Raw genomic sequence first — 137,031 nt, forward strand, 5'->3', positions numbered from 1 at the left:
ACTCCCAGCTGCCTTGTCTGAGCAGAAAGCACATCTGGAGGAAAGAGGAGGTAAACATTTCAAAAAGAAGCAAAGGAAAGGAGCAGTAAATATTCACTTATCATAAGTTTAATGTAATATCCTGTTTATTCTTCAGTATAGTGCTGAGATTCAAGAGCTGCACTGGAAAACATCTGAAGGGACTGTATCACTTATATATTTATATGCAGGCAGTCATATCTGTGAGCAGGCAGCACATAGCATGACTTTGCATCTGTTGCTTGACAGTGGATTCATGCAAATGCATGCGTATATGCGCTTTGCTTCTATGATTGTTCTATTTTCGTTGTCTTTGACTGGACTTTTTTAATGTATTTGCCGTGGCGCAGTGAAAGAAAAAGTTGCAGCGATGTTGTGAGAGTCGGGCTCTTTATGTTCCTGGAACTGATTATGCAGAAATCCCCCCAGACTGAAACAGTCCATGTGAAAGAAATGAGGGAAAAATAATGAAAGAGTAAGGGAGAGTGTGTGTGTGTGTGTGTGTGTGTGTGTGTGTGTGTGTGTGTGTGAAAAAGAGGGGGAACAGAGAGAAAGAGACTGGCTTACTCTTATTTGGGAGGGAGGTCATTCCTATTCTATGAGTCACACTGTTAAACAAGACCAGAACCCCCCGCCCCCATCTCCATCACAGCCGCACACACACTTCTTCTTCTTCTTCTTCTTCTTCTAAGGAAAATCTCTTCCCAGGCCAAGACAGAGAGAACAGCTTCAGAGGGTAATAACTCTGGCCAACAGCTGGCCTCCTCCTCCTCCCACTCTCCCTTTCCTGCTGACTGCAGTCTCACCTCTAAACTCAACACTAGAGCTGAGTAACGTTACAAATATTACGATACCAATACCTATACTAGAACCCTTAATGTGATACTAAATCCCATATAGTACTTAATTTTATACTTTTTCCGTTACTTAATACGATGCCTTTTGCGCAAGCCTTCACCACAGACTGCATGGCTTTCAGCTGCTGTGGTAGTGGGGCAATCACACTTTGGCTGGGTAATACATCTATATTGTAGCAATACTTTGATGTTAGACTAGATATCGTTTGAGATTTTATATAGTGTCATATTGTGGCATAAGTGTTTTTTTAGGGGGGGTTTAAAGACTGCATGTTAGTAAAACATTTTTTATATTTTCATTTGCACTGCTTTACCAATTAAGCCATTTAATTACATGGCGTAGTTGAATACTCAATTCTGATTGGTCAATATAGACATCCCAGAGGTTAATAATTATTGCTAACAGACTGCTGCTAGGGATGACAGACCGTTGCTAAAGAAGATAAGGGACTTTGTGCATTCATATCAGTCCTCTGAAAAATATCGCCCTGACCTAAATCATGGCAAATCGTGGTATTAAATCGAATCATTGCCGAGTCTGGCTGCCAGTAAAACCATAAACATTTACTTTTTATTTTTTCTCGATCTTGGTATGAAAGGCTGTACAAAACTGACGGGAAACGTTTTTTGATTCTATTTGGTTCTGGGTTACTTCCGTCAACACCTTAAAAGTATGAAATACCGATCACGACACCTTAGGATAAGAGAAAATAAAAAAGCATGAATGTCTAGCTCTTGTGTAAACCTACATCTCTGCAAGTGCAACTGATAATTCCTGGCCATATCAGATCAAACTTTCATGAGATGACCCTTTGATGTGGTAGCCTATTGTTGAAATAATTGATTCCAGTTTCTTGTCATTAACATTAGCACCTGTCAAACTCTGTTCTTCATCTCCCTCTCCCCACTGATAACTACTTGTGTAACGGATGTAGTCCTGAATGTAACTGCATGGCCCCTTGTGTCCTGTCCTGGATAACACATTAGTGGCACTGTTGCTCATTAATGCATTGGCAGCTCTTTGGGGCCACATCGTAGAATACAAGCAAATTGAACAATGATTTGTTTCTGCACATGTAAATATGCTTTACATAGTGTGTTGATGTAAATGCCTGTGCAGATGTGTACATACACAGTAAATCCTGCAACAGGGATACCTCCCACCATGTCCACCAGCAGTCATACAAATCGGCAATCAGCTGGAGCACCTAAAAGCTCTAAACATGGTGAGCAGACTCATGGACAGTCTGTTAGTGTTTACATCCAGTATAAACTCCTCTTACTTGGCCTACTAATTGTAACCAGACCACCAGACACACGCAGGGTCCATTTTGTGTGTGTGTGTGTGTGTGTGTGTGTGTGTGTGTGTGTGTGTGTGTGTGTGTGTGTGTGTGTGTGTGTGTGTGTGTGTGTGTGTGTGTTAATGAGTATGGGAGGGTTAAGTCTACTCTTTATCCTGTTCTATTTCAAATGGAATGAGCACCACATGTGTGAGATTAACTGTGAAAACCTCAAATGCTCTATCTCGGGGACATTAAAGCTTGGTGTCCCCATGTGTTCTGCTGAGGGCCAGATCCATAAAACAGTCATATCTTTTGATACTAACTACAACTGCATAACAATCACTTTGAACAGTTCAAGGTTTCTTCGAGGGGGGAACTTCTCAAAACCCCAGCTGCGCTTTGCCATCCTGTCTTTATTACAGTTAATAGAAGGGGCAGGGGGTTTGTTCATGCGCGCGATCACACGGGTTCCTGCGGATCCATAGCGCCTCCACGCGGATAGAAATGGACACTGGGTTGCATCGCGCGCGTACAGGAGGAGGGATCAGAGCTGGTGGCTGGGGCTGGACCGGGACAGGAGAGCGAACGGACGGCTCTTCTGCGGGAAGTAAACGCGCATCACGGCTTTATTTTCCCATTTTCTAACTACTGTATCTCCCTTTTCTTTTTCGGCTTCCCCTCCTGCTGAGATGAGGAGTTGATCAACAGAGGATCAGTCGCTCGCAAAGTTTTTAAGTTGTTGGAAAGAGTTCGGGTAAGAAGCACTTTTACGCACAACAGTGTGCCAATCTCTCACTTTCTCTGCCTCCTTTTTTCCTCTTGTGTGTCTTTTCTCTGCTGTCTTTTTGCATGTCGTAAAAGTTCTCTCGTCAACAGAAATTAAGGATTTTTCTCAGTTAATCAAGCTTAATGATACGTATCTCCTTAAACACATAAAAACAAATCGACAAAGATAGAAAAAAACCTAAGCATGGCCTAGAACCTGGGCTCTGTTAGTCGTGCTCTTATATTTGCGTGTTTTTTCTTGCATGACATTAACCTGTTCATTGGTGTTGAACAGCTATAAGGACTCCCACTCGCTCCCCTGGCCTGGGGAGAGGAGTGGGAACATCTGCAGGAGCGACTCCTCCGCAGTAGTCGGTCCGCAAGAGGGAGCCACATAAAGCGCGTGGCTGATTTAATAAGGTTTAAAATTAAGGCCTTAAATAATGTGTCTAAAAAATGTGCTTTCCTACGTTCAAATTGCAGGACTGAGCTTATTTTAATTTAAATAACATGTATTTATTGATTACTCATTTTAGATTAAATGCATATTGCTCTTCTTGTAGGATGGCTTTTGTTTGCATTGAAAACCATATTGTCTTTATTTCTAAAGATGGAGAAGAGGATATTTAGTTTTCACTTGTGAGGGTGCATGTTTCATGTTTAACAGTGCAGTATGTTGCTGTGAACATCAGTTGGCAGATGGCCCAGTGGTAGACACTCACTAGTTATGCTATTAGGGGTTACACTGTCCTTATTGACATGTTGCTACTAATGTGTTTGGCTAAGACTTGAGGTGAGAGGTAGCCTATTACTTTCCCGTACAGCTAGCTAAGGCTGGATCATTAATCATGAAACGTTTGAACTCCCAGGGGCCTTCAACGCCTCATACTATGAGTGTGTCAACTCATTTGTGTTAATGTTGTTGGTTTGTGTTAATTATCTAATGTTTTGATCAGAATTATGCACAGCTGAGATATTTAGGGTCTTAATGAAGGTTCATGGTAGCCTGCTATAGAGCCATTTCATGGGCTGTGAACAGGTATGCTGTCCTCGTGCTGCGTTCTCTAGCTTGCAGAACTAGACAGCTAGCTAACAATTTGTCGTCTAATAAATATAGTTGATGAACTCAAGCGAGGCAAGAAGTGTTGGTTTTCTTCCTTTAACTTTGTTCACCAAGCAAGTATTTATAAAGGACATGGATATTCTTTTTTGTAAAACTGAAACAAACAGAAACAAAGGGATACATAAATCTCACGAAGATAATATTACAGTACATAGCAGGTAGCATGATACCACGAGAGCTAGCATGGCTAAGTGACAAATTATCCTAGAGATGTAGAGACATAAATTCAACATAAACTCTTAATTATCTACATGGCATTGAATGTGGTAACAAAGAATATGCACTTACAGACTAATAATGTCCAAAGCTGGCGCGTTAAAGGTAAGTCTTTGAAGAGGAATCCGGCAGAAACTGTATCCGTATGTTCTCCTAACTCAAGTCAACTCGACAATGAAAAAGAAACTAAACCTGCGCGACTTTGTAAATAGTATTGTCCGCTAGGTGGCAGTATTTCCCCACATAATACGCAAGCTACCAAATGCTTAAGGAGGGCAGAACACTCCCCGCTTGGCATAATAATATTATGTCACTACAAATTTACTTAAACAGAAATCACACAAAGTTCTGTCGGCAAGCAACATACATTTCTCTAACTATTGACGCCTTGACGTTTGGCCTTTCATCGGTCCACTTTCTGCGGCCCTGCAACGTGGACAAGTAGTCCCTTCTCCATCTCTTCCAAAAGGTGTTTGCAAGGCACTGGACGTGTTTCCATTGTTTACCATGCAGGTCAGCCATCTGGAAGCTCCCAGAGGGAGCGGAGACAGTGCTCATCTTCTGGGTTAGTAGCATCGCTGGGGTGAGGACTGTCGGCATGTCAGGGTCGGAGGACACAGGCACCAGGGGTCTGGCATTCATGATGGCCATTACCTCGGCCATGAGAGTGCTCAGTACCTCGTGTGTGAGGCGGGTGTGTCCGGTCTGAAGCAGCATGGCATCCAGAATGCGCCTGGCAACGCCAATAAGCCTCTCCCATGCACCCCCCATATGTGATGAGTGTGGTGGGTTGAATACCCATGAGCACCCCTTACTTTGGAGGTATGTTGTTATGGTTGTGTCTTTGAACCTGCTCCAGCCTCTGCGATCTGCGCTGGCTGGATTTCCCTTGAAAGATACAGCGACGTGGATGAGTCTGGCTGTAGCAGTGCAGAGGTTTCTCCAGCTTGAGAATCTTTCAAACCGCTGTGAGCCCAGCTGAGTGTCGGAGGCGCTGGTAGCTAGAGCAGTGACCTCAGGTCGGATCTCAGTGTCTGCGTCAGGCTCCAGCAGCGTGAAGACGTGGGGCTCCAGGGTTTCCTCTGTGTTGATGCGTGTCAGGAAGCTGGGACCGGAATGCCAGCTGCTTTGCTGTAGCTGTGCTGCAGGCATATATCTGGTGGCGTGGTCCGCAGGATTCTGGTCCGTGGGGACATATGACCACTGGTCTGGATGAGTGGATCGTCTGATGCGGGTCACCCTGTTGGACACATACACATAAAATCTTCTGGATGAGTTATGGATGTAGCTTAATACGATTTTGCTGTCAGTGAAGAACCTGACAGTGTCCACATGAATATCTATCTCGTCTCTAATCAGCTCGTACATCGAACAGCGAGCACGGCTGCGCAGAGCTCGAGGCGGGGGATGGTGTGAGCAGGTCGGGGGGCCAGCTTGGACTTCCCCATGATGAATCCTGTGTGTGCTTTGCCATCAGCGTCAATTCCTCTCAGGTAGGCCACAGCCCCTATCGCCACTGTTGAGGCGTCAGAGAAAATGCATAATTCTTTCCTCTGTGTAGAGGACAACAGGACAGGTATGTAGCACCTCTTTATGTGTAGGTCTTCGTGGGCTGTGAGTGAGTCTCTCCACGTGTTCCACTCTGTCTCTTTGCCGGGGTCGAGTGGAAACTGTCTTGCATCAGAGCCGTATACTGCTTCACCTTTCTCAGCAGCGCGTCTCATGCAGTAGATGGCGATGGCGGGTGACGGGGTGTTTCCGAATACATGGACTTTCATCCTGTACTCCACCACTTTCTTGTCTAAATCATTGTCCTCATACCAGAGGTAGCGGAGGTAGTCTCTATGATCACATCTGACCACAAAGCAGTAAAACATTTGCTGCACATCTGCTGTAACAGCGACAGGCTCTTTACGGAACCGTAGAAGCACGGCCAGCAGCGTGTTGTTTAAGTCTGGGCCGCTGAGGAGTACATCATTCAAGGAGACGCCTTCACATTCAGCGCTTGAATCAAACACTACTCTTATTTGACCCGGCTTCTTTGGGTGGTAAACACCAAATGAGGGGAGGTACCAGTGTTCTTTACCTGCCTCCAGTGGTGGTGCATGTTCAGCTTGGTCGTTGTCCAGCATTTTCTGCATAAACTCTGTGTAGTGGCTTTTCATCACTGGCTTTTTCTCTAGTGTTCTTCTCAGTGACCCAAGACGCTTAACTGCTTGTTCCTGGTTGCTTGGGAGAGGTTGCCGTGGCGACCGGAATGGCAGCGGTGCTACCCAGCTGTGGCCGTCGTCCTGGTAGACCTCTCTGTCCATGATGGTCAGGAATGCTTTGTCATCCATTGACGGAGCCGCTTTGTTGTCGTCTCTGGAGCTCTCGAACACTGAGAGGCGGAGGCTGTCTGTGCTCGCTGCCCAGCATACCTCTTCATCACGGGGGAGTGAGGGAGGGTTGTGTCGATGCGGTATGTTGCTGTAGCCTTCCTTCACCTGGATGTTATTTGGACAGGGATGGAGAAAAGACGTTCGGCCATTTTGTAGCACATTGGCTTTGTACACGTTGACTTCAGCTGGTTTGTGGGCTGTCCCCAGGCAGACGTCACCCACGATGACCCAGCCCAGGTCGAGCCGTTGTACATAAGGAGCGTTGTGTGGCCCGTTGACTTGCTCGCGCACCTTATGCACTCTGAGGATGTCTCTTCCCAGGAGCAGGAGGATGGGTGCGTTTGGGTCCACATCTAGAATCCTGTGCGCCACTCGCTGCAGGTGGGGGTGGTGCTTTGCAATATCTGGAGATGGAATTTCAGATCTGTCATCCGGCACCATGTCACATTCGATGAGCGTGGGGAGGGGGAGTTGTAGTTTCCCATCCATCGACTCAAGCGTGAAGTTGTTGACTCGTCTGCCGGAGGTCTCTGTTGTCCCCGCACAGGTCTTCAGTGTGTATGGGGCTGGACTGGCTTTGAGACCGAAGAGATTGAAGAACTCTGTCTTTGCGAGTGACTTGTTACTCTGTTCGTCCAGCACTGCATACATCTTCACAGCTTTCTCTTTTCTCCCAGCAGGATAGGCTTTAACCAGGCAGATCTTGGCACATGAGCGTGGGCTGTCTGCGTTGCCGCAAATCTCTGTGCACTTGGAAGTGACTGTGGGCGTGTCCTCATCCGGCTCCCCGCTTTCCTCCTTCTCTGTGACGGCACTGTCGTTGAAGACATGAGGGCCTGGGTGTAGAGCCGCGATGTGTCGCTCACTGTTGCACTCTGCACATTTGATTGGCACTCTGCAGTCTTTTGCCATGTGCTGAGTTGACCCACAGCACTTGAAGCAGATGTGGTTTTCTTTGAGGTAAGCCTTACGTTCTTCAATAGCTTTAGATCTGAATGTCCTACATCTTTTGAGTGGGTGTGGTTTCCTGTGTATAGGGCACTCGAGGTCTGGGTCGCCTGTCCTCTTCTACACAGAGCTGGTGTCGCCGTTGCTGGGTTTGGGTGTGACCTCTGGCTTATTTTAATTTAAATAACATGTATTTATTGATTACTCATTTTAGATTAAATGCATATTGCTCTTCTTGTAGGATGGCTTTTGTTTGCATTGAAAACCATATTGTCTTTATTTCTAAAGATGGAGAAGAGGATATTTAGTTTTCACTTGTGAGGGTGCATGTTTCATGTTTAACAGTGCAGTATGTTGCTGTGAACATCAGTTGGCAGATGGCCCAGTGGTAGACACTCACTAGTTATGCTATTAGGGGTTACACTGTCCTTATTGACATGTTGCTACTAATGTGTTTGGCTAAGACTTGAGGTGAGAGGTAGCCTATTACTTTCCCGTACAGCTAGCTAAGGCTGGATCATTAATCATGAAACGTTTGAACTCCCAGGGGCCTTCAACGCCTCATACTATGAGTGTGTCAACTCATTTGTGTTAATGTTGTTGGTTTGTGTTAATTATCTAATGTTTTGATCAGAATTATGCACAGCTGAGATATTTAGGGTCTTAATGAAGGTTCATGGTAGCCTGCTATAGAGCCATTTCATGGGCTGTGAACAGGTATGCTGTCCTCGTGCTGCGTTCTCTAGCTTGCAGAACTAGACAGCTAGCTAACAATTTGTCGTCTAATAAACAGGTCTTCAGTGTGTATGGGGCTGGACTGGCTTTGAGACCGAAGAGATTGAAGAACTCTGTCTTTGCGAGTGACTTGTTACTCTGTTCGTCCAGCACTGCATACATCTTCACAGCTTTCTCTTTTCTCCCAGCAGGATAGGCTTTAACCAGGCAGATCTTGGCACATGAGCGTGGGCTGTCTGCGTTGCCGCAAATCTCTGTGCACTTGGAAATGACTGTGGGCGTGTCCTCATCCGGCTCCCCGCTTTCCTCCTTCTCTGTGACGGCACTGTCGTTGAAGACATGAGGGCCTGGGTGTAGAGCCGCGATGTGTCGCTCACTGTTGCACTCTGCACATTTGATTGGCTGAGGAAGGAGGCTTTCCATGACCAGAAATGTTCAGGGCGGTCGTCGAACTGTAGCAGGCCTGAGCTCACCATTTCTCGTCGCATGAGGTACTTAACAAGGTCTTGTGCTGGCTGCGGCTCGGAGGAGGGCCCCCTGTGCAGGCTGGGGTATGGCTGAGGTATGGGGAGGAATCCCTTGTGTGGAGGTGGTTGTGGCGGCACCATTGGAGACTTATATGGAGAAGGTTCTTCTTGCTTTACCTTGCTGATGAGTGGCGTGGGGCTATGATGAGCAGCTGGCGCGGCTATATGTGCGGCTGGTCTGTAGGAGTGCAGTGGAGCATGTGTTGGCGGTGGTGGTTGTCTGCCAAACATAGCTGAGTGCTGCTGAACGTAGTTACCTGCACGTTCTAAGGCGTTTAAAGGCTTTCCCGGGACGTATGGCTCATGATGTTTCTCCCCGCTTTCAACCTCCTCTTCCTCGTAGGCTGCAGCTTCTGCCTCAGCGGCGGCGGCCATCTTTTGAGTGGTGAGAACGTGGAGACTGGCTTCAAGCTCAGCTTTCTGCCTCATCATTGTTGCTTCTCTCTCCGCAAAGATCAGCTGGACCTGTGCAGCTTTTGACTTGGCGCGTGCTCTGATAGCTGCTGACGTTGCAGAGGATCCGTTGGACTTCTTGGACACCTGTGACCGGGAGTCGGGTGTTCGGAATGGTTCTTGGTTTTGGGTTGCCTCATTGCCGTTTTCTAGTAGCTCCAGAGCGGCAGCACCTTGTGCTTGTCTGGTGGCGTCACCCTCTGCTCCGCCCTCATGAAGCATCGTGGTCTTCTAAGGCTACCTTCTTTGCTTGAACTCGCCGCGCTGTAGTCTTTTTATTATGCTGTCCTCGTGCTGCGTTCTCTAGCTTGCAGAACTAGACAGCTAGCTAACAATTTGTCTTCTAATAAATATAGTTGATGAACTCAAGCGAGGCAAGAAGTGTTGGTTTTCTTCCTTTAACTTTGTTCACCAAGCAAGTATTTATAAAGGACATGGATATTCTTTTTTGTAAAACTGAAACAAACAGAAACAAAGGGATACATAAATCTCAAGAAGATAATATTACAGTACATAGCAGGTAGCATGATACCACGAGAGCTAGCATGGCTAAGTGACAAATTATCCTAGAGATGTAGAGACATAAATTCAACATAAACTCTTAATTATCTACATGGCATTGAATGTGGTAACAAAGAATAGGCACTTACAGACTAATAATGTCCAAAGCTCGCGCGTTAAAGGTAAGTCTTTGAAGAGGAATCCGGCAGAAACCGTATCCGTATGTTCTCCTAACTCAAGTCAACTCGACAATGAAAAAGAAACTAAACCTGCGCGACTTTGTAAATAGTATTGTCCGCTAGGTGGCAGTATTTCCCCACATATAATACGCAAGCTACCAAATGCTTAAGGAGGGCAGAACAACAGGGATCAGCTATGAGAGCTTCTGGTGCTCTGGCAGCAGTATGAGGCATTATACAATATAATGGTTAAATACTTAATAATCGACATTTTTGCAGAATACATTTTGAGTCTCTGTTATTTAAAATTGGGTTGAACTGCAATTTTAACCACTCGTTTAATATGTTAGGCTACAACTATCCACTAGATGTCGCTGTCTCTTTGAATAAAATGCCTCCTACAGGAAGTTAGCGACAAAAAAAGTCACTACAGCCATTAGGACTCTGTTAGCTCTAATTTATAAAGGTAAGCATATTTTGTGACATATTTTAGTTTTAGAGGTCTAACACAACCGAATTATTTTAATTCATTCAAAAATAATTATATTAATTCATCAAACGTACATAAGTCATTTAAAAACAAGTTAATTTAGCAAGAAATGCTTAATGTATTGAAGCTAAGCTAACACAATTAACATTTTTGGACTGGAGAGGATGAGGTGCTATATTGACAGTTCATAAGGTTATTTTTTCCATGTGTTAGCTTTGGTCTGTTTTCTTTTGGCGAAAGAGTGAATCCTTAAAATATATGATCCTGCATATATTAAGTGGGTCTATGGCTGAAAGTTGGCGGAATGTTAAGGCCCATGGTAAGGTTATTTCTGCATGAATAATTTGTAAAAAGGCAAATGTACTTCGTCCAGCCTGCGTCGTTTCCATTTCCTCAAACAAACACAAGAAAAGGAGAAATGTTCAACTCATACAAGGCTTTAAACCCATTACATAACTCTCTGGCCGCCATTTTGTTCCCTAGGCAAAGGTCACTAGTCTGTTTCTCAAAGAAGTACCAGACGCAGGGCTCATGAAGAAATTACATTTGTATAGTGTCATATATGTTTTTCCATTTCTTTTATTCCCTATTTCTTCTATATTTTTCTGTCCACAAGATCTCTTCTCACTTATTGGTTTTGAGAGATAAAGTGGTAATTAAATGTATTTGTGCCTTCACAGGTTAGACAGGAGACGAGGAAGATGCTGGGGTTAGAGGTCATCGCGCTATGTCTTCTTTTTGGAGCCATGACTCACGGCCAGCCATCAGATTGTAGCAGTGAGTGCCATCAAAGTGAATCTTTGTTTCATAAAGCCATAGTAAAAACCACTTAGGAACATTTAATATTGTATTATAAATGCATTGCATTTTCCCATAGAGGATTTACACATGTTTTTTCTTTCATGTTCCCTCCAGAGAAGAACGAATGTCCCATCGACTTGTACTTCACCATCGACACATCTGAGACCATCGCCCTGCAGGAGCCACCCCCTGGCGCACTGGTGGAGAAAATCAAGGTTCCTCCTTTTGCTGCAAATTCACCACTTAAACCTCAATACAAAATATTCCCATTTCATAGTGTCATCTTCACTGCCATGTTGTATAATGTGGTTTGTCTTGCTGTTGTAGCAATTCGCAGAGCAGTTTGCACAGCGTCTGCAAGATGCTGAACTCAAAGGTGCTGTGCAAGTCAACTGGAACATGGGTGGACTGCATTACTCCCAGAGACAGGAAGTGTTCAGTCGCATGGCGTCCAAGAACGATTTCATCACTGTGAGTGACACATACACAAACACACCAACACACCAACACATATACCAGATTCCGTCAAGTTAAAGATTAAACTTAACCAAGTTCTGAATCAGAGGAAATTGATAACGTTCACATTTAGCCTTCAAATCATGTTACTACTGGTTAAAACTGAACTATGCGACATCAATTACTGTATAGTACGTAATCACATACTTTTTTTTCTTGAAATTATATTTTTATTTGGTCGGATATTTTGGCATACATGCAGATTTTTCTGTCAAAACACTGTAAATGGGTAAACAACTAGCCTGGATATCATCAAAATCTTCCTACCTACTTTTAAAGCTTACCAAATGACAAGCTAAATCTTGTTTGTTTAATACAAACGAAAAACAAACTGATAAGATAACAATTAGCAGTTGTATTTGCTGATTATGTGCTAAACACTTTTTATAACTTCTTTGAGTCGACACTGGTCACCTGGCGCTGGACCCAAGACATAGTCCCACTCAATAACCCCCGAAAAGCAAGGGGTTGTTATTTTTATATCACGGCCAATAAAGACTAGGTTAAAATGTTAGGAGCCACCTTTGGCCCCCCTACGATTTCAGTTTATATCAATCAATAACAAACTACCCTTACTTTTTGTGTCCAGGGCGTCAGGGGAATCCGTTATCTGGGTAAGGGCACCTACACAGACTGCGCCATCACCAACATGACGCAGGAAATGCTGCGCCATGCCTCTTCCCCCAACGCCCTCAGATTCGCAGTGATCATCACCGACGGCCACGTGACCGGAAACCCGTGCGGGGGCATCAAAGTGGCGTCAGAGAGGGCGCGCGACGAGGGCATCCGTATGTTCGTCGTGGCCGCATCGAAGAACATTGATGAGACTGGGCTGAAGGAGATCGCCAACTCTCCCGCCAATGTCTACAGGGGCGAGTTCAGGGCTGTGGATCTGGTCCAGGGCAGAGCCCTCATCCATACAGAGACCATTGAACGCATCATCCAAACCATGGTAACACACAAACAACCACAGACACACATGAAACATCATCAACGATTATTCTGCTAACACTTTGCTGCTTTTGTTTTCACAGGAACATCTGGCGTTTGTCGAGGTAAGGATGCAACAACCAATGATCATAAAGATTTGTTGTTTTGGTGTCCACATTTTTTACAGGTGTACCTTTTTTGTGTTATAGTGAAGAGACTGCGTTAAAAAGCAAGTCTTTGCAATACTGTGCTTACATTGCGTTACATATATGCATTTAATATGTACATTTAGATCAACACATTGACATGGGAACTGTCCTAGAGACCTAGCCAAAATGTTCACATATATTTAAATTGTTTATTATAAATATTTTGTAATCCTTTATTTAATCCTCCTTTTTGACCTGATTATAATATAACCCACTCTTACCCACAACAAGCAACCTGAGTTATTTTAAACTATAAAATATTAATGTAATGACATCATAAAGAATGTTTGCATGTTTTGTTTTTCCCACAGTGTTACAAAGTGACCTGTCTGGAGACACCAGGGCCTGACGGTCCAAAAGGCCACAGAGGACAGAAAGTGAGCTCTGCACACACACCAAAACACTCAAAGAAATTGCACAACAGTCACTTTGAACCTCACACACATATCTTCTCCTTTTGACATCAGGGAGCTAAAGGAGACAACGGAGACCCTGGTCTTAAAGGATTAAGCGGTCGCCCAGGAGACCCCGGTATCGAAGGTCCCATTGGTCAGCCCGGAACCAAGGTAGGTCACTGAACATCCACATGCCTCTCGTCACAATTCACTCAAGTATTTCAGAGTTTGTTTGTGTTTATATTATAACAAACAAATGTTCTTCATTTTTTTCCTGTCTGTAGGGAGATCCCGGTTTTAAAGGCGAGAAGGTGAGGCATCAAGTTCATCACTGCATGACTTGTGTGTTTGAGTAACTAACCGGGTTCATGGTCCTTTGGTAGTTTTTTTGTAACATTTCTTTTTGTCGTTTAGCATCTCTTTACGTCTGTTTTTTGATATTTTGTTATGTTGTTCTTGTAAGTCAATTTGCATGTCTTTATAGATATTATTCTTCTGTTTTATGTCATTTTGCAACGTTTGTAGATGTTTTGCATGTCTTTGTGGTTGTTTTCTGTCTCATTTTTGTCTCTTTGCTGTTGTTTTGTGTCTTCGGTAATTGTGTGTCTCTTTACGACTTCCCCGAGAAATACCACGAGTCACTTTTAAATAGAGACTCATGACCACCTGTTAGGCCCCCGGTCCTGTGCCCAATTGGGTTTGGGTTGTGTCTAAATTATAATAAATGATAAACTGGATGAATGATATCACAATCTGTAAATGAATAAGCAGTAGCACATTATTGAAACCTTGAAACCTTGAAACCTTGATTGTATGTAAAAATGACTGCTGATCTTCTGTCTGCCCACAGGGAGAGATCGGAACTCAGGGGAAAAAGGTAGGAACTTGTTCTCCATTTATATTTTATTGCCAAAATAAATCCCATCTATCATTCGTTTTGTAAAAATATTGATCTTTCCTATCTGATTGCCTTCTCTATTTGCGGTTAGGGCGTTGGTGGCATCTCGGGGCGCAATGGGACAGATGGACAGAAGGTAAGGATTAAATTGGCCAGGTTTAGTATATTTCAGGGAACAAAATGCTTCCTAGAAACATTTACAACTTATTGATTCTATTCTGAAATGTACAGTGGATGTCTGATTTTTTTGTCTTCTTCCCCAGGGTAAAATTGGACGAATTGGCGCTCCCGGCTGCAAAGGAGACCCAGGCGACAGAGTATGACTTTATTAAACTTGAATTGAGCAGTACATCTAGATTTTGTTGCGTGATTAAGTATTCATTGTGTGTTTGATGCTTTACAGGGACCCGATGGTCACCCTGGAGACGTTGGTGAACGCGGTTTAGGTGGAAATAATGGAGAAAAGGTGCGTGGTGTTCACTTAAAACACAATCCATCCAACCTGTGTTTAAACTCTGCCTGACCGTCTTTGTGTGTGTTTTGTCTTCAGGGGGATGCCGGTCGCCCTGGAAGACCTGGTCCTTCTGGCCCCTCCGGAGATGATGGACCTAAGGTAAACCAAAGCAAGGGGGCGGGGAAGTCTGTTATCTAATCTTTCCTACAATTAGCTAAAAGACGCTAAAGGCTCAAAACACCTGAAAAGTCTGCTGATCATTTTCTGTGGTTTCATCACAAAGGGTCACATTGTTGTTTTATTTATGTGTTAGTATTAGTCAAATAAAAGGCTAAACTCTGATGCTTCTCTCACAGGGAGAGAGAGGAAGTCCTGGATCACCTGGCGTCCCCGGACTGAAAGGAAATCCGGTGAGTGTCTACAGCTTTTAACGCCAAGATGAAAAGTCAAAAGACAAAGCCTAGCATCTGTCAACACAATATCAATTTATTTTTCTCATTATGTGCATCCTGTGTGTTATTTTTCTCATTATGTGCATCCTGTGTGTTTTCTCAGGGAACCCCTGGACTTGCAGGACCGAGAGGAGAGGGGGTAAGAAATCACACATAACCTGATGTTCCTGTTCATCGGGTGCCTGTATTAGCTTCCTGTTTATTTTCTAATAATCCTCATGTTCTAGGGGAGAAGAGGAGACTATGGGCCAAAGGGTACTCAAGGGCCAGATGGAGGAAAGGGAGAAAAGGTACGATTTTATGCACACAATCAAAGTGGGAATCTGTCATTTATTATTAATTATTATGATTATTTGTTTCATCGCAATTCATTGTTCCATCAGTAGGGGGCTTAACGATGATGTTTATGTTTCAGGGTGAAATGGGGCCTGAGGGTTTGAGGGGGCTCGCAGGTGAATCAGGAAGCAAAGGGACAAAGGTGAGATGATCCTTATCATATTTTTAATATGCATACGTTAATATGAAGACCACAACTCTTGTATACCCACTCTTCCTGCATTGAAATCTCTCTCTCGTTTCAACAGGGAGACAACGGACTTCCAGGCCCCAGGGGACCACCGGGGTCATCAGGAGAGGCCGGGAGAAATGTAGGTTTATATGTCGGTTTTGACTTTGATGGAATTCCTTTCTATTGTTAAATGCAAAGGACCATAATAATGGTTTGATTGGAAAGAAGCCACAAGCACCTCTCTAGATTATGTTTCCTTTTTTTTAACAGTAAACAACATTTTCTTTCGTCTTAATAAAATACAGATAAAACAAAAAAACCTTCCCTTATATCTACATATACATGTCCTTACATACTGTATCACTGCACATTGCATATTACTTTTATACATATTACAGGGAACCTTCGCACACTTAATTTAAAGATTCAAAGGCCTTATTTTTACATGCACAATAGGTACAGCGCAGCTTTTGACTGTAAAACAAATCCTAAGTCCCAGGCTCTGCCAACAATGCAACGAACAATACTGCAAAATAAATAAATAGGGAAATAAATGAGTGCAAAGAAATAGTAAAACAGACATAATGTTTCAAGTAAATGCAGGAATAGAACAAATATATACATATTAAGATAAGATAAGATGGACCTTTATTAATCCAAATGGGAATATTCAGGAGTATAAGCAGCAACACAGTGAGAGCGATAAACCGGACAGTACAGATTCACACAACGATAATGGAGTTAAAGATAAATAACTGTTAAAACAAGAAATTAATTAAATAAACATATCAACATTTTTGAGTCTGGATATTAAACAGAAGAGAGGATTATACAGTAGAATACATACTGTATATTGTGATAACACATGAATATATGGAATAAACATTGTACAAATCAAAGCAGTGATTATGGTTCTTGTTACATTACACTGACACTGTTTGTATGTTAGGGTACCAGAGGTGACCCTGGTGATGTTGGACCAAGGGGAGAACCTGGACTGATTGGACCAAAGGTAAGTGTGTTTGTGTGTGTGTGTGTGTGTGTGTGTGTGTGTGTGTGTGTGTGTGTGTGTGTGTGTGTGTGTGTGTGTGTGTGTGTGTGTGTGTGTGTGTGTGTGTGTGTGTGTGTGTGTGTGTGTGTGTGTGTGTGTGTGTGTGTGTGTGTGTGTGTGTGTGTGTGTGTGTGTGTGTGTGTGTGTGTGTGTGTGTGTGTGTGTGTGTGTGTGTGTGTGTGTGTGTGTGTTAGCATCTTCCTTGAACTGTTTCAGGTGTTGTTGCAGTTGGTAATTAGATCATTGTCTCTATTCAGGGAGATTTCGGAAGACCCGGCTTCAGCTATCCCGGGCCGAGAGGAGCATCGGTAACGTACACATGCACTCCGTGTCTTCACATTTTCTAAACCAGGTGACACACGTGGCTGACAAATCTCTCCTGCGCTGTGTTTCAGGGTGAGAGAGGAGAGAAGGGCAACAATGGACCTCGTGGCAGCAGAGGAGACTGTGGTCAAAAGGGTGAACCAGGAAATAAAGGAACTTTTGGAGAACCAGTGAGTTCATTATTTGTTATTGGATGCATTCTGTTACTGGGACGTGTTACTGTGCAGCTACAAAATGCTAATGTGTCTGCCTATAACAGGGTGATCCAGGATCCCAGGGTGAACCCGGCCTAAGAGGGACAAGAGGAGAGTTTGGGCGTGATGTAAGTATATACAAAAGTAAAGTATTACAGGTACAGGTGCATACACAATCACTGATATAGAGAGTAGCATCCAGCTAATGCCAAATGAAGCTAATGTCTTCATTAGATATAGACTATATGAAGAAGATATGACAAAAAATCACTATGAATAAATATCACTTTGAATAAATCACTCTGCCTTTCTGTTTTCATTATGCTGCTAAAATAAGACAAATTGGATTTGGATTAAAAAAAGAACATTGTTTGATTGAAGTAAAAAAGAGGATAGTCATATTTTTTAAGGGGAGTTTTCCACTAAATCTTGATAATGACTAGAATCAGAAGCAGAATAATTAGATTGGTTAGCACGGGAAAACAACTTAATAAGAGTATAGGAACATATAAAAGTAGTCAGGTAGCAGCCGGTAATAACATTACTAAATTGTATAAAGAAAAAGTATATATAGCAGTATTATTTCACAGTCTTGTTGTAGTCTTCAGCAAGTATTTACCCAAATAAAAGGTACAAAAAAAGTTTATATTGTGCATTCCTTTTATTCATTTGTTTACTTGTTACTGATTATCTTGTGGCAATCCCAAACGGTACACAGTCTCAAAGGCAGGAGGTCATGTTATGTGTTCTCTTCGTCTGCAGGGAAATCCTGGCCCTGAGGGAGATCCCGGCCTCACTGTAAGAACATTTCATCAAAGCGCTTTTTTTTTATCAAAGGCACATTAACATTAAAATTATGGATTTATTGATTTAATGCTTCTTCCTGCAGGAATGCGATGTTATGAACTACATCAGGGAAACGTGTGGCTGCTGTGGTGAGTTTTATTGTTCCCCTTGTGATTCCATTGGGGATGTTAACATGCTCTGGCAGATTCTCACAGTTTGTGTTGTGTTTTTTTTTTTGTCGTCTGCAGACTGTGAGAAAATCTGCGGACCCCTGGACATCGTTTTTGTGATTGACAGCTCAGAGTCAGTGGGTCTGACCAATTTCACCCTGGAGAAGAACTTTGTCATCAACACCATCAACAGACTGGGATCCATGGCCAAAGACCCCAAATCAGACACAGGTTTGAACATGCATTTGTTCAAGTTACAAAAAAAAAAAGTTTGACAGAATTACATTTGCACACATCACGGTAAAATTATATTTTCCCTTTTCCAACATTCTCATACACTAAATTTTACCAAATAAACCTCAAACAGATCATATTGTAATGTAATGGAACTTCCGCTAGCCGTTAGCTCTAGGAGCTATAAAAATACAACTTTATTTGAAAAGATTCAATAACAAACTTTAAGGCTCAATGTAAAATGGATTTGATACACACAAAAACAATAAATGATTGCTTTAGCAAAGAGTGAGGGTCTAGTCAAGCAACATAACTAGGTCAAGTTATGAAAAAAGTCTGTGCAATGTCAGAAAAATGTACAAGCTGGATGCTAACATTGCTTACTTGTTCCGCCAGGCACACGCGTGGGCGTTGTTCAGTACAGTCATAGTGGAACCTTCCAGGCCATCCGGCTCGACGACCCCAAGATCGATTCACTGTCTGCTTTCAAGGTCTCAAAACACAAACACATGTGCAAACTGCTTTGAAGTGTATTTTTAGGGTTTACAGACTGTTGTTTTGTCTCCTTTTGTCCATATGTTTCTTATTTAATGAGGGCTGATGTGCTGACTGACACATCGGGCAGATTGGAGACATCAGAGTTACATATGTGTACATATCCTCTCACTTCAGTTCTGACATTAACCAAGTATCTGGTGGGAAATGAATGGTAGAGCCCTGTTAAAGATCAAAGCTGGCCATATTCTTTGTTTTCTCTCATTGAAAGACTACTGTAAATTACTCCACGTCCTTTACCCTGTATTTTGGGTAAAAAATGCAGAGTAGGGCAGGCATAGTAATTTCCCTTAAGTGCAGTTTACACCTATGACTGTGATTCAAAATGTCTGGTGTGTGAATAAGGCTACTTAAACTAGGAGCGCTTATGTAAAAAGGAAAGCTTTTATGAATCATGATCTTCCTCTGTGTGAACCCTCTCTCAAAACATGAACCTACAGAACACTCACACTCTGACTTGTCCACTATTCAGGACGCAGTGAAGCGTTTGGAGTGGATCGCTGGTGGAACATGGACTCCATCCGCCCTGAAGTACGCCTACGACAACCTGATCAGGGACAGCCGCAGATCCAAAGCAAACGTCACCGTGGTTGTCATCACAGACGGACGCTTCGACCCCAGAGATGATGACTCGCTGCTCACCTACCTCTGCAGGTGCCTGGCCCTTAGGCAGCATATTTAGATTTATTGCGGAGAAGAACAAAGCTTTATCTCATTGCTTGTGTTTGTACGTGCAGCGATCCCAGCGTTGATGTGAGTGCCATCGGTATCGGAGACATGTTCGACCAGATTGAGGAGAATGAGAGTCTGAATAGCATTGCCTGCCAGAAAGACGGCAGGGTGCTGGGCATGAGGCGCTTTGCAGACCTGGTGGCCGAGGAGTTCATCGACAAGATTGAAAATGTTCTCTGCCCAGGTACGATCAATACTGAAGCACACATTATTTATATATATATGTATATGTATATACCATTTAATAATTATTACTATTATTACTGGCTGCTGTCCCTTAGTGAGACTGTAAATAACTGTTCAATATATACTTCCACTAATAATATCACCTGGCTGCTATCACACTGTTTTATACTTGCTACATTTTTTATTTTTTTTAATACCGTCACTGGTACTGAATGTGTAATTTGTATATTGTAATTTGTATAAATTCAATGTTAATCTTTAATATTTTATGCTTCCTATCAATATTAAGCTATTTATGACTATTTACTTTTGATGTAACAATGTAATTTTCCCGCTTACGGGACGAATAAAGGTATTCTGGTTCTGATTACATAGACTACGCTCATCTGGTGGATTACAAAGCTGTTTATTGTGTCCTTTTTGTGTCTGTCTATATCTTTGCTTTAGATCCCATCACCAAATGCCCAGACCTCCCTTGTAAATCAGGTAAGACATTAAAATATTCTGAATCACTTGGTGTCTCCGCTTCTAAGATTTTCCAGCATTTAGGCCTGGGTAACCATCTTCAGTATAGCTCCGCCCCTCTTCTCTGTTGGCTGTGTTGATGCGTCGTGTGTGTGGGACCCCGCCCACAATGAGATATCGCCCGCTTGTTTCAGGAGGGGGCGTCACTGGGGTACAAGCCCCTCCCTCATGGAAACCTCTGGCCGAGGACGGCAGCCCCTCATTGGTCCCCACCTCTTTGGAGGGTGTGACCAGCCTGCTGAACGGCCTGAGCGAGCAGCAGTATGGGGTTGGCGTGGCAACCATGGCGTACACAGCCCAGAGAGCCAAACTCACCCATGGCGAGGACAGGCAGCAGTGGACCCAGCTGTTCATCGACTCCTTCAAATATGTCTACGGAGACATTATGGGAGACCCAGAGAGAGCCTTAGGACTCTGCTAATGCTAATATGCTCTTCATGATACCTCGCCAATGTGGACGCCAATAACTCATAAGCTTACTGCTGGACATAGAATAGATTTTAATTGAACTGTGGGCATTTTTTATTAACTCAATGAGTGCAATATACACCTGGGTTGATGCAAAATGATTGCACGATATGAAGCTGAAGCTGAACCTGTACTAACATATCAGAGCAGCATTTTGTTACTGTATACAGTATGATGATGGGTCGAAATTCAAAATGTGATGCTCCATCTTCTCATAGAACATTTCTAACTACATACACTGAGCTGTGTCTCAGAAAAGTATGTCTGTTAAAAATATGATACATATCATTTCTTACACCTTAGTGGAGGAACGTTTTCCATTCACATTGAAAGCCGATTGTTTGTTGGAGGCAGATTGATCTGCAGAGCCATTCCTGTTGCTCCTGTTGTGTACAGTGGCTCTTTGATGAAGCCTCATTTCCACTGTGAATCACGAGCCCGCTGAATCACTACAATTACTTTTTTTTTGCTGTTTTGCACATATCCATGGTTACGGCCGTAACGTTTTTTGTGCTCTGGGAATGAGTCATGTTGGTGAAATGGCCATGACATTTGGAAAATATCTGGTTTTATATATATAACAGCATATGAGTCAGGCGTAGGTGTATGCTGATGTTAGGTTAATGGACTTGGCACTGATAATGAAGGAACTATTGTATGTTATGCCCTTGATTGGTGCATGTTTCTTTTTGCATGTGGCTTGGCTCGTAAAGTAGGATGACTAGAGGAAAATGACCACAGAGTGGCGTTAACGCTAGCTCTGTTACTCAAACTTGCTGATATGAACTATGTTGTTTTGTACAAGATGTATTCATGTTTTTATAATGCATCTAAAGAGAATAAAATCATAAAGCAAACTAAAAAAGTACTTTCTTAATAAGGCCAGTACTGATATAAGAGGGTTTAAATGGATTTAGGCAGCTAGACTGGAAAAACACCATGTTACCATAAGTTTTGATTACTTTGGCCCCTGACCATCTGTGTACTAGCTCTAGCTCTATGAACACCATGTTTTGATTCGATCTTCATGTGTGTGTTTGTTCCAGAGCCCGCAGTGGCTAGCTGCGTTCAGAGACCAGTTGATGTGGTGTTCATGCTGGATGGCTCTGAGAGGATGGGATTGGAGGACCACCGCAGGGCCAAAGAGTTCATTGAGAACGTGGCTCGCAAACTCACCTTGGCTGGCAGCGAGGCGGACCAAAGGAATGCCCGCTTCGCTCTGCTGCAGTACGGCAGCCCTGCAGAACAGCGGGTGGAGTTCGCGCTCACTCACAATCTCACAGTGATCTCTGATGCGCTGTCCAGGGTGAACTACATGGACTCCTCTTCTGCTCTGGGGAGTGCTATCATCCATGCTGTAAACAACCTGGTGACTCCGGAGGTATGAACATACACAGCTTTCTTCTTTTCTTATTAGATTTCTTGTGTAAGAAAAGGATACTCATTCTGCACCAATTGGCAAACACCTGGTCTAGTAGTTAAGCCAATGCACAAGTGTTGTAAACCTGCATTCTTTCTAATGACCAGCAGGGGGCAAAGGGGTAGTTGCAAAAAATAAGTGAAATTGTATAGAAGTCTTTGAGAAAATGACCATACTTTTTGTAAAACGTGGTCCTATTTAGAACGAAATAAACACCATTTCTTCTTTGTAAGTGTAAAGTTGCTACCTCTGCTTGCCCCTATTTAAAACTTAAAAGTTTAACCCTTTTACACAGTTTTTTTGTTGCATGGGAAGTTAATAGCAGCATTATGGTTACATGAATATCTATTATTCAGATTCCTGGAAGTAACTGCCTACAGCTAAGAATCCGTCAGGCATATAACTCCCAGAAAAAAACTCAACTTGTCATTTTTATACTTTTTTTTTTGTAAATTAATATATGTTTAACCATGGAACAGAGCCAGGGTAGCTTTTTCCCCATGTGTGTTGTCTTCATGCTAAGATTAGCTAATCACCTCCTAGCTCTAGCGTAGTTTTACTGTACTGTCATGAGACTATTACCCATCCTCTCATCTCATCTCTCTAAAGAAAGCCAATGAGCATATGTCCTTGAATATGAAACTATCCTTTAGGTAGCTGGGGCCAGGAAGTGAGCTTGGATTAGCACAGAGATTCAAACCAAGGGAAAACAGCAAGCTTTGATCTAAAACAAATCACAATCCATTTTTGTTTCATCTGGACACGAACAAAAACAGCAGATGATTACCAGCTGATTGGCCTGCTTTTTTACTTTATGCCAAGCTAAACGCCTTCAGTTTGAGCTGCATAACAACACACAGAGATGAGTATGGTATTAATTATTGCAGATAACTCGTGAGATGACAGCATGAAAGTGTGTTTCCATTGTGACATTGCATTTTCTTTTTGTAGGAGGGAAAACGCTTGGTCCGTCGCAATGCTGAGCTGGCGTTTGTGTTCATCACTGATGGCATCACAGCCAGCGAGCAGCTGGACGAGGGCGTGTCTGCCATGAGGCGAGCTGAAGGCGTTCCCATTGTAATCGCCATGGGAACAGACACAGACGAAGAGGTGCTGCGGAAGGTGGCGCTAGAGGACATGTCAGCTGTCTTCAGGGGAACCGACTACAGCGTGCTGAATAAACCCTCGTTCTTTGAGCGCTTTATCCGCTGGATATGCTAGTGAGGAACTGTAACACTCTGCATCATAGAGTTAGAACCCAGAGAGGGAAGGAAGCTCCTTCAGCGTACAATTAAACACACACAGAGTTCAACAGACCTCATTATCAATACTGGTTCTAAGGCCCTGTTGTGGGACAAGATTAATTTTACAAAAGCCAAAACAATCCTTGTAGGATGAGCTGATCACACACTCACACAAAACACATAGGCTTGTGATATCATTTGTAACTCGATTGTCATTCTAAACCTATTGTCAACACTCTAAAGACACTCAGAAGTTTCCAAAGGAGAGGTGTATGATTATTAAATGTGTACGAAACAAATTGTACCCTTTATTTTGTTATTATTTTGTGTTGACTTTTAGTTTGAACTCTCTCTCTCTCTCTCTCTCTCTCTCTCTCTCTCTCTCTCTCTCTCTCTCTCTCTCTTTCTCTCAGTCTTAACAAAGTCAGTTTTTACATTAATGGTGCTAAAATAGAAATAAAGGACAAAGCCATCTGAGTGGTTCTGAAAACTTTTTTTACATCAGTATAATGATGTAATTACTGTAGTGTGTTCAAGAAATGAAAACATTGAGACATATCTTCTCCATGGGGAAAAAAATATCACATAAATACCCTACGCTCAGCCACATGACAATCACACACACAAGTACACGCTGTAGTTAATTCCACGTCCATTGATGGACAGACGAAAAAGAACCAAATCTGTAAAGAAGTCCAAATAAAGCCTAATGTGGTGACCTCAACTATGTGTCCTGTGTTTGCTTAACACATACATGTGTGATGTGTTCATGTGCACTTTGTCATTAAATCACTTCAAACACTGCATGAAGGAAGAGACAATGATTTTAATAAAGAGTGTCACACACTTACATACTTTAATCTTTTGGAATGTAATAATTATCCACGATCCTTAATTACAGACAAATGTTGTCTGTAAATGGGTGTCTGTGCATTTCCTCCCTCTGCTGTACAGAGATTCAAAGCATCTGTGTATTCAGAATAATCAGTTATTAGTATTCTTTATTTCTTATAGTTTCACTACATTTCGGAGGCATACATTGTAATGTTAACTGTTTTTTGTGTATTTTTTACCTTTAGTTAATAGTTACTGTTGCAGCTTTAGGCCATCAATCCAAAATATAAATCGTTATGTCAAATTAACTTATATATTATAATTAACTATCAAAGGTTAAATTACCCAGTAGTATAATTGCCCCACCTTTACCAGCTGCAAGCACATTCAAGCTATTTGCATCTGATTGCATTTAATGCATTAACAATTATATTCCACTATTATATTATATTATTCCGAAATGGAACATTGTGCATAATAAAAACTTCAACTTATTGTACTTTTAAGTCAGTTTTGATACTTAAAACATTTCTAAAGAGAACTGAACTGAAAAGCGTACGTCAATGAATGGCCACTGCCGACGTTTGTCCACTCAGGGACACCATACGAGTTACGTGCCCACAGCTCTCGCTCGCTTGCTGGCAAGTATAGCGTCTATTCCACCGCTACCAAACGGTAAGCCATTTATATTGATCATTGCTCGGTCGATGCTAAGCCTCCTATCAATATTTTAGATGAATGTGAGAATGTATAAAGGTTGATACGTTTTGACAAAAAAAACAAACATTTGATATATTTCTGTAAAAGTTCAAAGGTTACACGTCGTTCATTACAAGTTACGTAATGCATTTGCACTGTTTACAGTACTTTCGAGTCTGATGTGCTGGTATAATTTCTCTATATGTATCATACCAGTGCATGTTCTATGAATGGTTTCACTGTCACTGGTTTCTGATTAGAAACCAAACCAGTCATGTATAACAATTTAATTGCGCAAAGTGTGTGTGTGTGTGTGTGTGTGTGTGTGTGTGTGTGTGTGTGTGTGTGTGTGTCTGTCTGTCTGTCTGTCTGTCTGTCTGTCTGTCTGTCTGTCTGTCTGTCTGTCTGTCTGTCTGTCTGTCTGTCTGTCTGTCTGTCTGTCTGTCTGTCTTTGTGTTCAAGTGCTGCCAGTATGAAGGGAGAGAACCTCTCCTCTCTGTGCACCCCCGCTCTGGTGCTGGATGTGGACAAAGTGAAGAGAAATGCCCAGAGGATGATCGAGAACTGTCAGAACTTGGGGGTCCAGCTTCGGCCTCACATGAAGACCCACAAAACCCTGTATGATTACAGACACAGTGACACACACTTAAACAGTACATTTACACAAGCCAGTCACAGACCTGTAACGGATGCTGTGTGTGTGTTTCTGTGTTCATGTAGTGAGTGTGCTGACATCATGACAGGTGGATCCCGGAGGTGCATTGTGGTCTCAACACTTGCAGAGGCCTGCTTCTACGCCGACAATGGATTTGATGACATCCTCTATGCATACCCTCTTCCCTTCGATAAGGTCATCGCAACTCACAAAAAAACAAACAAATGTACAGTAACTGTTAACAATTTGTAGGGTTTTTTTTTTTTAATACTTATACAGTGACAGAAATCAAGAAAAGAAAATCAGTTTGCATCTTCAAATTCCCTTGATTGAGGATGCACTGTGCATGTTAACTATTACTACATTAAATAACACAACATTTTGAATGCTCCAAAATAGGAAAAGCACATGATAAAAGTAATGATGGCTTAAATCCGTTTAGTCGATTGTTTCAGTTGCAGAGTCCTGGTATTCAATGTAAACTGAGCCATTGTCAAGTTATTAATTAAAACGATTCCTACTGTGTGTGGAAATGTCTATACATAAGGGTAATGGAGCAGCGACTGACAGCTATATCATTAAAATAACCAAACAGTGGTGAAACAGCTGACACCAATTCAATGACAAACATCGAAAATAATATATATTTTATGGACAAAAGTCACAGTTTGCACGATTACAAATGGTGAAATTAATATCTTGAAAAGTAACTGGATAAAGTACTGTACATAATGCATACTTAGCGCTATATGTTTTTACAAAAAGTATGTAGTATTAGATTGGGAATAGGTTTCCTTTTTTTATACAAGACTCAGAGCATCGAAAGCACAGATTGATGTAATTCATTTAACTATATTGTGAATGACTGGATTTTGTGCCTACTTACTCATCAATTTTTATTAAGAATATCAACATGCAGGACATTACAATCATGAATTGGATTGAATGTATGTTTCTTTTCCTACTGTATTACACTGTAGCCTATATCAGAGTTGTGGACTCGAGTCACATGACTTGGACTTGACTTGACAAAATCTAAAAGGACTTGCACTTTGACTTGGACTTTAACATCAGTGACTTGCATTTGGACTTGGACTTGCCCCTTTTGACTCGAAAAGACCTGCTACTTTCCCCAAACCCAAAGATTAAAAAGTACGTTGACATGGACCGCGCTATCTCTCTTTGCACCTGTGTGCATCTGTGTGCATAACGTGTGTGGCATGACATCCAATCAAATTAGATCCACGTTATTTTGATCTGACAGCATCCAACCAATCAAAGTACTGGACAACCAATGAGGCGGAACAAACTATAAGGCGCCAAGTAGCCAACAATGATAGCACGGGTAGTTTCGTTTGGATTTAAACACTTTGAGGTGGTCAACAAAAGAAGAACTGCAGTCTGTAAAACATGCGGGACGAAGATAACAGGCGGAGACGCGACAACTTCCAACTTTGTTCTACATTTGAAGTTGCACAAAGAACGGTAAGTTTTGAATGAAAGCCAACACTAGCTTATCGGCTATTTGCTAGCTAGCTACAAATCAATGACACTGTAAACGTCACCTTGGCTTACGAACACGCTAAACGGTATCTCATGTGGGTTCCTTTCTGGGTCGTCTTGGATGAAATCGAAATGTTGACGATTGGTCCAGTCTCCAGCTTTTGGCTAATTTGGAATCACCCCCTGCTTCAGAATGGTTGGCTGCAGGCATTCATAACATTGTCCTTAAAACAACCCTAAACATTCATTTTCAAGGATGAGCAACTCACCGAGTGCTAATTGGTGTTCGTAGTTGTTTTTAAAAAATATATCGGCGAAATATTTGGTTTCCATCCGTGTTATTTGCTATTGTGGAACTAGCTATGTTTTCAGATACCCCACTGAGTATAGGCTATTAACTTCCGCTTGATATTTGGAATACAAAATGACAAATTAAACACGACATAAACTGTATTTCGCTGAGACACTCGTTTTGGAGCATCATCACTAACCAGCGACCACTCTGTGAGTTGCTCATCTTTGAAAACGATCGTTTAAGGTTGATTTAAGGACCGCTTTATGAATGCCCGTACTTGAAGCATGGGGGACCAATCGTTAAAATGTCGGTGTCAAACACACTATTTCATCCTAGACAAACCAGAAATGGGGCACAAAGTGCAAAATAGTGAACTTATCCATACTGATTGTAAAAGGATAGTTTAGGATTTTTTGAAGCGAGATTGTATGTACTTTGCAGCTAGTCAGTGGATCATTCACAGTAGACTGCTGCCAGCAGCAAAACTAAAGCAAGCCTAATCAAATCAAGGTCAGTTTAATGTACTTTATATTATAAAATGTGTACCATTTGAGGCTTGCTGCCAGACGATTTTTTCTGATAGGAAAACTAAGTATATCTCACTCTCTCCAGCACACCAGATTCCATTGACAAAAATGGCTATTTTGCTTTGCAGCACAAAGGAGTTGCTAGTCTACTGCTGCCTCATTCAGGTCGTTTATGTAATTTAGGTAAATCACAACAAAGCTGAACTATCAACGAAGACATAGAATAGAACAATTAAACTTAATCATTGAGCCAGCAGTAGACCAGCAATTTCTGTGTGATGCAGGTAACATTGCTGTTTTTGCCAATGGAATCAGGTGTGCTGGAGAGAGTGAATTAACAAGCATACTTCAGTTTCCTGTCGGAAAGGGCTGCTTGATGGCAAGGTAAAGCAGAAAAAATATAAATTAATATAGTAAGTGTACACTGAAAATGGAAATGTATTTTATCAATGTAATGTTAAAACAAACACAATGTTACGGTATACAATACAATTCATAATAATACAGAAATAAATATTAACACAGTGTTAGCATTGATATATGAGGAGATAGTTTCAAATGCAATTTATGTGTGGCTATAAGGGACTTTCTGACATCTGTTTTATATGTTTACCTGTTACAGATTTGAAGAATACCAGATGAGTAGAAGCATCATAGATGAACCACAACAGCCTTCAATCTCACAATTCTTGGACAGTCGTGTAGCGCATTACAGCATGAGTCATCCAAAGCAGAAGGCTATCAGTAACGCAATACTGTCCGACTTGATTATTGATTGCAACCTTCCCCTGTCTATTGTGGAACACAAGAGTTATCGGCACTTTCTGAAAGTAATTGACAGTAAGTACAGCCCAGTGTGTCGTAGAACGTTGACATCAAAAACAGAGAGCCTCGCTGGGGAGAGACGTTCAAGATTAAAAACTCAATTGAGCAACACTGAGCATGTTTCAGTCACTGTGGACATTTGGTCTGACCGAAAGATGAGGGGATTCCTTGGTGTCACTGTCCACTGGATAAAGAAAGAGACAGCTAAAGAGAGGATACAGCTAAATACAAATCTCTTAGCCTGCAATCGCTTCAAAGGCTCACACACAGCTGAAGGAATCTGTGACCAATTTGAGTCAATATGCGAAGAATACAACATCAAAGATAAATTGGACTACATTATTAGTGACAATGCTGCTAACATGCGAAAGGCATTCACTGTGTGCATCCCCAGTGAACAAGAGGATGATGATGGAGATCATCTTGATGACCCTGATCTCTGGTCCTTCTCTTTCCAAGTTATCAAAACTTAGGTCATTACTGCACACAAGCACAACATTCAAAGATGTGTTTGATAGTGAATTTGGGAAACAGAAAGGCATCCCTGCTGCAGTCGACCACAAGATGGAACTCAACACCAAGTAAAGGCAGTTCTCCAGTGTGATCATCTAAAGCTCTGTGCCATTCTAGAAAAGGCTGGGCATAAGGAGTTATCATTCACACCACGAGAGTGGAATCTGTTGAAGGAGTTGGTGGACATCTTGAAGCCGTTTGGAGAAGCAACTGATTTGACACAGGGAGAGAAGGTCGTCACAATCAGTGCAGTTGTTCCATCCGTCTTGTCCCTCAATCATCACCTTGAGAAGCTGAAGCCTCAAGTTCGTTTCCTGAGCGGCCTGGTCGGAAGTCTCCAGGCATCCCTGAACAAAAGATTTCTTGGGATCTTCATTAATGTGAAAATGGCCGGGACTCAAGATGGGATCACTCCCCCCTTTTCAGACCCAGTCTACCTCAAAGCAGCCGCCTTGGATCCAGCCTTTTCTCTGCTGTGAGTGGAGCACCATGTACTGGTCAATCGTGACATCAAGGCAGAACAAGTTAAAGGTAAATATTATTGACTTCAATGCAACTTTTTTTCTCGTAGTCTGATCGTATTGACAGCATCAATACTGGCATTGTTCAGTCTAACACTGCATCACCAACACCAATGGTAATAAGGGCTCTTTTGTTTCTGCTGTTGTTAAATGTTTTTCCAGAATTGATCCTGCAAGATGCTGCAGAGACTGATCAACCTGTGCCTCTGGTTGATGAAGAAGAGCAAGAGGACCTTGGACAAGGAGAAGGGCTAATTGCTGCAGACCATTGGAGGCAGAAGAAGGATGTTGGGACCAATACAGCTAAGTCCCTACCTAGACACAGCCGAAGGACAGAACACCCTTTTGTTCTGGGCACTGAACATGAAGTCTCTTCCTTCACTCTTCCGAGTGGCCACCAGAGTCTTGGCAGTGCCTCCCACTAGTGCTCCAGTGGAGCGAGTTTTCAGCCATCGTGGCATCATACTACGTCCCCATCGTGCACAAATGACTGACAGACTTTTGGCCAATTTGATTTTTTGCAAATGCAATGCAGCATAGGGCCCTGACATAGAAAAGCACAACTCGGTTCATTGTCATGTTCATGACACTTCACATCTAGTCCCCTTCCACACACACACACACACACTCTTTTTTGGGAGTGAGGATATCTTGTATAAAGTGGTGACATGTTTGAAAAGGTTAAGGTTACACTTAGGTTTTGAAATGAGTTAAAAAGACTGAAATATTTTGTATAAAGTGGTGACACATTTGGAAAAGTTACATTCAACTGTTTTTGTGATCCTCCAAATACCTGTTTGAGGGTGAAGACGTGTTTATTAGTTCAAGGCTAGATTTAAGTTTTAAGGGGAAGAGTGTTTTGCAAAAAGAGGATCTTTTGAGACAGTTATAGTTCAATAAGCAATGGAAATAGAATGTCAGCACTTTCTGTGGAAATTACATTTGCCTTTGTTTATTTCAAATGTGTTTGAACAATGTTCTTGGTTTGATAATACAGTATATACAGATCTTAAAAGCATACATGATTTGTGTAAATAATATTTCTCCGTTGTTAAAAGGACTGAAACTCAAACGGTAGGACTTGAGACTTGTCGGTCTTGACTTGGGACTTGACTCGGGACTTGCTTGTCTTGACTCGGGACTTGACTCGGGACTTGAAAGCAAAGACTTGAGACTAACTTGTGACTTGCAAAACAATGATTTCATCCCACCTCTGCTGTATATTTTAAGCAATGTTCTTGTTTTCTAAAGAATTCAATTTATTAATATTTTTACAGCACTGTATGTATTTTAAAATACCTAATTCAATTATTTACTGTTGTTTTACATCTTAGTACAATGTGCAGTTTGTTTCAACTTTCATATCTTAAGGTGTGTGTAAGTAATTATTATTTTATTGTATTCTAACATGGAGCAACTTTTAGGAGATCCAATTGCTCTGTGGGGATAAATAGAATATTTCTGATTCTGATTCCAATTATATTTTACGTCTCACACTAGTATGTCTGTGTATGCGTGCTGACAGGTGGAGCGCTGTGCAGTCCTCTCAGAAAGGCTGGATCTCTTCCAGATTGTATTGGATCATCCTCATGCTCTGGATGCTCTCAAAAAGAGACCCCTGAGAGAAGGTCGTCTGTGGCATGTCTGGCTCAAACTCGACTGTGGCAATGGTAGAGGTAAACCCGCATGCACGTCAAGGACACAGTTCATCCTTAACTGCTGAAATGTGATAGGTCAGTGTCAGCTGATCTTCTGTTGGTCCTCTGCTGCAGCTGGTGTCCTGCACTCTGAGCCTGAGGCGCTCAGGTTGGCTCAGGCCATCGTTGAGACGAAGGGTGTGGAGTTAACAGGGGTGTATGCTCACTGTGGGAACAGCTATAACAGCAGAGGAGTGGAGCAGATACAGGCCGTCGCCCAGGAAACCACTGATTTGACTCTGCAATTCATGGAAAAGTATGGCATAAAAAAGATAGTCAAATTGTAAAACATTTCCCAATTTGGGATCGATAAAATTCATCTTATCTTATCTTGTCTTTTCTTTAAATGCAAGTAAGAGCCAAACATGTCCATATATAACCTGTCCCCTGGCTTTTATTTTTTAAGAAGTACAAGTTCTCTGCTAGTGTTGTTTTTTTATGATTGTACAATAAAGGAGAATACAAATTAGATAATAAGAAAGGTTCTTTATGACTCGCAAAAAGAGTTTATACCACTAATATCTTGTTTTAAAAAAATGTCAACCGATTTCAAATTTCAGCTTTGATACATTAAAGCTGCTCTTATCAATATTTGTAAAAAAGATTGATTCATTTAGTGAACTTCTCTTCTTTTGAGCAGACTGAAGGCTGCTGGTATCACCTGTAAGTCCAGCATTGGCTCCACCCCTTCATGTAGTCACCCAGTGAAAGACATGGGAAAGCTCAGCGAAGTGCATCCTGGGAACTATGTATTCTATGGTGAGTATAGACGTAGTTGTGACAGTGTAACATATACCGTTTTTTTAAATTGAAATCAGTGTATCTAGAAAAAAGTTTTTAAAATATCTGTGTTTTAGATGTACAGCAGTCTGTGATTGGCTCGTGCAGTCTGAAGGAAGTCGCTGTGAAGGTTTTGACGAGAGTCATTGGACACTGTCCTCACAGGAACCAGCTCTTGATCGACTGTGGATGGTGTGGACTCAGGTACATTATCAATAACGTTTACAATGTTAAGATGACACAATCTGCACACTTGAGTTGCCATGAAAAGTTTAAATAAATAAATATTAAATATATTTCCTCTCGATTACATGGAAAAGTATTAGGGCCAGGTATAAGTATAATGATAAATAACAAATACATTACTCTTTTGCAATCTTGAGAACTAAGGTAAAATATTGAGAATAATTCTTAAACTTTTGGGATTACTGTATATCAAACTAGTAGTGTTGGCATGCTTGTACATTTTATTTACAGATCAATGTACCATATTTGTATCCCACTATTACATTGCCGTTGTTTTTTTTGTCATTGTTGTTGGAATCTACTGTTTTACATATTTCTTTGAACACATTTTTGCTCATTGCTCTCAGTCTAGACGGAGCTGGAAAACTTCCCACTGGATATGCTGTGATTGAAGGACACCCAGACCTCAAGTAAAGCTACCTACTCTTTTCTGTAGTCTTAATTTCAAAGGATGCCACAAAATGTCCATTTATGTCAATAGCACTCATCGTGTTACATTGTGAAGTGGACATGCACATGCAAGAAACAGGAGAAAGTCTAGATAAAAATGGGTTTGTGTTTAACAAAAGCAAAACCATATTAAAACATGTTTTTGTTTGAAATGGATGGGTTTGAGTGCTGCATACACTAAACTTTGATTTTGCTGCACAAGTTGTGGGAAATTTGGATAATGGATGTGTTGATAGAGCTTGTCTGTTGTAAAGTGCTGCCCCCATTTACTTCGGTCCATTACAACTTTTCTAAGTTTTCAGATTGTTTGTCATTTTTCAATATAGGATGAGAGGATTTATTCATTTAAAATGTTATAACTCCACCAGGTTGTTGTCTATGACCCAGGAGCACGGTAGAGTGGAGCCCATCTCAGGACCGCTGGACTACAGTAAATTCCCCCTGGGCTCTCTGCTCACTCTGATCCCCTACCATGTCAGTATACTACAATTTAGTGTGAAGAGCTTAATGCATGTCCGTTTCTTGTGTCACTCGGTTTGACCGTGTCTCTGTTTTTTTTTACAGTCCTGTGCAACTGCAGTGATGCATCCTGTATACCATGTGCACTCTGAGGGCCGTCTGCTGGGCAAGTGGACACCTACACGTGGGTGGTGAACAGCTAGCCAACTTGTCAATCATGTCACCTGTAATTCATTCAAAAATATAAGTGTGGAGGTCCTCCAAAACCACTGATTTAATAACAGTTTGTGTACTTTTGTAGAACTTATTCCGAAATGTTTTGTATGTGAGGCAATTTGATTAAAAACTGTAGAAAAAATACAAACATGTATGCTTTTAAATGTTTAAATAAATAAAAGCTGTAGCACTATGTTGTGTCTTAATCATTTTATCAATGCAGTGTTTATAAATGATGTGATTTTAACATTCATAAGCAGGCTGTTTAACTGGGGATACTAATAAATACCTTTTTATGTAATGTTTTTATCCAAAAGTTTGCACTGACTACTATTAGCCTGGATTTCTGATTTCTGATGTTTTTTTCCAGACTATGTAAAATAACTTTTAGTTTCTGCTTCTAACTATTTTGTCTCTTTATATGTTTCTTGAATAATATCTAAGATCTAAAAATCATAATAGGAAATCAAAATATACAACCATTTTATTGTAGTAGTAAAGTTTACTGCCGCCTTATCATTTTTATTATTATGCAGTAGTTTTGTTTGCGGTTTGTATTGATAATAATCATTAAACGCTGTAGTTTCAGCAGAATGGACGTTGCGCAGCGCTGTACGAAGTGCATCTTGGGAAATGTGGTTTTTAGTGAAGCCTACATTCTGATAGGCCAGCATATGACCTTTCACTTGTCACGTGGTTTAAAAACTTCAGGAGGATGGCGCGGGAAGTTGTCACACCGCACTGTGTAGCTCTCAGTTCATATTAGTTTTGTTTACATTTTCTTGGGGCGTCCCTGCTTCTCTTTCTGGTAAGTTACCGTGGTTTGAACATGTTTATTTTGTACGTGTTCCATTTTCCTTCTCGACATTCATTGTAAATCCACAGCAAGACTAATTTAACGTTACACCACACTGAACTGTCTGTATGGAGTTAGTGTTGTCTGTGTGAACTGTAACTTAGTTAACTTTTAGCTAGATCCTGTCAAACTGTATATTGTATTTGTCTTTAGCCATGAGTGTGTTGGAGGTGAAGTTCATCGGTGATGGAGATGCTCTGGAGCACATCGTGGACAAACAAGAGGGTATGGACAACACTTAACCTTTATCCTGCTCAGATATTGTGGGTTATGAGCATTATACAGTCTCTGGTTATGAGCAGATGGCTAACTCCTCTGTGTTACTGTCTGTTTGTGTGTGTGTGTGTGTGTGTGTGTGTGTGTGTGTGTGTGTGTGTGTGTGTGTGTGTGTGTGTGTGTGTGTGTGTGTGTGTGTGTGTGCAACTACAGGTGTGCAGAGCAGCAGTGGGGCTGTGCAGAAGATGGTCACGTTAAAGGGCCCTGCTGGACGTCGTCCCAGAGAGGATTCACAACATAATGGGGATGAAAATGCATTCCTTGATGAGCAGAATTATATACAAGCTCTAGGAGCAGAAAATGCAGAAGGTACTGTGTAATTATTGAATACATATCAGGGGAAGTAAACTTTGCTATTAGTCTCCCTATGAGGTTTTTCCCCCAGCTCTCTCTGTGTTTGATATGTATTTCTATACAACTTGCTGTTAAATAATTCAAATCAATACCCATCTAACACTTAGTATACAATTAGATCAATAAATACAAACAATTAATATACCCTTCATAAAAATAGGATGATTAAATAAAGAGCTGCAACTTATTGTGAGTTGATAATTCTAGTATTTTTAATTTATTTTAATAAATGCTCCACCATTATAGCAAGCAAGACAGTTAATTTAAGTCAGTCAATGTAAGAATAATCACGATTATCGTGCTAATGGAAATTTGCTGTGATCAACCTATTATGAGCGTGTTTTATTGCCATCCAAGATAATATTCTATAAAGTCCGATCACTTTTCACAACTGACTAATGCTGGAATTGACACACCAGCACCAGTTCTGAGTTGCATCGCTTTCCTTGCTTTTCACAGAAGATGATGAGGGAATGCACAGAGTGGCTGGATCGTCCATTTTCACCTTTCAGAAATCCAAACGTGGACATAGTATGGCCCTGACTGGTAAGAGCCTCCATCTTCTTCTGTCATAACACACAAACTCCCTTTAATTGCATTACATCAGCCGCCTGCATCACATGATTATTCCTTTAGATTCCAGGATTTAACAGACTTTGTGTTTTTGTAAATAGCAAGTTCGTTGGCTCGGACTCCCGGGAAAAGCGTGACTTTCGACTCCGCACCCAAAATTGAACCATCGACTCCTACCAGGAGAGGCCGCAGTGAGTTCAGCACACTTTACTATTTTAACGTGTCTGTTCTTAGCTCTGACTATTTATATTCAGCTAAGTCCACTTTTTCCTCTCTTCAACTAGACAACAAAGGGGAAAGCAGGACGCCACAGAAGGTGAGATGAAGGGATTTTATGCTTAAAGATTACCTTTGGTATTTTTTAAATGTGGTCCCGTATTAAGCCAGAAGCCTCAGTGTTATCTCTGAGGGTAATCACGCAGCACCAATGGATGTCCACTTATACCCTTTCCCACCAAACCCGTTCCTGTATAAGAACCGTTCTTGTGCTTTTCTAGTTCTGGACCGGTTCTTCTTTCCCTATTGTTGTTGAACAGATGCTCCAAACTGGCCCTGATGAAGCTCATGTTGTGTATGAAAACATTTTTGGAAGGAACCCTAAGAGAGATCAAATGTTTATTTTTCTATTTCCCTCGATCAGGTCTGTTTGATATTGTGTCAAAACCAAGTCTCACCCTGAGAAGCCTGTCGTTATTGGCTAAATATTCAGCAAGGACTTTAAAAAAAAAAAGGCCTTATAGATAACACTAAGCTATGCTTTCTGTACTCCATAACAACAAACTCTGAAACAACGGCACTCCTCTGTCCACTGACGTTTCCAATGTTGTTTTCTGCACATGACACAATAACAAACAGTTGGGATCACGCAAAGTAAACAATGTTTTCAGACAATTATTATAACAATTTTAACCTTTTAGTGGCAAAAACAACACATTTTAGTGGACGTGGATTGTTTGCCTAAGTAATGACATTGCAAATATAAAATACGGGTTGAATAATATCAAAGTTACCTGTCATCTTATTATACACACATCACATCCATCAGCATTTCTTTCATGAGCAGCTGTGTTTAGGTAGATTGCTGCAGTGTCAGATGTGGTTTGCTCAGTGTTTCCTCTGTTGTTTCTATCACAGGGCAAGAAGGTTCAGTTTGTGTCCACAACCCCCCACAGGCTCAGGAAGAGAATCACCAGTGAGTGTAACTTTTATAATTTCTCTTTCTAATCGGATATTTAAAGCTTGAGTATAGTTTAGCGCTTTGATGCTTTCAGCTCCAAGCATGCAGTCGGACAGCGATAGCGAGCTGTCGGCATCTGACTCTGGGGAGGAAGAGGATGAAGATGGGCCTGAGGAAGATAAAAAAGTGAAGAAACAAGACAAGGAGAACTTGAAGACTCCGAAAAAAGGATCATCTGCAGCTCTCTACAAGACTCCCGCCAAGAAGAGCAAGTCCGAAGCCCCCACCCAGCCCAGTATGGTGGAGGAGTATTTTGAAGCCCATGGCAGCTCTAAGGTGTTGACATCAGATCGGACCCTGGAGCGTCTACACACCCCAAAACTCGACAGGGTCAGCAGCAAACAGCCTGTGCTCCTCATATATTCAACCAGCTGCTGTGTTCTCTTGCTTTAAAGCTGCATCCTCTTGTTTTTGTCTACAGGAGACGTTGGGGCAGCTTTTAGGAGGGAAGCCGTCCTGCTGCGGCAAAGAGATCCAGCAGCTCTACAGCAAGCACAGAAAGCACTTTAGCAAATGGATGTTACAGTTACAGTTGAGTGTGGTTTCCTTATTCTATGTTGGTTTTTTTATATTTGAAATTCGTTACAAGTGTGTTTTGTTTGTTTAGGTTGGGATTCAGTGTGCTGGTCTACGGTCTGGGCAGCAAGAAGTCTCTGCTGGAGGACTTCCGTGTGTCTCATTTGGCTCAGGAAATCCACCTGGTGGTCAACGGATTCTTCCCCTCCATTACTCTTAAATCGGTCAGTAAGCACAGGAAAATGCTTTTGTTACAGTGTATATCAAAGATTAAACTGCGAAGGAATGAGCATGGACCGAGGATAAGCACTGTGTAGTTTTCTTATTTCCTATAAAGACCAGAGCCAGCAATATCTATTTATAGAAACGTTTTATTTGCATAGCACTTTTTAAAGGGCGTGTTTACAAACTGCTTTACAATAAAACCATAAAACCCAAAAGTAGCAACGTAAAAAGTGTAATGCAGTAGGAAAACAGATACGACTAAACACAACAAGAAACATGACGACACGAAACCAGAGCAAGACTTTAAAGAACTACAGATGCATAGGGATTGATTCACATTTAATTTATCTTCATATTATTATTACTGTATCCAAGGACATGTATTTTCTTCAATGTGCAATAAAAGCCATAATAAACATTCTCAGTAACACGTGTTGGTTTTGGTACAGTGTTTTGTCGCCAGCATGGTGGTTAAAAAGAGCTTTATGAATATTTATAAAGTAGATTTTCTTGGCTTTTTTTTCCCTTCAATACTCAACGTAATATGCTTACATTGCAGATCCTGAATGCTCTGACATGTGAGGCTCTAGAGCACGAGGGAAGTTTCCGGACCCCCTCAGACCAGATCCAGTTCATCGCTCAGACCCTTAAAGACAGTAAGTGCGTCTGTCATTTGTTTCCAGTTGTAAAGCTCATGTTTGAATGATGTGTTTTACAATAGTAGCATCTACTTGCAGGCCCAGACCTCCATGTGTACCTGATAATCCATAATATCGATGGACCAATGCTACGAGGAGAGAAGACCCAGAGTGCACTGGGGCAGCTGGCATCCCTGCCCAACCTGCACTTGGTGGCTTCCTTGGACCACATTAACGCTCCATTAGGTGGGTGTTTAAGTGTGTGTGTTTATTCTACTGAAATATATTGTTGTTGCTGAATTACTCTCCTGTTTCCAGTGTGGGACCAGTTTAAGCAGAGCCAGTTTAACTGGCTGTGGTGGGAGTGTGTGACCTTCCAGCACTACACAGAGGAAACGTCTTACGAAAACTCGCTCCTGGTGCAACAGACCGGCACTCTCGCTCTATCCTCGCTCACACACGTGCTGCGCAGCTTGACACCCAATGCAAGGTACCAGGATTGTTATTTTTTATATTAAACGTTTGGTCTATGAAGCGATACATCTATGAAATGTCAGAAAGTTGAGAAAAATGTCCATAGTTTTTTTAAGTGGCTTTAAATGTCTTGCTCTGTCATTCAAAACCAGAAAGGATTCACTTTTAAGCAGTCCTATTATGCAGTGCTTTGGTTTAACCATTGTGTGTTGTATAGGTTTGTGTGCATGTAAATGGTGTGCAAATGCTAAAATCCCTAAGTTTCCACCAGAGGGAGTTTCTCAGTTTTTACAATTCTATGCGATTTGAACTTTGATGCAATTTACTTTAAGTTTGTTATGGCTTTGTCTTCTTTATTGTCACAGAGGAATTTTCAAGCTGTTGGTGAAATTCCAGCTGGAAAACAAAGACAACCCTTCATACACAGGTGCACACGCAAAACTTCAACATGATGTCACAATGTCTACTTAGAATGATTGTGTGTAGATTTACGACTAACGCATTTGTATCCGTGTTCAGGATTGTCATTCCAAGATTTTTACCAGCGTTGTCGAGAGTCTTTCTTGGTGAACTCCGATCTCACGCTGAGGACTCAGCTGACCGAGTTCAGAGACCACAAACTCATCCGCACACGCAAGGTAGAGCCCTGTTTCACTTAAAAATGTTCAAACTTTATTCACTGCCATTACTCTCGGCAGACTTCAGTTTTTCTGACTTACAATTTTTCCCATGTTTCACCAGGGTGCGGATGGAGTGGAGTACTTGATCGTCGCTGTGGATCCGAGCACGTTGATGGATTTCCTGGAGAACGAAGAGGGTGACTGAAAAAAGAGGACTTGTGTAAATTCCGCCACTGATATAAATGCCCACTTAAATAAATCTTGTATTTGATGTAAAGTTTCACTTGTCAAAAATGCACCGATTGTAGCACTGTGACATTTACACCTTGTGCTTTAATGTATGCATGTTTTCAGACAGCAGCTGTGTAATTAAAACACGTTGTGAGTTATTAAATTTCATCTCTTTAATTATATAAATAGATTTACATTTCGCAAAACGTACATTCTTTAGTTTGTTCAAGGCAGGTAGGCATGCTGGGTGCAAAAACAAAAGGAAGTAATTAAAGTGGACCTATTATTATGCTCATTTTCAGGTTCATATTTTGTGCCTCTCCTGTGACATTTTTACATGCTTTAATGTTCCCCCTCTGTCTGAAACCAGAGCCAAGTCTGCTCTGATTGGTAGCTGGCTGGCTCTGTTGTGATTGGTCATTCCCTTAGAGATGTCCCCGCCCCTGAGCATATCAAAGTGTTGGATCGCAAGCAAATAGAAGAGCAAGTGTTACGTAGGGATGTCACAACCTTACAGAAGTAAACAAAGGAGTCCAATGTAGGTGTTTCAGGCAAGGGGGGTGGGAGAGAAACTCCCAGCATAGGGAAGTTTAGGATTTTAGTGTTCAAAGACCATTTAAAAAAAAAAAAAAAAGCATAATAATAGGGCGCCTTTTAAGTACTATTCCTCGTGTGTAAACGGTAACAAAAAGGAAAGCGGCCAGAAAAACATTCCATGCATTGCAATCGTAAGGTAAAATTGAAAAAATGAGGAGGGGGATTCTTGTCAATGAGGTTTGGGTTGAATAAAGAAGGCAAGAGTCTTGCAAATGATTGCATGCTATGAAATGTTTCAGAGTTGGATCTCCGCACTTTTCTGTGTCTGCCGTGAATCTGTCAGTGTTTCTGAATCCAACATGTAAGTCTGCAGTCTGTTTTCTGTAGCTGTCTGCACAATGCGAAGTTCCTCTTCATCCAAATCCTGCATCAGCAGCAGAACTGCATCAAGAGTGTGTGTCTGAAAAATAGAATTAAAAGTTGAAATACTTCATTGATTTTATATTCTAGAAAACGCATTATTCAGGTGAGAAATGTACCCTTTTTAATGTTAGTTTGTTTCCTCGGGTGGATGGAGAAGACAGGGAGGGGAACTTGTCTCTGGAGAGGAGTTTCATGCCCAGCTCTTCTCTGATTTTGCTAAAAAATTAAGGAAATGTTTTTTTTCTCAATATGTCGACACCATTTTGACAGAATTTTTCTCCTACTTCTTTGTGGTATCAGTCCAAAAGGCTTACTTGGTTTCCTCCATGTTATAGTTGAGTGGGTCGATCTCTGTCTCTGCCTCTGGATGTCCATTGGTTGAAAGCTGGTTTTGGAGACTTCCCGGAGGGGTGGTGACTTCTTCACCCTCCACGAGTGCGAGCGCAATCTCATCCTCTGCCACCACTGCAAACACACACACGTATGATTCATTCAACGCTCACCTTGTCCTCTAAAGTCAAACCTTACCATTGCAGATTTTGCTCCGGTCAATAGCACTAAAGGTTTTTTTTCTAAATGTTGGTGCAAACAATTCTAACAGAGGTCCACACACACCTTGGTTGTCGAGCTTCTGGAGGCGAGGCAGGCAGCGCAGCACCGTGAGGCGGTACTGGTTGGAATCAGCTCCACAACAGGGGTTTTCAGCCAACCATAGCACCCTGAGGCGGGTCAGTGGGCGCAAATGGGAGAGCTCAGAAAGTGAGGGGATGTTGTTCCTCCTCAAATAGAGCTCACACAGAGACAGGCAGCCGGCCAGAGGAGAGAGGGACGAGATGCTGTTGACACTACAGAGAGGGAGATGAAAGGAAAACATCACAGACAGGATTCATCTCATAAAACTGTGCAGATGTAACAATATTGTGTCAGTGACTTGTGTGAATGTTTCAGAAAGAGTAACAGCAAAGACTAAAAAGACCAACCTAAGTGTCAGGACCTCAATGTTTGCTATTTGGGAGAAGATGGAAATCTGGGAAGATAGAGCATAAGGGAACACCATTATTGAATACATACGTGCATATAACTGTAACTTAACGATTTACTACATATAATGAGCAAAGTCATTTGAGCATTAACAGTCAATACAATACCAAAACACAATAGCATATCAATACTCACATCAGTCAGGTTGCATCCCCTGCAAAAATAAAATGTGGCGTTATTACAAATGCGACCTTTACAAAGGAAGCTAGTGTTGTTGACGTTGAACATAAGCATGTAACGTTGATCAAAAACCAACAAAAACGACGAACGTTAAAACTATTTTCAAATGGCGACACTTACCAGCAGTTTAGTTTCTTCACGCTCTCCAAGTCAGAGGCCTTAGCCTTCGCGAGGACCTGTTTCCGTGTTAGCTTCATAGCACATCAACTGTGTTTGCCTTTTAAAAAAAATACTGTAAATGCACTAAATGTCCACAAACAACAAATGCTGCATTATGACGGGATAAATCGACAAACATTTCAACTCAGTAGCAGAGGAGCAGGGATGTCGCGTTCACCCTATGAGTGCGCGTGCGCGTATCCACCGAGGCGTCCTTAGTTACAGTCATTTCCGTCATTATATTACTATTATATTATAGGCGTTGGTGAATTAATTATTAGTATTTGTTGTTATAAGTATGCAATAACAACACTACTTATTTGAAAACAGTATCAGCGTATTTTATACGATTCATAAAAGTAGCTTTATTTTCATTTCGTAGCAGCTGCAGCTGAATCCTTTGGAAACTCAAAGTCCCACAATGCAACGTAAACGAGTGTGTAAATCGCGCCTGCGCGGTGAGCAATCCCTCTTTGGACCTACGTCTCCACTGAAACGATGGTGAGCCGAAAATGTCCCCATGCTAATCCGTGCCAATCTACCAATTCCTGAGCTAAAAAACGATATAATCACATATTTGGAGGCTTCACAATGTTCTTGTTAGTTATACCTGCCCGTTATTTGTGTCGATTTTTTGATTATTTTACCAGCAAATACGATGTTATCATGTTCTAGTGAGACAGAAATGGCTGCCACCATTGCTACTCACTGAGACCAAGTACCGGGCGGGCCAGGCACATAAGCAAGAATACTATATTCCGTGCTTACTTGGAGGTGCCTCAGGATTAACAGTAACGCAAACGTAATTGCTTTTTTCTAGAGTGTTAGAGTGGTCAAATCTTGTACACTGTTGTTGAATTGGTGTACGTGAGCTCGTTGGATAGCTTGGTTAACGGAAGCTAGGCTAGGCTAGCTCTAACACAGCAGCTTGGTTCTATGAGCTTCCCAATGTAATGGTGTTAAAACATTTTTTAAAGTTCTGTTTGTCGGCTGCACACTCGGCTGTAAGAAAATGTTATCATTAGAACCAGAGTGACTTTGTGTATGAGCTTAACTAAAATACTGTGCTAAACCATTCCCCTGTGGTAACAGTTGCTGTTGAGTTTAGTGGCAGGGTTGGCAGTATCGGCTAAATATATCAGAAGTGGTTCTGCTTCTACACTCACATTAATGCTGCATATTCTGACCATGTTATGTGTTAATGTTGTTTACAGGCCAAGCGTACCAAGAAGGTGGGGATCGTTGGTAAATATGGCACGCGTTATGGCGCGTCGCTGAGGAAGATGGTAAAGAAAATTGAAATCTCCCAGCACGCAAAATACACCTGCTCTTTCTGTGGCAAGGTAAGAACAACTATAAAATTCCGCTTTATTCTTATGTTATTGTGGTTCATGTATAGTGTGTATATATTAATGTGGAGAAATACTGTTAAAGCCTGCAGCAAATGCCAAACGTTTTTATATTTGGAGTAAATATATTTGTTGACAGGATATCAATAACGTGCTAAATGTATTTTGACAGACCAAGATGAAGAGGAGGGCCGTTGGCATCTGGCATTGTGGGTCCTGCAGGAAAACCGTGGCCGGAGGCGCCTGGACTTATAAGTAAGTTTCTTTTTTGCAGTGTATTTGTATTATTTCATATCCAGAATAAGTTTTACGGTTGCATCTCCTGTTGTTGCAATGCCTAATTCCTCTTCTAACAATTATATTTTAACCACCGGCATGATATAGTTCTACTTGCTGCCAACATTTAATAGTAAATGGGTTAAACATAGGAAGAAGTCAGAATCAGAAGTGTATATAAATAGAAAGCAGCCATTCAGTTTTCACTTAAAGCAGGATATCACATAATGTTTGAATATTGTGCAATGCTCCATTTGTATCTTTACTATCCAAATATAATGGATATCTGGGATTAGCCTTTTGAGAAATGCAAAATGTAATGCAATTTAAAATAGGCTGTTAGATCAAGATTGTCAAAGTTAGAGCTTTAACATGCTTTGGAAATGGATCACTAAGGGATTGAGTCAGCCTTTTCAGACTGAACATTTGCAAAACAGAAAGTTTTGTATGATTCCTTTAGCTTTGTTACATTTTCCCTCTTGTTTTGTAAGAAACATATTTTGTAAGATATTTCAGGGACGTTTTACTTTTGAAAGGAAAGCTGACACTGTTCAAATTTAAAATTGGCAGGAACAACCCATTTCAGACGTTTAGAGATGTGTCAAGGATGCCAATTGTCCTTATTTAATATGGCAGCAGCTTTTTCTAGACCACAATAGGAAAGATTAATGGCTTGCTTTGCCAATTTAACACAAGCCTCAAATCAACATTGTTGTCAAACCACAGAGCAACTTTCTTTCTGATGAAGTATTGTTTAAGTGTGAGGGGTTATCAATAATGATTCTCCAAAATACTGTAAATGAAGTTGTCTTACAGACCCTCCATAAGGCTAAGAGTTGGTCATAAGAAGAACAAATGGGTTGCATACTTTATATTACCAAAGTGTTTTAAATTGAAAAACTAATGTCACAAAACTCTCACTTGATTTAATTTGAATGCACATGTTCTTTTCTTTTAAATGACCTTCATGAATAGTTACTGTACATGAAAGGTGCAACAAGTTCTTTCTTGACTGTTTTAGTTAGCCTAATGTAAAGAAGCAAGCTCCTGTTGTCCTCCCAGACAAGGTTTACGTTTTTGAATTATAATGAATAAGTATTAATGTTGTTTTTTGTTTGTCTTTGCAGCACAACTTCCGCTGTCACAGTCAAGTCTGCCATCAGGAGGCTGAAGGAGTTGAAGGACCAGTAAACCGTGGGACATTGCCATAACATCCACAAATAAATGTGTCTGGAGCGGAATCCTTGTCTGTTATCTGTTTTTATTATGTAGAAGTAAAATCAAAACATGCGAGTTGTTACTACACCCAGCCTCATTAAACCTACATGTGTAGGGAAAGACGCACTGGAGATTTCAAATCGGTTCCAACATCAAAAGGTGTTCAACTGTTATATGAAATCTGTATTTAACATTGTCTTTCTGGCCTGCGCTCTAATACCTTTCTATATTTGATATCTATTGACCTGCCTCTGTACCCTTCGCCTGTTTTAATCCACAGCAACTTGAAAGATTGAATAGTTCCTGCAGTGGTCAGAAAGAATGTCTGATAAATGTCTTACTGGTACTTTACAGTGATAACCAACCACAGACTATAAGGTTCCCATCAAGTGGTACTTCAAAAGTTGCCAGGGGGGGTACGTAGGGAGACTAGCGAAGCTGTAGCTAATTATGGTTTGATTACAAATGTGAAGTTGGTAACCTTTAACCCAGTAACGGTTTAAAGCTTCAAATGTACACAAAGTAGTAGACCAAACTATTATAAATATTGAGTTAAAGTCATTCACTTAATTTGTGAAAGTGTAATACATTGGGAGACAGGTTTATGTGGGTTCATCTGAAGGGTACCTTAACCAAAAATGCTCGGAACTGCTGATAAGGATCAATGACTAAACGGTGGATATTGTATGAAGTCATTTTGAATGCTAATGAGGGATTGAGGTTTACTTTTTTTTTTCACTTAAAAAACAACACAGATGGGCTGTACCTACAAACACATTCAAACAATCAATGTACAGTAGAATTAATGGAGACCATGTGCAAATTGTGTGAAACAAAACAATAGCCTAAATGGATTGAGATCTTCCACTAAACAGTTGGAATTATATTGACCGATAAGATTGATAATTTTTTACTTGAATTAATAATATTCACCAAATGTCTTTTGCATTAACATTTGCAGTGTTGAAAAATGCCACTGCAGTTACATTCCTGAAAAGAGCATCGATGTTTAACCGACACAGCTGCTGTCCAGCAGGGGTCGTTGTGTCGTGATCCCCAGCAGCGTCAAGAAACAAACATGGCGGCATCCAGTGTCTTCAGACCCGGCTTGTTCAACAGCAAAGTTGCAATAGTAACGGGCGGCGGGACCGGGATTGGTAAAGCTATCGCTATAGAGCTGCTGGAGCTCGGTGAGTGATGCAGGGTGCTGGGTGAACAGAATTTTGTTTCATAGAGCTGACATTTAGAAGTGAACAGCTACTGACTGACCGACCAGAGCCAATTGCACTTCGACACAGATACCAGAAAACATGCACTGACTTTTAGACCCGCTAAATTCTTCACAATTTGACACTGTTTAAACACTGCAGGCACACTGTTTGGTAACAGCTGTCGAATTGAGGTTTGGGATAAAGAATGATACAAATGCATTACATTTAAATTCAGTATGATTTATTGGAAAGAATGTGGCATGAAACAATATAGCCAAACAATTAAGGAACAGAAAAACACCAAGGTATAGTTTATCAAATCAATTAAATATTGTTTGTGTTCATTTTCACTCTTTCTTAAAATGTATTTTATTATTATTTCATATTTTAGTGGTGCTTTTGGAGCACACAACGATATAAGAAGAAATCAATCAACCAAATAAAAACATGTGTATATAATGACAAAGAGTCATAATGTGACTTTTGCAGTGACATTCAGTAGAATGGATGGGTTAAAGTTTAACTCCAAAACAAACCATCAATGATTTCCAAGTTGTGTCAAAGTTAACAGACCATGAAGAAGAATATACCCTTAATTGTCCCACAGAGGGGAAATGTACATTCTGCATTTGACCCATCTTAGTGTTAAGAGCAGTGGGCTGCCATATGTACGGTGCCCAAGGAGCAGTGTAGGGAACGGTGCCTTGCTCTGGGACACCTCGGTAGCATTTTGGGGACTTGAATCAGTGACCTTCCGGTTCCCAATACAAATGCCTATCGACTTTGCCACCACCGCCCTTGGGTTCTTAGAAACTCCAGTAATGTGCTTTATACATAAGGAAAGGAATTATAAGTAAAAAAAAAAATTGGGGATAAGAGAATAAATCCTCTTAGAGTAAACCGACATGAGTCAATACTGTAATCATAGTTTTGTCATTTTATCTTCAGGTTGCAATGTGGTCATCTCCAGTAGAAAGGTGGAGAGGTTGGAAGCAGCAGCTGAAGAGATGAGACAAAAGATCCCCGCCTCCAGCCCGGAACGTGTCACTCCTCTACAGTGTAACATCCGAAACGAAGATGAAGTGAGGCCCTGCACTCACCTTCAGCCTCACAGTCCTTCATGTTGTTGCATTCAACAGCTGATCGTCTGTTTTCTTTTATCCCCAGGTGAAGGATCTTGTGTCGTCAGTGCTTAAGCGATACGGCAGGATAGACTTCCTGGTGAACAATGGGGGAGGTCAGTTCAGCAGCCCGGCAGAAAACATGTCATCCAAAGGCTGGAAAGCTGTGATTGACACCAACCTGACGGGCACCTTCCACTGCTGCCAGCAGGGTAAAGATACAGGCCGCTAACACAGCCTCAGTGTGTGTTTGTGAAGTGCTCAGTGTGACTTTTAACTGTTCTGTCCACACAGTCTACGCTGCATGGATGAAACAGCATGGAGGGGTGATTGTCAACATCATTGCTGACATGTGGAAAGGCTTTCCGGGGATGGCGTAAGGAGCAACACCAAATTAACTCACACACTCTTTTCCATTTAACTAAAACACAAAATGAATCAATATTAATGATTGCCATTCCAAATTGCAGTAAGCGTAATATTTGGTAAAAACAAAATATGTGAAAATATAATTCTGAATGAAGCATTTTGGTGCTGCAGAAAAGTCCAGGCATTCAAACAGTATTGTTGTGTACAGATCCTCTTAAAAAATATCACACTATGATCATTTTTATATATTTTACATTGACTCAGAAGTTTAAAAGGCTTTATTGTGATATGAATATCTTAAGATTCAGGCTCCTACTACAGGGCAACAAACAATATACTCAAGACATAAAAAGAAATAAAATTATTGCAAGAAGAAAATAAATGAAATATTGCAAGAGAAAACAGTGCAAATAAAATGCAGAAATAAGTAAACTATATGCATGTAAAATGATGTTTCAAAATTGATAATTCCCTCAAATATCGTATGTATGATGCAAGAACACCAATGCGAGTAGAGACGAAACAAGAATGTGTCTTAAGAGAAATGAGGAGGATGCTGGTTCGTTTTATTGTTCAGATCTACACAGATTTTGAACTAGATGGTAAATCAGAAAACGAAAACAGTGTAACATGGGATTGATGCATTTGACTTCAGACGTTTATCTGTCTTTACTCAGGTGTAGCACTGCAGTAACTGTAATGTATCATATCAGTCTGATCAGCTGCAGCATTCAATCATGAGGAAGGCTGTTCTGGTGTATCCTTTAGCATCCTTCCTTAGAGATCTCTACTTGCACCGTAATCCTTGATTGCGTACCAGAACCACTCATGCTCTACAATAATCAAGGAGCAAGGAAATATCAAATAAGAAACTTGGGATGATGTACTTACTGTTCCTCCTCTCACTTACAGCCACACAGGGGCAGCGAGGGCAGCGGTGGACAACCTAACAAAGAGTCTGGCCATCGAGTGGGCAGCTGCAGGAGTCAGGGTCAACTCTGTCGCACCTGTAAGTACGGATCATTAGTAAACACAGGATAAGTGATGCTGTGTTTAATTTGTCATTTAAAACCTGGGCCTTTCTCTGGTTGCAGGGCACAATCTTCTCCAAAACTGCAATGGAGAACTACAAGGAGCTTGGACCAAATCTCTTTAAGATGTCTGTTCCATTTAGCCCCGCAAAAAGGCTAGGGGTACCAGAAGAGGTAATAACCAAAATACTGGTTTCCAGATTAAAAAAAACATTCAGAAATCCTTTTCCTAAAGTGCATTGGGGCATTGACAGACAGTGTTACAACAGCAAAGGGGCAGTGTAGATTAAAATAGATTATTTAAAAAGTAGGCTAACAGATTAAATAAAAGTCCTTCTATATCTAATATTTGTTTATTTGTTCAGATTTCATCAGCAGTGTGCTTCCTGCTCTCTCCTGCGGCCTCCTACATCTCTGGAGCCACGCTGAAGGTGGATGCAGGACAGAGTCTGTACCACTCCATGTGGGAGATACCCAGTACGTATCAACACTACAGTTCATACTTGAGAACAGACAGCACTATATAATAGTAAATAGTTCTAAATTATTGTGTGTTTTGCGTGTCTTTGTCCAGGCCACAGTGCATGGCCTGAAGCTCCAGAGGGGGAGAACCAGGATGCTCTGAAGGAACTGCTCAACCCAAAAAGCAAGCTCTAATCATGGCTAAGTCTGAGCCAAAGCACCACAAGCAATGGGAAGAAACAAGACATCATAGTGGCCCGGGACTAAGATAGCAGTATTTATTATTATAAATTCTGTACATAATTGTATTTAATTAATTGAAATACAAGTGTCTGATTGTTTTTTTGTTTTGTTTAGAGTTGTGACAAAACATTGAAATGCATGTAGAGTATGATATAGTAACATTTTCAGTGCCTTTGTAAGTTGGTTATTTACAGTGTTTTTTGAAAAAAATACCATCTTTACAAAGATAAAATGACAATAATGTTTTTAATACATGTGTACTGTTAAGAGTCTCTGAGGCTATTTAACGCTGCTCATCTTTGATATAGTTATGAAATGCAGTAATACTTTATATACTGTAACATGTTTCCTTTATTGGGCCAATATTTAAGAGGCAACAGACAATTGAACATAGTACTTTAACATAAATCTTTGGATAATAAAATAAATAAAATATTTGAATCATAAAATGTGTGTATTTGGACTATTTATTTAATATTACAACAATATATAAAGGTATAGTTAAGGTACGTGTAAATGTGTTAGACGCTTTGTTATATTGACCGGCGTGCTGTGCTGTTATATCGTCGTTTAAACATTTTGGATTGGCAACATTAATCCAGGAGCTTTTCATTAGACTTGCATATTCAGTCAAGTGTATTTTCTGCATATTCCTTTTTGTTTTTGTTTTATATAGATAGATGTTCACTTCCCCACAGTAGGTGGCGGTAATGCCTTGTAATGCTGGTTTCTACCTGTGATAAAACGCAGAAGGAGAACCTTAGTCCTGCTACAGAGGTCACAACAAACCACTCAGGTACAGTGTTATCCTCTTTAATTAATGTTACATTATGAAGCATCTTTTGTTGCACGTTTGCAATGACCGACCAAGATATGTTAACATATTTGAAGCCGTAGATAATGCCTATAGAGAGCAAATGCTGCAATTAAGTATGGCTGTAGCTAAAAACTTAGCTAGTGTTAGCACGTTAGCTAACATAATGCTAGCTGAGGAAACGCTGTCTACCTTCATTAGACAACGATTTTTTTTCTAGACTTTGACTTAATCACTATTTAGATTAATTTTGTACAAATCTTCACTTTGGTAAGTCACGCAACTTGTATGACATTGTATGAACAAAAGCAAGTCATTGATAAAGTAGGGCATGTTTCAAATGTTCAATAACGTTTAGCATCATTGATCTTTGGCAGGTTTATTGTTTGCAGGTTCAGCTACCAGATTGTTTATTGGTTATTTATGAACAACAGTAAACATTATTAACATTAAAATCACTGCCAGGGACTGCTTCACAACTAGTAGTTAGCATAGGCTATATTATTTCAAAGTGCAAAACATCAAAATTACAAAATGATAATGTGGCTTTTGATTATTAAAAAAAGAAAAAGACATGTATTCATAAAAAGTGATTTCTTTATTATAGCAGTTAGACAAGTTATCATTAAGTATTTTGTTACAAAGTATGATTTATGTGCCAACTTGCGTCCTGAGAATCTTAGAACAGCAGTGTGTCAAGATAATGGAAAGCAGCCAATCACATTAAGCTCCATAAATAATAGCACTAAAAACTGTATAACCTGAGAGTATTTTTATGCTTATACAATGAACATAAACATAAAATAAATTGTTCATTACAAATAATAATTTTAAAGCTGTTCGAAATGGGTTGGAACCAGGTAAATCCGTTCCCACATGTACATTTCTGGACATAAACTGAGATGGATACCAATGAGTTAGCAGTTTTCACTTGTACTTAAGGGGAAACATGTTTGAGCCTATATTGAACACATATTGTGGATCGTTGACATATTGTGTGTCTTGTAAGGTTTGTGTCTGTGACTCATGACAGCACAATTCTAAAATAAAAAGCAAATGGTAATATGAAAGGCTGAAGTTATCTATGGGTGATTATATATTATCATGCATCTGGTTTCAGAATGGGAGGTGACCACGGGCATAACAAGCTGGTTCTGCCAGACTGGCGGCAGTGGAAGGTGGAGGGGACCCCACTCGAGGTTGTACAGAGGAGGCTGGCAGGCAGGGGCCTCAAGGATCCATGGGCTCGGTCAGTGTTTCTACCAAAAGTAAATATAGCTGTCTCACATTTACTTAATTTTGAATACTGACTATTCTTTCTCTGACTGTCACTGCAGCAACGAGGCTTGGAGATACACTGGCGGCTTCGCTCGTCCTGTCACTCTGTCTGAAGTTCTTCTGAAGGGATTCAAGTGGGGCTTTGCCGCCTTCGCTGTCGCTGTGGCTGTAGAGTACACCTTCTTCCCACCAAAGAAGGGCGGCCACTAACGCTAAACCCCAGAGTCTAATAATCTGTATTTTCTGTTCATTAAATGTTTTCTGATCACCTCATGGCTTCCCTTAATCTTCTTATTCACCCTGTTACATCTTTAAACCAAAACCAATTTAACATACTGTGCATTTTTTATTTGAAAGTGCATATATAGAACCACTATTCCTGCTTTCTCTTCCTGGTCAGCTTCCAAAAGATTAATCTAAAACATTTTACTGTCAGGATTACAAAAATCAGCACTACAGTAGCCAGCAGCGCTATGACATCCAGGCAGTAGTACTGGATCCAGTTGAGGTCATGGACGGCAGCTTTAAGATGTTTTGCCCCTTTGTTGCGCATCACATATTCTGTCCAGTACACAGAAAGTTCAAGTGGGTCAACCAGCCGGTCTTTATGGAGATCAGACAGCCTCTGCACATTATCTTTATACCTGGATGATAAAAGATTCATGGCAAAAGTTGAAGAATAAAACATTAAAGTGAAGTAAAAGTATTAAAAGCATATTTCAAACCATTTAAAAATATATATTTTAATCAACAGGATTTAAAGGGGCCCTAATATGCTATTTTTTAGGTTTAATATTTGTCATTTTCTGCCTATGCTGTGACTTTTCCATGCTTTATCGTTTAAAAAGTTCTTAATTTTTTTCATACTGCCTGTTTTGCAGCAGCTCTTTTCAGTCTACGTCTGAACCAGAGCCCAGTCTGCTCTGATTGGTTATCTGGCCAAGTTACTGATTAGTCACCTGCTTAGAGATGTCCCACCCCTTAGCCTATCATGTACAATGTGTTGGAGCGCTAGCCAAAAGACGCGAGTGTTAAAGTTATGTCACTAAGTTACAGAAGTAACCTGCGTTTCAGGCAGGGTGGCACTGTGTGGGAGAGAAACTCCCTCTGGAGGGAACTTGAAGGATTTTAGTCTTTGCAGACCATTAACATGCACAAAAACATGTACCAAAAAAATGTAACACTACAGGGAAGAGAAAACTATAATAGGGCCCCTTAAGTCAGTGACCGTTTGACCCATCACCTGGTGTTGTTGATGACCTCATTCAATCCTTCCAGAAGGCTCTCTGTAGTTATGTCAAAAATATCCAACACGAGGCCGGCTCCTCTGCTCGCCAACCTCTGGGCGTTGTCAGGCTGGTCACCCCCAAGAGGAACCATCACCATCGGAACAGCGTGACACAGTCCCTCGAAGAGACCATGTGAGCCAGCGTGAGTGATGAAGGCCCGCACTCCAGAATGCGCTAAGAACACAGCGATTTAAATCTTTTTCAAACCTATTTATGTTATACATCATTGGTCAGTTTTCAGTCACATGCTTTAAGGATGTTTTGCAGTGGATTTACCCACCTAGTAGGTCATTCTGAGGAGCCCATTTCATGAACTTCACATTTTCTGGAACATTATCAGGAACCGGCCCAGTGTATCTCCATACTACCTATCAAAATAATGCATTGCTTTTTAAACAAAGTTTGATTTGAATTGCATTTATGTATGTTAACATCGATGTTCCTGTACCTTCTGTGGAATCTGTCTGAAGGCTTCCAGGAAGATGGAGGTTGTCTCTTCAGGCAGATCTGACACCATGGTGCCCAGAGTGAACACTACAAACCCATGTTCTCCTTCCAACAACCAGGACTCCAAATCCTTCAACACACACACACACACACACACACACACACACACACACACACACACACACACACACACACACACACACACACACACACACACACACACACACACACACACACACACACACACACACACACAAAGAGATGCCAGGGTCTGGAGTTCATCTATATATTCCTCTTCCTACCAACATTTAAAGCAGTGAGAGTTTTTATCTTTATTCTTTTCTTTTCAGAACATTTATTTATTTAAATCCAAATCAATTTCATATATAAAGAAAGGATATCAATAGAAGATGAAACCATTTAAAATGCACAATTAATTATTGGATCAAAGAAACAGGACTTACCCCAGGCAGAGGATTTCTCACATGGCAGTTGATTCCGCCAACTAGCACCATATTAGGCATGAGGGGCCGTGGGAACTCCAGCGTGAAGTCAAGCCTGTTTGAACACAGTATTTATGTATATTTATGTAAAAAACAAATCTAAGATGTCTTATATATTTAGTGTGATTCAGTAGCACGGGATAACAGTAACAGTAAAATGATCATTTTAAAATTTATCTCATGCTGTTGAGTAGAGTTTAAGTGTGTATGGACCAGAGGTGGAACAAGTACCTATCTTTCCTTAAGTAAAAGTAGAAATACTATAGTCTTGAAATCCCCCATTACAGGTAAAAGTCCTACATTGAAATGTTACCTTCGTAAAAGTACTATCAGCCATAAATAATAATAAATAAATAATTCAGTAAGCAGAATTGCTATTTTTACAGTATTTTCCCATTATAGAATATTATATCATCCAGTTTTATTACGTACAAATACTTGTAAGAGAATTTTAAAGTAGTAGTTTGTCAATATGGGTCCAATTTTAGCAACTTAAAATACCAGGTTGATTGATAATAAAAAAATGCATCATAACATATCAGCATATAATGTGTATGTATATGTAACAGCGCCCATGAGTGTTTAATACATGTAAATAAAGAAAGTGGAATATATGTCTCTAAAATGTAGAAAAGTACAAGTACAAAGTAGCAGAAAATAGAAGTACTCATGAAAAAAGTGCAATTTAGTCAAAATAGTACTTAGTGATAAAATGGCAAATGCACTTTGTTACATTCCACCAATGGTAAATTCAATCTGCAGTTGATAAGAGTTATTTTCATTAACCTTTGTACATGTTACCTCAGCAGCCAGATAGCCGAGTCTGACAGCATTTCAGCCACGCCCACCTCCTCCCTCAGGAACTGATAGGCTAAATTGTCAAAGTGCCAGTACATCAGTCTGCAAAGCAGCGGCTCCAGTAAAGCCACCTGTAGGTCAGAGGCATCCCACAGCAATAAACCAGTTAGTAGAGTAAGGCATAGGTGCTTGGCATAAGACTTAAATTACATTAGCGAAAGTTACATTTTAACAGTGCTAAAACCAATGTCATAATGAGTTGGTAGGAAGACAGGAAGATATATAGTGGCATGTTAATAGAGGCAAGTTATACCAGTGGCAACATCCAAATTATAGCTGAATATTTTTTGTAGATATATAGAGAAAGGGGAACAAATTTGAGCTATAAAAAGGGCCTTGTTTTGCTTACCAAGGTGTTGATAGCCCTCTCCTTGAAGTTCATTTTATCCGTGTTTTTTGTTAAGAAGCGCGGCACATATGAGGGAGGGGATGGGCATCCTGCAGTCTTCATATCCATAGAACATGGAATTCCTCTCAGCAAATTTATTGTGGGTAGACCTGAACATGATGACTGGTGAGAAACTGTGCAGACTGTATGAGAGCACAAATAATACAAGTGTAAAAGAACTCACCTAATTTCCGAGCTATGAGAGTGCCTGTGGGCACCATGGGGTCTGTAAGGACGGCATCAAAGTTCTGGAGAAATGGTCCAAATCAAAATAGATAAAAGTTCAAGGTTCAAGGGGTTTTTATTATCATATGCACAGTAGCTGCAGTGTAGTTATGGCAATGAAAATCTTAGGTCCCGAGCTCCTCCAAAAATGCAACATATTATACATAGGACATAAGATAAAAAATAGTGCAAAATGAAACAGAGTAGGATAACTTAGAATAAAATAGTGCAGGTTATGTTTATAGACCAGTCTACAAGTAGTGCAGATGAAGTTAACTATACTACATGTCAGAAAAATTAATAAAGACAAGCCAAACTATGCAGGGAATGTTGAAAGTGACCAAGTAAATGCAGCTGTACATGTACATAGAAAAAAATAAACAACAACGGTGCAAATTTAAGCTCTGAAATCTTGATTATTATATTTATTTAAAGCTTTCTCAGCAGACATTTTGAGTCCTGATAGTAAAATAACATGATACGGGACCCTGAGACAGAGGAAACTAAATGAAATGTGGCCACCTTGAAGAGTATGCACTTTTAAACACTCACACGCGTAATAAAAAAGGTCATAATTAAATGTTAAATGTCCATACTTTGTACACTAATGCACCATTATGTATGTCCATTTGACGCATTTAACCAGTGATTCATGAACTTTGTTGGCCTACGACGCCACAAAAAACAGAATCTGGTTGTCAATATTTGTATTTTTTGTGTTCCGCCTCTGTTCTTTCACTCACCTGCTGTGCCAGATGTGAGATGACACTGTCATTGAACAGTAGGCTCTCTGCTGTGATGTGGATGAAGCCAGTAATTCTCTTGATTTGTGAGAATCGTGTCGTAACTTTCTCTGTGAAAGACTGTGCTGATTTTTTCATCACGTCCATGTGTGAAGACATGACATAATCAATGTGAGCCCGGTCATAAGGGACAGGAAAGGTCAAGGTGTCGTAGTGTTTTCCTGGACCCATCCGAATGCTGACCTCTGGTATCACCACTGTGACCCGGTGTCCACGGCGACCCATTTCTTGGGCAATGGCCTTTATACCCACCCAGTGACTCCCATCCATAGGTACAACCAGCAAATTTCCCGAGTAACCAGAAGAAGCATTGTCACTGCAGGAATGCTACAAGTTGCTGCAGCCTCTTCTGTCTTGACCTTCTCTGGTATGGAGTTTTCTGCCACAGTCTCACCTACAGCACCACTCACATGTATATCCACACTTAGAAGCAGGAACAAAAACACTGCAGATTTCAACATTGTTCCCTCTTCTGTGTCTGCAGCTGACTAAATCCAACACAAAGGAAAAAGAGAATGTCAAGCTAAGTAAACAATGGTCTTACAACCCCCCCACACTTTCTCTATGAATGCTTGTATAAGCCTTTTCCACCCTCGGGTCCTTTGACTGGGTTGTTGAAATTCCTCTGTGATTGAGCAGAGTTGTGTGCGTTCAAAGTCTGCGCTTTAACAAGAGTGCAAATTGTAGGCTTGTATGGTGAGAGATGAAGAGCCCTAGTGGAGAGTATCAAGGAGTTATTTAACCTGGGTGGCTTTTTTTGTTTTGAAGGTCTGGCGGGAACTTTATATACCGTTTAGCGGTAAGATGGGTTGATTTGCTGTGGCTGGGAACCTCCATTAGCAACTATAAAAGTCCTGATTCCCACCAAGGCAGCATTCAAATGTGCATACTTTTTTTTCTTGTCTTATAATAGTTACTGCAACTGTCCCTTTTATATGATAAGCATATGATTGGGACATATTATTTAATCAACACATTGGACTTTGAATTCTTTGTAATATAACCGCTGTAGCTACAGAGGTTTGTGGGTCAGAATAGACAAAAACATTTCTTGTGACAGGATGTGGAGGGACATACTTTTTTGACATTCGACATACAGTACGTACTGTACTATGTATTGGGACATACTAAACCAGGGGTGGCCAACCCGCGGCTCTCGAGCCGCATGCGGATGTTTGCCCAGTCTCGAATTTTAATTGTGTGGTTGTTTTTGCACATATGTATCCAAGTTCTCAAAGGGTTAACTACACACAAGTTTCAGGCCAATCATTATAGAGAGTTTGGGACACTTTCCGTGCTTTAGCCAATCAGAATGCAGATCCTGCAGTACCGGAGGTGGGCTTTACTGCACTCGCGAAGTGACAATGAAGGGAGATCTGCTCTGAACTGCGAAAATAAAACTCAGATAAAATCGTAATAACTGATTATAAAGTTGTCAAATCAAAACGGTAACACTTTGCAGTTGTAGATGTGTGTGAGAGGACCTGCTCACGGAAAGCTTGCCACCGACACAGAAGGACTCCCGAGTTGCTGAATCGCCTTAGCGAAATTAATAAGAGAGAAAGTGCATCTCTGTCAGCAGAGCTTCTGCCAGTCACAGGGTAAACGTTGAGATAGTTATCATGAGAGGATAATTAACTAAAATACACTTCATTTATTTTCATGAAGCAGTATTTGAACCAACCTTAGTCATGGGTTTGCTTTAAATACGAACATTTAAACATTCTTTACAAGCCAGATTTGTAAAGGATTGTTCAAGGCAATGAATGCCAACTTAGTTCAAAGAAGCAACATGCGGTAATATAAAAGTAGTTTTCACATTATTTGAAGTGAGAGTGTGTGTGAGTGCACACACTCTTAATGGCTGACAATAACTGGCCTCTGGTCTTAGTACTGATTTCTGTCAATATCATGGTGTGTGACATTTACAAGAAATCTGGCTGAGCAGAGGTATGTCCGTCTGTGTGACGGAGGGTGTGTGTGTGTGTGTGTGTGTGTGTGTGTGTGTGTGTGTGTGTGTGTGTGTGTGTGTGTGTGTGTGTGTGTGTGTGTGTGTGTGTGTCTGTCTGTGTGTCTGTCTGTCTGTCTGTCTGTCTGTCTGTCTGTCTGTCTGTCTGTCTGTCTGTCTGTCTGTCTGTCTGTCTGTCTGTCTGTCTGTCTGTCTGTCTGTCTGTCTGTCTGTCTGTCTGTCTGTCTGTCTGTCTGTATGTCAATTATTGTACATTTTTAGATTTTCATTTTATATGTGTGAGAGATAGAGAGGGGCACAGAGGAAGAGAGTGAAGGAGCACACCAGTGTCATAGCTAGGCCTATCTTAGGTGGACTTCAGCCCACCTAAAATGTTTAAAGCCCACCCAAAAAAACATTTTGAAATTGAAAAGAAAAATATTAAGTCTATAAAATCTACAAAGACAAGTTCTTGCATTATCGGGCATCTTTATTTCTGCCTAAAGTATTCTCACTGGGTTATAAACACATAAACACTTTATGCAACAATATTTATAATCAAAACATATAATATACATTATTCTGAAATGGGCCAATTTGCATAATAATTGCTCTTGGTACTTTAATTATATCGTGATGCTTTTTGGAGCCATAATGCAGTTTGTGTTTATTTTATCTGCATAAATTCATGTTAACCTGTAGTTCTGACATTTGACCACAAGATAGAGCATTGCAAAGTGCATAAATGTAATCACCTGGTAATCAGAGTCAGGTGTGTGTAATGGGAAAGCAAACAGTTTTTTACTGGTCGTGTTTGTGTTGAGACAGTGTCGTGGAGTAGATTCGAAACGTGAGACATTGTTCACTGAATGGAAACAGGCCGAGCAATGTCGATACCTTCATAATTATGTTCAACTGTAAATAAATGGATCGTGAGATTCAAAGAGATATGCTGATTGGACATTTTTTTATTCGACTGGAACACGAGTCCGATGAAGTTCTCCCGTTCGCATCCCTCAGTGTCTGAAAGTATCTAGATCATACTTAAAGGGCACTACAATGCGAATACTTTTGCACTTTTACTTGAGTAGCCTAACATTTTGAATGCAGGGCTTTTACTTGTAACAGAGTATTCTTACACTCAAGTAGCTACTTCTCCCACCTCTGTGCATAGATGAGAGTGGTGTAAATAATCTCAAAAAACAAATCAAGAAAATCCCTTTTATGGTCAGTCACAACAATATGTTTCATTCAGAGGAACATAGATATAATAGAAAGATCTAGTTCAGATTTGACAAAAGTAGCAACTGCAAGGAAAGTTGAAAGTTATATATTTGTCAAGAAGTTGAACAGTAGGCCTACTAATAATAGTTCCATTTTTTTATTTCCATAGAGTTTATGTTAAAGACAAAGATAAACCATTCATTGACATCACTAGAGATTGTCTCTGCTAGCAAATTGAACACTGCGTGTAATGCATCTCCAGCACCATTTAAATCTACAGATTCATTTATATTAACTTTATCTCTGGCTGATAGTATAAACTTTATATATGAGGTGAAACGTGAGTGCGTGTAAAATATGGACATAAAGGATTCCATGGTTGCTATGGTTTGACGCAGGAGTAGCATTAATATCGGATCATTATTTAAACCATAACAACCTGAAGACGGTCACGAAAAGTATTTTCTCCGCTTTCACTCGACGTTTCTTCCAAATCATCGCTTCTACTCAAGTCTTTGTACATCCTGACAAGAGTTACAGACTCCCTGGGAATTATTACAGCGAGAAAACCAACTTTCATCATGGAAAATGTAAGATGTAATGACGTTCAAAGTCCCCGTTGTTTTCAACGAGATTTACCGTAAACATTTTCGGAAACCTCACAGTTTACTGATGTTTATCAAATCATGTAGGCTACTGTAACAATAAGTAGCATTACACACTGTAAGCATCAGATTAAGGTCAAGTATATATGCACAAAAAAAATCCCCAAAGCACACACAAATTCCTCAAAACTAGGCTATATATGAATATATTCACAAAATATGTTGTTGAAAATATACATTAATAATAATTTATATTAACTCTGAATATTGTGACTTTGAATGCATGTAATTAAAGTAACTCTGAAGTACTTAACCTAGCATTATTTCCATCCGATGTGTAATATGTACAGTAAACATAAATATGCTTAATTTATATTATATACACACATCACATATGCCTCAATAAAGCACAATATTAACTGACATGAGGGCCTCAAGGTGGGTATTGTTTTGTTACTGGAGCTGTCTCATCTTGAGGAGGTTTTCAGACTTTGATTACATGTTTCATGTTCCTTCATTTATGTTTTTTATCCAACAATCACATCAATCTTGGGCCATGTAATCTTCCAGCACATACAACTAATAATAACACATTTGATTTTCATACAACGACTTGACAAAAGATATCGAAAAGGTCCATCCTGCAGGTACTTGTAAAGCTAACAGGAGTGTGTGTTGTTGCAGGATCGAGTACCCGTCCCCCTTCAGGACCACCAGACAGGAACGAGAGTCTCTGCACGCCGGTCAGGGCGTGCGAGGAGGCCTGCAGTCTGCAGACAGTGTCCATGCTGCAGGGACGACCAGGTGAGACATCTGATTCTCAACTTTGTTCCTTGAAGTTGAACACAATTTAATCCTCAAGAGCTGAATTCGATTGTTTTGCAAAAAGGCAAACAGATAGGGGAACTAAATTGTCAATACTAAATGTTTTGGTACCAGACAAGGTCGACTATACAGGACTAATGCATCGATTACTCTCATTTCAAGTAATCCTCTGCAGTGCATGTGATGTAGATGTTACCTCTTGTAAAATGATAAAACTATGTTGAAGTTTACTAGAGTCTGACATCCTCTTGTGTTTTTCTGACCTTCTTCAGGTGCCAAATACAAAGTGCCTGCACCCTGCTGCTTCTGCAGACCTTCCCAAGAAAAGGAAGCAGACCTCTGAGGCTCCTCCTCCTAAACCTGCTGCTTCTCCTAAACCTACTGGCCTGTCACCTGTCTCTTATGTGCCCCCCAGCTCCCAGACCTCCACTGCTCCCCTGCACCTCGACGACCCTCCAAGGATCCACAACCGCTCAGTCGAGGAGTTCCAGCCCATCTACCATGGAGTTGTGGATGCCATGCTGAGGTACGTTGTGTCACAAATTAGTGTCAGTTTCCAAAATATATCTCTCTATTTTCCTTCATCATAAAGATTTATTTTGTATTTCTTTGCTCCTCACAGGTTCCAGAACGGTCGCCTGCGTCCATATAGTTTGGGTCTGGGTCGTCGTATTAAGCAGAAGCTGTGGGAGCGACTGGACCGTCCGATAATCACAGAGACAGTGGATGAAGACGGTCTGGTTCATGTGGACGTGTCCTATGGTGCTGGAGTCCAGCCTCCGCTCTACAACGTGGATGTTTCGGGTGAACCAAAGCCCGAACATCCACCAGCAAAAAGGGCTAAGCACTAAGACACACTCACATAAGCTGCATGTCTAAACAATACTGTGCTTTAAGTTTATTTTACTTGTTTAACCTTCATTTTAGTAGTTTTAAGTATTGCAGTTAAGTTTAAGTTTGATAAGTGTAGAGTTAAGTGTTACGTTTTTAGTGCTAAGAATTAAGTGTTTAGTTTAAGTATTCAGTGTTAAGAGTAAGTTTTTAGTTTGAGTTAACATTCCTTTGGTTGATCTTGAATGTATCCCACCACTAATGAATTGTCTTCCTCTGAATCAGTTCATGCTTGAAACAGTCTTCTCAATCCAGCTTCAGCCTAAACAGCAACCAATATCACCTGCTCCACCCTCCAGCCTCCACCTGTTATTCTACCATCCACCTAAGACAAAACACCAGCCTTGCGCTACAGCCTTTGAGATTACAAACTCCTCTCCACCTACAGCCACTGTCACTCTGCTGCCTCCATCCTCTACCATCAGCTTCACCAACAAACTGCTGCATCACTCTCCACCTGTAGCCTCCGTCAGCAACCTGCACCTGCGTCCACATCTCTCTCAGACAACTGCTGTCTGAAACATCCACCAACAGCCTCTGTCAGCAATCTGCAGCTGCCGCCTCCACCTGCAGGTTCTGACAGATGTTGCGGTAAATTCACAACCTACATCCACCTGAAGACGACAGCTCCGCCTGAAGATCCCAACAGAAAGCTAAACCTCCACCTACAGCCTCTATAAGGAAACGTGCACCGATGTTATCCTACCACCATGTGGAGACCTCAGTGGAACAGCAAGGACCAGAGAAACACACTCAGCTAGTCTTTCAGTTAATATGCAAAAATACTTCTGTGTTATTAAAGCTGGGTTTCTGTTTATAGTCTGTTCACTTCTTCTTCTCACAGGTGTTTCCATACGCTGTGTGAAAGACTGAGCACACACTCCTCGACTCAAACCTGACTGAAGGTGATGATGCCTTCATGAAACAGAAAGAGCTCCTCTTCCTCCAACTTGCACGTACAGTATGGCAGTATGAGATTTTTCTTAACAACACACTCTGAGTGTACTGGGATTTTTAATGGAAGTTTGGTGATGAATTATATTTAAATGCAACACCTTACACTTACAGATCTTCCAGGAGCTGATTCAGGACAATTCCTTCTACAACAGCTCTGTACCAGTGATGCTTCCTCCTCCTCCACATCCTGCACCTTCATCACCCCTCCCCATCTCAGCAACCACCACCAGTTTCTCCTGCAGCCACCACCTCCACCTGCAGATTCTGGCAAACAGCTGACGGCTAAACCTCCACTACATCCTCTGTAAGAATCCTGCAGCTGTGCCTAAACCCTCGATGACCACTGACATCCAAACCTCCACCCACAGCCTCTGTCAACAACCTGCAGCCACCAGCTCCACCTGAAGATTCTAACAATGCACCTGCATCTACACCTCCCAAAGTCAACTGCTGTGTTCCTCAACTTGCAGCATTTGCTAGCTGCCTGAAGACACCTCCTCCACCTGCAGATTCCCACAGAAAGCTGGGGTAAAACCTCCCCCTACAGCCTCTATAGGGAAACCTGAGCAGATGTTATCCTACTGCCATGTAATGGTTGGATCTAAGTGGAACAGCTAGGACCAGACAAACACTGGTAAATATAATCTTTGAGTAAACAAAAGTATCTGTTTAAAAATATCAAGCCTGGGCAGCTGAAGGCTGGGTTTCAAACTTACATTCTATTCACTTCTTCTTCTCACAGGTGTTTTGATACGTTGTGTGAAAGACTGAGCACACATTCCTCAACATGAACCTGACTGACTGTGATGATGCCTTCATGAAACACAAAGGGCTCCTCTTCCTCCTACTTGTACGTACAGTATAGCAGTATGAGATATTAAGTAATGGAATTTTTAATAGAAGTTTGTTGATGATTTTAATGCAACACCTTTTCTTTGTGTTTTCTCCAGGCCTTGTTGGACTTTCACATCCAGAGATTCTTCCTCGTTAGCAACAACCACCAGTTACTGGATATTAAAGGACCCCCATCACCCCAGCAACAATCTGTTTTGTCTGCTGCCATCTGGCAGACGGTACCGCAGCATCCGGCCCAAGACCACCAGACTCAGGGGCAGTTTTATACCACAGGCTATAAGACTGCTGAACTCCTGAGCTCTGTGAATGTCTACTCACATCTGTTTATAGTACACATATCTATATATTATACATATCTGCCATAAATATCTGCTTATATGTAATATATGCATCTGTCTATACCTCCTCATTCAACAGTGTAAAGTATTTAAATTACTGTACAGTGTATTTAAATATTTTAAATGTATTCTACATACTGTATGTATACACATCCTTAAATCTTTATTGTTGTTATTGTAAATTTTCTTGTCTAATTGTTGCACTATTTTATTTATCTTATTTGCACTGTGTATGTTGAGTTGTTGGAGGAGCCTGGGATATAAGATTTTCATTGCCAACATACGCTGTATATGCTGTGCATATGACCAATAAAACCTTTGAACCTTTTGAACCTTTCTCCACAAGCGGATTCATTGAAGTCCAAATATTTCAGAGTTGTCCATCTGAGACTCTAGTGCCTTTCTTTTCCAACAACGCCCCCCTAAAAAGTCCAATGTGCTCTTTTACTGTGAACTTTAAGCCTCTGAACTGTTTTACAATAAATGAATTATTGTCTGCAACCATCTGATCATGTTATACACACAAGTTTAAATGTATAAACATGAATCCTAACTTGTGTGTGTTTCATAATGAGTTGCTTTTTAAAAAATAAAGCCATTAAGTTAATGAAAAATACAAATGCAAATAAATTGTAAAGCATCAAACAAGCATTAAACATCTTCAAGAAACATGGTCGGAATTTGTCTTTTGAAAGATCAACACTTGGCGGCGCCATTTCTCTCCTTGTCCACACAGCGAGAGAAGAAGAAATCAGCCAGCGCTTTTCTTCCGCCCACCGCGCGCATCTTTAAACCAACAGTAACCGCCTGAGCTCAACAAAACACAGGTCCGCGTGCTTAATAGGGCTTGTGCCAGTATGTTTACAAGTAATCCTCTCGCTTCCTTAAGTTGTAGATGTTATATTTAATCACGTAAACTGTGTACGATCTGAGGAGCAGTAAATGTTAGAGTCATAGCCTAGCTTCAGTGCTGCCGATCCTGGTGCTAAGGTAGTTCATTCTCTGTTGTTGTTTACTGTATTTAGACTGGCTGCTTAGCGAACTTGCTAAAAAGAGCTAAATGATTGTATTAATAATATCGATTATGGACATATTTTTAGGCAAATACATAGGGGAAGTAGTGCTTCAGGATGTTACTGCCGGAGGCTCAAGGCAAAAATGCATATAAAATAGTTTTTTTTCGTTAGCCTATTTGTGCCCAAGATTTGTTCCACATCTGCAGTGAAAACAACATGTACAATAGGTGGTGCGTTACAGAACAAACATGTCACAATGCTCTACTGATAAAAAAAAAACAACAACAACCCTTTAGGCCAGTCTTTGATTTTGAATCATTTAAATCAGTGACTTGACAATTGAGATCCATCAGAAAATGGACTTGTGCTTTCTACCCAATATTTCTGTCATTAAATTGTTTTGTTCTCTTTGTAGGCCTTCCACTGACATTATGAGGCAGATAGTGAGTAGAAGAGTAGAATACCATTGGTAAGACCACATGGGAGAAAAAGAAGACAACACTGAAGTTAGCATCACACTGGTTTCCTTGTCAAAAAGCCAATGGGATTTTTTAATTTGTTCCTGAATTATTGAAGAAAAATAAGCATTGTTGAAATCAAAAGTTTATGATAATTGCACATTTTTCTCAGAAAGGTAATCTTCACAAATCAACCCTGACGTTGGACTATGACCTAACCACAACTTGTGTTTGGCGTAACACCATCAGTTTCATTTAGCCCTATAGCCAACATTATTTTTAAAATGCATAGAATGAATCATTTAGGTATTTAATGTTTTTTAAAACTAAACGTATAAAATCTCCTAAGCTTGTGTCAACTACAGAACTCCTTTCTTGCAAAATGTCTGTGTTTTAGGACTTGTTCTGCAGATCTTGTTGAAAGAGATACAGCTTTGCGGCTTGGTGAAGACATACAAATATTGTATACCTTGTAGGCCTTTCATCACCGTTTTGTTCCCTATCACAGGTCTTTTGAGTATTGTCTCAAGTGGAAAAGATCCATGTTGACCCAAGGCTCCTCAAGCCTACTAAAAAGAGGCCCCAAGAAGAGAGGCCAGAGAAGCCCCAGCCCTAATGAAGAATTTATCATGCACAAATCGAAGGCTAAGAGACAGAGGAAGGGGCTGAAGAAAACAGAAACTAGTGGCAGCAAAGTCCACGCAGATGAGTGGAGGGACCGCGACATCCTTGACATTATTAACAGCAGACATCAAGCTAAAGGTGTCGGCAAGGAGGAAGAAGAGAGGTTTGTAGAGGGGACTGATGAAGGAGTGGATGATTCAGATGAAGACTGCATCTCTGTTGCCAGCAGTATCGTTTCTGGTCCTTCTCTCCCCCCTAATGCCTTTCCAAGGAAACAGCTTCTCTCACAGGGCTTGTGCAAAACCTGTAGGAGCCTCTTCACGAAGGCAAAGAAGTTGAAAAGACCAATGAAAGACAAACTCCTGGAAAATGGTGAGTGCACTTATTCTTTGTTTAAGCAACAGAATGTAATCTATGTGTGGGGAAATGTGACTGTGTTCACCTCAAATATTAGTACACTGAGAATATACAGTATAGGTATTGTAAATATGATAAATATAAGATTTTATTAAAGTTTAGTGACTGTCAGAAACACAAAGGCCTTACTGGCATGCCATCAGCCAGCCTTGTAGGGAAATGGTGATTTCCAAATATTTGCAACTACAATAAAAGTAATCAGGCAGTTGCTGTAAATGAAGGCTCAGAGTAAACATTTTTTTCTATTGAGGCCTGCATCTTTTTATTAAGTTAAAGTTGATTCAACGTGTCCAATGAAGTTGATTCTAAACCATATGCTTGTATTGATTTATGAATACTATATCGTTTTATATTTTCCTTTTGTGTCAACTAGCTCTGTAATCATAGAATAACCTCAGGGGTTTTGTCCTCCAAAGCCAGTTTCGTTACTAGGTTTGCACTGTTGTTTTTATTTGTTTTTCACATTTACACAGGCTACAGGAGTCACAGGAGTGAATCAAATCGAGCATCTCTGCAGCGCACACTGTGAACATGTTTAACCTCTCTCTGTTTGTCCTTAAGATCCCAAGTCCCTGACATGTGACCAGTGGGTTCTGATCAAGAGCTGGAGACCGAGGAAGCTGCCTAATAAAACAGGGTAAGACTGTATGCATGTGGTTACACAATGGGTAATGATCTGCCTCAATGTGTTTCTCAATCAAAACAATAACAAAAGACAGAGTTTGGTGGAAGTTGCATAGGATCACTGGAGTTATGCATTCATCTTCTCCTTCAGTGTTTTCTATTTTTACTCGGGTGCCAAATTGTAGGGAGATTTTTACATCGCCAAAACCACTGAATAGAACATGGCACGTTAAAAATCAGCGTTTCTCCAATGCCGTCAACCTAAAGCTAATGTTTGCTCAGCTTATTTTATCTTATTACTTTAAATCCAAATGTTCCATGACTCAAATCTTTCAAAATGTTAAATATACAGCAATAAAACAACTATGCTAAGGAATGCTCAAAGGGGATACATTCCCACTACATATGCCTGAATAAAATGGTCCATTAACCTAAAATTGCAGATTTCTCTAGGTTTGAAAGTTATTGGAAACATTTGGGATAATAATATACAGTAGGTCTCGTCTGTTTTACAAATATTAATGCGCCTGTAGCCATGCAAATTCAAATGCTCTCAGCTCCTTATAACTGCTCTATTTTAATAGGACGCTTCTGATCCATGTGAAACTGGTTAAGAAAAGACTTAAGGCCAAAAATGGCGCAAAGCCAAACTCGCCATGTTTGGGAAAGTCGGAATCTCCAGCCTGCTCAAGGCCCCACAGTTTCCTCCAGAGGTAACGTAAAACACATCATCTTTTTATAATTGTAAAGCAGGTCAATGAGCTTGTTAACATGAAAAGTGACTTCATAACGGTGTTTGTGTCAGGAACCTTAGACGGTGTGTCAGAAAGCCAGTGAAACGGATGAAGAAGAACAGGGTGAAGAGGAGAAGAGTTGATTCTCAGGGTCCTCGTGCCGCGAAGCAGCAGCGTCTCCACAGCAACAATCACCTCCTAGACACCAGTGCAAGCAGCACCGAAAAGAGCAGTATTTGCAGTGCTGGCTTCGAAGGTCGGATCAATCGAGAAGTCAGCGATGAAGATGTATCGGACACAAATCTGACGGTTGAGTTGATCCCCTCCAGGGTCTCCCTGGAAATAACCGAGCCCAGCGAGCACCCATCCAGGCAGAAAGCACCAACAAAAGCGTCCGGATTCAGAGACTTGCTTGCCCAGTTGCGTGGCAACAGCAGTATGATCGTGAGAGAAACTCGTTAGAGAAGTGACTCTGTGTTTTTTTAAATTAAGTTTCAGGAAGGTGTTCAAGCCCTGATGTAGCTTGTTACTTGTTGAGTTTGCGTATTAGCCCTCCTATTTTCCTCTTCTAAACGGCAGACTAAATACTTGTTCCTGATGTTTCTGAGTTTAGTAGACCACTTGCATGTTATGTTTTTTGTTATCAACTAGTTTAATTCCACATACAACTGTATGTTACAGTTGGTTTATCTATACGAATTTAACTCAAGATCCATTTAAATACCACATACTAATTCAATGTCGTTTTGAGTTGGATTGTGTGGGGGAGGCAGTATAGATTTGGGACACAGTATATCCTTTACCTGTCTGCAAAAAAGTATTTTTAATAAAAGATCATTCCTGGTGGTGGGTGTGTAAACTATTTTCAGCTGACAGTGTTGTTGGACCCTCTCTGTTAAAGCCCACATGGTGGCGCCACTTAATAAAGGAATCTGAACTGTGCCATTAAGTGTGTTTACATTATTATTGTTTGCTTTTTATAAGATAGATAAGCAAATATCTCTCAAACATTTTGTTTAACATTAGCATCCCTTCTACTTTTTCCTTCCTTTTTCCAAAAATGAAAGGTTACATAAAAATATATAATGTATGTTAATACTATACAATAAACACCCATACATATATATATACATTTTTAAAATCAGTTGTTTAAATAAGTAATAGCAAAAAAACTAAGAATGTCTTTATTTGCTACTGTTTGGTTACTGTAATGAGACCTCACGTTTTAAGTTATTACAATAAGAAATGTAAAACCCACCTTAAATGGGGCATACTATGCTACTTCAGGTTCATATTTTAATTGTATCGGTTTGAACCAACTGGAGTGACAATTGTTCGCATCAACTATTTCTACTGTATTCATTTAAGTTGTATTAATAGACCAGCAACCCAAGCTTTTTGCCAATCTTCATCTGAAATTTCAGTCTGCAGGTTGTCCTTCCATAAGGGCCTCTTCTTAAACTGAAGTTACTCTCCTTCGCTTGGTTATGGTAAACAAGCAGCAGCAGGTTGTTCCACAAAGACAACCCAGTTGAATGTCTTTCCAATAGCACAAGTAACAGTTCATGTCAGGTGCTCGCTCTTGTGTTACAAATATGGTTCCAACCATGTCAATTTATAGCTTATACATTCATGTATTGAGTGATATCAAACAGTTTACAGTAAATAAGTTTGAGTTGTATAAATTGGTCTTTAATAAATCCAAATGATATCACTTATATATAAATGGGAGGAGCATGTCTGATAACATCCTTTTAAGCTACTTGCATTGTATTTTTAACCTTTCGGGGAAGGTGACGCTGGAGCAAAGAGGCAAGTTAGAGTTTCTTTACATAATTGAAAAGAAGTATAGCCATGCAAAAACTTAAGCAATTTTCATATTGGAAAGGATCTGATTTAAAACTAGTTTACTGTTCAGAAGGCCCCAGCAATTATGTTCACCAAGTTGTCTAAATAGTTTGATGAGGATAAGTTGTTTCTTTAACTCAGCAATTTTGTTTTCCGAAATTTGTGCTGATACAAGTGAATGTGGAGGAAGGGTGTGGAAAAGGAGCAAGAGATAAGGGACTGAGAGTTGGGTCTTGACAGAGTTTGTTTTGGGACGTGTGGCTGTTTACTCACGGGATTATCGTACTTTTAGAGGATTGGGATTTCAAATCAAAACGGCGAGTGCCAAGACAGGAAATGTGTCTGCTGACCAACTAAGGATGTAGATAATACAGTTTCATTATAAGTAACTCAAACATTCATAATAGTTAAATGCCTTTATAACTATAAAATAAAAAAACACTAAATCATTTAAAAAAATATATCTCTTCATCAGCTGTTTATTTCAATTGGAATAAAAAATGTTCTTTAAATCAAAACAATTATACAACTTAATAGACAGCATCATGAGTAAATGAGGTGACAAATAAGAATATTTAAGTTTTTGCTTTTTCTTTTTTTAATTCAATATTTCATTAATCTAAACAGGCAGATATTAGCATCTTTAATTCCTTATTTATTTTAGGTTTAATAATGCATTTTAAATCATTTATTTGAAACAATTTCTCTTCATCAATAATTGTATTCAAAATCATAGTAGGCCTATGAATCATGATATTGGCACGTGTTTGTTTATCGATAGAAAAAGGCTTTGAAATTAATATCACAGCCTAATATTTGTAACCAAAGTTAATGTATTTGTCTTATTTTGCCCAGTGAACGTGTACATTATGGAAAGCATTGTATTATGTCTGCATCTGCCAGTGGGCCATCACAGTTAACATAATAATACGTGAATTCAACAGAGGTGGGAGAAATAGATCTTGTACTTAAGTAAAAATACCAGAGTGTAGAAATACTCTGTTACAATATACAATACAGTTATATATTGTATGTTTTGATTGTAATTATTGATCATTCAAGTGTTCTCAAAGCTGGTAACGGTGCAGCTAGTTTTAATGACTTTGTATGCTGCAGGGTAGCTTGTGAATTTGTGTAGCGGCCAAAATCTTATAATCTATAAAATAAAATTAATTAAAACTAAACTGCCGCTGAGGCACCAGATAGCGAATCTTACGCAGGGGAAAATGATCCGAGTCCAGACACTTCACCGTCTGTGAGTTTATTTGTCATATCAATCAACAAAGAACACAGTTTCCAAACTTGCTTGTCTATAGCCTTTCCTATGGCTCTCCTGTATGCCTGAATCTATCCGGCTGGTAAAAATCTATTTGCCGTCTGTTGCTCCGCTACCATACCACCTGTCTCCAATACACACAATTACACTAGGTGCCCTAATCACCCAGTGCCCAGACATGCCTTCAAAATAAAAGCATATAAACAAATTTAAATAACTTAAATAACCAGGCTAAATAATAATAATAATTATAATAATTATAATTATAATAATAATAATAATAATAATAATATATTCATTATAAACAAAAACAGCAACTAAATAAATTATAAAATAATATAAGGCAATTTATAGCTCCAACACTAAGTTACTTCCCACCTCTGGAATTCAATTACATGAAAGACTTACTTACATGCATATTACATACAGTAATAGGTATAATGGTAATAAGCCAAAAAAGATATCCTCAAAACCTTAAATATGGTGAATCTTCTATTTATAGTTTACACTGTAAAAGTCCAGTTTCACTTTTCAAAAGGATGTGCTCCTCTAGCTCACACCGAAATTAAAAACATGTTGTTATTCAGCCCTGGGAAAGTTAATACCCTTATAACACACTCATGTGTTCCTGATAGTGACAGATTTGAGGAACTCTTAAAGCAAACACTGCTGATTATCATCTCCAATTGACTTCTCGTCTCCTGTGCTAGTATGCATCACAAAAGAGACAAAAAGTGTGTTCACACTCTGGTAGTTGTAAATTCTGCTGCTTGTGCAGAGAGCGTTTAGTTTGGAGACACACACACACACACACACACACACACACACACACACACACACACACACACACAAATACACACAGTCTGTTTCTCATCGACAGTCTTTCCTTTTGCCAATAGGTTGTGATCATGACAAACCAGAGGTCTCAGGGCCAAAACAATTCAAGTAGTGCACACGCACAGCACAGCATCCTGTCATAGAACCATTATCAGCACCTGACACCTCGAAAACAGGAAAAACATTTCAGCAGGAACACAGATGTGTTGCAGTGTTTGGGGGAGGAGCATGAGCACAACTATATATCCCCTGCAGACAGAAATCTCAACTTCACTCTACAGAGGAGAGGGACTGCCTCCGTCATGTCTTACTATGAGGTAAGTTTGTGATGTGTAGTCAAATAAAGCTTTTAAGTAGATTCACACATCTTTGTTTACAATCAGTCGGTTGCTTTTTCCTTATCCTTCCTTTCTTTTATCATCATTGTCTCCACAGCATATCTTCTTCGACTACGACCTCAATGACACAGGCTCCGGTTCTGGCTCTGGGGAACTGGCGGGGGATCTGGAGGAGCCCTGTGACGTGGAGCACGTCATGACTGCTGACCTTCAGCAGGTCTTCTTGCCTGTAGTCTACGCCCTCATCTTCATCCTGGGAATCACAGGAAACGGGCTCGTCGTCATTGTGCTGGGCTGCCAACGCAGGTGAGATGACGATTACTGTTGGTGATCTGGTGAATTTCTTTGTGTGCTTGACCAGTAAGCTTAATGGTCTGCCCTCCTCTGTTGGTCTACAGGTCAAAGTGCAGCCTCACAGACCGGTATCGCCTCCATCTCTCAGCCGCTGATCTCCTCTTTGTGCTGGCGCTGCCTTTCTGGGCCGTGGACTCAGCCCTGGCCGACTGGCGCTTCGGGGCAGTCACCTGCATCGGTGTGCACGTTATCTACACAGTCAACTTGTACGGCAGCGTGCTCATCCTAGCTTTCATCAGCTTAGACCGCTACCTGGCAGTGGTCCGAGCCACGGACACCAACACGGGTGGGCTGAGGCAGCTGCTGGCACACAGGCTGGTGTATGTGGGTGAGTGTTGACAGACTTTATTTTTCCCCATGCAATTCTCCTCTTCTTTGTCCTTTCTCCCAAAGTCTCTTATGGTTTTGTTTCTTCTACTTCTACAGGTGCGTGGTTGCCTGCTGGCCTCCTGGCAGTGCCGGACTTGGTGTTTGCCAGGACTCAGGAGGGAGGAGAAGGTGCCACTCTGTGCCAGCGGTTCTACCCAGCAGACAACGCTCCTATCTGGGTTGCAGTCTTCCGTCTCCAGCTGGTCCTGGTGGGTCTGCTGATCCCGGGCCTTGTCCTCCTGGTGTGTTACTGCGTCATAGTCACCAGACTGACTCGAGGCCCGCTCGGGGGCCAGAGGCAGAAGCGGCGAGCAGTCAGAACCACCATCGCTTTGGTTCTCTGCTTCTTTGTGTGCTGGCTGCCCTACGGAGTGGGCATCTCTGTGGACGCCCTGCTGCGCCTGGAGGTCCTGCCTCGCGGCTGCACACTGGAGGCCGTCCTGGGCGTGTGGCTAGCGGTGGCTGAGCCCATGGCCTTTGCACACTGCTGCCTGAACCCACTGCTGTACGCCTTCCTGGGGGCCGGGTTCAAGAGTTCGGCGCGAAGAGCCCTCACTCTGAGCCGGGCCTCAAGTTTGAAGATTTTACCAAGAAGACGCCCAGGGGCCTCCACCACCACGGAGTCCGAGTCCTCCAGTTTACACTCCAGCTAGTGTTTGCTTGTGTTGTATATATATATACTGTGTATATATGTGTGTGTTTAAGGACAATTAAACAAAAGGTCTGAGAAAGTAAGGAGCAGTCTGCTGGTTTATGACTTGTCTTCTCCCTCAATGTGGGGGTTCTCTTGTAAATACTGTTATTAGAAATGATTTGGTTCTGTTGTGTTAAGGTAGATGTTTTTAATAAAATATAAAAATACCCATATGTGTGAAAATGTCTTTTGTTGTGAAATAGGTTTCAAATTTCTGTCTTGTACTTTAACCAATGAACCACATACCTCTCATTTGGTGATATAGATATCGTAAATATAATTACTATACAGCCGAAACTACACAAACATTTCAGAGTCTACCAAACAAGCTAATGAGATGGCCGACTCTTTACCATAGAAAACACATTGCAATGGGACAGGAAAGGTACTGACAGCTGCCAGCAGTTTCCGAGGTGGCAAAAAATGGCAGATTGGGTGGTTACATAGAAACATAGAATACACAGAAGTTGAAAAACAGCGTGTTCCTATCTGTATTACCAGCCTGTTTTCATTTGTATTGATTCATGATCACTCAGCCGCTACCTGCCACCTGAATCCAGTGATCCGGAGCATGGGCACATTGAAGTTCTTTTGAAAAGTGAAACTGTGCTTTTTTCTTCTTTTTTTTGAAATGGGAAGGGGGGGCTAGCCAGGTGTATCTGAGACACATGTTTTTGTGTGTTTGTCACTGTCATGGTTGTGCAGATCAACAATGATGATATAAACAGTTTGTTTTTTTCTACGTGAGAGAGAAGGGAGCATAAAGGGGTCAGGAGGTCCATTTTTCCAGTACTCAAATGCACACACACACATACAAAGCACTTCCCACATGCCTACTTCCACTTGGAAGTGTGAGAAACAGAAGCTGGAAGTTTACTGTGTCCTGTTTCCTGGAGCAGAGATGAGGATAAAGATGAGAGTTGTGAGAGAAAATAGGAATAATACAGTTAGTAAGCATTAAAATGAAGTCTTGATGTGGCATCACTGTAACTCTCATGGGTTTCATATATGCAGAAATGTGTGTGCAATCACTTCATTCGTAGTCAATGTACTGAGGAAAACATACAGCTACAGTACCTTTTCACATATTTTGTTCCCTGTCTCTCTCTCTATAGCTGTCATTCACACACATACATACACACACTCACACAATTCTCTTCTATTCATAGTGTATCCAAAACAGGAAAGACTTCCTGCTGCAGCTCATTTTAGGAAAAACAAGCAGCTAAAACAATCAAACAACAGAAAACCTCTTCCCTCACCAACACACAGAACTGTTATAGTATAAATCAGTTTACCAACAAGCACGAGAGACACTGAAGGACATCGGGATTGAACAAGTAAAATGATGATGTGTTAACATGCAGATAGTAGATCTTTAAAGTGTCAAAAGTCAGAATGATGTTGTCCTTATATGAACACGTTTATGCTGTTGCAACACAAACATTTCCCAGTCTAGGATTAATAAAGTCATTTTTATCTTATCTTATTATGATCAATTCGTGATCATATTTGAAATGTTGCTTTTGTTGCTCCAAGTTTTAGATTTTGATTACACATGTTACGATCACACGTTTCAAGGTTTCAAGGTTTTATTGGTCAAATACACAGCTTATACAACGTATATGTTGGCAATGAAAATCTTATGTCCCATGCTCCTCCAACAACTCAACATACATGGTGAAAATAAGATAAATAAAATAGTGCAAAAAGAGAGAAGAATATTTACAATAACAACAATAAAGATTTGAGGATGTGAAATGTATACATATGTGAAATACATTAAGAGTATTTAAACACTTTACACTGTTGAATGAGGAGGTATGGGCAGATGCATATATTATGTATAAACAGATGTATATGGCAGATATGTATAATATATAGATATGTGTACTATAAACAGATATGTATGGTAGATGTGTATAATATATATATATTTATGTGTGTACTATAAACAGATATGTATGGCAGATGTGTATAATATATATATATATATATATATATATATATATATATATATATATATGTATGTGTGTACTATAAACAGATGTGAGTAGACATTCACAGAGCTCAGGAGTTCAGCAGTCTTATAGCCTGTGGTATAAAACTGTCTCTGAGTCTGGTGGTCTTGGTCCGGATGCTGCGGTACCGTCTGCCAGACGGCAGCAGACAGAACAGATTGTTGCTGGGGTGATGGGGGTCCTTTAATATCCTACCGGCCTTCTTCCTACACCGCTGGGTGTAGAGGTCCTCCATGGATGGCAGCTCTGTCCTGGTGATGTGTTGAGCAGTTTTCACCACCCTCTGTTATGATTACACGTGTTACAGTTTAGCAAACCATACACCCTCAGTCTTTTCTTTTCCATTAGTCACCAAATTGAGAATATTTATTCCAAAAAGACTTGAAAGACTTGACCAAAAACATGATCAAATAAAAATGAATATGACCTATAACCAAGCAGTAACTTCATTTTTATTGATTTTAAGCCATAGTGAAAGGAGACCCCAAATGTATATTATAGAGGCCCTATTGTGCTAATTTCCAGGTTTCATAATTGCATTTGTGCATCTACTGTGACATGTTTCCATGCTATAATTTTCAAAAAGCTGCAGCACCTCTTTTCACCCTCTGTCTGAAACTAGAGCCCAGTCTGCTCTGATTGGTTAGCTGGCTGTCCCTATTGTGATTCGTAAACCGTTAAAAGATGTCCCGGCCCTTAGCCTGTCATGTACAATGTGTTGGAGCGATAGCCAATAGAAGGGCAAATGTGACGATGTGATGTCACTTAGTAAACAAAGGACTATAATCGAGGCGTTTGAGGCAGGGGAGGAATATGTGGGAGAAAAAAACTCCTTCAGCAATTTTAGCCTTGCAGAACATTTACATGTTCAAAACCCTTCAATACAATCCACACAAGCACACACAGAGTGAGAGAGAGAGAGAGAGAGAGAGAGAGAGAGAGAGAGAGAGAGAGAGAGAGAGAGAGAGAGAAGAGAGAGAAGCAGAACATGTTTTTTCTTTTCTTTTAAATTTAGCATGTGATTTATCTTTAAGTTGTGATGTCACTCAAATGTACGTGGCATGTGTGTGCAATGTAAAAATGGGTTTGCCTGCCTAAATAGAGAAGAGTTACTGTGACACATGTCATGTTGCTTGTAACTTGTTGTCAAATTATGGGAGATGTGTTTGTTGCCGAACCCCTATTTAAGGGGGATGTTTGCCTTCGGTCTTCAGTAACACACGCTAAACTTGACTTACTTACTTTGCCAGTCAGAAAAATGCTGAAATGCTGCTTGGTTGCGGTCCCGCATAAATGTCATGCTACATTGTTCTTTAGATCGCCATGTATTGAAAAAGGCTACAGTCCATGCTCTTTTCTTCCAGCATGAAAGTGATCACCCATGAACTTAAAGGCACTTCAACTCGGGTCACTGTTTTATTTCAAGTCCAGTGTGAGGGAGTACACCACTAAAACAATGACAATGTGTGGATACAAATACACCAGGAAACGACTCATGTAAACCATCTCTCTCCTCTTCTTGACATATCCTGCAGCTTTTACAACTGTTTGTTCCCATCGTGTCCTTTTTCACCTGTTTCAACTGAGTTTTACTACAGACTATGATTAATCCTTACTTCTGTTCTGTGTGTGTGTGTGTGTGTGTGTGTGTGTGTGTGTGTGTGTGTGTGTGTGTGTGTGTGTGTGTGTGTGTGTGTGTGTGTGTGTGTGTGTGTGTGTGTGTGTGTGTGTGTGTGTGAATTTATTGATTGTACATAAAAAATGTTGTTGCTGACATTCATTGATGCACTTGTGGCACATGTGAGTGTTAGGGGAAGTGTCTGTGTGTGTGTGTGTGTGTGTGTGTGTGTGTGTGTGTGTGTGTGTGTGTGTGTGTGTGTGTGTGTGTGTGTGTGTGTGTGTGTGTGTGTGTGCGCCTACAGATGGTCCGGTCCTCTCATATTCAGACAAGCTGAGCTTCCTGCTGCTGAACAATCGTGGGAAAACCAGGGGTCAAGACAAAAGATGAATTAAAGAGGGAGAGAAAGACTGGTTTGAATCCAAATGGCCAGCAACAACTTCCTGCTTTGTTCCTGGTTGATTCATACAATGTGACAGGTGAAACCAATAGCCCGCCGGGAGCGTTTGTATTGCCCTCAGCAGGTGGAGATGTGTGAATAATGTGGGAGCAGAAATAGACATTAATGGAATAACAGGGTAGAAATGCGTGTTGGTCATAGATGGGGCTTGGACTTTATCCTTCAGAAGCTGTTTGCAGACTTTTTGCAAATAAAGTAGATAAATACATAGCATAATGTGCAGATACAAGGACATTTTAAGCATTCATTTAGGCCTTTTCAACAAATATAACCTCTCTTATTAGGCAACCACAAACAAGTAATGAATGATAAACACACTGTATAATGTAGCTGCAATCACATTTAATTATATATCATGTTGAAAATGTATAAATTTTCAAATCTAAAATATTATCAAAATATGTTTGGCTTTAATCTTCATTTGTGAGAAACCGCGGGTGCAGCAGCCTGTCACTGCAGAAACCACACAGTTTCGGAATGGTGTTCTGGAGGGGGTGGGACACATTGTCCAGCGGGGAGGCTGGCTTGGCTGCCATTCTCCAGCCGCCCCACAGTGTCCAGAGGACTCCCCAGGACAGAGCTGGCCTTTTTTATCAGTCAGTTCAATCTCTTCCTGTCAACAGCATACTGTGGGAGCTCAAGAATATTTTACATGGAACGGCAAAGGTGGGACAAGAGGTCATGGCAGGGTGTGATGGGAGGGCAGACAGTACGAAGGATTTTATGCTGTATATACCGTATTACCTATGTATTGTTATCTCATGCCCAAATACAAGTGTTCTAAATGAACAAGAGGAACAAGATGTTCAGACAAACCAAAAAATAAAGTAAAAAATCGCAGACTATACTCATGTTTAATACAAGAAGGCTACCCTAAAAAAAAAATCTGAGTCTGATATCACATCTTTATTCCTCACATTCATTTCTTCTTTTTCACTAATGTCTTCATATCCTCCCGGCCTTCTCCTGCTCTGACCCTCCTGGTCTCTCCAGTGAACTCTCTTTTCATCTTACATCTTATATCTGAGAAGTGGTCAGGATAAATATATCCTGACCACTTCTCAGATATATCTTTTTGTTGAGTTGAATCACTCCAACTACTCTGGCCTGCAAGAGTTTCAAAGTGAAAAGCAGTTGTTAAGATGATTGTATTACTTTACACGTTAGGGCCATGTAGCTAATAAGTAGCCTGTAATAAATATAAAATCAGGAAGTATTTATCAAACGTTACACACACAGGCATCTGTGTTTAAACTGTTACTTTGTATTATCCCAGTTTGACGGTAAAGGATGTAACCTGTGTGAGAGCAACTCACGTGGATTTTAAAGTACTGTCACTGTGTTGTATTTTGTAATGAAACAGCCGAAACAGCAACCGTCTGTTAAACGTTATCGATTCAAACTGGAGAGTTTTTCATATTTAGTTTCAAGCTTTCATCTTTCGGAAAATCCAGACTAGTCGAAGGGGAAATGCTCCCAGTGAAAACTGATCCACCTTCAGATGCTGGGACTGCTTGGTTGCCCATCTCTCTGCAGCTGTGTGAGCTGCTGTCTGTGTGAACGCCGCTCCACGTGTATACAGGGCCTCAGATTTTATTTTAAAAGATTCACTTTTAGTTAATGTATTGCTTGTTACATTGCTTGAAAAGCTTGACGACATAGTGTAGGTTTGTTTCTACAGACAGTTTTAGGGACACAAAAGTTAGGGGGGCAACTGCCCCTCCTTGCCCCCCTGTAGATATGCCCCTGTTAGCCGAGATGCTGCAGCCCCAGCAGACCACACCATAGACAGAGGATGGCTGATGCCACCACAGAGTAATACAAGGTCTGCAAGAGCGCCCCCTGCACCCCAAAATACCCCAGTCTCCTCAGAAGATACAGTCTGCTCTGTCCTTTCTTTTAGAGAGCAGTGCAATTATCCAACCAGTCCAGTTTATTGTTCAGATGAACACCCAGTTACTTGTAATATCTCACAATCTCGAAGTCTTCTCCCTGAAGTTCACTGGTGTGGGAGCAGAGTGTTGATGCCGTCTGAAATCCACCATCAGCTCCTTGTATTGGGATTGCAATGGTGACATCTTAATCACAGCAACAACAAAAAAACGTTCATATTTTAGAAATTAATCAGCACCCATGAATCCAAATTTCATTGTATTTTTGTCAAAGTTTGTACGTAATAAATTGTTTACCATTACATTAGCCTTTCTCTGGATATTACCTCAACATGTGAAAAAAATGCATAATGGTCAAGGTAGATATGGTTACATGCTGTTGACATAAACAATGAATACCATTAATGATCACGTGTATTTCTTTCTACAGTCACTGTGAGAAAATAGTGAATGAAAGTAGGGATGCACCGGATCCAGGATCCGGGGTCCGGTTTTGCCGGATAGTGGCGTTTTTGACGAGGTCCGGTTACTGCCGGACCCGGTGCCCCAACCGGACCGGATCCTACAGCACGTACGCACAACGTGATTACGTCGTTAAATGTTTAAAGAAGATAACCTCCATTGTGCTAGCAGTCGTCGGCGGAAATGGATGCATTGAGCCGAAAAAGTGCTGTATGGCAGTACTTTGAACTGAAAGAGGGAGATTCAAGTCGCGCGATATGCAAGCTTTGCAGTACAAATTTGGCTCGTGGAGGTAAAGACACTAGACACTACTCAACATCTCCGCTGTTTAAACATCTTCGTGCAAAGCATCCAACGGAGTATGAGTTGTGCAAGGCCGAGTCTAACGTCAGTGAGGCTACAGGTACCACAGCAGCACAGTCACAGAGTGGTACTCAGACCACTATTGAACAGAAGTTGAACAATAAGCCTGTACACAAATGACGTTAAGCTGCACATTTCAGCGGTGTGTTCCAAGTAACTATTGAAATAAAATAGATAATGTTAGAAGTTATTGCGTATGTTTCATCTGTTAAGGAAAGGAAATGAAGTAATGAACTGTAAAGTGGTTTTCACTGCATTATAATGTACTAGCTGATGATCCGAGTAGGATCCGGTTCCGGTTCCGGTTCCGGCAGTATCTTAAGCAGTGGATCCGGTATCCGGCAGGATCTTAAAAATCAGGATCCGGTGCATCCCTAAATGAAAGTAATATTGCAAGTGTTAGAATGATTATTTTCACGAGTGCATTTAGACTCATGATTATTCACTGCTCTCCAGTGGTCACAGTGGGACACTGCAACACTACAGTGGTTTACACACATATCCACATGTATTAATGTATATTCACATAATTTATGTAAAAATCTAACTAATGATTTGTACATGCTGATAGTTTTTTTACTGGTTACATTAACCCTATTTAATAATACTGGCTTGTCATCTTCCTCACCAGCTATAGTGGTAGTCGCATTGTGAGTGTTTAAGGTTAGTTTAACATTTCGTTTTGCAAAAATAGAAACAAAAGATTGTATTATATTGAAGCTATGATATAATCTGTTTTATTGTAATTATTATAATGCAAAACACACCCGAACACACCATCGATGTATAATAAGAACAGACAAAGAGAGAAGAAAGTTTTTTTTTTCTTCACATTTTTTTCTTCTGAACTTTATTGGATTTGAAGTAGGAAGTATACCGCGGGAAAAAGCAGAAGAAGCCTGGGTCATTTGGCATATTCCCTCCTGATTGGCTAAGACCCAGAGAGTATTATCATGGCATCACCGATTGGTCGAATTTGGCCCGCCAAACGTCACGTGTCTCTCTTTTCGCGCGAAACCGTGGCTCTGTTGTCGGGACTGTAGCGTGCTGTGTGTGTCTGTCCGGAGACCAGCGGCAGGAGAGTGTTTATTCTAAAAGTTTTTGAGTCTTTTATTCCTTTTTGACGGTGTTTCAACATGGATGTTGCCACAGCAACCGCGGAGAATGCCAACGAGACTGTGAAGGACGAGTTGGCTGAAAAGTGTCAGAAGTTATTCCAGGCTTTCTTGGAGGAGTAAGTCAGCCGGATGGAGGCTTCTTTGTATTGGTGTCGGCCAAAACGCGTTGATTCATCATTTCTTATCTAACACTCATCATCAGTTACTATGATGATAGATGTCCGAGTGGATCGGCTGGTGCTTATGTATTATATTTAATATGTATGTCTCTGCCTGTGTCCGTGTGCAGGTACCAGACCGGGGACGGGGAGGTGAAGTATGTCCGTGAGGCGGAGGAGCTGATCAGACCCGAGAGGAACACGCTGATAGTGAGCTTCACTGACCTGGAGGGCTTCAACCAGGAGCTGGCTACCACCATCCAGGAGGAGTACTACAGGTGAGCTAAAACCACATTATAAACCCTAGTTTAAAAATGTAGCCTAATCATAAAGAACATGCAGAATTGTAAAAATAATCTGATACAAGTAAAAGCCCTGCATCATAATCGATCCTAAGTAAAAGTATTAGCTTCATATCATACTCAAGTACCAAAAGCAAAAGTACACTTATGGCCCATTTCAGAATCCTATTCAATTACTGTACTAGGATTAATGTTGCATTATGCCTCAATCGCAGCTGGGGAGGGTGAAGCTAATTTTAGGATCAATACAATGTAAGAAAAAAGGGGGAAATGTCCATTCCATTGCAGTAAAGTGCTCTTTATTGTCTTTGTATGTCTTGATTTTTCAGTCCGAAACATAAAGATATTTAGTGTAGCCTATAATGCTAACATAGGGGAAAGCAGGACATGTCCTATTTGAGAGGCTGTAAGCAGCACTTATTTTGCATGAAAATGTACTCCCTTATTTCTGTCGCTCAATAATGCAACCATTTGTTGCAGCTCTATTTAAAAAAGTGCGATGGCCATGGAGATGCAGCTGTGAATTTACAAGAAATGATTCTGTTTTCAGAGTTTACCCCTTCCTCTGTCGAGCAGTGCGCAACTTTGCTCGGGATCACGGGAATGTTCCTCTCAACAAAGAGTTCTACGTAGCCCTGGAGGAACTGCCCACCAGACACAAGTAAGACACACAAACTACATCATTGTGTGAATTATGCTTTGATTTGCATCTATACAATTAAGATAATGTTAGATCTGAGTGTCCAAAAAGGAATTCTAAGGAAATATATCAACTTTATTCTTGTGTGCGATGTAGGATCCGTGAGCTGTCATCTATGCGCATCGGCACCCTGGTGAGGATCAGTGGTCAGGTGGTGAGGACACACCCAGTACACCCTGAACTGGTAAGATCTCAATTATGCACCAAAATATTAACAGAAGAGCTCCAATCAATTATTTAAAATCTTCTAAAATGGGGCTTTTCATCTTTAACATTGTCTTTTTTTATGATTTTGCAGGTGAGTGGCACCTTCCTGTGCATGGACTGCCAGGCGTTGATCAAAGATGTCCCCCAGCAGTTCAAATACTCTCCACCAACCATCTGCAGGAACCCCGTCTGCAACAACCGCAGCCGCTTCCACCTCGACACGCACAAATCCAAGTTCATCGACTTCCAGAAGGTAACTATAGCTTCCTTCCCTCTGGTCATCAAACCTACTGACATCTGGCGTTTTGTTTTTTAGCGGAAAAGGTTTCTGATGGTCTCTAACTCTGTGCTCAGGTGCGTGTCCAAGAGACGCAGGCGGAGCTGCCTCGTGGTTCAATTCCCCGCTCCCTGGAGATCGTCCTGAGGGCGGAGGCTGTGGAGATGGCTCAGGCCGGAGACCGCTGCGACTTCACTGGGACCCTCATCGTTGTACCAGACGTCTCTCAGCTCAGCACTCCTGGTATGGTTTTTGGACAGGCACTTTGAGCCAGAAATTCACCTTAATTGTGACAATACTTGGAACAAATTATTACACTCCTCATGACTGTTTGTATGCTCGCCCATCCACAGGTGTGCGCGCAGAAACCAGCACCCGGGTACCCGGAGGCCCGCCTGGCTTTGATGTCGATGGTTTGAAAGGACTGAAAGCTCTGGGAGTCAGAGAGCTTTCCTACAGACTGGCCTTCCTCGCCTGCAACGTGGCCCCCACCAACCCACGAGTAAGACACACAAGCTAAAAATGAAGCATTTGCATAAGGTTTCACTATATCAGAAATGTAGGAGACGATACAAATAATAATGAAATATATTTTCTGTTTAATGCAAGGACGCCCTTAGTTGCTTACCTGTGGTACAGTAGAGAACAATGTTTTCAAAATGTTTGCTTCGACTACATAGAAACTCCTCGTTTCTTGTGACATTCCCAGCTATCATCGAAACCAAATAAGCTAACAAAGCTCAGAACATGCCTGATGTTTAATTATGTTTTTTCTTGTTGTAGTTCGGTGGAAAGGAGCTGCGAGATGAGGAGCAGACAGCCGAGAGCATCAAGAGCCAGATGACGGAAAAGGAGTGGGAGAAAGTGTTTGAGATGAGCCAGGACAAGAACCTGTACCACAACCTGGGCACCAGCCTCTTCCCCACCATCCACGGTCAGTGCTCCAACCCTACAATCCAACATTTCTTTTGGATCCAAGAAAGACTAGTCAAAGAGATTCATTGGAATTTTAGTTAAATGGCAACTGTGATTTCCAGGCAACGACGAGGTGAAGCGTGGTATCCTGCTGATGCTGTTTGGAGGCGTTCCCAAGACGACCATGGAGGGAACCTCGCTGAGAGGAGACGTCAACGTTTGCATCGTCGGAGACCCCAGTACTGCCAAGAGCCAGTTCCTGAAGTATGTCACGCAACAACAAATTCCACACCCTATTATGACATTTGGAATCCTTAAAGGGGCCCTATTATGCTCCTTGGGGTTTCCTGTGGTGTTATATAGGTTTGTGTGCATGTAAACGGTCTGCAAAGGCTAAAATCCCAAAGTTCCCTCCAGAGGGAGTTTCTCTTAGGCATGCTTCTATTGGCTAGCGCTCCAACACATTTGTACATGATCGGCTAAGGGCCGGTTAAGCAGATGATCAATCACAATAGAGCAATATTAAAAAAAATAAAGACCTTTTTTGAACATTAAAGCATGTCACAGAAGAGGAACCAAAAACAAATATGAATCTGAAATTAGTATCATATGTCCTCTTTAACGGTGCAGCTACAAAAGAAAGTGATGTGCACAAATCTGATATTGTAATTTCCCTGCGTGTGTGCAGGCACGTGGAGGAGTTCAGTCCCAGAGCAGTGTACACCAGCGGGAAGGCGAGCACAGCTGCGGGTCTGACGGCAGCTGTAGTCAGAGATGAGGAGTCCGGCGAGTTTGTGATCGAGGCCGGAGCTCTGATGCTGGCTGACAACGTGAGTGTTATAACGCAGGCAGTGAAGGACTTTATTGAGTGCATTCAGCGGTACTAACAGCAAGTGATTCTCCTCCAGGGTGTGTGTTGCATTGATGAGTTTGACAAGATGGACATTAAAGACCAGGTGGCCATCCATGAGGCCATGGAACAGCAGACGATCAGCATCACCAAGGCCGGAGTCAAGGTACTGCTGCCGGATTTAACTCGATGCTAAAAACAAAAAAATAGTTTTATTTACTTGTTTAGTTTTGTATTAAGATGTAGTTTATTTCACACCTTTTATTTGTCATTATAAACCTTCTTTTAGGCCTTAACACAGAGACTCTTAACATGAAAATGACACACGTTTTATACAAATAAAGTAAAATAGATTTGCGAGGTCAAACATTGAATAATGAGTCAAATTTCAAAAGCCTAAGCTGCTTTTGAGCTTTTTTTATTGAGTGAATTTTTGTTCCCACTGGTAAAAAAAACAATAGTTTATGTCTAGGGCTTTTATTTTGAAAGGTGAGAACAGAAGTAGTGTGCCTGATATGTGCTGTCTTGTTGAGATGAAAATGCCTTTTACGCCATGTTTTGGATTAGCAACCTCCTTGTTGTATTTATTTCCTCGTAATGTCTTTGCTTTCATAGGGAATGTCAGAAAATGAAATGTCTTTCTGGAAACGGTTTTGAATTGCTAGCAACAGTTTTGAAGATAACGGCCCGTGCCAAAAGGCCTGAACGTCCATTACTATAGCAGAACTTCAACACACTTAAAAGCACGTGCTTGTTTTAAATATCATTGTTCTAAGCCCAAATTAAAAGACCCTTTTAGTCAAATCTGCAGTAAATTAACAAGACTTCTCCGTCTCTTCAGGCCACCCTGAACGCTCGCACCTCCATCCTGGCTGCAGCTAACCCTGTAGGCGGGCGCTACGACCGCAGCAAGAGTCTGAAGCAGAACGTCAACATGACCTCCCCAATCATGAGCCGCTTCGACCTGTTCTTCATCCTGGTGGATGACTGTAACGAGGTATGGAGCATGGTCATGATTTCATTTATTTTCATTGTCTTAAATCGTCTCCTCTGCTCTAAATATCCAATTCTCCTGCTAAATGTTACATCTGAACGTGTTCATGTGTGTATCCCAGGTGACGGACTATGCCATCGCCAGACGCATCGTGGACCTGCACTCGCGCATTGCGGAATCTGTGGACAGACTGTACTCACTGGATGAGATCCGCAGATACCTGCTCTTTGCAAGGCAGTTCAAACCCAAGGTGCGTCCCTGCCTGCAGCGATTAAGCGCGCTTGCGTGAGGTTAACAATTGAAATGCTTTTGATCGGTATTGACCGTTCCATGTTCCGCATCTGCAGATCTCCAGCGACTCTGAAGAGTTCATCGTGGAGCAGTACAAGCGTCTCAGACAGCGCGACGGCTCCGGAGGGGTGACCAAGTCGGCCTGGAGAATAACGGTGCGCCAGCTGGAGAGCATGATCCGCCTCTCAGAGGGCATGGCCCGCATGCACTGCTGCGACGAGGTGGGTGCCGAGAATGATTTCCTACTCAGCAAACACAAAGCGTGCACAGATGTTATCAGTGATAGTGTTTCATTTTAAAGGGGCCCTATTCTGCTTGTTGGGGTTTTCCTTTTCCTATAGGCTGTTATAGGTTTTTGTGTATATCTTTGTATAATCTGCAAAGGCTAACATCTCTGCAAGATCTTTCTGCTCATTCAAACATATCCATTTTCTGAAATGATTGGGATTAGACAAAATATTTTAAGAAAAATGTGTATTACTTAGAAAACAGTTTAGTGGGAATAAAAAGTCACATCTTCAAGGCAAAAATCATATGGATCAAATCTCAGTATTGTGAAGTTTATTGCTCACACAAATCTTTCCACCTTCGATAAAGTGCCCCCTTCTACAGCTTTTCAATGGGAACCACATCATGGAGTATTAAACTACTCACAACAGTTTTTCTATGGACCAGGATTTTGACCTTTTCCTTTCTCTTAATGTGTTCAGGTGCAGCCCAAACACGTCAAGGAAGCCTTCCGTCTCTTGAACAAATCCATCATCAGAGTGGAGACGCCCGACATCAACCTGGGGCAGGATGACGACCTGGAGGAAGAGGAGCAACAGGAGGATGGTACTGACACACAAACGCATATATGCACCTGCAAGGGGTGCAACATAACTAAACAAGAGCTGTAACTTGTATCTGAATTGAAAAGACATCCAAGTTTCCAATGCAAACATTATCTTTGCAGTAAATGCCATCCCTAATGGAGTGAATGGTGTCAACGGCCACACAAATGGAACAAACGGCCAAACAACCGGAACAAACGGACACGCAAACGGCGTGAACGGACAGGTTGAGCCAGGCAGCCAGGCCAAACCAGCTCTCCGCCTGTCTTTCCCAGAGTACAGGCGCATCTCCAACCTGCTGGTCCTGCATTTGCGCCGGGCAGAGGAAGGTGAGAAACGCCTCTCTTCATACTTTTAAAAAAAGTTTTGTTTTGTAGTTTCTTCTAACTTTTGGTTTAATGTTTCCCTCTTGTCTGTTTTTCAGCCGAGGAAGAAGAGGAATTGAAGAAAAGTGCGCTGGTGAACTGGTATCTGAAGGAGATCGAGTCAGAGATAGACTCCGAAGAGGAGCTGGTCAATAAGAAGGGTCTGATAGAGAAGGTCCTCCACAGACTGGTGCACTATGTGAGTCCACACGCTGCAAACATACAGCCATAAATGGAGGTTATTTTGTGTTAGGACTTCACTTAACCCTGTGCCTCTCTGCTTCCCCAGGATCACATCCTCATCGAGCTGTCTCCGTCCGGGCTGAAGGGCTCAGTAACTGCTGGCACAGAAGAAGAAGTCGTATTCGTCGTCAACCCCAATTACACCCTGGAAGATTAAACTCCACCATTGTTTTTCTTCACTCCCCTTACAACTTCCATCCTTCTTGATATTTAACTTCAATAATAAAGTTGATGTTAAAGCAGTTGTTTAATGCTCTTATGTAACGCATACATACCATAAGCATCGGAGATGTTATACGACTTGTTTTGTATTGTACAGAAGATTCTGGGGCTCCTAAAAATACGACATTCATAGTCAAACTGCTTTGTAAATATGCTGCTTTGTTCTCTAGTTGTTTGCTGGCTTCTGTCTGTTTTGACCCTATGTTAAGGAAACTGCCCTGGAATTGTCCCATCACTTATTTCACAACTGTATATTTGACATTGACGCTCTATGGTTTCAATTTGTTTTTGTAAAATGATGACCTAAATTGAATAGAAAATGTTGCTTTAAAGAAATAAAATATTGACAAACTAACGGCTAATTGGTGCGGTTTCTGCAGTATTTCATTATTGCACTACACCAGGAGGTCCACGAGGTGGCAAATGGCTTTACAATCAAAAACATTCTTCTGTAGTCTATTTTATGACATGTTTTCATATCAGAGTTTATCCAGATATTTATCACATACTCTACTTTTTTGTGATATTTTCAGTCGATTCTTTCGCAAAATGTTCCTCCTATTATGACTTAACTCGACATACTGTACTATCGGGTTATTTTTAGATTCTCAAAATGTTTGACATACGATTTCCTGCATTTCCGCATACAATACTTCACTTTCTTTTTTTGTGTGTGCATATTTTATTCATACTATACTGTTGGCATGTTTTCCACATAGCCTACTATTATATGTTTTTTCTGAACTTTAAAACAATTCTATGCTAGGGTGTGTCCACTAATGCTTTACTGTGTTTTATATATCTTTGACATACTATGCTGACTAAATATCCTAAATTCTATAGTTTGTAGTTTTGTGGTATTTCAGAAATACACAAATGTTGTTTTTTATAGTTACGATATACTACCGTCTTTCTGATTTCGACATATTGTATGTTGTTTATTCACAGATGTTTGTCCATACCATACTACAACTTTTTTTTGATATTTTCGACATACTTTACAGACTTTTTTCAAAATGATCTATGGCTTTAAAACAAGTGTTTTTACATGCTCATTCCTTTCACTTTTCTAATATATTTCGACATGCTAAGCTATGACTTTTTTCAGACGTCATACAAAACGTCCTTATTACTAATGCGCCATCGACTGTATTGACTGCGCATGTCAGACATTACTCAACAAACATGGCGGCCCCCTACGTGACAGCAGTCAGGACTTTAATGAAAGGTAAAACACAGACATTACACTTTTATGTTGAAAGGATATTATCCAACCTATTTTCTGCAGAGACTGCGATACACGTGTTTATGTAAATACTGAATAAAGTGTTATTTTCCCCTGTTAGGCGTTTGCTATTTTCCCGGTCGGTGGATAAGGCAAAGGAGCCAAACCCCGACAGTATGTCAGTGTTTGCAGCTACATGTCTCCCCTGCTGCCTCTCTGTGCAGCTCCAAGACCGGGCCACATAGCAAAGCCAACCCCTGCACGGACGACAGAAGAACTGAGGAGCAAGAGGAGGAGGAGGAGGGTCCTGAATACATCCCCAGGAGAAAGGCAAAGAACCCCATGATGCCGATTGGCTATGCCTGGTAAGTCTCTTCATGTTTTATTTTTTTCATGCTACTGTTTTATTTCCACCATGGCAGCCTGGGTGTCGGATCTACACAGTTATACATTTTTGCCATGCAGATTATTTAAATAAATTGTTTACTGCTGTTATGCAGAAACAAACAAGATCTGTCAATGTTGTTGAACCAGAATTATGTAGAAATACAGTTATTCAAGGGTACACTATTCCCAGATGTAACTCTTCTGTGCTTATATATTCATTAAGGTAAAACTAAAAAGTATAATACAGAAATACTGCAACACTCATATGTTCTCCAGGGTAATATAATCTGCATTTTGATCTCTACATACACTCGCATAAACGGGTTGGACAACATATAATGGTTACTCAGTTTAACAAAAATCTGGAACATTTCAATTATATCATTTTGTGACTTAAGTGTCTTCATAATATAACACCATACATTAAAACCCTTTGCATTTTCACAAAATGTACTCCACCTCTGTACGACAACATGTGGGCTGTTTATCTATTCCTCTGCATCAATACTGGATACTGGAAAAATCAATATATTCAATCTCTTTCCTCCAGGATGATAGGCCTACCCGCAGGTATCATCGGCTTCCTGCTGACCAAGAGAGAAGTGGACAAGAACAGACTGAAGCAGCTGAAGGTCCGACAGAGGATGAGAATGTCAAACGATGGAGAATATGATGGGAGTCGCTACCACCAGTATAAAGAGGATGTCAAGCTGGACCGATGATGCACATGTATGGCTGCAATGTTATGCAAAATATCCTAAATGTCACCACTGAGACGTTGAATCCACTGCACTGCAGCAAAAAGACTGAATACAGAAGAAAACTTCACAAGTTTAAAAAAACTCTGAGTATTTATTTCAGAGGCAAAAACAAGAAATTGTTCTTGTGACAGCTGTTTTTGTTTTTAGGCAGATTTGATTTTTCCTGCTTATGTACAGATGATAATGGATCACTTCATTGAATCTGGAGAAAGATCACTTATTTGATTGATGCTGATGTTCTTTAAATATGATAAAGCGAATAAATGTACAGTGGGGCAAAAAAGTATTTAGTCAGCCACCAATTGCGCCAGTTCTCCCATTTAAAAAGATGAGAGATGCCTGTAATTTTCATCATAGGTACACTTCAACTATGAGAGACAAAATGAAAAAAAAAATCCAGGAAATCACATTGTCTGATTTTTAATGAATTAATTGGTAAATTCCTCGGTAAAATAAGTATTTGGTCACCTACAAACAAGCAAGATTTCTGGCTCTCACAGACCTGTAACTTCTTCTTTAAGAGGCTCCTCTGTCCTCCACTCGTTACCTGTATTAATGGCACCTTTTTGAACTCGTTATCAGTATAAAAGACACCTGTCCACAACCTCAAACAGTCATACTCCAAACTCCACTATGGCCAAGACCAAAGAGCTGTCAAAGGAGACCAGAGACAAAATTGTAGACCTGCACCAGGCTGGGAAAATTGAATCTGCAATAGGTAAGCAGCTTGGTGTGAAGAAATCAACTGTGGGAGCAATTATTAGAAAATGGAAGACATACAAGACCACTGCTAATCCCCCTCGATCTGGGGCTCTACCCCCGTGGGGTCAAAATGATCACAGGAACGGTGAGCAAAAATCCCAGAACCACACGGGGGACCTAGTGAATGACCTGCAGAGAGCTGGGACCAAAGTAACAGAGGCTACCATCAGTAACACACTACGCCGCCAGGGACTTAAATCCTGCAGTTCCAGACGTGTCCCCCTGCTTAAGCCAGTACATGTCCAGGCCCGTCTGAAGTTAGCCAGAGGGCATTTGGATGATCCAGAAGAGGATTGGGAGAATGTCATATGGTCAGATGAAACCAAAATAGAACTTTTTGGTAAAAACTCAACCCGTCGTGTTTGGAGGAGAAAGAATGCAGAGTTGCATCCAAAGAACACCATACCTACTGTGAAGCATGGGGGTGGAAACATCATGCTTTGGGGCTGTTTTTCTGTAAAGGGACCAGGACGACTGATCCGTGTAAAGGAAAGAATGAATGAGGCCATGTATCGTGAGATTTTGAGTGAAAACCTCCTTCCATCAGCAAGGGCACTGAAGATGAAGCGTGGCTGGGTCTTTCAGCATGACAATGATCCCAAACACACGGCCAGGGCAACGAAGGAGTGGCTCCGTAAGAAGCATTTCAAGGTCCTGGAGTGGCCTAGCCAGTCTCCAGATCTCAACCCCATAGAAATTCTTTGGAGGGAGTTGAAAGTCCGTGTTGCCCAGCGACAGCCCCAAAACATCAGTGCTTTAGAGGAGATCTGCATGGAGGAATGGGCCAAAATACCAGCAACAGTGTGTGAAAACCTTGTGAAGACTTACAGAAAACGTTTGACCTCTGTCATTGCCAACAAAGGGTATAACAAAGTATTGAGATGAACTTTTGTTATTGACCAAATACTTATTTTCCACAATCATTTGAAAATAAATTCTTTAAAAATCCTACAATGTGATTTTCTGGATTTTTTTTTCTCATTCTGTCTCTCATAGTTGAGGTATACCTATGATAAAAATTACAGGCCTCTCTCATCTTTTTAAATGGGAGAACTTGCACAATTGGTGGCTGACTAAATATTTTTTTGCCCCACTGTATATTTATAAATATGCGACAGGAATAAGAATTTGTGAAACCTGGGAAAATGCACATGGACAACACCCAAAATCAAATACAAATGTTTATTTGATATGAAAAGGCAAACATTGACATGTATATTTACAAACCCGTACCCCACACTGACCCCATGTCCACCTTTGCGGTTTTGAGTCTAGGGTTTTATGTAACATGGGTCTATATATAACAAAGCATCTATACGTGTGGAGAAGACTAGCAAGCTGTGATTGGTCATTTAGGAGCATTTGAACAATGATCAATGGCATTGGCGTTATCCTGTATGACAAAAAGAAAACAACACCCAACTAGCACCGATGCATCTGACCGAGATCTGACCATGACACCAGAATATATATAAAAAGGATTGTTATGTAACAGTACTCATAAGCCTGTATACTTCCTAAGGTTTAAAAAAGGAATCACTGACATATTGTCATTGTGAAGGCACTGTAGTGATGTAGAACCATATATATGTATAGTCTGAAACGTGTGTATACAGTTACAACCAGATGCACCAAGCTATATTTCAGGGAGTGGGCTGATTAGATATCAAATTATCAAGAGTGCAGATGCCAAGAGTAGTTTTAAGAATCCACACTTTCTCTATAATCAATACCAAATGTAACATCATGTAACATGTGTAATGCACATAAACACTCAATGCAGATTTATTAGCTTTTAATCTGTTGTGAGCATCTGTTGAACTCACCTTTATAAGTATTCAGCATTAAATCCTATTTGGCCTTTTGACTGATGCATACAATTAAATCTAAGTCAAATATTGAGAAATACTCTTATAAAACTGCTGAGAGAAAGATGAGCGGATAGATACCAATTACCTGTCCTATGAACACAAAGCTACAGCTAGCTGGGAGCTAGTTAGCTTAGCATAAAGGCAAGAAACTGGAAGGGAATGGTCTCGAAGTTGTTTGTTCCACTTATTAGCACCTCTCAAGCTAACAATTTCTACCTGGTACTTTTATTTTTGCTCGAAAATTAAATGTTTAAAAATTACAAGTTCAGGAAGTTACTAATATAGGCCAAGAAACAGTCTGGCTCATCAGGAAAACCATGAAAGCACAACCTTTAGTTTGTGCACTTTGATTTTCTATGGCTAACACGTCATATAACTTTTTAATCTGTGAGCTTTACCAGTGCTGGCAGAATTGTTTAACCTTCAGACAGGGCCAGACTAGCCATTTCTCTATTTCCAGTCATTCATGCTAAGCTAAGCTAACTATCTGCGGTTTAACATTTACCCCATAGAACTATTACTTCAAAGTGGTGCGAATGTAAAGAAATGGCTAATGTTTTAATAAATATTTCTTTGGTCATTAAAATGTAGTTAAAAGAAGCCTATTATTGATTCATTCAGTAAATGAACCATGACATTTTTGACATAACCTGCTGTAAATAAAAGATATCACTATCCGGGCCATTGAATGTGTTTGGTTATCTGCAACCAAATGTTGAGGCATTGCCCGACCCCACCTACTTTACTTCAACGTCACCAGAGAAGGGCCTCTGTGTTGGCGAAATTGAGACTGAATATAAAAACATCATGGCCCATTTTCTCAATTTTTCTTAAAAGACAGGCTCCAGTTCATGTGTCGCAGATGATCATGAGAAGAAACATTTGGAGACACGGTCTGCATTATAACATTTGTCCAGTAAGAGTGAATAAATGTTTCAACTGGCATTCCAGCGTCTAAAAGTATCTACTGTATTTAATACTCTTTTTAAGCCACCAATTATTTGCTTAATGCAGATAAAGATAAATATTAATTTCGGAAAAACTGCATTTTTTTATGCATAGGATTTACCTATGACAAAATCTTAAATTCAGCCCGTGACAATTTAATTATACGTCATGATTTTATACATGTTTTCTGATTCTGACAGACAACAAAACGCTTTAAAAAAAAAGTAATGTATTTTTTGTCTGCACCCTGTCAGTCGATTTCCCTTGGGTGCACTTATTTGGTAGAAGCACCGATAATCTGCAGCAGGAAAAGGAAGATCTGGACGATGTCGACGTAAATGGAGAGCGCGGCGAACACGTACTCCTCTGGGCTGATGGAGTGCTTCCTGTTGCCTATCAGCAACTGCGTGTGGTACGCTAGGAACTACATGACAAGCAGGAAACATTCAGACCAATGCTGGAACATCATCACAAAGGTAACAGTAAACAAATAACATTAAATTGCATAATACCCACCAGAGTGAAAGCTATGGCTCCTATACCTGCATAGAGCATGTGAAGCCACGGGATCTGCAACCACAAATAGTTGTTTCAATGGAGGAAACTGGAAAAACTCTCAACAAAATGACGTTTTTAGCCTTAACTCACATATTTGAATGACAGCACAATGGCTGTTATGATGCCAGTCACAAATACTACAATCCCCAGCACACAGAAAAGGCCCTGGCACTTTGTGAAGTCCACCTAGAAAGAGAAAACCACCAACAGCCGTGTTAAAACAAGCGACATACAAATATACTGCAACATTTGATCTGATGCGCACACAAACCCCTCACCTTTGTCTGGAAGCAGAAGACGGTGACAGCGATGCAGACGATGGCGGTGATCCCCAGAGCGAGAAACACTGCTTTTGTATCGTAGTAACTAAAAGCAAAGAGCAACACAGTTTGGTTTGAGGAATACTGACAGGAATTGCGTGCAAATACACAGAAGTGTTTATCTTACAGTACATCTCTTACCTGGAAACTGATCCAGTCACATAGGAGAAAGCCAGAGTCTGAGAAAAAAACCACAAAGGACATATATTGGTCCATCTAAAATTACAGCGGCATCACAACATTTGAGAAAACTAATCCTGTTACTGATTTACAATCTCTGATGAAAAGCTACAAAAGGGCTGCACTAGGGATGGGTCAATGTAGGATGTTATTAAGGATTTAATTAAAATCAAAAGGTAATTCACGGTTATCCTGTAGAATTAACATTTCAGGGATAATATTAGTTATTATACGCCTTACTTGAATACCAGATTGTGATTGGTCAATTTGGACATTTTAGGGGTTGTTAATACTTGATAACACACCGCTGCTAAGCAAAAATAATAACAGTTGCTATGGAGGCTCAAGATAAATCAACAGAAGAATTCAGACAGGAAGAAAACACTAACAGGAACATGGTATGGGCTCTGGCAGCATTTAAGGACTTGATAGTCTAAAGAAAACTGTAAATAGACTTGGACAGTTAACGGAAACCTGGTTCAGTGCGTTCATTTTAAGTTACGTTGTTCCACACTTCCAGACGTCGGTATGCTGTGGAACAGAGTATTATTTTTCTACGCAAAGTAAAACGATAATTTTCAAGTCAATAATTCATTGTCGTTTAATCCTGTGTCAAGCCGTACTTAATATAAGTCTTATGAGTATTTAGAAAAAACGTATATAAATGTAATGTATTCAAATGATAGTGAAATACAGGAATCATCACGTAAGAAACAGATTTACACAATGTGGCTTTTATTTAAAATTCATCTTACCGTATGATTTATGGTTACCTTAGTTTATGTTACTGGTTCACTTCTAACAGATGTGTCCTGTAATGCAATTAAACTCTCTGTTTCCTAACTAAATGTAGGTTTAAGCGATTCCATTATGTGTTATGCCAGTGCAAGAGTTGTCAGCATACTTTGATAATCATCCGAAAATGTTAGGTTAATCGTGACATGACATTTTTGATAGGGCGGCATGCTAAGGCTAGTACAAATAAAAAAATTATCAAAAAGGATGGTCCCCTTAAGTAAATAATCGTACCACAAAGCTGAATAATAGCAGTCAGCCTCTGCATTACGCAAACACAGCCTGAGTCATGTGTGGTGACTCACTGTACCAAAGACTAACTTCTAACTTGGACCGGTCTAGGCTGACGGAATTCTTTACTCTAAGAATAGACTTGACCCACGTCCAGGATACTGACAGTAAAAGGCAGTAGTAACGATTTCACATTTCCTGATTCCTAGGTCAATCACAAGACTTACGAAGATGCTTAGCAGAATGACATTCCACGGGCACTTCCTCCTACAAAGAGGGTGAGAGAAGAAGATTTAATGCAGCTTTATGAATATTTTTAGCACAAATGTTCTTTGGAAAACATTGTTACACTCACCTGGGGCCCTTACAGCAGACCAGCACAAGGTGGGTGACAAAATACACAGCGCTAAAACGACAAAATGCAGAGATGAAAAAAATATATAATTCAAACTTTCATTTGAATTCTTAGAAAAGATATTACTCCAGGTAAGACTTACTATGATGCCCAGTAGATAGCTGGGTTTCTCTGTACGAAATATCTGACAGGTTCGCTGTGAGAAACAGAGGCAGAGTTAGCTGAATGAGCCACCGAGACACAAACAGGGATCAAACCACAGTCTTTATACTCACACGAACGTGAATATAGCCACAAAAGATGTGGTGACGAGGAGCTGAGCAGTCAAAATCAAATACACCTGAAAAACACAGGCAGACAAAAGCGAAATTACACCCTGTTGTTTCCATCTTTGCTCTTTGACAATGGTTTGTGCGCTTTACCTTTCTGATGAAGGCATGACGAATGCTCATACTGTCCCAGCCGCTGCCACTTGCCGCAAACCCATCCCCTGGGTCACCTGCAGAACAGAAATATGACCAGAAAAGAGTCAATGTATCACAGGAAATTAAAACTCCAAAGCAAGGACAGATGCGATGTATCTGCTATGGTCTGACTTTTTTTTTCTTTCTTTCAGTCTACTGTTATTTGTTCTTTAATTCCAATTTAATGTGTTAACATTGTATGTACAGTTTGTTTGTATCTTAATCCATTTTTTACCGCTTTGTGGGCTGCACTGTTCTTAAATGACAAAAAAAAAAAAATCTATTGGCCGTCTCTCACCCACAATCCATGGCCCAGATAATTGAGTTAGATATTAACCAAAATGACAGGTGTAAAACCTCCACAAACCATGGTCCGGACTACACATCCAAAGGTGACATTTGGTGTGATGACTTTCCTCACCCCATGTGCTATGTGACCAATTTGTAATAAAGATTTACTTGTGAACGGACGCAAAAGGGATAGAAGAGGGATATCCACAAACCAGTCAATGTCAAGCAAAGGTGATGATGACAGGACCCAGTCATGTGATGTGTGTTTACTTTGTGCACTCGCATTGTTGCAATATGAAACCAAAACTTACCAAATCAAATGTTTTCATTGCAACAATTATGGGAACCTGACTCCCTGCTGTTCAAATGCGAGGACAATACAATAGCCTATTTTCTATGTGTCATTTTTTCAACTTTAATTAAAAGTTTCAGAATTTGGCCAGGGCCATTTTCAAAGCTTTTCCTAGCAGCATCTCTTTAAAACTCAGGACAAGGCACCAAAATACAATCATCCTTCTAAGTTTTAGAATATTTCACATTTAAAAAAAACAACCCATTAGAAGACACACTGACATGTTCAGCAGACCCAGTCTTACCAGAGCTCATTATGTCTGACGGCATGTGCGGCGGCATCATTGGAGGCGGCATGGGGTAGCCAGCTCCTGGAGGCCCACCCGGTTGCTGCTGTCCTGGATATGGGGCGGCGGGATAGCCCCCAGGTTGGCCCGGGTAGCCCCCAGGTTGGCCTGGGAACATAGGGGCATTCGGACCCGCAGGGTAAGGGGCAGAGGGCTGGCCCGGCTGGGGACCACCAAAGCCAGGGAAGCCATATGCTGGGGGTGGTGGGTAACCTCCACCCTGTGGTGCGTACAGTGGGCCCCTGGATTCATCGTACCCTGGAGGGTAGTCTGACCTGGACATTTTACTTGTAAGGAAAAATTACAGGTAATCATATTGCTATGTGCACAAGCTGTGAACAGGTGGAGGGAACAGTAGGGAACACTTTGCCATGCCAGGTATTACCTGCCAATGTCATCTTATCACATGTATCGCCGTACATTTGAAAGTGGAATGTGGCTGTCATCTAATATTTTCATAAACAAAATTGAAACCTACAATGGGTGATCTGTTTGTATTTTGAGCAAAACACTTCAGAGACATGTTTTGTATAGATATAGTATAATACGGGACCTTTACATTGCAAATGAGCCGCGGCTGGCCACGCTCCTCTGCAAGATGTTTGCTCTGTAAAACACAACGGCGCTCTAGGAGGAGATTCGGGTGATAAGGTTTTCAGACAGGTAGTTCAGGACAAAAAGACAGAGAATCTCTTTTCTCTTAACAAAGAGGGGCCATATTTTTAAGTATAAAAGAAATGAGGTTTGATTTTGCATAATACGTGATCTTTAAGGAACGGGGAACTAACATCAATGTTAAACTGTCCTAAAAAAACCCCACAGGAAATACACAAAGATAAGCAAATACTGATAGAACAAAAATGTAACTACAGGAGAGGTGTCCAAACTACGGCCTGGGAGGCAACTGTGGCCCTGGGTCCATTTTAATTGGCCCTCAGCTAATTCTAAAAGTATAATGGAATAACTGAAACGTGTACTTATAATGTTCTTCTTAAATATATGTAAAACCATATTACACAGTTTTCATCTGTTAATAACCCAAATGTTTCAATAAATTAAATAAATTCAAGTTGAAAACATTTTCTAACAAATTTTAGTTTTTGATAGATTGCTTTTTTTTAAACGCATATTCAATTATCAAACATAATTGACCTACATTTGATTGATTTTGCTGAATTATAACTTAACAAATGAGGCTACTGTACAAACATCACATGTGGCCAGGCCCTTCGTATGTTTCTCTGTATGTGGCCCTCCCTGGACACCCCTCCTCTACAGGCTGCACATACACACCTGTAACTGAGTTACTACAGTGGTGGGCCGTCAGGGCCAGCAAGGCCTTCTCTGCTGGCCTAAACATCAACAGAATATAAATTAAATTTTGATATATTTTTTCCACAAATACGTATTCAATTATTCCCCATAGTCTATTCTCTTCATTTTATAGCGTTCGTCTTGGCTGCGCTGCTTCCAGCCTCAGAACGAGATTTGGAGGGCTGGCCTTTATGTTAGAGCTTTTATCCAATCATATTTCAGCCATAATGTGTTGCTAGGGTCAAAGAAATCTGCCCTTAGGCCTTCAGAATCAACAGTGCGGGCGCCTGTAGCTTAAAGTGAACGCAAACAAAACTGTGGCGTTAACCAATCAGATTTCGAGGTGGCGACAACGGGCCAGCTAGCAGGCGTACGCTAACGTTAGCACGTGCACATCTTCTGATTGGATACGCACTATTGAGAGGCAGAGCTAGGCAGTAGGCAGAGCCATACAGTCTATGGGCAAAGCTAGCAAACAGAACTAGAACTTGAGCGAGCTAATTTGTGTAGATTTCTACAAGCTATTTTTTTCAACCCACAATGGCTGAAGGAGGAGAAGAGATCAATTTGGTAGAAGATATAATTACAACGCCATTTTCAAAACGAACTTTTCAAGTAAAGCTACACATCTTGAAAAGGGAACGACCAACTCCAACGCTAGCGAGCCTAGCACAGCAGGGCAACTACGAGCGGTACCCCTGGCTCACAGCCTCCGAGAGGCACTGCAAATTGTACTGCCGGGAATGCCTGGTATTTGCAACTGATCGATTTGGTGTTTGGAGCCACACTAAATTTGCAAACTTGAGTTGTCTAACCAAGGCAGCAACGAGACACCAAAGCACAGCTGGGCACTTGGAAGCACTGGTGCTTTTGAAAACCTTTGGGGACACCCGAGTGGATCTACAGCTCAACGAACAAGTGCGCAGGGAAACGGAGCTCCACAACGAAAGGGTGAACAAAAATAGGGAAATATTGAAAGACTGATTGATTGTTTCCTGTTTTTGGGTAAACAGGAACTTCCATTTAGGGGACACGATGAAAGCGCCGAGTCCAGAAACAGAGGAAACTACGTGGAGCTTCTTTCTTTTCTTGCTGAGAACAACACAGATTTGCATTACCACCTGTACACAAACAACATGTTTACTGGGACGTCAGGCAAAATACAAAACGACCTGATTTATGCTATTGCTGAAGTGATGGGAGAAGAGATCAAAATGAAGATTAAAAAAGCACCCTTTGTCGCTGTTATGGTGGACGAGACGTCAGATGTGGGTAATGTAGCACAGCTGGCACTTGTCCTGCGTTATGTGACAGACACAGGTGTCAAGGAGCGTTTGTCAGATAATCTGATTAATTAAGTTAACTGTAAATGCTGATGTATTCATTATAAATGCTTCAGAAATATTAATATAACTCTGTTGTACTTGACTATGTTAAGGTGATGCAACGCCCGGTTATACTGCGTTTCTGTCTAAATGTATAGTTTCTAGAGCCATGGCGTCATAATGATGGTATTAAGAGGTGGAATAATTCAGGTAGGACTGTGTAGGACATCACTGAAGGCCTAGGTGTGAAATGCACAGCCCGCCACTGAGTTACTACATAAACAGCTGGTTAAGGTAAATCTCATCTGTGCAAGCAATTCTGTAGCTGAAATACTGCAATAAAGTGTTTCTGTTCATTGATTTATAACACGATGACCAGAGGTAACAGACTCATAGATCTAAAAATGATTATAGAAAAATCCCTGTATATAAAGGTTGTCAAACCTACCATATGAGCCATATAAAAAAGCAGACAGACGTTAAGGCCTGTTATCTTAGCAGGTGTTGGTCTGTGAATTTGTGTGTGCACATACTTATCCAATACTTAGATTTGGTTGGGTTACAATTATACTTGAGGGTACATTGGGCTTGTATCAGGTTAAGTTAACATATGGTTCGGCTTAGCAAACGGCTCCCGAAAACCACCACCGGCTGAGGAACTACCACATGTGTCCCTGAGGGGAACTCCAACAATAAACCATACACCTACTCATACACACACAATGGTGTCACATATGAGCAAGATTATTCCATGTTCCTACAATGAGTATAAGTAAAACTGTGTTACTTAAACACAACACTTTAAGCGCTTTATGAACAAAATTGACTGATTTTTTCTATGAAAGTCATTTTGATATTAAACATTTCTTCCAAAATTGATTTCCACATTTTGTTAATGATCACCGACTCATTACAACTGAAACTAAGCAACTATATTAAAGATCATTGTTTGCAAGTAGGTTTCTTGTTGTTCCTTTATTTATCCACTGGAGGTTTTTAGGGGAATACACACAGTAAAGGAATTCATGAGCGAGCTGACTCCACCTCGTGTTGCCATTACATCACACACAGAGCGCCAAGCAACCGGACAAAAAACACTAAACGGAAAAAGTGTTTCAGAGTATGTGCACTAACACAGAAGGAAACAGGGCTGACCAAGTATTTGGTCATGAGAGGCAGTTAGAAATGAGAGGGCTAAGATGGGGGTGTTACTACTCTATAGGAAAGTGACACACCAGTTGTTGTGGGTAGTATGCTACAGCTGCCTTATTATTATTATTGAACAATCACCACGACCACCAAAAACAAGTCCCCATCATCATGGTTGTGAATCAGTGATTGAAAACACTGGCACAGTTTTGGCTACGTAGCTTAGCACAAACTACAATTCAACCGGTTATTTTATATTCTACTTGTTGAAAGTGTTTTGTTATTTCTGACCATCCACAATAAATACTATTGTGAGTTCAAACTACAAACCATGGAATCAGATCAGAAATCTTTTATTAGTCCCACAGCGGGGAAATTAAGGATTTGCTTTGAATTTAAATAATTTGGCTGGAAATGCTATTCAACTTTGAAATATATGTATAATATGTCTTTGTATGTTAAAAAAAAAAATATATATATATATATATATATAGTGCAGAATGCTCTTGCACACAATGATTTTAAAAACCTCCAGTATTCTCCTGAAAGCATTGTTTAACTACAGTGGAATAACTCTGCCAGGTGTCTGACTCCAAACATAATTTTTTATCTATAATTATTTGTTACATACTACACCAAAAAAAGTTGAAGGAAAAAAAAACGTTTTAGTTTGCCAGCCCTAGAGAAGAAAAAGTGTCACTTGGATTCTTTTGAAGAGAATCCAGATTATATCCAAGTTATCTGCTGTTAACCCACTGCGATTCAAACAATAACCAATACTGCTTTGGTGGAAATAAACCCTTTGTGTTGGCTGTGTAAATATTCCTTCCGCTCCGAGGCGCACTTCTGTATTTTTGGAACTGCACAATATGTACATGTGTTTTATTGTATAAAACATTGTAGAAACAGTGACAATGACAATTACAAGTTTGGGGGACGGGTCAGAAAAGCTGTACCTTTTTTTGGTTGCTTGTTGGCTTTATGAGGTTTTTTTTTTAACCTAAAGATTAATCAAGAAAATAATTGCCGGACAAATCAATAACGTTACAGTCGTTGTTAAAGTGAAAGAAGGTTCAGCCCCCCCCCCCCCAACCCAATACAATTCATAAGTTTCTTAATGGACTTCAGCTTTATCAGCAGTGTTGTTAGGCACTGTCCATCCCTGGTAATGGATACATTCTCGTGTTTCAGGTCTATGGTCTTGGTTCTATGCATGGTGGCTCACTTAGTTGTATTAAACCGCCAGTAATGTTATTAATTTTCCTGGCAGGACGAGTCAAAATTCCTGCCCCATATAAAAGTATATTTTTAATGGGTTGGAAACTGCACTGCGTACTGCGGCAAAACAACTAACCAAACTGTAGTCAGTTGACAGAAAGTAAACGAGATGTTTGCTGACAGAAAATGTGCACCATCACAGTTCCCCATTTCAGATTAAAAAGTAGATTTTTAAAGACAGCTGTGGGAAACATATGCATTAGTTTAACTATGGCTTAATTTAGCCTTCTCTTTGGTATTAACTGGGCTAACATGACTACAACTACTACCCCCCATCCTGGAGGACCAAACCTCGGCTCACAAAAAGCCCTTTCAGATGCGCGACGTTTCCACAAGGACACGCAAAGCTACACTCAAAATACACGGTTACACAACGAGCAACAGGTTCAATCTAATGTAGAAATTATTTCGGCGTCATTTCACCGCTGTGTAAATATGACGAAAAGTTTCGAAATTGGCTATACTTACCAAAAAAGAAATACCACCGAAAGACAAAACCTGCTCGTGAGGATTCCCCGTGGAGAATGAGAGAAGATACAGTATTTCCGGTGACGGTCACGCCCCGGACCCCAAAGTGCTGAAATAATTCAGTCAAAGGGTAAATATTAGGTTGTTCAGTAGCCTGCCCGTCTGTTCCCAGGTCTGTATGTCTGTAAATTCAGGAACATTTCCTGGAAGCGAGGAGCAGCAGGGTGGAGTCCACAAGAATCCGTCACACAGGGTGTGTGTGTTTGTGTGCAACAAGGTTGCCGGTTTTAGCTGAGTCACTTTAATCAGGCTCTTCTCATGTTACTAGTAACGGAGCGTACTACAGACTAACCAGAGCAGGAAGAAGTACTCAGATCTTGTACTTAAGTAAAGGTACCAGAGTGTAGGAATACAAATGAAAGTCCTGCAATCAAAATGTTACTCAAGCAAAAGTGTTAACGTCAAAATACATTCAAAATACCAAAAGTAAAGTGATCATTCTGCAGATTGGCCCATTTCAGAATAATATATATCACATGCTTTGATTATAATGATTGATGCAATAAGGTGTTTATCAAAGCTGGTAAAGGTGCAGCTAGTTTGAATTATTTTGCTCATTTTCATTATTCATTATTGTATTTATTGCCTTTAATGTGACATGTTTACATGATTTAATGTTCAAAAAGGTCTTTATTTTTCAGCAGCACCTCTTTTCGCCCTCTGTCTGACACTGTTGCTCAGAGTGGTTAGCTGGCTGGCTCTGTTGTGATTGGTTAATTGCTTAAATATCCAGCCCCTTAGCCTATCACATACAATGTGTTGGAGCGCCAGCCTGTAGTAGCATGTGTCGCAGTGTTACGTAGTGATGTCATTATGTCACAGAAGTAAACAATGTACAATGAAGGTGTTTCTTTTCAAATTGGGATGGAGGGTTTGTTCAACTGTTTATTTTTTGTGATCTGTAGTACTGTGACCCACAAAACTTTCCAAATGATGTCTTATTGTTTATTTTTCCCAGAATACACGGGAATCACACCAACATTTCCAAAAATACATTTTATAAGGCATGATCAAGACACATCACCTCAAAATAACGTCAAAAACAATGACATTCAATTTCCTCCAACCAGCTGTACAGCAAGATTAAAAACTCACAGCCACCCAGTCAGACACATAGTAAACCAGTCGGCCTATGAAAAGTTGGAACATTTTCAGTGTTGTACTTGGTCCTGATCAGCTCACACACATTTGAGGACAAGCTTCTTGGTGAGAGTGTACTTGGGTTCTGGCATCTGTTTGTAGGACAAATATTCTCCTTTGCCAACCTCCCGGTTCACACGTGTCAGCACAGTGAGTATATCATCATTATCCGTGCTGCAGAGAAAACAGAGGAAACAGGTCACAAATGATCAATGTCACTGTTCAAAAACATCAAATATGGTTCCAGATTTGAGGAAAGAGGGATATTGTATATAGTTTCTTGTGGAAAAAAGGGAATTTTTTCATCAAAAATCTGCGTATCTGAGCCCAAGTTTTTTGCAATATATATATTTTTTGTAATAGTGGCATTTCCAGGTTTTTTCTATTTGAAAACGTAACTACTGAGTGCTTGTCCTTTATGAAAGAATTTAATCTTTGGTCCAGCCTAGTTCTAAAGATTTTTAAAACTCTGCATGAAGACGTCTCTCACCTGCTACGAGCAGACTTCATCAGCTGCTTGCACAGCTCCTGGATATAGATAGAGCCTGTGGTAGTGTTCCGAAACGACTTGCAGTCCTGCACGGTGGCCATGCCCAGCAGGACGTCAGCATCCCAAGGCACCGTCTCACTGTGCAGTGGACCAGCGTCTTCCTCCAGGATCTCTCTTTCCTCCTCCTCCGCTTTAGGCCTTGGGGGCCACGGCATGGATCCTCTCTGGTAGTTGCTCCCCTGACACGCTTGGATGAAGAAGAGTTTGGGCTTCCCGGCCAAGGTGGGAGCTGCCCTGCTGGTGAAGTGCCCGGACAGTTCTCGCAGGAACACTGGCTTCCCGTCAGTCCCGTACACGCGTTCTTTTAGTCCATGGGAAAGCACGCATACCACCTGAGATCAGAAGCAGACATGTTTTTAAAAACTGTTTCTTGATTTAACTTGGATTAAGATACGATTCCCTATGACAAATACAAAAACATTGTTTGACAGGACTATTGTTTTGAAGGACTAGTTAAACCTTTTGGTAAATACGATACAATTGCCTGCACCCGGAGAGGTGGCAAAAAAGTATGCAGTGATCATTGGTGTAGTAAAGTAGATTTACTGTCATTAAGTACAATAGGGTGGTTTTGACACTACTTGTACAGTACTTAAGTAAGACTTTGTATGCAATTAAGTATCACTACTTTTGACAGCAGTAGCTCCATCTATAGGGACTTGGCTTTGGAACCAAAGGTTTCCAGTTCAAGTCCCGATCAGACCAAAATAATACAGTCACCTCCTTAGCCAACTGCTGAGGTGCCGTTGAGCAAGGCACCAAACCCCTGACTGCTCCTCGTTTGCTCTGACATCTCTCCATGTGACTGAAACAAGCATCTTCTGTGTATAGGTCCTATCCTGTGCATGTGTGATTATTGTGCTGTGTCCAACAACAACTGAGTGAACAACTGAATATACCCTTGGGCAGTGGCGGGCCGTGCATTTCACACCTAGGCCTTCAGTGATGTCCTACACAGTCCTACCTGAATTATTCCACCTCTTAATACCATCATTATGACGCCATGGCTCTAGAAACTATACATTTAGACAGAAACGCAGTATAACCGGGCGTTGCATCACCTTAACATAGTCAAGTACAACAATGTTATATTAATATTTCTGAAGCATTTATAATGAATACATCAGCATTTACAGTTAACTTAATTAATCAGATTATCTGACAAACCGCTCCTTGACACCTGTGTCTGTCACATAACGCAGGACAAGTGCCAGCTGTGCTACATTACCCACATCTGGCGTCTCGTCCACCATAACAGCGACAAAGGGTGCTTTTTTAATCTTCATTTTGATCTCTTCTCCCATCACTTCAGCAATAGCATAAATCAGGTCGTTTTGTATTTTGCCTGACGTCCCAGTAAACATGTTGTTTGTGTACAGGTGGTAATGCAAATCTGTGTTGTTCTCAGCAAGAAAAGAAAGAAGCTCCACGTAGTTTCCTCTGTTTCTGGACTCAGCGCTTTCATCGTGTCCCCTAAATGAAAGTTCCTGTTTACCCAAAAACAGGACACAATCAATCAGTCTTTCAATATTTCCCTATTTTTGTTCACCCTTTTGTTGTGGAGCTCCGTTTCCCTGCGCACTTGTTCGTTGAGCTGTAGATCCACTCGGGTGTCCCCAAAGGTTTTCAAAAGCACCAGTGCTTCCAAGTGCCCAGCTGTGCTTTGGTGTCTCGTTGCTGCCTTGGTTAGACAACTCAAGTTTGCAAATTTAGTGTGGCTCCAAACACCAAATCGATCAGTTGCAAATACCAGGCATTCCCGGCAGTACAATTTGCAGTGCCTCTCGGAGGCTGTGAGCCAGGGGTACCGCTCGTAGTTGCCCTGCTGTGCTAGGCTCGCTAGCGTTGGAGTTGGTCGTTCCCTTTTCAAGATGTGTAGCTTTACTCGAAAAGTTCGTTTTGAAAATGGCGTTGTAATTATATCTTCTACCAAATAGATCTCTTCTCCTCCTTCAGCCATTGTGGGTTGAAAAAAATAGCTTGTAGAAATCTACACAAATTAGCTCGCTCAAGTTCTAGTTCTGTTTGCTAGCTTTGCCCATAGACTGTATGGCTCTGCCTACTGCCTAGCTCTGCCTCTCAATAGTGCGTATCCAATCAGAAGATGTGCACGTGCTAACGTTAGCGTACGCCTGCTAGCTGGCCCGTTGTCGCCACCTCGAAATCTGATTGGTTAACGCCACAGTTTTGTTTGCGTTCACTTTAAGCTACAGGCGCCCGCACTGTTGATTCTGAAGGCCTAAGGGCAGATTTCTTTGACCCTAGCAACACATTATGGCTGAAATATGATTGGATAAAAGCTCTAACATAAAGGCCAGCCCTCCAAATCTCGTTCTGAGGCTGGAAGCAGTGCAGCCAAGACGAACGCTATAAAATGAAGAGAATAGACTATGGGGAATAATTGAATATGTATTTGTGGAAAAAATATATCAAAATTTAATTTATATTCTGTTGATGTTTAGGCCAGCAGAGAAGGCCTTGCTGGCCCTGACGGCCCACCACTGCCCTTGGGGATAAATAAAGGGTCTTCTTCTTAATAAAATCTGAGTTTCAACCCAAAATCAATATTTATTATTTTCCCTCCTACCTGTAGTTCTATTGATCAAGCTAAATTCAGTTGCCTCTACAATATAATGGGAACTAGAGGGCATCCGGCTTGTGGAGCTCCAAGTGCCATAAAACAGCAGCAATGTCTGTTTTCAGAAATCATGAACCGGTAACTGATAAGAACCCACTAACCTTGTTGTGAGCATTTCCATCTAGGAACTGTACTCTTTCTATGTAAGGTCATGAGACTTTTCAAGAGATGCATGTCGATTTATAGCAAGCAGCTAGCTAGTAAGCTTGTGTTACAGACTAGCCTGATTCTGCCCACAGCACTTCTAAAGCTCTCAAAATAACATATTATATCTTGGACGCTTAATGGTGTGGTTTTATGTGCCGGATTGATTCTTGCTTTTGGATATAACTTTCTATTCCATAAAAATAAGAGGTATTTATCTTCTCAATTAACATTCCAACTGTAAAACTATTACTTTAAACCATGAAAAATAAAGTACCCATGGCTGTCACAGAGTGTATGGTCTGAAGGTGTGTGGCGCTGCTCACCAAAGCATCCTCATTGAGAAAGCTCCTTTTCTGCAGTGTTTCTAGTTCCCTTTTCATATCTGCTGCTGTTAAGTTATCGTGCACCAGCACCTGGAAGCCGATATCGGTGAACACTGTGCGCAGAGTCTCTGTGTCACATAAAAGAGACAAATTAAATCATACAAGTAGATTGTTATAATTTTATACCATCAAATGTGTTTGAGGCCCTATAATGCTTATTTTCAGGTTCATATTTGTATTTTGTTCCTCTCCTGTGACATGCTTTAATGTTCAAAAAGGTCTTTATTTTCTCATACTGCCTGTTCTGCAACACCTCTATTCACCCTCTGTCTGAAACCAGAGTCCAGTCGGTTCTGATTGGTAAGCTGGCTGGCTGTTTTGTGATTGGTCAACAGAGATGTCCAACCACGTGTGTACAATGTGTTGGAGCACTAGCCAATAGAAGCGCTAGTGTTATGTAGTGATGTCACTATGTTATAGAAGTAAACAAAGGACTACAATTGAGTTTCAGGAAGGGGTGGAGTGTGGGAACTTTGTGATTTTAGCCTATGCAGATAATTTACACGCACAAAAACCTTTATAAAACACAACAGGAAAGAGACAACCCCAAAAAGCATAATAGGGCCTCTTTAACTCTGAATTGAAAATCAGATCATATGTGTTTTTCAAATACAACGATGCATACTCGCGTCCTCCTGCGTCCCATTTCGTTTTAACAGCGTTGTTCCCGGGAAGTCCTCATTATTGAAGACCACACACAAACCACGTGGCACATGAGTCAGAGCGTAGTAATCGTTCTAAAGCACACAAGCATATCCACATGATAAACAATGTTGTTTAAAAGAACAAAGGAGGGAGGGGTATTTGTGTTTGTGGGAATGGTAACCTGATCGGGAAGAGAGGACGACTTCGTGTTTGCTTCTGCATCGGAGCAAACACTCGCCTGTCCATCTGAAAAACAAAAACAGTGGACTCTTGTATTTGTACGATAACAATTACATTGAATATCTGTAGAAGCGAAGAGGTGGAAGGCTAGTATTTAGGGGTAGTTATTCATTGTGAATAATAACAGACTTACTGCTGGGCTGAATCTCAGATATCGACACATTGACAGGTTGGGTGGGCCGGGTGGTGTTTGGGACCCCCTGTTGGAAGAAGAGAGTTCCAGTCCTCAGTTAACTGGCTCAAAATAGAAATAACTGTATACAAACACACACTAATACACACCTGGTTATCCATGCTGTGATGGGAAGTTAATCTCTGGGGGGGAAGCTGGGTTACCCCTAAAGTGAATACAATCATATCATGAATATTATTATCTTGCAAGTAGTGGTATCAATCAGATAATAAATGTCAGTGTGTTAATGATAATAATTATCTGTGATTAATCCTGATGATTGGCAAGTTTAAAATACTAGTATTTACAAACTGGTAATAGACATCAGAGGGTTTTTCACTTTATAACATGATTTCTGAATTATTGGTCCAACAATTTTTGGCCTCGACAAAGTAAAAACAATGTTTTGAATAACTTAAAAGTTTCTAGATTAATCGTTGACAGCCATAGATTATAAGTGACAACGTCTTGGCCAACATTTTATATTGTAGCGTTCGTGGCTCCGCTGCACGGGTGGCTAACTAGTTCAATGAGGAGGACACGAAGGTTTTAGTTGAACCGGTGAACCGGGTTTTACTACCCTACAACAGACTAAATTCCGGGGTTGGAAGACTGCCCAAAACAACAAAGGCTAGATAAGGTAGGCGGCAAAACGTGCTTGTCCAATTGTCTTTTTCTCTCACTCTCCCGCTATCTCCCGCTCCGCCGCTCCAAACTCCTTCCGGTCTCCTTCTCCCACCCCCTTTTTCTACCTGACCTATCCGGCTAACTAGGGCAACGTCTTCCCCCCAACAATCCTTCCCCCCTTTGTGAGTCTCTCCCCTGTCAGCACTGCAGGGTCGCTACAATATTTTAAAACGGCAGTACAGTCTGAAAAATACCTCTAAGCCAAAACCTGTATAGCACTGTCTTGGAAAAAGGCTCGCAGCTCAAGCATCACTCAATGGTTGCGAAAGACGCTGTCAGGCCTCCCATTGGAGAATATATCCTGTAAATTAAGGTCCAGACAGCATGTGTTTGAGAATGTATCGAAGCCCTTCATTGATCGTGTAAAGGATCTGAATTTATTTACCTTGTATTACACAGACGAAGCATGTTTATTTTTGTATTGTTGTATAAAAAATCTTGAAAAAAGATCAAAAACAAAAGTGTTAGTTGAAGAGAACCGCCTGTGTATCGCAAGATGCAACCAACAACTGACTGACAGTGGAGTCTTTAGAGTAAACATGTTCCAACCCTATCAACAAAGCAACAAGTTTCATATCTCTCTTCTTTTTATAACATTTTGACCGTTTTCTTCCTTATATGGGCATCGAATCTACAGTGAACCCAGACACACCAGACACTGACTCCCCACTGCCTTTGCATTTCACTACACTCTGTGTGCTGCATGCTATGGTTGCATGCTATGGTTGCATGCTATGGTTGCATGCTATGGTTGCAGGGACATAGCGCAGGCCACACAACCTGTCCTCTGCCTGACCTTTTCTCAAAACACGCTTCCTGGCTCATCGTAAGATGTCACATGCCTCTCTTCTTCTACAACTTACTTAATCTGTATAAATTGTAAAAGAAACACAGTTCTCTTCTCCAACATGATCAAATTTGTGTTTCCTCCATTCTATAATAAAAAAGCACTTTTTAAAGGAAAGTTAGCTTGAACATTTATAATCCAACATCTGAAAGTGTATGTGTTATACCCTCCATGTAGCGCTGTAGGATTGAAGCCAGTTGTTGATCCAACTTCTGCAGTATCTCATGCAGCTCATGCAGATTTGTGTTTGAGAGTGACCCAGTCTTTTCCATTTCAGCAAACACATCCAGTGATGTCTGTAATTAACAGAGGAGAAGTCTTGAAATGATTCAAGTCCAGTAATAGTATTGTTGCAGTGCACAAAATCAATCTAAAGAAGAAGCAGACTTTATGTTCTACCACAATGGGGAAATATCTTTTTCCACTCTGGTGTTTTTTACACACATTTCCCACAGGGCCGAGGAGGTGAACTGGCACCTCTCCAGCTACACTGAGTATTTTCCGATCCCATCGGGCCATGAACGGGCGACCCTTCGGTACAAGTCATACAGACTGAGCCACTGCCACCCTAATCTAATTATATACAGTAAATACACAGAGATTTGTTCCAAAGAGGTAGTATTCATGTTAATGAATGCACGTTGATAGCAGGGAAAGCTTGATACTACTTTTTCATTCCCCATAATTGCTGACACCCAGACGAATCAGATTCAGATTTTACCATTTCTTTATGAAGCAAGCTGTTACTTATGAATGCAGTTTGCTTAACTACATCATCTAAAAAACCATCACGAGTTAAGTGTGAAACAAATATTCTATTCTAAATTCTACATAGCCTAGTTATATGGTTTTTTAATTATTGAACATTTTTGACACACAGACCTTTGTAGGAGTAGTAATATTCAGCAACATTCAAAATACAAATACAAGTTCAACATTGTGCAAAAATGAAAATCTGAGTATTCAAAATATGAATTATATAATATAGTTAAGGAATTAAGAAATAATTCTAGTGTAAACACCATATCTAACTCAACAATAGGTGTACCCTATGTCTAGATGACTGTTGTTGATGGATTGTAAGGCTAATTGATTGCACTTCTTTTTCCTCTGTGCAGCACACATTATTCAGAGGGTAATCACAACGGCTTTGTCCATGGTTTAGCTTAGTGTTGATTTCTTGCCAATAATTCAGAAATCATGTCATGAAGTAAAACATCCTCTTTCTTTTCTTTATTACAAATACACGTGTGTTTGTTTTACCTCTGCCCAAATACTAGTAAATAGTAGCATTTTAATCTTAAGTTTAATCATGATTATGTGGGTTTGTTCTCACCTTGCATGCCTCAGTTTGTCTTCTGCCCAGCTTGTCGCTCAAAAGGAACTTCAACTTATCAAAGTTTTCCTCAGTCATGTCGGCATAGATTCTGTACAGCGCCACCCTGACAGAAAGAGCAGTATAGTGAAACACAAACAGGAGAAACCAAAGACACATTTATGGATACAGACTTTGCCAATCAAACTGTATTTGTAATCCTGTTATTTCCTCCAGTTACAGTAAAGATGTACCTGTATTCTGACAGCATTGGACTTGCGTCTGTTTCTTCTGGTCTCCAGCTGTTCGTCTCCAGCCGGTTGAGGAGATCGGCTCGCTGGATGGTTTGGAGCAGCTGACAGAGGAAGGAATAGTCCTTCAGCAGATCTTGTTCTTCTAATCTCTCAAAGAGCTTTTTTGCATTATTGATCTGTGTGAGAACAACCGAGAAACACACAAATAAACCTTCGAGAAGACAAACAAGGTGCAACACCTCAGAAAGTTTTCCAAGCAATGATGGAAGAGAAGTTAGGACTAAAAGGGAGACGTTTATTAAATGTAATGCAAGGGAAGTGGTGTTTGAAGGTAGAGAAATCAAAAAAGCAATTTTTGCTAAAAAATAGCTTTTTTTTTTACATGTCTCTACTTCTTTAGTTTGTCTTGAATGAGGCATTTTGTGAATTTTGCTTGATGAAGCTGACATTATTATATTAAAGTCATTATTAGTCTAAAAATGATAGAACTACAGGTTTTACCATACAACATTTCTTTTTGGTCAATGTAGCAAATAGTTAACTATGTAATAAAATTCGACAAAACTGTCCATAGTTAGGGGTCAATAAGACAGGAAGTGGAGGAAGTACACAGATTCACTACTAATCAAATTACTGATACCACAGTGTAAAAATAAAAAAAGTCTTACATTGAAAATGTTACTTCAGTAAAATATAAGTATAATAGGGAAAGCGCAGTGAAGTATTAAGTGTTAGGGTGTTTTCACACTTGGTCCCTTTCAGCCCTTTAAACAAACTCAGATCGATGATTTAATGACATTTTTTGTCATTAAAGTGTCATTGGTGTAAAAAACATGTGAATGTAAGAAAAAAAAGACATGGATTTACAAAATACGATAAGGCAAGTTCATTTGTCTTTTTAAATGTATGCTTTATGCAAAACATGAAGTAAATGTATGAACATACTCAATAAACAAATAAATACAAAATATATAACAAAAAACATATTATTTCCTCAATTCTCCTGTTTCTTTATTGCAATTCTGTGTACGTTTTTTTGCTAAAATCTTAATTTGTAGTGCAATTAATACTGTATTTCCCTCTGAAATGTGACGAGTTACAATTAGAAAGTGGCATGAATTTAAATGACTCAAGTACAAGTATCTCAACATTGTGTTTATGTACAGTACTTGAGTAAATGTTTTTATAGTTACATTCCATCTCTGAGTAGCAAATATGTGGTGCTCACCCCTTCCAGGCGTCTAATGTTGACAACATCCCGACACAAGAAGCAGAGAGCAGCCACCTCCGAGGACTCCAGCTGCTCATCGATGTGAGACAGCGTCAGTCTGTCCATGTCACCAGCTGGGACACACGCCTGGTGCTCAGCTCACTGCAATACTGCCCTGCTATTAAAACACAGGACACGGTTAAAAGTAAAGTGGCCAGTTGTAAGAAGAAACAAGGAAAAAAGAACAAAAAAAACATGAGCTTGAAATAATGGCAAATTACCACCTTTATACTAAATGTGGCTGTAATTAAAGAAATAGTAATTTTTGACCATAAATATATCAGCAAGTACAGTAAGATCAATGTAGACATATTGTTTTTTACTTGTATGCAGTCAAACTTCCTCGGGCAGGTACTTTAAATGATTAAAAATATATTTTAAAGTGTATTTGTGTGATATATATTGGTTTATTAATAATTTTATACCTTTCCATCACTTATTTTGGTCTGGATTTAAATGTTTACTGTTAATGTAATAATATAGTTGTTATTTTTATAGTGAAAAAAGGGATTCCAGAACAATTGGAGTCAAAACCAGGTAGCAGCTTTTCCAATATAGGTCAAATATTTAAATTCATAAAAGAAAAAGTTAGTACATTTTGTGACAGACTTAAAACAATACATGTGTGAGTACATTGTAGCCACTGACATATTTATTTGTGACAATCTTTTTACGCAAAATAGCTGACAACCTGAATGTAAAACAACTTTAAAAGATAAGGGTGGAAATAAGGAATGTAGTAGTGTAAAACGGTATTCCCCTCACTGGACTTTAGCCATAAAACTCACGATGAGTTAGCACAATAAGGTCAAGGAAAAAACAGTCCTGTTGTTCTTTTTGTTTTTTTACTTAAACAAAATAAAATGAATGAATAAATAAATAAAATAAGAACGTTTTGGCTTAGTCCTTGCTGGCAACACAATTGTAATGCAAAGTCAAACCAGTGTAACGTTGACATACGACTTTTAGCTTGTTCAGCCTTTACATCTACAGTAGCTAACATTGGAGTACAGGCTGTGTACATTAGCTAGCCACACGCAGCTGAGTTGACTGCTGCTGACGTTAACACTTACCACTGTCAGGCTACGTCTTGGAGGCGAAAAGTTACCTATTTTGTAAATAAGTTTGAAAAATTGCTTTTTGACAGAAAAAAATCACAAATGAAGTCTAAAGTTGTAGCAGTTGTTTTTCGTGTCTTGAGCGATTGCCCGCAGCTCGCTGGTTTCACTTTCAGAGGAAAAGAGTGCGGGTTTGGTTAAACAATGGTCACTTCCGCTTACAACCTTCAAAAGAAAACCTGTGTTCATGGTCACTGAAGACGCAAACACTGCACTAGCCTTCATAAAGGGGTCCAAAACTAAAGTATATATAATTTAAATAGTGCTGTAATTCTTCTTTACTATTTGGAGACGGTTAGAACACAACTTTTTATAATGTAATGATTTGACAATTTTATTTTGAAAACTTGCTTTCTTGTTTGGTTGCATAACTGATGAACATTGCTCAGACATGCCTTAACTGCTTTCACTATAGTAGGTCAGGGAACCAACATACAACTACAAATAATATTTTAACCAAGTCACTTTATTCACATCACTAAACTTTTTAAAAGGAATATCAGAAAGCTGAACAACTAGTCAGGGAAAAAATAACAATAAAGACAACATAAAAATTCATTATCAATTTAAAAGCTTCAAAAAGGCTGTTTTAAGCACGTGAGCCCCTTGGTGTGCTCTCTGATTTAGAGGGTTTTGAGGCTTGGTTTTGGAGGATGACGGGAGGCAAAAGGGAGGAAGTAATCTCTGGCAAACTGAAAGACATCATCTGGTTTCCTCAGAAGCAAAAACTGCAGGAAGTCAGATATGAGGGCTCGGATCTCTGGATGCTGTCTCAAGTAGGAGGCATGGTCTGCTTTCAGCTCCTCCTGCCCCAACGAGACATGAACACAAATTCATATTCTGTTTCAGTCAAAGGATTTATGGGTAAAATGACGATAAGATACATAGTTTTAGATGCATGGGAGGTAAAATTATAATTTATGTACCATCTAACTTAAATAAATGTACTACATGAGAACATTATTGGTTACCTTTCTGTCCAAGAACTTGGAGCACATCTGCATGTCTTCTTCCCAAACCAGAGGGATCTTCTCAAACCCTATGCGCACGCACACACACACACACACACACACACACACACACACACACACACACACACACACACACACACACACACACACACACACACACACACACACACACACACACACACATTACTCTGTTTCTTTGGAAAACAAAGTGTTTAATGTGTGTGTTAAAGTGAATACCTTTTTCTGTATGCGATGGCAGCTGCAGAAGCCTCATGGTGAGCGGCGATCCCACCTGGACTCTGCTGGCCAAATGCCTGATCAGAGAATATAAACTGCTCAACCAAAAATAATTTACGAATAATAATAATAATAATAATAATAATAATAATAATAATAATAATAATAATAATTCACTTGTTTTCTGTAATAAAATGAATAACAGAGAATAAACGCAATAACACGATGAGGATGCTGGGTATTTTACTGATGGCCACTCAGTCTGCATGCACATACACTTGAAATACAACTAAAAAAAACATAGATATTAACAATACAAGGAATGCGTTTTCTCCTTCTTGCACTTTTTCATATACATTTTTTGGATAAAAATCACATATAATTGAATTAACTTTTAATTGCACCATATATGCATCCCTGGTAGCCAAATCACAAACATGATGCTATTGCCTTTTGTTTTTTATTTTATAAATGCAAATCACACTACAACACAACATTTTTAGAAATGTAATTAATCAAGTCATTAAAGTCACTAGGGTCTCTATTATGCTTTTTGGGTTTCCCTTTCCTGTAGTGTGTTATATAGGTTTTGGTGCATGTCAATGGTCTGCAAAGGCTAAAATCCCAAAGTTCCCTCCAGTGGAAGTTTCTCTCCCACACACACCCTGCCTGAAACGGCTCCATTAGACTCCTTTGTTTACTTCTGTAACATAGTGACGTCATCATCTAACATTCACGTTTCTATTGGCTAGTGCTCCAACACATTGTACGTGATAGGCTAAGGGGTGGTTAAGCAGATGGCCAATCGCAAAGCAGACTGTGGTCTGGTTTCAGACATAGGGTGAAAAGATGTGCTGCAGCACAGGCAGTATGAGAAAAGTAAATACCTTTTTGAACGTTAAAACATGTAAACATGTTACAGTGGAGGCAAAGAATACAAATATAAAACCGGAACATTAGCATAATATGGCCCCTTTAAGGAGCTGTAAACAACAACAATTCTAACAGTATTAAATTAACAGTAGTACCCTGTTTCATCCACAGTGTTGGGTATTGGGACCAGTATTCTTTGAGCTTACCCGTCAGCCAGGAAGTAGCACTGCCAGGTAGTGGGGCTGTCCTCCACAGAGTCAACGATCCTCTCCAGCCCAAATACCTCCAGAGTCTCACCCCCAACCTCCAGCTGCTTCAGACCCAGCTCGCTCTGAACACAGAGAAACTGCTTGAGTCATATTATGAAAACGCTTCGGTCCCAGCTGTGTGTACCATTCTTTTCCCTGTTTCCTTTGGGTTTTGAGCTTCTTGCATCATTTTAGATTTTGCAGCGTTTCATTTATGCAGCATTTTTAGTAAACCCTGCGCATGTTTCGTGAAGTTAGTGAAGATGTGTCTTTGTTCGCTTGTGTCTGGGCACATTTCTATTTCCATCTTTTTAATAAGTGGAGCAGGTTTCTCCTAGTGTAAGTGTTTTGGGCCATTGTAGCATGTTTGCACCTGTCGGCCACCGTAGAAATCAGCACTCACAAGTTTTTAAGTTATTAAATGTCCAGTGACACACACACACACACACACACACACACACACACACACACACACACACACACACACACACACACACACACACACACACACACACACACACACAATATAAATATGCAACATTTACATTTAGTAACGCCTGTGCTCCTTGTGAACAAAAGTAGAGAAATGAAAGATGACCAAGATGTCTTACCAGCATAACAACTTACAAAAGTGTTGTGTATGATGTGTAGACCCTGGTTTAAGGATATGAAGGTCATGTTTTCTGGGACCCTCTTCTTAAGAGCGATTAGGCGCATCAGCAGAAAGTTGGACCCCTCTGTAACCAGCCCTCTGAGGGTAGACATGGGATAAGAAATGCTCTCCTTTGTCGTCTCCTGGACACACAATAATAACACTTTACAGTTATGGCATGAGGGATGATTGAACCCTAATTACGTGTTGTTTAATCAGCACTATGGACACTTGATTTCTACTCTGTGGTTTACTCACCCCTCCTACAGTGGTAACTTTATCAATCATCATCTGCCCGTCATGCTGCACCATGAGACACCTCCTGTCCAAACTGTGGTCCTCAAGCTGGAAACAGGTTTCAATGTGTTTTAAAAATAAAAACAGAAGGAGAGTTAGGGCAGTCAAGCACCCTGATACAGTGTTCTCCCCTTTATGTGTGTTAAAATTTAAAGTGTGCAATGACCCACCTTGACATACTCATGGAAATCTTCCTCAAGCACCTCCAGGTCTGTGGCTATGTAGGCTTAAACCGACAGGATTAAGGAGATTAAAATAAGGTATCATGACACATCTGTTAAAAGACAAGACAACTGTTGTCTACCTGTCTCTGCCCGCCCTCACCTGTCACTGTAGTGCCACAGGGGGAGTCATCGATGGCTCCTTGGCTCTGAGCATGCAGCAGCATACAGGGCTGATGGTCTCTACGGGCAAACTCCACCGTCACACTGAACTTCCCCAGGTCTCGGCCGCTCTCCGACACAGTCACCAGAGTGTCTGCAAACACACACTTCAGCAGCTCTGCAGGCTCTGAGAGGAATGGGGGGGGGGGGGGGTACAGTTTGATAAGTGCACAGTTTGAAATATGTCTCGAGAATAGGTGGACGAAGTATTCAGATTCTTTAGTAAAAGTAGTAAATACCACAGTGTAAATACTGAAGTAAAAGTACTGATTGCAGAAAAAACTCAAATTGTGAAAGCAGCATATCTTCACATTTAGGTAGCTGGAACTGTGAAATATGAATTATTATTATTATTATTATTATTATTAATAAATACAAATCTAAGTTAAATAAGTATTGTTTGTCAAAATTAGAATGTATTTAGTAACTAGTAAATACATTTGTAAAATAAATATAGTGGAGTAATAAGTACAAAATTGGCTTCCAAAATAGAGTAGAATTATTAGCATAATTTCAAAATACTAAAATACTGTTAAGTAGAAGTACCTACACGTTTTACATAACACAAATACATGAGTATATGTACTTAGTTACATTACACATCTGATTAATGGCTTATTGCTCTATTGAGACAATTGGCAATTCTGAGGTGGTGTCAAAACCAGGTGGTGCATACAGGCGTCCACCAAGTTGACGCACTCGACTATCATTTAAACTCACCGATGCTGGACAGGAAGGTGAGAGCTGATTCCGAGGCTGCTACCTTTACTCCCTCGATCCCCGCTAAGGCTCCGGCGAGAGGCTCGTCTTCCAGTGGGGCTTCCATCTTTAACGCTGTTTTAATTTAATGTCAGACACTAATGCTAGTTTTTTTTTAAAGTCCCACGGTAGTTGTTAAGAGCGTTGTAAGACACACTTATGTTGAGGCGAACTGGTTATTTTTGTAGTTTTAAGGCAGGCAACCTTTTTAATGTTAGTCCTGTGCAGCCTCTTTTCCGATACACGGAAGAGTGGTCTAACATTTGAGTTGTCAGGGCAACGACGCTTCAGCACAGTAATGAGGAGTGAGTATGCGCAAACCAATTCTCTTCAGAGCAAACGCACACACACAAACAGTGGCGGTTCTAGGCCAATTCTACTGGGGGCGGGGGCAGGCTGGGGCCAGTTATTTTATTAGAAGGGTGCAAGAAACGCGGGTTAGAAAAGACAAAGACAGTATAAAGTAGTTACGATTATAAAACTTTAATACAGAAATTGGTATTTGTTTCTGTACAGATATTTATTTCAGTAACTTTAAGTTACAGTTCTTTGTTTCAGTAACAACTTTGTTTCAGTAGTTTTCTTTTTTCATTCACAGTATTTGTTTTAGTAACTTAAGTTACAATATTATTACATTACATTAACAGTATACTTGTTACAAAACCGAATGTAATGAAAAGTTCAATCTCCATTGTTGGGGTTCCCATACTAAGATAAATAATTAAAACGAAAGTTAATATAATCAAATATAATCATGTATAACCCACAATGAAAATGTATTATATTTCACGCTGCATATATAAAAGGTTAACGGTTTGGAGAGTTGACAGAGGGACTGTAGGGCCTGGTATAGTTTATAACAGTGGTTCTCAACTGGTGGGTCGCAGACCCTTTTTGAGTGGGTCGCAGATACGCATGTGAAAAATATTGAAGGCCAACCTTTATAATGGTGCGCGTGCAATAGCGGTTTGACCGGAAATGTCAGAGAACAGAAACCGTTTTGTTCAAGATTACGGCATGTTGGTGCAAGTCCCCATGGAGAATAACTTTGCAGTAGAACTTCTCTTGATACATCCATGTGATTTAACGTTTCTTTTTTTCTAATAACGAAAAATTGTGCAGGCTTTCATTTTGACCCACAGAACAATGGGGGCTATCTACCCTTATTGAAATGCATTCACACAGATTCTCCTGTTTCCCCTTCTCTCTGAGGAGCAGCAGCTTCAGCTGTCAGTATTAAGTAGTAACAAAAGATAAATGGCCTTAAATATTATTAAATATATCGGGTAATAATAGATGTATTTATTTTCTTCTCAGGGTGTACCCGAATGCGTAGTTTACATGGTAGTATTTCAAAAAATCTCAGGGGTTGGGTTTTTAACTTGTCACATTTTTCACGTTTGGTGAGTTTCCAGGATTGGATTTAATACAAAACACAGGGCCGGCCCTGGGCATAGCCGAACTAGGCGCCCGCCTAGGGCGGGGGGACCTTCACTCGCAGCAGGTCGTAAACAGGAACCCTGACTCTATCGAAAAGTATAGAGCTTCCAGCTCAGCTTAAACTTGACCGTCTGAGGCAAGTCTGGATATGTCCCGTCTGACACCCCCCCTCATATAAGGGGTTTATAGGGGTGTACTTGCTTCTGCCTCTGTGTAAGGGTATAAAAGCTGTAGCCGAGAGAGGAAAAAACCGAGACAGGGGTTTTTGTTGGTAAGTACTCTCAAATTACTGTATGTTAACCGGAGGGCTTTTCCGGAGTACTCTTAAATTGCTGTATAACCTCTGAATGTATACGGTTCCAGTGTCTATGAAGACCAGTGGCGCAAATAGTGGGTAGGCCTATGCACTATATGCGATGCATAGGGGCGCCACACCAGGGGGGGCGCCAAAGCGACTGTAAAAAAAAAAAGATAATAAAATAAAATTGGTATTTTCTTTATGTTTCTGCTGTTGTGCGTTTCTCAATAGTTTCTGTATTTCCTTAAGGTTATATAACATTTTGGAGGACTAACATGCTAGAGAAGGGCACTCTATCTCATAAGATTCCATCATACAATTTTGACATAGAAGAGGGAGCAGGGGCGCCGCGAGCGCTGAGCGAGCAGGCACTAGTAGTGAGTTGACGTCCATGGGGAAAGATGGATAAAGCAAAAAAGCTGTTGGGGGCTGAAAATAGGAAAAGAAAGAGGGAAATAAGATGTCATGTCAATAATAAGTAAATAAGTGGATGGTGAAAGGCAACAGGTAGTGAAATGGAGGAAAACTAATTTTAAAGGACTGTATAAATATTCTGATCCGGATGTGGTTTGAAGCGCTACAGCCAGTCGGTCAGGACTGCTAAACTAAACTTAAATGAGATGAGCACCACCAGTTTCCAATGGTCTTCTTTATTGAAGATTCGATGACATACTTAGTTGTGTGCTTCTGAAATAAACCCATACAAACAGGAAATGAATAAAGTATACATTAAATACAGTATGTTATCCCACGTTGATGAATCAATCCTGTGTAGCTGCTACAGCATGTGGACTTGTTATTACACAGGTATGACTGCGCATGCAGAACCCTCGTGGCCATTAACGGCTCACATGCACACACGTTTTGCCCTATGCAGCTTACTAGCAGCTTGCTAAATTAACAGGAGGGCACTACAACCACTTTTATACCATACCATAGTTATCAGGTTATATACATACAATTACACACATATTTCCAAACCTGAAATAGCACTTAACAGACGCTACAAAATTGTTCATTAAACTAACTACCACAGACTAGCCTGCTAAGCGGAGAATTAGCATTTTCCCTTTACAGTGTAAAGAACAGCATGACATTATTAAACTAACGGTTCCAATAGAGTTTGCACTTACTTTTAGTTGTCACGCACACATTCAACTGTCAAGTAGGCTTCAACTGTCCACTAGAAACAGGCACAATAATGCGGCAACCAGAACTCCTCGCAGTTCGCATTAAACTCTTACTCCCCACTGACTACGCGAGCCTGCTGGAATTCCCCTACGTGCATACTGCCCCCTGATTGGTCCATTTTCCCTACATTACGGTGGACCTTTTTAACAGCCGCCCCCAAATTAACAACATTAATTTGTACATCAAAAAAGGTCAACATCCACACTTGTATCAACAATCAACATCAAATAGACAAGTCACACAATAGGTCAGCTATCATCAGGTAAAGCAGGAAGCCGGACAAGACGGGCAACTGGCCGGGTGTAAGTCCTGCCCTTGACTTCCACCTTGGCAGCTCTCACTTTCCCATCTGTCCCTGGGAACACCTGTGTGACTCTCCCTACAGGCCAGAGAGCCCGTGGAAGCTGGGGATCGACGATCATCACGACATCCTCAAGTTGAAGATCTGAGGCATCTGTCTTCCACTTCTGGCGGGCTTGAAGGCCTGGCAAGTAGTACTTGATGAAACGCCTCCAAAAATGATCTGCCAGAAGCTGGCTGTGCCGCCAGCGTCGTCGACTCAGCTGTTCTGAGTCCTGGTAGACCACCTGAGGCAACGAAGCATCTCGTCGTCCTAAGAGAAAGCAGTTGGGGGTAATTGGGTCGGGGTCCGCCGCGTCTGCGGACGTGTAGCCCAGCGGCTTTGAGTTGAGGATCCCCTCAACCTCAACAAGGACAGTCCGCAGGACTTCCTCGGTGACGGTCTGCGCTCCAATGATGACTTGCATTGAAGTCTGGATAGAGCGGATTTCTGTCTCCCAGCACCCACCAAAGTGCGGTGCTCCTGGCGGATTGAAACGAAATCGAACCTGCTGACTGGAAAGGTGGGCCTGGAGCTCTGGTTGAAGTGCTCTGAAGGACTCCTGCAACTCGCGATCTCCTCCTTTGAAGTTTGTGCCCTGGTCACACAAAATCTCATGAGGCTTCCCACGTCTTGAGATGAAGCGTCTCATTGCCATGAGGAAAGAGTCTGACTCTAAGCTGGCGAGGAGGTCAATGTGCACTGCCCTGGTAGTCATGCACTTGAACAGCAGTCCCCATCTTTTCTCATTCCGCCGTCCAATTTTAATTAGATAGGGCCCAAAGCAGTCCACGCCAGTTGAGTAGAATGCTGGCTTGAAAACACGCTGTCGAGCTGATGGTAAGTCAGCCATCTGAGGGGGTTCAGGACGCCCTCTCCATTTCCTGCATTCAGTGCACTTGAACTGGTGTCGCCGTACTGCTTCACGCCCTCTTAACACCCAGTACTTTCTCCTCACCTCAGCGAAAACCCTCTCTGTACCTGGATGGAACAGTTGCTCATCATAATCCTTGATGATCAGCCGGGTCAGAGGGTGCTTAGGTTCGAGGATGATTGGGTGGACTGCGTCGGGTTCTAGCTCACTGCATCGCCTAAGGCGGCCTCCCACGCGGAGCAGTCCAGTAGCACTATCTATTTCTGGACAAAGAGAACTCAGCTTGCTACTCCCTGAAATAGGCTTCCCTGACCTCAACTGGGACATCTCTGTTGGGAAGGAGTCTCTCTGTGCTTGAAGAAGGGCTGCTTCTTCAGCTCTCTGGTGAGCGTCCGGGGGTAAAGCCTCTGTGAGGTCGGCCGCCCCGTACAACTGGTGTACACAAGCAGTGATGAACTCACAGAGGGAGTCAGCTTTCTGTGGATCTGGCAATGATGGATTAGTGGTTGTCAGACCGCAGATGACTGACTGCTTCAACTCACCATCTTGTTCAGCTTGCTTGTCCAGCGGTGGCTGTTCCGGCCAGTGTTGCTGATTCAACCCTCGTCTGAGTTCATGAGCTGGACCCTGCAGCGTCCACCCCAGACGGGTCTTCACCGCTGCCGGACCACCAGGGGGACCCAGACGGACAGGTTCTATGGGTGTGATGAGATGTGGGCAGTCAGATCCAATTAAGAGAACTGGTTGTACCTTGTGAAGTGGCTGAAGAGGCAATCCTGCCAGGTGTTTGTACTTCTGCTGCAGTGTGCTGGTATTGTGGGTGTGCTCTGTCAGGCTAAGTAGTTCTGCTGTGAAAGCACCACGGATGCTGTACTCCTTTTGGGGTTCTGTGACTGAAGCTACTGTGAAGGACACCGCCGCCCCATGAAGCACCTGTTGGTCCTGTTTCACTGTCCTGAGAATTAAGTCCTCTGGCGCCCCCTTGAGGCCTAAACGTTGTGCAGCATCATGAAGGATAATGGTCCTCTCTGACCCGTCATCCAAAACTGCATACGCCTCAAGTACCTTGTCTCCATTTCTTAGTAGGACTTTACTGACTTTCAGTAAGACTTTACGGCTGCACACGGGTCGATCTGCATAAAGCACTTCGTTGGTGGTGCTTACCAGACAGTTCTCTGCTGTGCTGGCCTCAGCCTCCTTCTCTTTCCCTCGGTCATTCACATCATGGAGGATGAGAAGGTGTTTCCGGTTACAGGTCTTGCACAAGGCTTTCAGTGTACACTTGGATGCATAATGGTTACGGCCACACCGCCAGCATCTGTTGTTCTGCTTGATCCACGACTCTTTCTGCTCCTTGGTGAGCTCCTTGAACTTGTTACACCCATTGAGAAAGTGGCTGTCATTATCACAGTAAGGGCAGTAGGTCTTGAATTTACCTTTCTGTGGAGGAGGACAAGCTGATGTCTGGGGTGTGGATGTATTACTGCTGTCCACCTTCTCTGTGCTCAGAAGAATGGTAGTGGATCTACCTGTAGGCCTTGTGTCTTTACGGTTCTCTTTCTTCTTTGCTGAAGAATCCTGCCTTGAAGAGCTGGGCAACTTCATGCTGTCTTCATGCACTTGCAGCTCATATTCCAGCCAAGTCGAGAACTCACAGAGTGTGGGTATGGCTACTCTCATGGGATGAAGAAATCTCTTAAAGCTGATCTTCAGGTCATGTGGTAACTTACTCTGTAGCCTTGATACATGTGACCCACAATCTAGCTCTGCACGCCCCTCTGCCCCCAGCTGCCCCAGCATACTGACCAGCGAGCGGACACGAAGAGCAAACAGGCGGAAGTTCTTCTCGTCATCATTGCTGATGTTCGGGCCATCCATGACCTCAGCGATGTGGCTGAGGACCAGCTTATGAGGTTGTCCATACATCCTTGTCAGGGCATGCATCGTGTCTGTGTAGGGGTGCCTTGAATTGCAATAAGAATCTGCAATTAACAGTGCCTCGTCCAACTTCAAATGGTCACAGAGAATCTGAAATTTGAACAGTTCGGTGGCGTCATCAGGGAGCAAATTCTCCAGCGCCATCCTCAGCCTGTAGAACTCTCGTGGATCTGGGGATGAGAAGCGAGGGATGCTTGGCTTTGGACCTCTATATACCCGCTCTTGTGGGCCGGTAGGTAAACCTTGAAGTGGCGGAACCGGTCTGTGAGGTGGTCTGAAACTCACATTGTCAGTGTATGAGTATCCACTGGGGCCATATGATGGAGAAGGCCGCCCGCAATTGACCACTCTCTCTTTCCTCAACTTGATGCACGCTCTGATAGCGACTGGCAGGGTGCAGTGGTTGAAACCTGCTACTCTCTTCATAAAGCCCAGGGCCTTGGTGCAGATGATGAGCTGCAGATGACTGGAGCCAAGGTTCAGCATACTGCCGCTGACTTGTTCTCTGCCCTGGTACCTGGAAGCCGTAACGTGATGAACTATTTGGTGGCTCATCTGACAAACTGAGGCCTCTTAATTGCCCAGCCAACTGTGGGGTGGGCATTGCTTGATGCTGGTACTGCGGAACAGGCGACACTGGATACTGTTGTTGTTGGGACGACATGGCACTAAACTGGTGATGAGCATACAGCGATTCTGGTCTGATTGGAACATGAGGTGAATGGCCAGATGCTCCTTGTAACTGAGAGGCTGCTGGAAGAGACTGTGTCACTGGCTGTGTTAGCGGTGCTGCCAGCTGCTGGAATCCTTGCTTGAGAGCAGCGTTCTCCTGTGACAGGCTCTTCAGCATCTCCATGATTTCTGGAACATGGCGCACGTGGTTACGCAGCTCCTCATTCTCCCTTCTCATTTCTTTCCAGAAGGAGGTCAGCTGAGGTACCTGATCAAGTTGCTCGCGAAGCTCATCATTGTCTTTCTTTAATCCGTCCATAGTGAGCTGCCACTCTTCCTTTAACAATTGGTCCCTTTCTGATGCCTGGTTTATAGGAGAGGAATTACTGATTACGTCCTCTGATGCCTGTGCTGCTTCGTCTACTTCAGGATCTTCACGTGGAGGTGGTGGTGGATGCTCCTTTGCCGGGCCTAATCCTTGGAACACAAAGTCTTGCAGATGTGCGGGCTGCTTCACCTGGCGCTTGGGACGAGTTCCCTCTGGATTAGGGTCGGCCATCAGTCTGTAGTGATTCACTGAATCCGGCTCGAAGGACCAAATTGAAATGGAGGAAAACTAATTTTAAAGGACTGTATAAATATTCTGATCCGGATGTGGTTTGAAGCGCTACAGCCAGTCGGTCAGGACTGCTAAACTAAACTTAAATGAGATGAGCACCACCAGTTTCCAATGGTCTTCTTTATTGAAGATTCGATGACATACTTAGTTGTGTGCTTCTGAAATAAACCCATACAAACAGGAAATGAATAAAGTATACATTAAATACAGTATGTTATCCCACGTTGATGAATCAATCCTGTGTAGCTGCTACAGCATGTGGACTTGTTATTACACAGGTATGACTGCGCATGCAGAACCCTCGTGGCCATTAACGGCTCACATGCACACACGTTTTGCCCTATGCAGCTTACTAGCAGCTTGCTAAATTAACAGGAGGGCACTACAACCACTTTTATACCATACCATAGTTATCAGGTTATATACATACAATTACACACATATTTCCAAACCTGAAATAGCACTTAACAGACGCTACAAAATTGTTCATTAAACTAACTACCACAGACTAGCCTGCTAAGCGGAGAATTAGCATTTTCCCTTTACAGTGTAAAGAACAGCATGACATTATTAAACTAACGGTTCCAATAGAGTTTGCACTTACTTTTAGTTGTCACGCACACATTCAACTGTCAAGTAGGCTTCAACTGTCCACTAGAAACAGGCACAATAATGCGGCAACCAGAACTCCTCGCAGTTCGCATTAAACTCTTACTCCCCACTGACTACGCGAGCCTGCTGGAATTCCCCTACGTGCATACTGCCCCCTGATTGGTCCATTTTCCCTACATTACGGTGGACCTTTTTAACAGGTAGGATGATTTTAAGTGTGACGTCTTTGCTTGGAGGCTTGCAAATATTCATGTTAAGGAGACTGGCTAGCGTATGCTAACACTGGGCATGTAGCAGCCAAAGGTGGGTGGGTTTATGGCTACCTTACAATATGCAAAGCCGAGGTTACTGAGTTGTAAACTGGAAAATATGAGGTAGCATGTACAGTAAATGACAAGAATCTGGAAAATATAACTAATGCAATAACTCTGGTTTACCATGGAATCATGCAGATTAGTTCCCTTTTACTTGGAGGCTTGTACATATTAGTTTTAACAGACTAGCTAGTGTTTGCTAACACGGGGAATGTAGCAGCAAATTGGGGTTTATGGCTAGCTTAATGCAAAACCAATGTTGCTGCGCTGACACCTGGAAAATATGAGGTAGCATGTACAATACATGACAACAATCTGGAAAACATAACTAATGCAATAACTCTGGTTTACCATGGAATCATGCACAGCTTTGCTACCAAATTGGAGGCTTGCAAATATTCATGTTAACAGACTGTTCTCAGATTGGCTAGTGTTTCCTAACACTAGCAGCTGAAGTGGGGTTTACGGCTAGCTTTAATGCAAACCAATGTTTCTGATAGCTACATTTAGATTTTGGTTAAACCCTATGGTACCAATCCCATGCATGACACGTCCAAATTTTATTGAGGTAAAATAACAACTGGTTAACATAAGGTAGAATGCACAATAAATGTCAAGAAGCTGGAAAACATAGCTTACCATGGAATCATTAAAAGATGTTGCACTACCATTAGCTGTTTATGTTAGCTGTGCTGTCAGACATACAGGCTATACATCTGTTCGGTGACAGCAAGCTGTAATTACAGGGTCACATCTCTTTAACGGTCTGTGCTAGTGGCTCAACATATTTGTACTTTTAAAATCCAAAATGTGAATGTAATTTCAACAGCAGCACATCCTTACACGGCATAATAGTGTTTTTAAAAAAAATGTTTTTTAAGTTGTGTTATCTGATGCCATCACTGGGCTGATTTAAGAATTTAATTTAGGCTGCTGCTATATTTAACAGTGAGTTCATTTTATTCAGGTGTGAGGATGGTGGATCAGGAAAGACAGGGGAAGGCAAAAGGTAGGTCTAACATTAGGTGTAAGTTTAGGGGTCTTGATACCAACAGATTAATTTCTTAATATTATTAATAAGGAAAAACTAATATGGAAAATCTGTTACATAATGTTTGTTTGACAATATGTCTTAGTGGAAAAGAACACAGGCAAGGAGTGAATGAGACAGACATGAGGTCAGTGATGGCATCAAGTAGAGATGGGAGCAGTGATGACGTCAGGTTCTATTAGTTAGACCACACAAAACTGAATGTCCAGTATGGTTTGAAGTTCTGTTGAAACAACCTATTCACTGTGTCCTTTTTGGGGAAAATAGTGCAGACAGAGATGGAGAGCCAATCCCCACTGAAGAGGAATTGGAGGAGAATGTGGAACAGAGAGGTGAAGATGAGGTGGAACAGAGAGGTGAAGATGAGGTGGAACAGAGAGGTGAAGATAAGGTGGAAGAGAATGTGGAACAGAGAGGTGAGGATGAGGTGGAACAGATTGTGGAACAGAGAGGTGAGGAGGAGATGGAGGTGGAAATGGAACAGAGAGGTTAAGAGGAGAGGGCTGAGTCAAGGCCTTACTCAGAAGATCCATTTGACTGGCCACCACCACATCAGATCAGGGACTCATTTAGGCAGTGTATGGTGGAAAATGGCCCACAGAAATGTCCTGATGGGTTGTATCCAAAATCAGACAAGAGTAAAAGGTGTTTTTCTAAAGCGTACTGTTTTCGCTCAATGTCCAATGGAGAAAAGGTGGCGCGGGATTGGCTACTGTATTCCAAAAGTACGAATAAGGTGTTTTGTTTTGCGTGTAAACTTTTTGGTGGAGCTAGAGTTGTTGACACACGCTTTGTGGTGGGATACAATAACTGGCAGAGTCTATGAAAAACACTGCAGCACCATGAAACCAGTGGGTTTCACATAAATCTCATGTAGGGAATTTGTAGAAAATTCCAGTGAAAAAGAACAACTTGACAAATCTTATCTTATACCCCCCTACCCCCGTTATTAAAACATGAACCAACCAGTGATCATCATTCTTTGGGTATAAAAACTGATTTATTCTGCAAAGAAAATCTGTTATAATATAAAAGAAAATGATTTAATGTGATGATGAAAAACATAGACAGATTAATTATTATAAAAATCTATTAATTGCATTTTAAGAAAACCCCCCACCTGATTATACTTCCTTAACTAAGACAATTGGTAGACACATTTGGTTAGCAGTTGCATTATTTTGGGTGATGAGGCTTCAGTTTCGATGTGGAGTCAACACAAGTCTCTTCCTCAGGGTGTGCCTAATTTCGGGCATCTGCTTTCTTGCACCAGGCACTGAACTGCCCTCTTTCTGGGCTACTTCATTGTTCACGCGGCGGAGGATGACTTCAATTTCTTCATTCCTAAAACCATATGAGGTGTAGAAAGACATGTTATTATCACAAGATGGTCCCAGTAAGTGAAGTGTAAAATATACATGCTAACGATCTTATCATCAGATTTATATCTACTGAATCTTCCGGATATTTCAATATCATTAATGTTGAGTTTCACATTTACCTCGGACAGCCCTCCTTCAACTGCTTACAGACAGATTGGATGAACCAGCTCCCCGTTTTTATGTTTCTAAAAGCCTCACAATCTTCGACAGTGGCAATATTAACCAGAACATCTGATTCCTGAGGGATGAATATCGGGTGAGGGTTATCACCCTGCAGATCTTTTAATAACACCCCAGGATGTGGAGCCACTCCCTGGCAGGCCTGGATCAGGAACACTTTGGGCTTGTCAGTAAGGGGAGATTGATGAGATGCCATGAAGGTTTTCGTTATTTCTTTGATAGCGAGGGGCTCGTCATCAATCCCAAATACGACGCCCTTGTTTCCGTGACTAAGAACACAGCAGATGAAGGCATCGCCATGCTTAGGGGCCTCTTGAAGATCGATGAATCTGCTGTGAGTCCACTCCTTGACATTGAACTCCTTCAGCAGAGAGGGGTCACACTGAGAAGCAAAGCATTCCAGCACTCGCTTCATCTGGTCCTTGGTTTGGTCTTTACACATCAGCACTCTGAACCTCAGCCAGCTGAAGACCTCTGCCAGGCTTTCTGCAGTGAAATAAAACCTAGTTAGACTTCAACAGGCAAAAACGGGATAAGAATGTAAATCTATCTACTCTGTAACATACCAACATCTTTATCAGATCCAGTTCTCCCTTTACTATACAAAAAATTTACGTTGTTGATGATCAGGCAGAGGCCGGTGGGCTGGCTGTTCAACTCATATTCCTGCAACAGCAGTAACAATTTCACACAAACACATAATGATGACACTAACTGGAATGGATTAGGGCTGGGCTATGTGGATTTCCACAAAATATTTCCACGTTAAGGTTTTTGATGAATAATGATAGTTATGTAGATATAATAGTTAATTAGTGCTGCAGATAATTAAATATACTACTATTTAAACTAAAAACACAAACTCTTTTAAGTGTAGTCTCTTGAAAGAGCCTGTTAGCCACTCCAAAATCCAAGATGAGAGCAATTTTCAAGATGGTCAGCAATAATGGCTCAGAAATGTCTTTTTTTTGCCATACAATCCCGTTCACTTGACCTATGAATGATATTGGTGTCAAATCTTACATAAATGACCAAGTAGAAACCAGGAATGATTCAGAAGCTGGCCAAGCCATACAATCTAAATAATCTGCCAATGGAAACCTGGGTAGCTTAACATGCACGGTAGTTGAGGTGGTAGGGGTATTTTGGGGTGAAGGAGTGCAGTACTGTATAGGTACACTGGTGAAATCATGGTGTTTACTGTTGGAAGCTAATTTAGCTAATATAGAAGACTAGAATTAATATAAGTGTGGTTTAGTTTCCCAAATGTTTTCTAATAAGCCCCACATGTTTACATTCAGTTTTTTAAAATGACAGAAAAAAGCTGTGAAGAGTTTTCTAAATAGAGAATTTGGCTGTTATTCAAAACCAAAATCACAGAATTTGATTCCTCTGCTGGAAAGTACGGACATCTTGGAAATTGGTTGCCTTTTTCAAAATTAGAGTGGCTAACAGCTTTTAAAAAAAAAAAAAATGGCCCAGAGGAGATGTTGGTGCTTGCATTCACATATGAATGATTTTTTTACATCTATCTGCAGCATTAAAAGACAAATAGAACAGACAGAAAAATCAGGTAAATATGGGAAATGACATCACTACTATAATGCATTATTTTGAACAAAGACATTACACTTATGCAGTATTACCACGTCATTAATGTAAGATGATATCTAGACTCATAGCTCTTTAACTTTACTTTTTTCCTTTATTACTCTTAACCAATTTCAATCTTATCCTATTAGTTAGAACAGTATTACAAAGCTACTAATATATATGTTAATACAGGATTATAAATATGTAAATTGTTTCTCTTTGACAAAGGCTAACTAAAAACCCTGACTCAAGCCTTTTTGCATTAAGTGTGCTTTTTCAATATTAGGTTATCTCACCTCTTGTCGCATTTGTTTCTGATCATCTGCAGGAATAAGAGGGAAACAGAAGGACCTTTTACAAACGTCCCATTTTAAAACCTCAACCTCACTTACAAACATTTGGCATGCATATTATTTATTTAATTCTTAACGTACCGGTGTTTTCATCTGAACAAGCTTGGACAGAGTAAGGTAAGAGGCAGGTTTCCTTCTTCAGCATGTTCTTCAGCTGAGGGTACGTCTGCTGGATTTCGTCATCAGTTTGCAGAAGGGTCAGGAAGGCTTGGCAGGTCTCCTCTCCTTTGTTCATGACCTTATCCACAAACTCCACAACGTGGCCCTCTTCATTTAGTCTGTTGATCCCTTTCAGATTGTTGTACTCACGTGAAGTTATCAGGTTGTTCTGAACAGCTTTGTTGAGGATTAGCATGTAGTCTGCACACAAAGTCTCCTGAATAGATGTCTTATTACTTCTCATAAGTTCTTTGGCTGCCATGCTGAATCTGACAAATACAGACGAAAACAACACGCATAGTAAATGCACTGGTCTATTTTTTTTAGCTATGAACATGGTGAACTCTTCCGTAGAACTGCGTGTCATAATCTGGCACAACAAATAAAATTGATCATTTTAAATGAGTTTTAAAAGCAACAAAATACAGCATCAAACATTACTTTAAAAACTGGGCAACATCGCTTGAAATGTGTAGTTTTAGTTTTGAAATTCATGCTAACATGCTATATATCGGCTTACTTTTGAAACGATTTCCTACGATGATGGCATTAAGTAAAGTTGCTAAAGGTAACTACTGCAAATCAAACAAAGAAACACAATGTTTCAGTAAATTGTACCGTGTCTCTTCCTCGTGCCCGTGGGAACAGCAGATCTGCTTTCGATTTCAAAAATCGGAAATCCTCTTTAGGACCAATGTGTTTTAGGTTAGTGGATTTGGGTGTTTTTGTGGCGCTAGTTCACCACCTAGTGGAAGATTATCAGCATTTAACTGTGGGTCGTTGTAAAGAGGTAATGACAGTAGACGAACAGTTAAGTCAGTGGTGTTTTCATATCCTCCGACAAATGGTGCTTTCAATAGCACAACACATATTTATTTAAAACAAAGGTAAGAAAGTATTGTGAGGGTTGAAAGGAGTCTAGCCACTTAGAAAAAGACAATCTTCCTCCGTTGAATTACCCTTCCCTGGTGGTCTAGTGGTTAGGATTCGGCGCTCTCACCGCCGCGGCCCGGGTTCGATTCCCGGTCAGGGAACTACTCTTTTGTTTTTTAAGACATTCTTAAGTCGCTGTCTAAAAGCCTCAACAAATATAACAACAACAACAAAAACAATTACATTTCAATTTCATTCAGTGAATATCTGCTTCCTTTAGGAATACTAATTCATCATAATGGTTTTTATATTTTGATTCTCATTTTTTTGTCTCTAAATTAGCAACATATAGTTGTAGTAGTAATATATTTTCAAGGCAAGACAAAGCAATATCCCAAAAACTTTGGAACACTTTTACATTAAATCCCAGTTTTAATTGAATTGAAGTCAATGTACCAGTGCAAGTTCAACAAATGTATAAAACATTTTAGAAATATCAAGGTCACAACCTTCTCAATTTATTTTTAGAAAATGAACATATTTCAGTAATTTTCCATTGTCTTTGTCTCCCACTTTAGTTTTTACTGTATTTATTATCAACACATTGCTTCAGAAAAGCTAAGAAATATTTTGATTTTGTATTGTATTTATCAAAAAAAGACAAATGAAGTAACAGGAAGTAGCCTAATGTTTCCTGAAGCTTTGTGCATGCTTTTTCTTTCCCCAGAAATGTTTCACCGTCTTCAGTCACTGAGAGTTCTGTCAGAGTAGAAGGACCACGGGAGGTAACGGTTTCTTATTACTACTATTTTCAACATTGTACTGTAGATGGATTCTTTAAAATTGTATTCAAGGAAGCTTAGACCTAAAATAGCTAATCATCATCCCTTTATATATGGTTTATCCATTTGTCACTTTTACAGTTTTTTACAGTTGCTAACACAATAAAATGACATGCATAGCACAATTATTTAAACTGACACACAGAGAGCAAAACCTCTTCTCAAGTCTCCAAAACTCTAAACACATTTTCTGCTTTACACACATTTTGCAATCCAAAATGGCACTTTTTAAATGCACTGAACACGATTCTCTGCATAAGACACAACAATCTGACACAAAATCACATGTTTGCCATATCAAAACACTGTCAAAATAACACTTCATGAGCTAATTGGCCAAAATATGTGCCACCTGGCCAAACACCTCAATGCTTAATTGTTAGCACTTCAATCAGGAAGTAAGCACTATAAAAGCACCACAGGTGAGCATCTTTGTTTTACAACAACAATGGAAAACGTCGCAGAGAGAGGAAGAGGAAGGGTGAGAATGAGAGGAGGAGGAAGAGTGAGAGGTAGGGGTAGAGCTGGTAGAGGAGTTCATGGCCAAAGACAACAACTTTCAAATGAAATCAGAGCAACCTGAGTTGATCATGTCATCAACCATGGGCTGACAATGCGAGAGGCTGGACAGAGAGTGCAGCCCAACTTGAGCCGTTTTACTGTCGCCTCTGTCATCCGGACATTTAGACTGGAGCACAGGTATGCAACCAAAATTTCTTTCACACTTTGTAGTACACGCCATTTCATAGTGTATCAGTTGGGTGACACCTGTTTACTTCATGAATGACTGATGTCATACACTTACTGTACACGTTTCCTGTATCATTTACTCTACTGTGGGGGAAATATCTTCAGGCTGCATTGCCCTATGTTTTAGTTTTTTTGTTTTTCTAAAGGACTGAGAGACGCAACCATGGTGGAGGAAGGGGCCTAATGTTCACTGGGGTACAGGAAGCTGCCATTGTAAACTTGGTTTTGGAAAGTAATGAAATCAGATTAAGAGATATTCAAAGTCACATCATCCAAGACAACACCATATTCAACAACATTCAACAAGTCAGTTTGTCCACATTGGCTCGCGTTCTCGAGCGAAACCAAATCAGTATGAAACAACTTTATAAGGTGCCTTTTGAGAGAAACTCTCAAAGACACAAAGAGCTCAGAAGAGCATATGTGGATCTGAGTACAATATTGACTACAGTACACTGCATGCAACATTGTTTCCCAGTGTACTGATAACACTATATTGACTGATTTTTGTTCTTTGTTTCTAGGGAGTTCTGGAAATGGATGCTCATGCAATCCCGCATGAGTTCATCTTTATAGATGAGGCTGGGTTCAACTTAGCAGAGACCAGAAGAAGGGGAAGGAACGTCATTGGCCACAGAGCCATTATAGATGTTCCTGGCCAACGTGGTGGGAACATCACAATGTGCACTGCCATCTCCAATACGCATGGTGTCCTCCACCGTCATGCCAACCTTGGACCATACAACACAGCCCATTGTCTCACATTTCTGGACAGACTCCACAATATTCTCATACCACCAGAGCGTATGAATGATGCAGAGCATCGAAGAAACAGGTATGTTATAGTATGGGACAACGTGAGCTTTCATCGTGCAGCCCCAGTCCAAACCTAGTTTGCTGACCACCCACCATTTGTCGTGCAATACCTCCCACCATACTCACCATTTTTGAACCCCATAGGAGAGTCCTTTTCAGCATGGCGGTGGAAGGTTTACGACCGGCAGCCCTTTGTGCGCATGCCTCTTTTGCAGGCTATGGAAGAGGCATGTGATGAAATTGATGTGGGTGCGATTCAGGGATGGATAAGGCACTCAAGGCGCTTCTTCCCTCGAAGTCTGGCAAGGGAAGATATTGCCTGTGATGTGGACGAGGCATTGTGACCAGATCCAGCTATGCAGCAAGATGCTGCCTAACTACAGTATTTTTCTCACCTCTTTTTTTCATATATATTTTTTCTGCACATTTTTTCTGTAGTTTTCTTTTTCAGTTTACTGTTTTTTGTTAGCATATTTTTGCTCACTCCAATGTATCTGCTGTGCATTTTTTGCATTTACTTTTTTGGTGAAAAATAAAAAATAACAGCAGCATGTGTGTGTATCTGCAAATATTTCTGTGCATGTGAACAATCTGAAGAATTTTTCAACAATTTGAACTATTTTAGTATTATGGTAAAGCTTACTAAAGAGGTTAGTGCTTTACCTTTTGCCCAACAGTGTGAAGTTGGTGTGTGCCGTTTGGTGCAAAGGTTTGATTTTCATAATGGTATATGTAGTTTTGGTTGCAGTGCTTCATTTTGCAGGATATATGAGGTATTTTGCAGTTTGGGTGTGTGGTTGTGTGAATTGTGTTAAGCATTTTGATAAAACCAGGATGGTTTCCAAAATTGTGTTCAAGCAATTGTAAAAAACTGTAAGAGAGAAAGTTTAGCAGGGTGAAAACAAAACAAAGCATTGATAACTTTTTCTTTTTTAGTGGAAAATGTAAAAGCTTTTTTCCGCATGACGTAAAAAAGTAAGATTAATACGAGGAAAGCTGTTTCTTTGAATTTGATTATAGGGCATAAATATGTGTTACTGTCAGTCACTAAATGTAAGCACTTAAAAAGGGGAAGTATTAACAGGCAGGAAATGTGTTAATGTGGAACGATACAAGAGGTTCTCTATGTACTTTTGTGCCAGACAGTAATAGTAATGTGTTTCTGTTTCCCCCCCCCCCCCACACACACACAAAAAAAACACGCCCCTGTATACAAATGTTGAATCATGTAGGGCTTCTGTTTGTAGAAAATTCCAGTGAAAAAGAGCAACTTGACAAATCTTATGTGCACCCCCCTACCCCCGTTATTAAAACATGAACCAACCAGTGATCATTATTCTTTGGGTATAAAAACTGATTTATTCTGCAAAGAAAATCTGTTATAATATAAAAGAAAAATGATTTAATGTGATGATGAAAAACATAGACAGATTAATTATTATAAAAATCTATTAATTGCATTTTAAGAAAACCCCCCACCTGATTATACTTCCTTAACCAAGACATTTGGTAGACACATTTGGTTAGCATTATTTTGGGTGATGAGGCTTCAGTTTCGATGTAGAGTCAACACAAGTCTCTTCCTCAGGGTGTGCCTAATTTCGGGCGTCTGCTTTCTTGCACCAGGCACTGCACTGCCCTCTTTCTGGGCTACTTCATTGTTCACGCGGCGGAGGATGACTTCAATTTCTTCATTCCTAAAACCATATGAGGTGTAGAAAAACATGTTATTATCACAAGATGGTCCCAGTAAGTGAAGTGTAAAATATACATGCTAACGATCTTATCATCAGATTTATATCTACTGAATCTTCCGGATATTTCAATATCATTAATGTTGAGTTTCACATTTACCTCGGACAGCCCTCCTTCAAATGCTTACAGACAGATTGGATGAACCAGCTCCCCGTTTTTGTGTTTCTAAAAGCCTCACAATCTTCGACAGTGGCAATATTAACCAGAACATCTGATTCCTGAGGGATGAATATCGGGTGAGGGTTATCAGCCTGCAGATCTTTTGATAACACCCCAG

General features: G+C 40.8%; 16 protein-coding genes, 1 non-coding gene and 1 pseudogene across 28 annotated transcripts; 11 read left to right on the forward strand and 7 right to left on the reverse strand.

Moving 5' to 3' along the window:
• Nucleotides 1-2,708: 2,708 nt before the first annotated feature.
• col6a2 (collagen, type VI, alpha 2) lies at nt 2,709-24,252 on the forward strand. Of its 3 annotated transcripts, none has more exons than XM_063886128.1 (32): nt 2,709-2,912; nt 11,157-11,268; nt 11,392-11,492; nt 11,605-11,748; nt 12,383-12,745; nt 12,828-12,848; nt 13,244-13,309; nt 13,400-13,498; nt 13,612-13,638; nt 14,178-14,204; nt 14,317-14,361; nt 14,489-14,542; nt 14,629-14,691; nt 14,776-14,838; nt 15,036-15,089; nt 15,235-15,270; nt 15,359-15,421; nt 15,547-15,609; nt 15,716-15,778; nt 16,589-16,651; nt 16,948-16,998; nt 17,086-17,184; nt 17,274-17,336; nt 17,971-18,006; nt 18,098-18,143; nt 18,243-18,395; nt 18,795-18,889; nt 19,426-19,607; nt 19,691-19,869; nt 20,319-20,357; nt 21,911-22,245; nt 23,236-24,252. In XM_063886128.1, the coding sequence occupies exons 2-32, from the start codon at nt 11,178-11,180 to the stop codon at nt 23,503-23,505; spliced, it is 3,054 nt and encodes a 1,017-aa protein (XP_063742198.1). In that variant the 5' UTR covers nt 2,709-2,912; nt 11,157-11,177; the 3' UTR covers nt 23,506-24,252. The 3 variants fall into 3 exon arrangements, with proteins under 3 accessions (XP_063742198.1, XP_063742199.1, XP_063742200.1); XM_063886129.1 differs by having other exon boundaries at nt 11,157-11,253; XM_063886130.1 differs by lacking the exons at nt 21,911-22,245; nt 23,236-24,252 and adding an exon at nt 20,531-21,857.
• A 680-nt stretch (nt 24,253-24,932) lies between these two features.
• On the forward strand, nt 24,933-33,941 carry zgc:162816 (uncharacterized protein LOC571260 homolog). Of its 3 annotated transcripts, none has more exons than XR_010165981.1 (10): nt 24,933-25,037; nt 25,524-25,679; nt 25,782-25,911; nt 31,426-31,576; nt 31,673-31,853; nt 32,238-32,356; nt 32,455-32,581; nt 32,976-33,033; nt 33,442-33,547; nt 33,638-33,941. XR_010165981.1 is itself a non-coding variant. In XM_063885279.1 (10 exons), exons 2-10 carry the CDS (start codon nt 25,534-25,536, stop codon nt 33,725-33,727), a joined length of 1,113 nt encoding a protein of 370 aa, XP_063741349.1. In that variant the 5' UTR covers nt 24,933-25,037; nt 25,524-25,533; the 3' UTR covers nt 33,728-33,941. The 3 variants fall into 3 exon arrangements, 2 of the variants coding, with proteins under 2 accessions (XP_063741349.1, XP_063741350.1); XM_063885279.1 differs by having other exon boundaries at nt 32,971-33,033; XM_063885280.1 differs by lacking the exon at nt 24,933-25,037 and having other exon boundaries at nt 25,782-25,942; nt 32,971-33,033.
• Nucleotides 33,942-34,453: 512 nt separating this feature from the next.
• On the forward strand, nt 34,454-39,911 carry orc2 (origin recognition complex, subunit 2). The gene is made up of 16 exons (XM_063886927.1): nt 34,454-34,556; nt 34,758-34,829; nt 35,034-35,189; nt 35,694-35,780; nt 35,909-35,998; nt 36,092-36,123; nt 36,942-36,999; nt 37,079-37,374; nt 37,466-37,575; nt 37,652-37,784; nt 38,345-38,441; nt 38,523-38,669; nt 38,742-38,913; nt 39,263-39,324; nt 39,417-39,535; nt 39,639-39,911. The coding sequence occupies exons 2-16, from the start codon at nt 34,760-34,762 to the stop codon at nt 39,720-39,722; spliced, it is 1,713 nt and encodes a 570-aa protein (XP_063742997.1). The 5' UTR covers nt 34,454-34,556; nt 34,758-34,759; the 3' UTR covers nt 39,723-39,911.
• Nucleotides 39,751-42,278, reverse strand: cfap410 (cilia and flagella associated protein 410). The gene is made up of 7 exons (XM_063886928.1): nt 42,050-42,278; nt 41,885-41,903; nt 41,689-41,735; nt 41,324-41,553; nt 41,023-41,173; nt 40,825-40,924; nt 39,751-40,745 (listed from the first exon to the last, which is right to left on the reverse strand). The coding sequence occupies exons 1-7, from the start codon at nt 42,124-42,126 to the stop codon at nt 40,581-40,583; spliced, it is 789 nt and encodes a 262-aa protein (XP_063742998.1). The 5' UTR covers nt 42,127-42,278; the 3' UTR covers nt 39,751-40,580.
• Nucleotides 42,279-42,495: 217 nt separating this feature from the next.
• Nucleotides 42,496-44,954, forward strand: rpl37a (ribosomal protein L37a). Its single transcript, XM_063886636.1, has 4 exons — nt 42,496-42,589; nt 43,303-43,431; nt 43,610-43,692; nt 44,841-44,954. The coding sequence occupies exons 1-4, from the start codon at nt 42,587-42,589 to the stop codon at nt 44,902-44,904; spliced, it is 279 nt and encodes a 92-aa protein (XP_063742706.1). The 5' UTR covers nt 42,496-42,586; the 3' UTR covers nt 44,905-44,954.
• A 213-nt stretch (nt 44,955-45,167) lies between these two features.
• pecr (peroxisomal trans-2-enoyl-CoA reductase) lies at nt 45,168-49,817 on the forward strand. The gene is made up of 8 exons (XM_063886635.1): nt 45,168-46,121; nt 47,091-47,224; nt 47,310-47,475; nt 47,558-47,639; nt 48,545-48,641; nt 48,727-48,837; nt 49,029-49,140; nt 49,238-49,817. Exons 1-8 carry the CDS (start codon nt 46,010-46,012, stop codon nt 49,318-49,320), a joined length of 897 nt encoding a protein of 298 aa, XP_063742705.1. The 5' UTR covers nt 45,168-46,009; the 3' UTR covers nt 49,321-49,817.
• Nucleotides 49,818-50,063: 246 nt separating this feature from the next.
• Nucleotides 50,064-51,730, forward strand: ndufb3 (NADH:ubiquinone oxidoreductase subunit B3). Its single transcript, XM_063885337.1, has 3 exons — nt 50,064-50,164; nt 51,303-51,431; nt 51,520-51,730. The coding sequence occupies exons 2-3, from the start codon at nt 51,304-51,306 to the stop codon at nt 51,668-51,670; spliced, it is 279 nt and encodes a 92-aa protein (XP_063741407.1). The 5' UTR covers nt 50,064-50,164; nt 51,303; the 3' UTR covers nt 51,671-51,730.
• LOC134865671 (UDP-glucuronosyltransferase 1A1-like) lies at nt 50,762-56,519 on the reverse strand. Its single transcript, XM_063885332.1, has 9 exons — nt 55,914-56,519; nt 55,130-55,193; nt 54,907-55,055; nt 54,501-54,628; nt 53,661-53,754; nt 53,198-53,326; nt 53,030-53,117; nt 52,704-52,923; nt 50,762-52,104 (listed from the first exon to the last, which is right to left on the reverse strand). The coding sequence occupies exons 1-9, from the start codon at nt 56,241-56,243 to the stop codon at nt 51,834-51,836; spliced, it is 1,473 nt and encodes a 490-aa protein (XP_063741402.1). The 5' UTR covers nt 56,244-56,519; the 3' UTR covers nt 50,762-51,833.
• A 7,799-nt stretch (nt 56,520-64,318) lies between these two features.
• On the forward strand, nt 64,319-68,425 carry si:ch211-227n13.3 (uncharacterized). Of its 4 annotated transcripts, none has more exons than XM_063885184.1 (6): nt 64,373-64,443; nt 65,048-65,101; nt 65,599-66,086; nt 66,693-66,768; nt 67,340-67,468; nt 67,561-68,425. In XM_063885184.1, the coding sequence occupies exons 2-6, from the start codon at nt 65,064-65,066 to the stop codon at nt 67,949-67,951; spliced, it is 1,122 nt and encodes a 373-aa protein (XP_063741254.1). In that variant the 5' UTR covers nt 64,373-64,443; nt 65,048-65,063; the 3' UTR covers nt 67,952-68,425. The 4 variants fall into 4 exon arrangements, with proteins under 4 accessions (XP_063741256.1, XP_063741255.1, XP_063741254.1 ...); XM_063885183.1 differs by having other exon boundaries at nt 64,378-64,606; XM_063885186.1 differs by lacking the exon at nt 65,048-65,101 and having other exon boundaries at nt 64,319-64,443.
• Nucleotides 68,426-71,652: 3,227 nt separating this feature from the next.
• On the forward strand, nt 71,653-73,374 carry LOC134865487 (C-X-C chemokine receptor type 4-like). Its single transcript, XM_063885028.1, has 4 exons — nt 71,653-71,767; nt 71,886-72,094; nt 72,187-72,470; nt 72,569-73,374. Exons 1-4 carry the CDS (start codon nt 71,753-71,755, stop codon nt 73,162-73,164), a joined length of 1,104 nt encoding a protein of 367 aa, XP_063741098.1. The 5' UTR covers nt 71,653-71,752; the 3' UTR covers nt 73,165-73,374.
• Nucleotides 73,375-81,018: 7,644 nt separating this feature from the next.
• On the forward strand, nt 81,019-87,858 carry mcm6 (minichromosome maintenance complex component 6). Its single transcript, XM_063885040.1, has 18 exons — nt 81,019-81,255; nt 81,429-81,575; nt 82,150-82,260; nt 82,396-82,483; nt 82,598-82,759; nt 82,861-83,026; nt 83,137-83,285; nt 83,567-83,717; nt 83,821-83,962; nt 84,387-84,528; nt 84,607-84,714; nt 85,390-85,545; nt 85,664-85,792; nt 85,890-86,054; nt 86,544-86,667; nt 86,789-86,995; nt 87,091-87,230; nt 87,321-87,858. The coding sequence occupies exons 1-18, from the start codon at nt 81,158-81,160 to the stop codon at nt 87,429-87,431; spliced, it is 2,496 nt and encodes an 831-aa protein (XP_063741110.1). The 5' UTR covers nt 81,019-81,157; the 3' UTR covers nt 87,432-87,858.
• A 625-nt stretch (nt 87,859-88,483) lies between these two features.
• Nucleotides 88,484-90,148, forward strand: si:ch73-71c20.5 (DUF4748 domain-containing protein). The gene is made up of 3 exons (XM_063885282.1): nt 88,484-88,724; nt 88,843-89,086; nt 89,659-90,148. Exons 1-3 carry the CDS (start codon nt 88,682-88,684, stop codon nt 89,828-89,830), a joined length of 459 nt encoding a protein of 152 aa, XP_063741352.1. The 5' UTR covers nt 88,484-88,681; the 3' UTR covers nt 89,831-90,148.
• Nucleotides 90,149-91,799: 1,651 nt separating this feature from the next.
• Nucleotides 91,800-103,058, reverse strand: LOC134865691 (protein lifeguard 3-like). 2 transcript variants are annotated; one of them, XM_063885359.1, is made up of 12 exons: nt 102,817-103,058; nt 97,241-97,569; nt 96,312-96,388; nt 96,165-96,229; nt 96,032-96,085; nt 95,890-95,940; nt 95,762-95,801; nt 94,470-94,507; nt 94,287-94,374; nt 94,099-94,194; nt 93,967-94,020; nt 91,800-93,874 (listed from the first exon to the last, which is right to left on the reverse strand). In XM_063885359.1, exons 2-12 carry the CDS (start codon nt 97,563-97,565, stop codon nt 93,725-93,727), a joined length of 1,038 nt encoding a protein of 345 aa, XP_063741429.1. In that variant the 5' UTR covers nt 97,566-97,569; nt 102,817-103,058; the 3' UTR covers nt 91,800-93,724. The 2 variants fall into 2 exon arrangements, with proteins under 2 accessions (XP_063741429.1, XP_063741430.1); XM_063885360.1 differs by lacking the exon at nt 102,817-103,058 and having other exon boundaries at nt 97,241-99,886.
• Nucleotides 103,059-103,807: 749 nt separating this feature from the next.
• Nucleotides 103,808-114,408, reverse strand: casp8 (caspase 8, apoptosis-related cysteine peptidase). Of its 2 annotated transcripts, none has more exons than XM_063885330.1 (12): nt 114,238-114,408; nt 113,123-113,282; nt 111,895-112,070; nt 111,662-111,767; nt 110,492-110,621; nt 108,902-108,957; nt 108,753-108,819; nt 108,561-108,625; nt 108,360-108,471; nt 107,675-107,802; nt 104,507-104,898; nt 103,808-104,190 (listed from the first exon to the last, which is right to left on the reverse strand). In XM_063885330.1, exons 2-12 carry the CDS (start codon nt 113,228-113,230, stop codon nt 104,055-104,057), a joined length of 1,476 nt encoding a protein of 491 aa, XP_063741400.1. In that variant the 5' UTR covers nt 113,231-113,282; nt 114,238-114,408; the 3' UTR covers nt 103,808-104,054. The 2 variants fall into 2 exon arrangements, with proteins under 2 accessions (XP_063741400.1, XP_063741401.1); XM_063885331.1 differs by having other exon boundaries at nt 113,123-113,279; nt 114,238-114,398.
• A 234-nt stretch (nt 114,409-114,642) lies between these two features.
• Nucleotides 114,643-119,129, reverse strand: catip (ciliogenesis associated TTC17 interacting protein). The gene is made up of 9 exons (XM_063885336.1): nt 118,664-119,129; nt 117,885-118,070; nt 117,731-117,786; nt 117,522-117,608; nt 117,239-117,406; nt 116,570-116,694; nt 115,491-115,567; nt 115,254-115,321; nt 114,643-115,088 (listed from the first exon to the last, which is right to left on the reverse strand). Exons 1-9 carry the CDS (start codon nt 118,767-118,769, stop codon nt 114,906-114,908), a joined length of 1,056 nt encoding a protein of 351 aa, XP_063741406.1. The 5' UTR covers nt 118,770-119,129; the 3' UTR covers nt 114,643-114,905.
• A 9,900-nt stretch (nt 119,130-129,029) lies between these two features.
• Nucleotides 129,030-132,459, reverse strand: LOC134865672 (caspase-8-like). Of its 3 annotated transcripts, none has more exons than XM_063885334.1 (6): nt 132,337-132,459; nt 131,641-131,987; nt 131,503-131,528; nt 130,180-130,279; nt 129,553-130,099; nt 129,030-129,395 (listed from the first exon to the last, which is right to left on the reverse strand). In XM_063885334.1, the coding sequence occupies exons 2-6, from the start codon at nt 131,978-131,980 to the stop codon at nt 129,248-129,250; spliced, it is 1,161 nt and encodes a 386-aa protein (XP_063741404.1). In that variant the 5' UTR covers nt 131,981-131,987; nt 132,337-132,459; the 3' UTR covers nt 129,030-129,247. The 3 variants fall into 3 exon arrangements, with proteins under 3 accessions (XP_063741404.1, XP_063741403.1, XP_063741405.1); XM_063885333.1 differs by having other exon boundaries at nt 132,239-132,410; XM_063885335.1 differs by lacking the exons at nt 130,180-130,279; nt 131,503-131,528 and having other exon boundaries at nt 132,239-132,410.
• A 221-nt stretch (nt 132,460-132,680) lies between these two features.
• On the forward strand, nt 132,681-132,752 carry trnae-cuc (transfer RNA glutamic acid (anticodon CUC)). Its single transcript has one exon. It is a non-coding gene; the product is annotated as a tRNA-Glu (tRNA).
• Nucleotides 132,753-136,413: 3,661 nt separating this feature from the next.
• LOC134866406 (caspase-8-like) overlaps nt 136,414-137,031 on the reverse strand; it is a 1,918-nt pseudogene continuing 1,300 nt past the window's right edge.

Source organism: Eleginops maclovinus, chromosome 6 (genome assembly GCF_036324505.1).
Source record: "Eleginops maclovinus isolate JMC-PN-2008 ecotype Puerto Natales chromosome 6, JC_Emac_rtc_rv5, whole genome shotgun sequence".
NCBI classification, from domain to species: Eukaryota; Metazoa; Chordata; class Actinopteri; order Perciformes; family Eleginopidae; genus Eleginops; species Eleginops maclovinus.

Bases quoted from the DNA above. Each gene is read 5' to 3' on its own strand.
- si:ch73-71c20.5 (XM_063885282.1), top strand. From the start codon at position 88,682: ATGGCGGCCCCCTACGTGACAGCAGTCAGGACTTTAATGAAAG. The intron at 88,725-88,842 runs GTAAAACACAGA...TTCCCCTGTTAG, and splicing joins AGTCAGGACTTTAATGAAAG to GCGTTTGCTATTTTCCCGGT. The intron at 89,087-89,658 runs GTAAGTCTCTTC...TCTTTCCTCCAG, and splicing joins ATGCCGATTGGCTATGCCTG to GATGATAGGCCTACCCGCAG.
- si:ch211-227n13.3 (XM_063885184.1), top strand. From the start codon at position 65,064: ATGAGGCAGATAGTGAGTAGAAGAGTAGAATACCATTG. The intron at 66,769-67,339 runs GTAAGACTGTAT...CTATTTTAATAG, and splicing joins AAGCTGCCTAATAAAACAGG to GACGCTTCTGATCCATGTGA. The intron at 67,469-67,560 runs GTAACGTAAAAC...TGTTTGTGTCAG, and splicing joins CCCCACAGTTTCCTCCAGAG to GAACCTTAGACGGTGTGTCA.
- col6a2 (XM_063886128.1), top strand. From the start codon at position 11,178: ATGCTGGGGTTAGAGGTCATCGCGCTATGTCTTCTTTTTGGAGCCATG. The intron at 13,639-14,177 runs GTGAGGCATCAA...GTCTGCCCACAG, and splicing joins CCGGTTTTAAAGGCGAGAAG to GGAGAGATCGGAACTCAGGG. The intron at 14,692-14,775 runs GTGCGTGGTGTT...TTTTGTCTTCAG, and splicing joins GTGGAAATAATGGAGAAAAG to GGGGATGCCGGTCGCCCTGG.
- zgc:162816 (XM_063885279.1), top strand. From the start codon at position 25,534: ATGAAGGGAGAGAACCTCTCCTCTCTGTGCACCCCCGCTCTGGTGCTG. The intron at 31,577-31,672 runs GTAAACCCGCAT...CCTCTGCTGCAG, and splicing joins CGACTGTGGCAATGGTAGAG to CTGGTGTCCTGCACTCTGAG. The intron at 32,582-32,970 runs GTACATTATCAA...CATTGCTCTCAG, and splicing joins TGTGGATGGTGTGGACTCAG to TCTAGACGGAGCTGGAAAAC.
- ndufb3 (XM_063885337.1), top strand. From the start codon at position 51,304: ATGGGAGGTGACCACGGGCATAACAAGCTGGTTCTGCCAGACTGGCGG. The intron at 51,432-51,519 runs GTCAGTGTTTCT...CTGTCACTGCAG, and splicing joins CTCAAGGATCCATGGGCTCG to CAACGAGGCTTGGAGATACA.
- orc2 (XM_063886927.1), top strand. From the start codon at position 34,760: ATGAGTGTGTTGGAGGTGAAGTTCATCGGTGATGGAGATGCTCTGGAG. The intron at 38,442-38,522 runs GTAAGTGCGTCT...ATCTACTTGCAG, and splicing joins CGCTCAGACCCTTAAAGACA to GCCCAGACCTCCATGTGTAC. The intron at 38,670-38,741 runs GTGGGTGTTTAA...TCCTGTTTCCAG, and splicing joins CCACATTAACGCTCCATTAG to TGTGGGACCAGTTTAAGCAG.
- LOC134865672 (XM_063885334.1), bottom strand. From the start codon at position 131,980: ATGGCAGCCAAAGAACTTATGAGAAGTAATAAGACATCTATTCAGGAG. The intron at 131,529-131,640 runs GTACGTTAAGAA...TTATTCCTGCAG, and splicing joins TTGTTCAGATGAAAACACCG to ATGATCAGAAACAAATGCGA. The intron at 130,280-131,502 runs GTGAGATAACCT...CTGCTGTTGCAG, and splicing joins AGAAACAAATGCGACAAGAG to GAATATGAGTTGAACAGCCA.
- casp8 (XM_063885330.1), bottom strand. From the start codon at position 113,230: ATGGACAGACTGACGCTGTCTCACATCGATGAGCAGCTGGAGTCCTCG. The intron at 108,820-108,901 runs GTGTGTATTAGT...TTCTTCCAACAG, and splicing joins ATCACAGCATGGATAACCAG to GGGGTCCCAAACACCACCCG. The intron at 104,191-104,506 runs GTGAGAGACGTC...TTTTCTCTGCAG, and splicing joins ATGAAGTCTGCTCGTAGCAG to CACGGATAATGATGATATAC.
- LOC134865671 (XM_063885332.1), bottom strand. From the start codon at position 56,243: ATGGATGGGAGTCACTGGGTGGGTATAAAGGCCATTGCCCAAGAAATG. The intron at 53,118-53,197 runs GTACAGGAACAT...TTATTTTGATAG, and splicing joins TCAGACAGATTCCACAGAAG to GTAGTATGGAGATACACTGG. The intron at 52,924-53,029 runs GTGGGTAAATCC...CTGTGTTCTTAG, and splicing joins TCCTCAGAATGACCTACTAG to CGCATTCTGGAGTGCGGGCC.
- catip (XM_063885336.1), bottom strand. From the start codon at position 118,769: ATGGAAGCCCCACTGGAAGACGAGCCTCTCGCCGGAGCCTTAGCGGGG. The intron at 117,609-117,730 runs GTGGGTCATTGC...ACCTGTTTCCAG, and splicing joins ATTTCCATGAGTATGTCAAG to CTTGAGGACCACAGTTTGGA. The intron at 117,407-117,521 runs GTGAGTAAACCA...TTGTGTGTCCAG, and splicing joins AAGTTACCACTGTAGGAGGG to GAGACGACAAAGGAGAGCAT.
- cfap410 (XM_063886928.1), bottom strand. From the start codon at position 42,126: ATGAAGCTAACACGGAAACAGGTCCTCGCGAAGGCTAAGGCCTCTGAC. The intron at 41,554-41,688 runs GTTGGTCTTTTT...CCCTCTCTGTAG, and splicing joins ATTGAGGTCCTGACACTTAG to TGTCAACAGCATCTCGTCCC. The intron at 41,174-41,323 runs GTGTGTGTGGAC...GTGTGTTTGCAG, and splicing joins CCAGAAGCTCGACAACCAAG to TGGTGGCAGAGGATGAGATT.
- mcm6 (XM_063885040.1), top strand. From the start codon at position 81,158: ATGGATGTTGCCACAGCAACCGCGGAGAATGCCAACGAGACTGTGAAG. The intron at 85,546-85,663 runs GTATGGAGCATG...TGTGTATCCCAG, and splicing joins TGGTGGATGACTGTAACGAG to GTGACGGACTATGCCATCGC. The intron at 85,793-85,889 runs GTGCGTCCCTGC...CCGCATCTGCAG, and splicing joins CAAGGCAGTTCAAACCCAAG to ATCTCCAGCGACTCTGAAGA.
- LOC134865691 (XM_063885359.1), bottom strand. From the start codon at position 97,565: ATGTCCAGGTCAGACTACCCTCCAGGGTACGATGAATCCAGGGGCCCA. The intron at 96,230-96,311 runs GTAAAGCGCACA...TGTGTTTTTCAG, and splicing joins GTCATGCCTTCATCAGAAAG to GTGTATTTGATTTTGACTGC. The intron at 96,086-96,164 runs GTGAGTATAAAG...TGTTTCTCACAG, and splicing joins GTGGCTATATTCACGTTCGT to CGAACCTGTCAGATATTTCG.
- pecr (XM_063886635.1), top strand. From the start codon at position 46,010: ATGGCGGCATCCAGTGTCTTCAGACCCGGCTTGTTCAACAGCAAAGTT. The intron at 46,122-47,090 runs GTGAGTGATGCA...TTTTATCTTCAG, and splicing joins TATAGAGCTGCTGGAGCTCG to GTTGCAATGTGGTCATCTCC. The intron at 47,476-47,557 runs GTAAAGATACAG...CTGTCCACACAG, and splicing joins CTTCCACTGCTGCCAGCAGG to TCTACGCTGCATGGATGAAA.
- rpl37a (XM_063886636.1), top strand. The intron at 43,432-43,609 runs GTAAGAACAACT...GTATTTTGACAG, and splicing joins CCTGCTCTTTCTGTGGCAAG to ACCAAGATGAAGAGGAGGGC. The intron at 43,693-44,840 runs GTAAGTTTCTTT...TTGTCTTTGCAG, and splicing joins GGAGGCGCCTGGACTTATAA to CACAACTTCCGCTGTCACAG.
- LOC134865487 (XM_063885028.1), top strand. The intron at 72,095-72,186 runs GTGAGATGACGA...GTTGGTCTACAG, and splicing joins GTGCTGGGCTGCCAACGCAG to GTCAAAGTGCAGCCTCACAG. The intron at 72,471-72,568 runs GTGAGTGTTGAC...CTACTTCTACAG, and splicing joins ACACAGGCTGGTGTATGTGG to GTGCGTGGTTGCCTGCTGGC.